Genomic DNA, 144,179 nt, shown 5'->3' on the forward strand with positions numbered 1-144,179 from the left:
ATCCAACCTGCATTCTCATGGATACTACTCAGGTTTGTTATCCCTGAGCCACAGCAGGAACTCCCCAAAGCATTATTGTTAATAGAAGATACTATTTCATCAGACAGAAGATAATTTTTCTTGGTAAGTAGTAATCTATAATTCCTTCCTGGAACATCTAGTCTAGCTCCCAAGGTTCATGTGTGGTATTAATGGATCTGATAACTAATTTCATCAAAGAATATCTATTTTCTTCTAAGGTTTACTACTAATGTTTTCTTAACTTCTGAAAAACAAGGTATTTCTGCTTGTATGAAAACTTTTTCTCATTTTTTTTCTTGATTTGAATAAATGGTAGTGAATTCTGAACCTTAGATAATCAATAAGATACTTATTTTAACTTTTTGCTTCATCAGATATCACATAATAGAAAATAGGTTTAACAGAACATCAATACAGATTTTCCATTTATCATAATACCCAACTATTGATTAAATTTAAGTTCCTATACTTATCTTAGCAAATTCTGCAATTTTTCTGAACTTTAGTTACTGGGAATAAGCTTTATGAAAATTTAAACTTCAGGTGTGAAATTCCAAATGAACTACATTTTGAGATGGGATGTCAGATATATCTACTTATCATTTACCTGATTTTTCAACCTTAAAGTCTAGCTAATAGATCATCTTTACTCCTGCTTTATTTCTGAGGGGTTTGGCAGTAGAGATTAAAATACCACATCACACCCCTTCTTCTTTTATGATTTTTATTTTTTCAATTTTACTTGATTTACAGTGTTCTGTCAGTTTTTACTGTACAGCAAAGTGACCCAGTCATACACATATATATTTTTTTCTCACATTGTTCTCCATCATGTTCCATCACAAGTAACCAGATATAGTTTCCTGTGCTATATACCAGGATTTCATTGCTTATCCACTCCAAATGTAATAATTTGCATCTATTAACCCAAAGCATCCAGTCCATGCCACTCCCCCTGCCCTTGGCAACCACAAGTCTGTTCTCCAAGTCCATGATTTTCTTTTCTGTGGAAAAGTTCATTTGTGCAGTATATTAGATTACATATATGTGATATTACATGGTATTTGTATTTCTCTTTCTGATTTACTTCACTTAGTATGAGAATCTTTAGTTCCATTCATGTTGCTGCACATGACATTTTGTTCTTTTCATGGCTGAGTAGTATTCCATTGTGTATATATACCACATATTCCTAAGCCAATCGTCTGTCGATGGACATTTAGGTTGTTTCCACGTTTGGCTATTGTGAGTAATGCTGCAATGAACATATGGGTGCATGTGTCTTTTTCAAGGAAAGTTTTGTCTGGATATATGCCCAAGAGTGGGATTGCTGGGTCATACGGTAGTTCTACGTTTAGATTTCTAAGGTATCTCCATACTGTTGTCCACAGTGGCTGTACCAGCTAACATTCCCTCCAACAGTACAGGAGGGTACCCTTTTCTCCACACCCTCTCCAGCATTTGTTATTTGTGGACTTATTAATCATGGCCATTCTGACAGGTGTAAGGCACTACTTCATAGTAGTTTTCATTTGCATTTCTCTAATAATCAGTGATGTTGAGCATTTTTTCATGTGCTCATTGGTCATATGTATCTCTTCCTTGGAAAAATGTCTGTTCAGGTCTTTTGCCCATTTTTCAATTGGGTTGTTGGTATTTTTGCTGTTGAGTTGTATAAGTTATTTGTATATCTTAGAGATTAAGCCCTGGTCAGTTGCATCATTTGAAAGTATTTTCTCCCATTCCATGGTTTCCATTGCTGTGCAAAAGCCTGTCAGTTTGATTAGGTCTCATTGGTCTATTTTTGCTGTTATTTCTGTTGCCTTGGGAAAGTGAGCTAATCATTTGTAAGGTTGATGTCAGACAATGTTTTGCCTATGTTCTCTTCTTGGAGCTTTATGTTGTCTTGTCTTATGTTTAAGTCTTTAAGCCATTTTGAGTTTATTTTTGTGCATGTGGTGAGGGTGTGTTCCAGTTGCACTGCTTTTCAAATATCTTTTCTGACCACAATGACATGAAACTAGAAATCAACCACAGGAAAATAAATGAGAAAAAACTTACTACATGGAGACTAAACAATGTGCTACTAAAAAAAACTAGTGGGTCAATGAGGAAATCAAAAAGGAAATTAAAAAAATACCTTGAGACAAATGATAACGAAGACACAACCACTCAAAATCTATGGGATGCTGCAAAAGCAGTGCTTACAGGGAGATTTATAGTAATATAGGCCTTCCTCAAAAGAGAAGAAAAATCTCAAATAGACAACTTAACCTACCATCTAAATGAATTAGAAAAAGAACAAACAAAACCTAAAGTCAGCAGAAGGAAGGAAATCATAAAGATCAGAGAGAAAATCAATAAAATAGAAATACAAAAAAAAATAGAAAAAAAAATCAATAAAACCAAGAGCTGGTTCTTTGAAAAGGTAAACAAAATTGACAAACCTCTGGCCAGACTCCCCAAAAAGATGTGAGAAAAAACCCAAATACACAAAATAAGAAATGAAAAGGGAGAAATCTCAATGGATACTGTAGAAATACAAAAAACAAAAAAACAAAAAACCCATGAGTATACTATGAACAATTATATGCCAACAAATTTGACAATGTATAAGAAATGGACAACATTCTAGACACTTACAGCCCAACAAAACTGAATCAAGAAGTTATTGATCAACTGAACAGATCAACATTAGAAATGAGATTAAATATGTAATAAAAAAATACTCCCTACAATCAGAAGTCCAGGACCAGATGTCTTCACAGGTGAATTCTACCAAACATACAAAGAACTTCTACCCATCCTTCTTAAACTTTTCCAAAAGGCTGAAGAAAAAGGAATACTCCCAAATCCATTCTATGAAGTCTCCAAAGCCCTACAACCAAAACCAGACAAAGATAGTACCAAAAAAAAAAAAAATTATAGGCCAATATCTTAGATGAACATAGATGCAAAACTTCTCAACAAAATTTTGGCCAACCAAATCCAACAACATATAAGAAGAGATTATACACCACCACCAAGTGGGATTCATCCCAGGTTCACAAGGATGGTTCAACATACACAAATCAGTCAATATCATACACCCTATATTCTTATTCGAAGTGTTTCCAAATAAAGCACAAGGTACACTTTTAAAGGCCTTGTGAAAGCATTAATTCTACTACTTGGCTAAGTCTTTGTTTGATATTTAATTTTTGTGTGAACTTTAGCTAAAACTTTATGCTTAAGTAAGTGCGTACGGTTTAACAAAGGCATTTTGTGGTTTATCCTTTGCAGATAGACTTTTACAAGAGGAGTCAAGATGATCACTCTGAAAGTTAATTATGTTTTATTGGAACATGAATCATCTTATGAGCTATATTTTATAATTTTCTCATCAATAAGAAATATTATCCCATAACCTGGTGATATAAGACAGAAGAGTCACCTTCCAGGATTTTTATAATATATTCTCCTACTATAACAAAGAATGGGAAATATGCATGATATATGAAATATGCATATATATATTCCAAGAAGTAGTCATTTTTTTGTATAAAAATCACTTTAAAATAATGAGAAAACTATTTAAATTCTTTGTTCATTTCCACACTTCAAGTAGAAGTATAATGAGTTTTTATTAATTCAGATGAAATCATAAGCATATTATCCATAGTTGAACACTCATATAAAAATTTATATTAGAGGAAAATTTTCCTAGATACATTCTAGATTATTTTAAGCATTCAGCCCATTAAAAAAATCCCCAGCTATTAAAATGTCAGACATCTCTATTTATCCCAATTTTAAATAAATATATACTAATGTTATGGCTTCAGAGTTATATATTTGCTTTACCTATTTAACTAGAACAAAAGGCAAAGCCCATTTGATTTATTACAATAATCAGTTATTTATAATAGAGTGTTCTGTAAATTCTTAAGCTTTTGGTTACTATTTTGACATTACACATCTAAATATAAAACTATAATTTTGCTCTTTTTTTACATAATTTTATTAGATCATAGCACCTAAATACATGCATTTACATGTCTTCACAAAAGTTAAAGCTGAGGCATAATTAATGTGATGATACTAAAGCAAGGACAGTAATCAAAGTTTAGATTTTACTCTATGATATTCTAATTATGTTTAATGTTAATTAATGTTATAAATAGTAAACATTTAAAAATTATACATGGTGTTTTGGTTTATCTAATTTTCTTTGCCTTTCTAGTATATCTTATAGTTATTAACTTAGAAAATAATTATAGATCTTTATAACACATTTATTTTCTTTAATAAATTCATATGATAAATATAAATAACAATCTTGTCATTATGAAACACTTCAGCACACTGTTAGTTGCACCAAGCATTTTTTTAAAAAATAGGAACATATTAAATGATTTACTTACCCAATACAATTAAGCTGATATAGGAAGTCAGATGATTATAAGATTTCTTTTACAGCAGTTCTTGAATTATTTGCTCCTTGCTAATGGTGAATCTCTCAAACAATTTTTTTCACGTATCATACAAGTGGCATTTATAAAAATACAAAGGTATCTTTATCTGGTATATAATATTTGTTTGGGATTTTGACAAGAACTTTAAATTGTCCCTGGAATCCAAATATGAGACTAAATGATTTTGGTCTTATGCTCTATGATCATGGCTAGTTTTTTCAAGCTGTCTGCTAAGTGGAAAGGTTGTACAGCTAAATGCTCATACTTTTCATTAGTTGTTTTAGGTTCCTCATTTTTTCAGCTTCCTTCTTCACTTTAATGTTTGCTTTCTGCTGCTTCTCGAGCAGAGGCCTCTACATTTATCACTGGTTTCCAATTCTGAAACTTCATGTTGATAACATCAATTTCAAATTCAGTTAGCAGATTTTCTTTTGCAATGGCCAACTCCGATCAGCGACATGTTGTTTATTTTAATCTACCTGTCAACATAGACTCCTCAGTGATGATTCACTTGTCCATTTCTAGTCTATATACTGTCATACCATATTCTGATTGGTTGGCTTCAAAATGACAGCATACTATGTTCTTCTTATTACTTGGTTGTATATTATATGCTTTCTGGATGATTCTGCCCTGTTCATACACTAGTTTGTGTCAACTAAAATATTTTGAATTGCCGTATTTTGATAGTCTGACTGCCACATTAGTTTGGGTGGTTTATAACAATTGGATCCTAATGCTCATTCCACTTTCTAAGCATGAGTTTGATCTTTGTTGAAAACACTTGTCTCTTTTTGCTTCTTGGTTGTGGCAATAAATAACTTCAGTGGAAGCTGGGAATGAATTCACTGGGGGCCAGAGTCAGTTCCACCTATCAGCTCTGCTGGAGGATATGTGGATTTACACAGAGATAAATTAAAGTGCTACTTTAATTTAAAGTTTTACTTTTCAGGGTCTCATTATTATTTAATGAATACCTCTGAGGCTTAAAACTAGTAGCATTTACCTGACATGTAAGTCATATAAAATATGCCACATTTCACCTTTGGAAACCCTACCCTTTTCATAATGACATCAAAATGTCTTTAAAAATGTTTAGTACCTATCATATTGAGTTACTTTTAGAGATGAGTTATTTACTTAAAATTTTTAAAAAATGACTATCAAATGAGTTCTAATTTATAACAAATAAAACCTTGTGGGTGCATGAGGATATGGAAAGAGCTGATATATTTCAAATTGTCCTTCAAGGTACATAGTGATGCTCTCCAGCATTCAGGTGTTTATATCATACAAACTAATAATATTTTTATTTTAGTCACACTAGTTTATTATAAAATGCATGTATGAAAATAACCCTTTCTCTTGGCATATAATCTTACTCAATTTTCTCCACAATCAATATTTTCAATTTATTGAAATAATATCTGGAGTTGTACCTAGACTTTTTAGTTAAAAAAAAGTCTTTGTACAACTAATTTATCTTCTTCCTTAAAAAAGACTCAAGTAAATGAATTATCAGACACTCAGTTTCTAAAAAGTTAGTCTTTACTCATATCTTTTGAGCTGATGAAATTCCTTCTTTAATTGGTGACAGGGTAAATTGTTACAGTGAAACTGAGAAGATTAGTTGGTTTTTATTTCTAGTAGTAGTATCTAATTGTTCTTTATTACATGACTAAAAGGTTTATTTTGACCTCATTCGTTTCTCTATAATAATTTTTAGAAAGAACAGAGACAAATCCCTACTTTTCTATACTTTATTTTTCAATTCATAAGATAGTCTAAAACCAGAAAATGAATAAATAGTTGGTCTTTCAATCTCTTTAAAAATTTAAAAAATAATATTAGGTATCTTCACTAACATTTCACTTAGGCCATAAATAATAGTCAAGAAATTCTTTTCATTTAAAAGATAACCATAAGTATAAATGAACATCTATATATCTATAAAACTTAACCATAGGTATATAGAAGCTTTACGAATATAAATTTATGGTTAGTTATGTTTATATTTTAAATGAAAAGAATTTCTTGGTTGTAATATGTTATACATGTATATATATGCATTTTTTTAAATGAGATCATCACCAAATATATTTTATAGCATGAACTGTTCTATACATACTATGTACTTTATTTTATATGAAGAGCCACATTAAGTCTAATAAGGAATTTTTTTAAGTTTTATTACTCCATTTGTCTGATGTGAAAAATTACTTTACTATATTTGTGATTTCTTTGTTAATTTAACATGCCTTTTTATGGTGTATAAATGTGTGTAAAACTGGGATAAAATGAATAATTTTAATAATGCTTTTGTATGTAATTAAATTAGCTCTTTAAAGATTTGAAAGGCATAATTAATATAGCAATGTTTCCCAAGATAGTTAAAATCTAAGTATTTACCTATCAACATGTGTATAAGAATCAAAAATTAATTGTGCCAATTACTCAAAACAAATATTGCAAATTATGCTCATCCTATAAAAGGCAAAAGCCAAAGGTTCAAGTGCAATTGAATGATTATTAAATCATTTGTTTCTCAAATCCCATAACTACTGTAACATTCAGATTATTGCATTACATATTATTCTACTAAATACTTCTGGTCTTCACGCAACTTTAAATGAGTATTTTATTTTTCTGATAACCTGAAAATACTATTTGAAATGATATTATATGTTAGATACAATATATATTACTAAAAATTATATTTTATGGCTAGTTTCAAATAAGCTTGCACATAAATAATTAAAAATTCTGATAACTGTTCTGAAGGGAAAGACTAAAATACTTTACATAAAGATTATTACCATAAAGATCTTTACTTACATAAAGATTAAACCCAATGGTAAATATTATGATAGAAACTCTGAAATAGCTCAAGGTCTACTTGTGGTGATCTCCTTCATTGAATGGTTGAATTTCTCACTTAATACTAATCTTTGGCTGTCAGGACTTAAACAATACAGATTACTTGGGCCTCTTCCCATATTCCTGATAGAAGTAATAGCTGGAGTGATCATACTGAAGAGGATTAAACACCATTGCAAAGATGCACACAATGTCAGACCAGCCAGAAGAAAACCAGTTTTTCATGCTTAAGTCAGGAAAACAGAACTGAGGATATGGATGTCAATGACAGATTAGTATAATACTCTGCTGAGGCTTCCAGCAGAGTACTAGAGACTGTGGCTTAGATTATTATTTTTCTACAGATCTTGAAGCTGGAAGTCTAAGATCAAGGTGTTGACAGGTTTAATTTCTCCAGAGGCATCTCCTTTTCTTGTAGGTGGTCATTTCTCAAGTATCTCTCTTCTTCTTTTTTTTTTTTTTTTTTTGACGTGTGGAAGTCCCAGGCCAGGAACTGAACCAGCACCACAGCACAGCAGCAACTCCGATCCTCTGCAGTGACAATGCTGGATCCGTGACTGGCTGCACTAAAAGGGGATTTGTCTCTTCCTCTTCTTGTAGGGACACTAGTTGTATTGGATTAGTGCCTCACTCATGATATCATTTAATCTTATTTTTATCTATCCAGACTCCATTCCTAAATGCAGTCACATGTGGGGTTAGCAAAGAGGGATGATCATATCTATGGACAGCTAAACAAAGGAAAGAGTTCTGAACTGTCTTTGCTTTTTGTTTGACAAATAAACAGTCTCAAGATGTTGTTTTAAGTATTTCAAAATCAAACAGACAAACAGAACATATTTTTCAAAACTTGATTTTAGTGACTTGTAAGAATGCAGATCTCTTTGGCTTCACTTAAATTCATTTATCAGATTAATTTTGAAAGTAAAGAATTCAATCACAGGTTTACTAAAAAGGAAGTATATGGATGGGAAAGATTTCACCTGCTTTTTCCTGAGAGAACTGGAACTCCCAGCTGAGTAGCAAGCTGGGCATTTATAAATATGGTTAAATAACAGACTCAGGCTGAAACAGATAGAAAATACTAAAACTACAATATTCATATGATTTGTTTATTTGTTCAGAAATATTCACCAAGCAGGTCTGTAGCCAAATTGTAGAGGTGAGTGCAGTGCTCCCAAAGCAGAGCCCCACACTGTGGAGGTAGCTCACGGGGCAGATGTCATCCTTTTGGAGTCATTGAGAGGAAGCAGCAATTGCTTCACAATTTCTGTTCAACAAGGGACAGAATTAATCACCACTTACCACATCCATCCATGCTCAAGTTGAATATGCCTAATGGGTGAAAAGGACCCTGGCATTTGAGTACGGGTGCTTTAGTATAAATGGCCTATATGTTGGCTAAGATCACAGATGTGTTCCAGTTCAAGCCCATGCTCAGAGGAGTCACCTGTACACCAAACACCTTTAAGAACATTTTCTATATTTCAAAACTGTTAGGATCACATTTATTTTTGTATTGTACAAGAGTGTCTTTTATATTAAGGGTTGCTTATAAGAAGAACAAAAAGGCATTTGTGAGGAAGTGGCCTAAATTGGAATACAAGTCATTATTTGCAGTTTTCTGGAAATACATATCATGAAAATGTACTTGAAGACACCACTCCAACTGGATCCAGAGATCAACTGCTTATAAGAGGGCCTCCAATGAAGAACAGGTGTGTGTGGTGCACTGGGCAATTGAAACTGAGTAGGTCCCTCCTCACGAATTAAGGGAAAGAATGAGGCCATCAAACTATAAAGTAGTACGTTAAAAAAAAAAAAAAAAAAGGAGAAAGAAAGAAAAGAAAAGAAAAGAAAAATTCCAGAGCTCTACATCAAGAATAACATAAAAGGGAAGTTCTCCTTGTGGCTCAGCAGTTATGAACCCAACTAGTATCCATGAGGACTCAGGTTCAATTCCTGGACCCACCCAGTGGTTTAAGGATCCCACGTTGCCGTGAGCTGTGGTGTAGATCTCAAGCGACTCAGATCTGGCTTTGGTGTGGTTGTGCCATAGGCAGGCAGCTGCAGCTCTGATTTGGCCCCTCTGGGAACTTCCATATGCTGCAGGTGCAGCCCTAAAAACACAAAAAAGAAAAAGAATAACATAAATGAGAATGTTATGCAGTTCTACAGGTGTGTCATTTTCCCACAATTCTTTGTTATTTATGTTGCCCCTATCTGTTTACAATGTGATTATAGGAAAAGCATCTCTGCTGAGAGAAAGGAAATACAAGGAATCTCAGGTCTAAGTTAGCCTTGTCCACCTGCATAGTTTAACTAACTGGTACTTTAAGGCAAACCATAGCTCTAAGGTACATGTTTACAATGCGTGTGGAATCACATAATAATGGGAGAGTCAAGTTGAAAACTTTTAGGTTACATACATTATCATCTGAATGGGGAAATCAAATATGGGAGCCTTGAAGCAAGCAAAATAATAATCTATACTGAATTTTAGAAATGTAATAATGCAAGCAAACTGTTAATGGATTGGAAAGGCTATTCACAGGAATGATAATATTACCTTCAAATTAGCATCAGAAATGTTTTTTGATGTTAGTTTATATGCTAGATATGAAAGCCCTAAGTACCATGGTGCCTGCCAAGAACTTCAAAATAGGAGAGGAGAAAATAATAGAATGATTTAAATATTGCAGAGAAATAATTTATAAACAAGGTTATGAGAGGTTATTAAACTCACAAGAAGTAATAATTAAGTGCATCCTCAAATTATTAATTTAAATGAACTGAAGTATACCTGTTTTGCATTTTTAAAACTGAATGAGCAACTTAAAAAAAATAAAACTGAATTGGCTTCTCTGCTTGTTCAAAATAGGAAGGCAATACAATAATAGAATGAATCATGCTAATGAGTTCCTTCCAGGCAATGATTCCATCTTATTTGCCTTCATTTCTCTAGAACTGAAGGGTTCATGGCTATGACATAAAAGATGATAAGTAAATGTTTAAATAATGAAATTGAACCAAGTCCTAATGAACATAATCACTGGAGTCAATTTTAGTTCAATCCTTGGACACATCATGTACATGCTGAGTTGCTTAGAAAAAGTTAATCTATCTGACTCTTACTTTTTTTTCTTTAAAATAAGAATAATTGCCCCACTTTGTCAGGTCAGGTCATCGTCAAGATTAAATGAGGTTATATAAATATTAAACAAATGTGGTACACAGGGACTTGTAGTCAGTACTCAGATATGGACAACTGCTGTTAGTAATCCCCTCTGGTTTTAGGACATTCCTATTCCTCAAGACTGCTCTCTAAGCTAAATGCCCACCTACCCCAGGAAGCCTATGTTACTTATTCCTAAAATGGATTGCATCTCCTCTTCAGTCACTTTCAGTGCATTTACTTTGTTTATGTTAATTCTTATCATTGCATAATCTGTGATATCTAAAAAATGATCTGCTTTTTCATAAGTCTGCTCCATTATGTGAGTGTCTTAAGAACAAAAAAACCTATCATATGTCTTCATATTTCCAGTGACTGATACAGTTCTATTGGACAGTAGGTACAATCATTGGATTAATTTATTAAGACAGGAAATAGTATTTCCTTATATTTCTCTCTTAGTTTTTATGGATAAATCCTTGTTTGAGAGAAAAATATGATTTGGAGTCATTGTGTTATAATATTATTACAAGAAAATAAAATGTAATGATACAAAATATTCTTCTCAATGCACTCTGAAGATGGAGTCCTGGATATTTCCTAGAAAATCATAACAACTTGGAAAAAACCAGTGAAGCACTGATAAAATAACAATCCTGCTACAGGAAGACTTTTGTTGTCACTATACATGAAATTTTCATTGTGTCTACCTAGAGTTAGATTAACTCAGTGCCTATTAACCATGAAAGGAAAGATTAACCTATGTCCTGACCGTGTAAGAGTTTAATCTGTGTATCATGTGGGATTAACACATGTGGGTTGGCAAATTTTCAGAGGTGAAAGAAAATAAATTATAATTTACTTTGTGAATTATAACCTTCAAAAGGTATATGAAGCTCCTTATAAAAGTAAATTCAGGGAGGAGCTGGAAAAGCTGTGAATAAGAGACCCATAACAGAATATTAAAAATAAAGTTAAGATCATTGAGGAGGTAATTTATTCCTCACCTTTGGAAATTTTTATCTTGGGAGTCTATTTCTACGCAGTTCCATAAAAATATTTAAGATTTACTTTCAGAGAAGTTTAGATCCAATATGATATTTCTTTATACTTATTACGAAGAAAATTAGAATGCTATTTACTTTGCTTCAGACTATATTATAAAGCTATAGTAATAAAAAATAGCAAGGTTCTGGCACAAAAACACATGTATAGATCAATGGAACAGAATAGAAAGCCCAGAAATAAACCCATGCATTTTGGTCAATGAATCTATGACAAAGAAGGCAAGAATACACAATGGAGAAAAGACAGTCTCCTCAATAAGCAGTGCTGAGAAAACCATACAGCTATATGTAAAAGAGTGAAATTAAAACATTCTCTAACACCATATTTTAAAAAAAACCCCTCAAAATGAATTCAAAACCTAAATGTAAGATCAGATTCTATAAAACTCCTAAAAAAAAAAAAAATAGGCAGAATTCTCTTTCACATAAATCACAGCAGCATTTTTTTGGATCTGTCTCCTAGAGTAATGGAAATAACAACAGAAATAAACAAATGGGACCTAATTAAACTTAAAAGCATTGGCACAGAAAAGGAAACCATAAACAAAATGAAAAGACAACCTATGAACTGGGAGAAAATACTTGCAAATAATGCTACTTACAAGAGATTAACTTCCAAAATATACACATGGGTCATACGGCCTAATATCCAGACCAAACAAACATCCCAATAAAAAATTAAGCAGAAAACCTAAATAGACATTTCTCCAAATAAGACAAACAGATGGTCAAGAGGCACATAAAAAGGTGTTCAATTTGGTAAAGAAATTTTTTTCAAATTTGAGATGTAGCGAATGTGGCCGTTGAAGTACCTATTCCACTGGCCCAAAAAACTTTGGCTCTGTTTTCATCCTACTTAATATAATCTCCTGTTACACACACTCTATACTGCAAAAGTTGTGTAAAAGCACATTTTTCAAATTGTTACAACCTAATTATCACACAGTGAGGCAAGTGGAAAATATTCACTTAATTCACTAAATGAATCATTCAGAAGCATGATGAGATATTCCATAAAAATTTTTAAATACAGAGATGTACACAGTAGGAAAAGTAAGATGTGATTACTAGTTTGTACACAAACCAGTTAATGGCCTGTAGGCTAACTGGACTGTAACTGTTGAGCTCATCTTCCCTATGGGAAAGGAAATAAATTCACACTTTATACTTTCCTCCAAAGTTAACTGCAGCTGTACAAGGTTGTTAAAACAGCACAATCCCAATCAATCGTGAAGTTATTCCAACAAAGTTAAATTCCACAAAAGAGACCAGTGGATGTAAGAAAGGCTTATTAGGACATGATCTAGCATGATATTAAAAAATTTGACAATCATCATTTGTTTCATCTCCAAGTATTAGATAATTTTTGTGCAAATCAGCTAAAGAAGATGAAATAGCTTAGGACACTGCTCTAAATTATTAATTAAACTCAAGGATGGGGAAGAAAAATGCATGGATCAAAAAGAAAAACTATTCCAAAGATTTGGAAGAAACTAAATTCTATATTGATGCTGGTGAGTGGAAATACAAAGACAGGTGGGAAAAAGTACACAAAAATCACTCATTATTGGAGTTTCCATTGTGGTACAGTGGAAACGAATCTGACTGGTATCCATGAGGCTCAGGTTCAATCCTGGCCTGGGTTGGGGATCCTGTGTTGCTGTGGCTGTGGCGTAGGCCAGCAGCTGTATCGCCTATTTGACCCCTAGCCTGAGAACCTCTATATGCCACAGGTATGGCCCTGAAAGAAAAAAAAAAAATCACTTTTTACTTTGAGCTCTGTAACAGCTATGATGTCATTTCTAAAGAAGGAGAATCTCTATTTTCAGGTAGCATGAGAAAGGCAGAAGTTTCAACTTTCGACAAGAATCACAGGGATTCTAGTAATAGCATAGTGTAAATATAACTTTTATATGCATTGGGGAACCAAAATTTTGTATGACTCACTTTATTGCAATATTCCTTTTATTACAATGGTCTGGAATTGAACCTGCAACATATAAGGTATGCCTGTATTAAGGAAATACTGATATTCTTAAATTATTTTATGATATTTTGAAATGAGAAGGTCACTTAGTTTGCTCTTTGGTGTTTGAACCTGGAGGTAATGGATTGTAAATAAAAAATTACTCTTTTTTAAAAAAAAATATAATACAATACAATAAAAAACAATATATCTTATTGGAGGCTGATATCCATTTTTTCATTGAATAACGTATTTTCATTTTGAACTTCTCCAGGGTAAACAAAATGTGTATTATTTGAAATTTTTCCTAGAGACTGGCTATACATACTGTTGCAAATCCATTGGAAAAAATACCAAGGACATTTTTTACTTTGTTGTCACTTTGAAAGGTGAGTCATCAAGGCAGTTACAAAAACTGAAGCTTCAGAAAACATGAAACAATCTGAAATAGATCCATTACTTTCATATTTACATAATGACTTTTTAAAGTCATTAAACATTTCAAGGGAATTTAATGTGTTTAAAATACTGGGTATATTTAAATTCTAATGATATAAAACTAATTCAATTAAATGACCATAATAGTTAATAATTAATATTAAAACTACACATTATGTAGGCTGTTACATTTTAAAATACTAGCATATTGAATTTATAATACTGTAGATTACTTTGAGGAAACTGGAAAATTTCTGCTGTATTACCAAATTAAAAATGCATGATTTCTGCAAGCAAAATCAATTTACCATGCCTTTTCTTTATTAATCTTATTCATTTTTTAGTAACATCAGATGAGGAAATATATATTATGCCTTTACTGTGAGTTCCTTTGAGAACTGAGAGTTTACAAGTTACCCACAATAGTGTCCCACTGGACCATCATCCCAATAAAAAGGTATTTCATATAAGCAAAACTTCCGTAAAATGGAATTTTAATAATTTTAACCCCTGAATCCCAATATTATTGTCAGCCATTTTCATGAAAATCTTTCTAAAATGATAAACATTTCTATGCTTTTTTCAAAGTACTCTGAATATGCAATTGACTTTTATTAATGATTAGGTTATTTTAATGAACACTGATTATAATGCTTTGCTAGAATGTGTATCTGTGTTTTATAGTAAAAAAAAAAAAAGAGTATCCTTAGCATATCTTGGTATTTTCAAAATTCTTGTATCTGCTTTGTTTTTCCATCTATGAGTTAGCATTATTCTAGCTTCCGTGATAGTAACCTCTGCTTATTTCTAATTAGCCATTTTTCAATATTCTGCCTCTACAATGTTCTATACTCGGAAATCATATAAAACTCATGATTGATACTGTACATACAACTAGTTAGAATCTCTCCATAAAGTATTGAAGGCAATATCTATGAACATAAAGAGTAAATATTTTTAGTGAATAGTCAGGCATCCTATCAGCTTTCTCTTAAGTTAAAAATAACTTTCTATTTTGGGTTTTTTTTACCTCTTTTGTGAGGTTACTACTATCAAATCTCAAGATAAATGAGGTGTCCATATGCACATTAGTCACTCTGCAAGGCAACTAAGTAGGAGCAGAAACTACATAGGAAGGAATCTTTGCACACAAGTTAAAAATCTCTTAAGTTAGTACCAGTATTGTAAAAAAGAAGTATGATGCAGTTTTAGGGAATAAATATGTCATTTAAGGTCCTAGGGCCCTAAAATGCCAATGTTCTAGGAAAATAAAATAATAAGTCAGATGCACTGAGCCAACAAATACAGAAAATGCAAGTAGATGATAAAGAAAACCTGCTTAAACTCATAGTTGGATGCCATGTGACTCAGTTTTGGTCAATAAGATGAAAGCAGAAGTCTAATGAGGATTCTGGGAAATGTTTTGCTTTTCTGATAAAAGAAATAGACCTGAATGTCTTTGTCCCCTTTCTCCTTCATCCTACCTTGAGCATTGATTTAATGTCTGAAGCAAGACAATCATTTTGCTATCAGGAAGGAAAAAAATTAGTTGAAGGGAATCAGGAAGATAACTGACATCATCAAGGCACTGAACCAAGTTCAAAATCTGTGTGCTCCCAATTTACCTCAGACAATATTCCTAACTGATGAAAGCATTGGATAGAATTTGTTATGAACAGATATAAAATGGACAAACCAAGGAAATAAATGTTAAAGTAGTTTGGTAAATTACTTTTGTTTTGATTCCTTGTTGAAGTAAATAGCATTAAGCATCTGCAGCATGCCATAAATTCAGTACTCAGTGAGAAGACCGTTCTAGTGAAAGCACATTCAGTAATCTGACAAAATATACTTAAATACCAACTACGTCACTTTCTACCTGTGTGGCCTGGGGTAATTTAGGTAGCCTCGGGGGCCTTTGTTTTCCCTGTGGTTACTAGCTGTACCTACCTCATAATGTCTGGAACAGATTAAATGTCCTATTTCATATATTAAAAAGCACATCAGAATGCCTGACATAAAGTCAGTGCTCACTCTTTTTAATTTGTGTATATTGATAGTTAGATATACCCATTATTTTATAGACTATATAAGATTGCATAATTTAACAATGAAGAGAATGCTTTAAATTGAACCATACCACCTTTTAAATTCAAAATTTACTTGAATTATTAAGCATTTATTAAGTCTTATGAAATATCTGGAACTCTACCAATTGCTGGAAACAGAAAATAATTAGAACATAATTCTTATAGGAGATCTAGAATATCAGGGAAGATAAAGATGAAAACAAAGCATAGCAAATGTTACAAATATAGTTATAGACAGATATGGAAGGAGTAAGGACAGAAGCATACTTAACTTTCCCATATATACGAAGACAGGGCCATCAGATATTTGTAATGAGTATTCAAGGAAACTTAAGATAGACGAACAAGAGAGAAAAATCACATTTCAGGTCGAGGATGAGCATATACAGAGGCAAGGAGAAGCACAACACTGTGGCATGTTTTGGAAAATAGAACCGTTTCTGCATGACTGTGACAGAGGCTTATGTGGAGAAGTGGCAAGAATGAAACAGAGAGCATTCCTGGAGTTAAACTGGGAAAGTCCTTTTATAGCTATCAAAGTTTGGATTTTAAATCAGTGGAAAGAGTGGTTTCCAAATTATGTTCCATAGAATCCAATTATTCCACAGGAGCCTCTCAGGGCCTCTGGCTTATGTAAGAAAAAGTATGAACAGGTGCAGTTTTAGGATTCGTTCCTCAATTTAACCAATTTCAGCATTTTTGGTTAATAATGTACACACATAACTAGGTATTTGTGCATGATTGCTTTTGAAAAAGGGAGAATGATGCTAGAGAAAATAAAGACATAATCATTAAGTGACATGGTTATATTTTCATACTTTCTATGAAAAAGTTTATTCTGGCAAGAATGTGAAGGATGTTCATGTGAAGGACATTAATAATCAATGTAAGAAATTAAATCATATTGACTCACTCTAAAATTCTGAAATTGAGAATAGAGAGGAGCTGGCAGTTGTGATAAATTTAGGAGCTAGAATCAACATTTTGGGAAACTTTGATCTTTAAGATCTTTTCTTTCATGCCTCCTAAAATTAACTGCAGAAATTGTGATCTGTTCTCAGACATTATTATTCTAACTTCTATTTTTATTTGAAGTTTAAATAGATACAAATAATAAAATATATGGCATTTTTTAAAAATTTACATTTTGAAAGAAACTTTTCATTACTATAAACTGTATCCTATAAAATCTAAATTGATTCAAATAATTACTTACTTAAAATAAAAATATTTTCTTTAATAGTTGTAAATTTTATTTCACTACTTTTACTCCTTAAATCTACTCTAATAAAAATATTAAAAGTTTCATTAAAGTTCACATTAAAATTTTTAAATTGTTGTCATTTTTGGTGGCCATAAAATTCTGTATTTCACAGGAGGAAATAACATTTTGTCAAAAATAAATGAAGGATACAAAGTTGCAGTTATATAAGATGAATAAGTCTAGAGATTTAAATTACAGCATGAAGACTACTGTTAATTATATTGTATGAATACTGGAAATTTTGGTAAAAGTGTAGATTTCAGTTGCTATAATTACACAGATACTTTAATTAATTTGACTAATAATAATTTCACTAGTATACATATGTCATCATATTGTGCACTTTAGATACAATTTAATTTAGAAATAAAGAAAATGAAAACTAAATTAAAATATTTTTCTGTAAGTAAATATTTATATTTAAATATTAATGCTAGTACAAAATTAACATTTATACCTAAGAAATCAATTTTGTTTATAAACATGTTTTAAACTATATATCATTTTGTTACTAAGAAAAAAATAGTACTTTGTGTTTCTGATAGTATAGTAAACTTTGCACTTTTGAAGATTAACAAATTTTAACTAATACTGCATCATTATTTAATTCCTAGACCATTTGATTATGGAGTAGATCATTTTTTCAGTAAAATGAGAGAATACTCAATATACTTTCATTACCTAAGACTAATCAACCTTTGAAAATTATCAGATGTAATAAAGTAAGAGCTGATGATCTTTCTTTTTTTTTTCTTCTTTCTTTTTTTTTTTTTTGCTGTTGTTGTTATTGTTGCTATTTCTTGGGCCGCTCCCGCGGCATATGGAGGTTCCCAGGCTAGGGGTTGAATCGGAGCTGTAGCCACCGGCCTACGCCAGAGCCACAGCAACGCGGGATCCGAGCCGTGTCTGCAACCTACACCACAGCTCAGGGCAACGCCGGATCGTTAACCCACTGAGCAAGGGCAGGGATCGAACCCGCAACCTCATGGTTCCTAGTCGGATTCGTTAACCACTGCGCCACGACGGGAACTCCTGATGATCTTTCTAAATAAAACATATATGATATTCTCTTCTAAATAAATATTAAAAATAATTAGATTTTTTTTTGAGTACCATTTTTTTCACATTTTCTCCTAAGGAGAAAAGTTCCTTCTACAGAACTTTTAGGGAGAAGAATGAACTAATTCTTCACTTGCCATAACCCTTCAATTACAAATCATCACTGGGGATAAGATGAAAGACGTAGCTCTGCTGAACACCCACAGTGAGTGGGCCAACAGAGAAAAAGGGAACTTTCAAAGGCCCCTGCTAGCTGAAAATCTCCAGTGGGTTGTCTCCTGGGAAATTCATTGCTTCAGGGTGGAAAGAAGAATAAGAAACCTGATTATTTGATAGCTTATCTTTCTACTGGGAGCAGGAAGCTGTCTAAACCTTAATAAAAACCACAAATGAAGAGGTATGTTATTTATATGAGAATAAAATTGTCATTAGCTTTAACACATGATATTACTTATATATGGAATCTAAAGTATGACAAAATCATGTATCTATGATACAGAAAAAGACTCACATAGAGAATAGACTTGTGGTTGCCAAGGAGTGGGATAGGGTGGGAGAGGGACAGACTGAGAGTTTGGGATTAATAAATGCAAACTATTATATATAATGGATAGACAATAAGTTCCTACTATATACCACAGGGCACTATATTCAATATCCTGTAATAAACCATAATGGAAAGTAATGTGAAAAATAATGCATATGCAAGTATACATATGCATGTATAACTGAATTGCTTTGCTGTACAGTTAAAAAAAAATATGTCATAGAAATGGAATATAAGTGAAGAATGTCATTTGGGATTCTCAATAGCTGGATACAGTCCTTAAAGATTGTTGTCCTTTTTCAGATATTTAGTCTAAGCAAGGAGGAATTCCTATTCATGAGATTGATTTAATAAATATGAACATAGCCTGTGGTAAAAGATAGGTGCATGTAACACAAAATGTAAAGCTAGTGATGCAGGAAAGCATGTTTTAATGAATATTGACAATTGTGAACACATATTCAAAACACAACAGGATTTGGTAGAATTTTATACATGGAGTTGAGCTATAGGTCCAAATATCACAGATTAATAGTTAAGAGTATTGCTATAGAATGAGGATTTTGTGCTAACACTGTACATACTTGTTCACAAATGTTCAATACTTGCATTCAGTTCGGAAATCATTCCAATCTGAAAGGACATATTATTTTAAAGGAATTTTTTGCAAAATTACATATATTTTCATGTATTTTATTTTTTTAAATTTGTTGTATTTATAGATGTTATGTCTAGGTGTCTCTCAAAAAGTTTAATGTATTTGAAAAAAGAAAATTCTAATCATATTTTCTCTTCCTATTTAGTACCATTTTACAGTTTTGCATGTGCACAAGTGCATTTGCGTGTCTTTGTATGTGTGTATTTAAATATAAATGAGGCACACATGCTACGTGTGTGTATGTGTGTGTTTTACTTCTTTTTTCAGTTTTTTCATTTCATCCTTTATTTATTTAAATTCATTTTATTTATTCATTGCTTTTTATTAAAGCATAGTTGATTTACAATGTTTCTTCAATATCTGTTGTACAGCAAAGTGATCCAATAACACACAGTGTGTGATTTTACTTCTATGGTGACCAAAGGTGCAATGCAATGTGATATCTGCATTATGGCGACTGTTATCATTCTGAATAGTTTCACTTAAACTGTATTGGAAACAACTGTAATATTCTACTTAAAAAATATTTCCAAAAAATTCCACTGCAGCATGAACACAGGGTTCAACTGATTGTTGGGGATGTTTCTACTTTTATATTGAAGTGATTCTTCTATTTATCCTATCCTTCTGATTTTTATTGGAAAAAATTCTTGAGGTATAAAAAAAAGATCATTTAAAATTAATCTTATCAGGTTAAGGGATATATAAATGCAGTCTATGATGTAATCTAAAAGGTAAGGAACACTTTGTTTAGTGTGATCTTTCCAAGAATCCAAAGTGAGTGCTAACTTTAGAATCAAATTGCTGAGGTTACATTTTAGCACTTTTCAAATCTTTTGTATATCCTTAGCAAGACACAAACTTTCTTAGCCTTGTTTCTTTATTTGTGAGCAGGAGATAATAGCCATTTTTACTAATGTTAGTGTATAGGTTAATCATTACATGACTACTTTGAAAAATATAGGAGATTCAGGAGATTCCATCAGGATAGTGGATCATGATTGAAAAATGGCATCATGTTTAAGAAATAAAAAACCATAAGGATATAATAATAAATAATATTAAGATTAACATACATTGAATCTATAGGCTGTTAAAAAAGAGCAAACTGAGCTATTCATAGTACAAATTTATGATTGGATAAGCCATACTTTACTCATTACACATTTATTATTCACAATAAAACAAATGCTTATTTTAGAACAATATCACACTTGAAGCCCTAAGGAACTTTCACCTCTTAGGGAAACAGATGTTAATTAACTCCCCAAATTAAATACATAATTATGCGGGGGAAACTAAATCAAAATACGAAAATAATCCTTTTGTAAACAGGTATCTCAAGATTCTTGAATAGAGCTCACTTGGTCATAAGACTACTAACTGCATTTATCATCTATAGTTTTCTTATTTGTTTTCATGGCCAAGAGATAATCTTATATATTCCTTCGAAATGAGAATTTCAACAGTTACATAGCCATGGATTTTGAAGGGTAAGTAGTTATAAACATTGACAAGGGATTTATGATAATTAAGTAAATTTCTTAGACCATTCACTAGCTTACAAAGTATGCTAAAGGAGAAATCATAAGTCAATATCATAAGATTAGTATAAAAAATATAAAATAAGATCTCAAACAAATTCTCTCTGTTAGAGGAGGAAAACAAACAGTACAGGAAGAAATGAATCAATCACTTAAAAGAACTAATGAGGAGAGGAGGCAAGATGGCGGAAGAGTAGGGGGACACGCTCGCCCTCTCCCACAAACACAACAAAAAAAAGCACATCTACAGGATAAATGACTCGCACAGAACAGCAACCAATCGCTGGCAGAAGAACCTAAACTCCAATAACGGCAAGAATTTCGTGACATTACTAGGTGAAACAAGAGAAAAGAGGAGAGTGAGAAAAGGTGAATCCGAGCTGGACGGGCACTCCTGAAAGGGAACTGCAGAGGAGAAAGGGATCCAACACTCGCCAGAAAGATCAACTGAACCAGAGGAATCTCCAGATGCAAAGAAGAGAGTAGCAGTAAGTTGGAGTTCTGAAAAGCAGAGCGAGAACCGAACATATCATCTGAACTACGGGCACAGTCACCAAAAATTGAGATGCCTGGGTGGGGGCTGGGCACTGAGACCTTGGCTCTGGAGGTTAGTCCCTGGGAAAGCGCTGGGAGGGCGGGGTGGAGCGGAGACTTCTTGGAAGGTCTAGAAACCAGTCTGCCAAGTTTGACAGGGCAGAGACTGCCTGGAAGACTAGAAAGCAGAGCGTCATAGGGGGAGGGAGCAATACGCTAAGGGCAGGGAAGAGGAAAGCCACATCAGAGGGAACCTGGGAGAAGAGCTGGGTCTGTGCCAGTGTTGGGGAGGGGAGAGAAGAAGGGTTGGGTCCCCATAGAATACTCCGCATGCCACAGCGAGCTTATTGGCCTGCTAGCTATAAGAAAGTTGTGCTTCCCAGTGCATCCCACCACCTGCCCCCCACCACCCCTTACACACATGCTGGAGCTGGGGCTGCCTGCCATCCGGGAGGGCTGCCTCAACAATTGCCAGAAGCCTATCACCGCAGGGGCTGTCCCTGCCCTGGCCTGCTTGCCCTTTGGAGGAGCTACACCCCTGCAGAGCAGCATCAAACACCGCCAGCCGCCGGGAAAAGGCCTGCCCAGAAAAGCTAGAACAAGCTTGGCCGGCCATGAAAAGATCTGCCTAATTCTTGGAAAGTCCTTCCGAGTTGGGCTGCCCTGGGGAAGAGCCTCTTGGTTTCGCAGCGGCCCAGCTAGCTGCTCCATCCATTGGGGGGTGCCGCACTCCCGTGGAACAGCTGCCGAGGACCGTCAGCCCCCTGGAGGAGACCCTGCAGCCCAGAAAAAGCTAGAACAAGCTTGGCCGGCCATGAAAAGATCTGCCTAATTCTCGGATAGTCCTTCTGAGTCGGGCTGCCCTGGGGAAGAGCCTCTAGGGTTTGCAGCAGCCAAGCTAGCTGCTCCAGCCCTTGAGGGGTGCTGCACTCCCACAGCCCTTGAGGGGTGCTGCACTCCCACAGAACAGCTGCCCAGTACTGCCAGCCCCCTGCAAGAGCCCCTGCAGCCCAGAAAAACTAGAACAAGCTTGGCCAGGCCGTGAAAAGATCTGCCTACATTCTCAGACAGTCCTTCTGAGTCGGGCTGTCCTGGGGAAGAGCCTCTTGGGTTCTCAGTGACCCAGATAGCTTCTTCAGGCCATGGGGGGCGATGGACTCCTGAGGAATAGCTGCCCAGCACCACCAGCCCCCTGCAAGAGCTTCACAACCCAAAAACACCAGAGCAAGCCCTGTCCAGCCAAGTGAAATCTGCTCCCATCGTGGTGTGGACCTCCCAGTCCCGTCTGCCCTCAGGAAGCTCTCCTTTGCTTCAAAGAGACCCTGTTAGCCCCACCAACACTCCAGAAAAGCCACACTGCCTCAAAAAAGACTGACCAACAATGCCAGCCCTCAGGAAACATTCCATGGCAGTGACAAGGCAAACACTGCCCGCCCAAACACAGAGAGTACAACTCCACCAGGAGAAAGAAAACAACAAGCAAGATGAAGAAGCTGAGAAACCACCCACAGTTAAACCAACAGGAGAACTCACCTAAAACAGTCAACAATGAAACAGATCTCTGCAGTCAGACAGACCTGGAGTTCAAAAGAGAAACAGTGAAAATACTGAAGGAATTAAGAGAAGATATGAACAGTAATGCAGACACCCTCAGAAAGGAACTAGGAAATATAAGGAGAAGCCAAGACAAACTATAAAATTCATTTGCAGAGATACAAACAGAACTACGAGCAGTAAAACCAGAATGAATAATGCATAAGAACAAATCAGTGATATGGAAGATAGAATAATGGAAATCACCCAATCAGGTCAGCAGGCAGAAAACCAAATCAAAAAAACACGAAAGCAATATAAGAGACCTATGGGATAATATAAAGTGGGCCAATCTACGCATAATAGGAATTGCAGAAGGAGAAGAAAAAGATAAGGGAATGGAAAATATATTTGAAGAAATTATTGCTGGAAACTTCCCAAATCTAAAGGATACTGGATTCAAGATACAAGAAGCACAGAGGGCCCCAAACAAGTTGAACCCAAATAGACCCATACCAAGACACATAATAATAAACACAGCAAAAGTTAGTGATAAAGAGAGGATCTTAAAGGCAGCCAAGGGAAGAGCAGAATGTTACTTACAAGGGAACCTCCATAAGATTATCAGCTGATTTTTCTACAGAAACACTACAGGCCAGGAGGGAATGGCAAGAGATATTTAAAGTGCTAAGAGGAAAAAATATGCACCCTAGAATACTCTATCCAGCAAGAATATCATTTAAAATAGAAGGGGAAATAAAAATTTTTTTCCAACAAACAAAAGCTAAAAGAATACAGCAATACAAAACCCAGCTAAAAGAAATACTGAAAGGGCTTCTCTAAACCAAAAGAAAGGAAGGAAAGAAAGGGAGGAAAAAGGAAAAAAAAAAAGAAGAAGAGGAAGAACGAGGATTGAGGAAACCACAATCAGAGAGCAGTCACTCAAATAATCAGCATACAGATTTAATCATGAACATGTTTCAAACAAAATAAAATTAAAAAGAAAAAAAAAGAGTCATCAAAATCATAAAATGTGGGCAAGGGATGTTAGGAATTAAATGGACCTTTTTTGTTTGTTTGTTTGTTTCTCTTCTTAATTTTAATATAGTAATGAAGTGTTTGAACCAACAGGACCATCAGGCTAAAACACACAATTAGAGGAAGGGGTTAGCATACTTAAAAAACAGGGCAACCACAAGCCAAAACCAAATATTACATTCGCAAAAAATGAAAAAACAAACAAACAAACAAAAAAACGCTCAAACAGATAATAACCAGAGACCATCCAATCAAAAAAAGAAAGGAAGAATGGAGAACCATAGAATCAACTGGAATATGAGGTTCAAAATGGCAATAAATAATCATCTATCAATTATCACTTTAAATGTCAATGGACTGAATGTTACAATCAAAAGACACAGAGTGGCTGAGTGGATAAAAAGGCAAAAACCTTCAATATGCTGCGTACAAGAAACTCACCTTAGGACAAAGGATACATATAGATTGAACGTGAAGGGGTGGGAAAAAATATTTCATGCCAATAGACATGACAGGAAAGCAGGAGTTGCAATACTCATATCAGACAAAATAGACTTTAAAACAAAAGACATAAAGAAAGACAAAGAAGGACACTACTTAATGATTAAGGGATCCATCCAAGGAGAGGATGTTACTATCATCAACATATATGCCCCAAATATAGGAGCACCTAGATACATGCAACAAATATTAACAGTCATAAAGGGAGATATTGATGGGAATACAATCATAGTAGGAGACCTTAATACCCCCCTCACATCAATGGACAGATCCTCTAGACAGAAAACCAATAAAGCAACAGAGATCCTAAAGGAAACAATAGAAAAGTTAGACTTCATTGATATCTTCAGGACACTACATCCAAAAAAATCAGAATACACATTCTTCTCAAATGCTCATGGAACATTCTCAAGAATCGACCACATATTGGGACACAAAGCTAACCTCAACAAATTTAGAAGCATAGAAATTATCTCGAGTATCTTCTCTGCCCACAATGCCATGATATTAGAAATCAACCACGGGAAAATAAATGAGAGAAAAACCTACTACATGGAGACTAAACAACATGCTACTAAAAAACCAATGGGTCAATGAGGAAATCAAGAAGGAAATTAAAAAATACCTTGAAACAAATGATAATTAAGACACAACCTCTCAAAACCTATGGGATGCTGTGAAAGCAGTGCACAGAAGGAAATTTGCAGCAATACAGGCCTTTCTCAAAAAAGAAGAAAGATCTCAAATTGACAACTTAACCCTCCACCTAAATGAATTAGAAAAAGAACAAAAAAGTCCTAAAGTCAGCAGAAGAAAGGAAATTATAAAGATCAAAGAAAAAATCAATAAAAGAGATTCAAAAAACAATAGAGAAAATTAATAAAACCAAGAGCTGGTTCTTTGAAAAAGGTAAACAAAATTGACAAACCCCTGGCCAGACTCACTAAGAAGAGGAGAGAAAGACCCCAAATAACCAAAATTATAAATGAAAAAGGAGAAATCACAACAGATACAGCAGAAATACAAAAAACCATAAGAGAATACTATGAACAACTATATGCCAACAAGTTTGACAATCTGGAAGAAATGGAAAATTTTCTAGAATCTTACAGCCTGCCAAAACTGAATCAAGTAGAAACAGACCAACTGAACAGACCGATCACTAGAAATGAAATTGAAGATGTCATAAAATCACTCCCTACAAATAAAAGTCCAGGACCAGATGGCTTCACAGGCGAATTCTATCAAACATATAAAGAGGAATTGGTGCCCATCCTCCTTAAACTCTTTCAAAAGGTTGAAGAAGAAGGAATACTCCCAAAGACATTTTATGATGCCACCATCACCCTACTTCCAAAACCAAAGATAACACCAAAAGAGAAAACTATCGACCAATATCTTTGATGAATATAGATGCAAAAATTCTCAACAAAAACTTAGTCAACCGAATCCAACAACATATCAAAAAAATTATACAACATGATCAGGTAGGGTTCATCCCAGGTTCACAAGGATGGTTCAACATACACAAAGCAATCAATGTCATACATCACATTAACAAAAGAAAAGTCAAAAATCATATGATCATCTCAATAGATGCAGAAAAAGCATTTGACAAAGTTCAACATCCATTCATGATCAAGACCCTCGCCAAAGTGGGTATAGAGGGAACATTCCTGAACATAATCAAAGCCATTTATGATAAACCCACAGCAAACATAATATTCAATAGGGAAAAACAGAAAGCCTTCTCACTCAAATCTGGAAGAAGACAAGGAGGCCCACTCACACCACTGCTCTTCAACATAGATTTGGATGTCCTAGCCACAGCAATTAGGCAAACAAAAGAAATGGAAGGCATCCATATAGGAAGAGAAGAGATCAAACTGTCACTGTATGCAGATGACATGATTCTATACATAGAAAACCCTAAGGACTCAACCCCAAAACTACTTGAACTGATTAATAAATTCAGCAAAGTGGCAGGATATAAGATTAACATTCAGAAGTCAGTCGCATTTCTGTATACCAGCAATGAAATATTAGAAAAGGAATACAAAAATACAACACCTTTTAAAATTGTACCTCACAAAAGCAAATACCTCGGAATACACATGACCAAGGAGGTAAAGGACTTATATGCTGAGAACTATAATACATTAATCAAGGAAATTAAAGAAGATGTAAAGAAATGGAAAGATATTCCATGTTCCTGGATTGGGAAAATCAATATTGTAAAAATGGCCATCCTACCCAAAGCAATCTACAGATTCAATGCAATCCCTATCAACTTAGCCATGACATTTTTCACAGAACTAGAACAAACAATCCAAACATTTATATGGAACCATAATAATCGCCAAAGCAATCCTGAGAAACCAAACCCAGAATCGCCAAAGCAATCCTGAGAAACAAAAACCAAGCAGGAGGCATAACTCTCCCAGACTTCAAGAAATACTACAAAGCCACAGTCATCAAAACAGTGTGGTGTGGTATTGGTACCAAAACAGACAGACAGACCAATGGAACAGAATAGAGAATTCAGAAATAACCCTGACACCTATGGTCAATTAATCTTTGACAAGGGAGGCAAGAACATAAAATGGGAAAAAGAAAGTCTATTCAGCAAGCATTGCTGGGAAACCTGGACAGCAACATGCAAAGCAATGAAACTAGAACACACCCTCACACCATGCACAAAAATAAACTCCAAATGGCTGAAAGACTTCAATATACAACAGGACACCATCAAACTCCTAGAAGAAAACATAGGCAAAACACTCTCTGACATCAACCTCATGAATATTTTCTCAGGTCAGTCTCCCAAAGCAATAGAAACGAGAGCAAAAATAAACCCATGGGACCTCATCAAACTGAAAAGCTTTTGCACAGCAAAGGAAACCCAAAAGAAAACAAAAAGACAACTTACAAAATGGGAGAAAATAGTTTCAAATGATGCAACCGACAAGGGCTTAATCTCTAGAGTATATAAACAACTTATACAACCCAACAGCAAAAAAGCCAATCAATCAATGGAAAAATGGGCAAAAGACCTGAATAGACATTTCTCCAAAGAAGATATACAGATGGCCAGCAAACACATGAGAAAATGCTCAACATCGCTGATTATAAGAGAAATGCAAATCAAAACTACCATGAGATACCACCTCACACCAGTCAGAATGGCCATCATTCATAAATCCACAAATAACAGGTGTTGGAGGGAGTGTGGAGAAAAGGGAACCCTCCTGCACCACTGGTGGGAATGTCAACTGGTACAGCCACTATGGAGAACAGTTTGGAGATACCTTAGAAATCTATACATAGAACTTCCATATGACCCCGCAATCCCACTCTTGGGCATCTATCTGGACAAAACTGTACTTAAAGAGACACGTGCACCTGCATGTTCATTGCAGCACTATTCACAATAGCCAGGACATGGAAACAACCCAAATGTCCATCGACAGAGGATTGGACTCAGAAGATGTGGTATATATACACAATGGAATACTACTCAGCCATAAAAAAGAATGCCATTTGCAGCAACATGGATGGAACTAGAGAATCTCATCCTGAGTGAAATGAGCCAGAAAGACAAAGACAAATACCATATGATATCACTTATAACTGGAATCTAATATCCAGCACAAATGAACACCTCCTGAGAAAAGAAAATCATGGACTTGGAAAATAGTCTTGTGGCTGCCTGATGGGAGAGGGAGGGAGTGGTAGTGATCAGGAGCTTGGGCTTATCAGACACAACTTAGAATAGATTTACAAGGAGATCCTGCTGAGTAGCATTGAGAACTATGTTAGATACTCATATTGCAACAGAACAAAGGGTGGGGGAAAAATATATGCATGTAAAGATAACTTGATCCCCTTGCTGTACAGCGGGAAAAAAAAAAACTAATGAAACTCAAACATAAAAACTTTAGATAAGTAACAACTTTAATTCCATATGTAAAGAAGTAAATAGAACTATAGTTGCAAATAAAACTGTGTAGGAAATATCTTTATCTATTTTTTTCTTAGTAATAATTTGTATAAAAATGCAGATCTCTTCCAATATTATCGAAAATTTGAACTAGTGTATTCCCAAGACCAATGATTTGGGTTTTTCAGGCTACTTTTCCTTTAAATTCATCTAATAGCGCACATTTGAATCTAAACATTGGACAGCTACATTCTGACACTAATTATTGGACTTTCATTTCAAAATCATAATAAAAGACTGTTAGATTGCTTTTCTAAACTATGTTTCTCTTAACACTTTATTTTTATTTTTTTATTTCCCCAATACATTATTTTTTTTTCTACTGTTCCGCATGGTGACCCAGTTACATATACATGTATACATTCTTTTTTCTCATATTATCATGCTCCATCCATTCAAAGAGGCTTTACAATCTCTCTTAACATTTTAGTGGGGGGTAATGGAAACACTGGGAAGGTTTGCACCTGGTAGACTACTCTGTGTTGCCATAGGCTATCTACGTTTGATAGAGACATTTGACTAGATGCCACGTAATCTTCTAAGTACGCAGAGTGTAAAATATATTCCTAGAGACTGTTAAGAATCTAGGTATAAGACAGTTAAACTCCTCTAAGATTCCTTCATCTTAAAGAGAAACTACTGAAACTCCAGAGTTCCTACAGTTCCTATATTTTGAGATGTCAAGTATTTTCCTTACATATTTTTTTATATTAGTGAATGAATCATCCCATTCACATCTATGGCAGGCTGAGTCAGCAATTGGATAAGCATTTCACTGCTTCTGCATGATTGAAAAGTTTACTATTGAGAAAGAGCAAGCACTGAAATATCTTTTTATTCAACGTGATTTAATTTATTCTCCAATCATATACATATACCCACTGGATGGAAGTTTAATTCTATTGAAAAATTCCCTTTTTCAAGACATCTATTCTAGTATCCTCTAACCATCTAGATAAGCGACTTTCAAATGAGGGAGATTTTGCCTCTCAGATGATATTTGGTGACATTTGGAGAAATTTTTGCTTTCTCAAATGAATGAGGGAGGAATGCTAACAGCATCTAGTGGGCAGAGGTAAGAATGGTGCTAAGCATCCTGCAGTGACCCGAAAAACCACCACAACAAAGGACTATCTGGCCCTAAATGTCAAGAGTGCCAAGGTTGAGAAATTGTGATCTAGAATACAGGACACATGGCAGTAAGAGTAGAAGCTGTTGTTGGAAAAGGGAATAAGTAAAGTATGTGAAATGTTTTGTGTGACAGGGTCTGATTGCCTAATGAACAGTCATTCTCATTTCTTCTCTGCTAACTGAACTCAGTGTTCAGGAGATAGCAAATTATCTATCCCAGTAAATAAATTATAATTGGTCTAAAGTAAACACGGTAACTCATTCCTCTGTTCTAGTTATTGGTTTAGAAGGGGAGGCAAGTGTTTTCTGACTAAGGATGTTTGCTATAGAATTCTCAGAATGCTGGGATCTTCACTCTCTCAAAGGATAGAAATCTACAAAGGGAAAAATCCTTTCTTTGTTCTCTTTTCCCCCATTCTGGCCTTGGGTTCTGTTATGAGAGACCATGACACATAAAGTTAGATTAGCTATCTTATAACCGTGAGGAGGCAAACCTGAGATGAACATTTAACACTCAGAAGATTTTAAGATCCAGTATCCTTAATGTTTCACCTGTGGAACAATGTCAGAGACCACCATTTACAGAATATGACTAAGTAAAAACATGTGAGTTAGTCATATTCAGCCACAGCTGGATGGCTGATATCAAATAACACCTCTGTTGATATAGAAATTATGTGTGTGTGGGTGTGTGGGTGTGTGTGTGTGTGTGTGCGCGCGCGCACGCGTAGGTAGTACTAAGACTGCTTTTTGAATATATTGGATAAAAACCAAAGCATCCTGGACTTGAGAACTCAAGATCTCAGATAGAAAGTAAGTCCAATGATGTGGTCCTTCTATTCACTGCTGCTTTCTTCTCTGCAGGACATTTACTGATAAATGCATACAGAGCTGCAAAATACTTGAGTCAGGGTTTACATAAAATGAAATTGCAGAGAAAAGAACAATATACTCTGTGCATGATTCTACCTCAATGAATTTACTAATTTCTATTCTTCATGTTGACTATGATAAAAGACTGAAAAACTAAAAAGAAAGTAGGTGTTAAGGTGTAAAATGCAAACTTGAGTTTTTTTTATTATCTGTCATTGCTCAGAAATCAACAACTGGAGCTAAGGGGTCTGCCGAGAAAAAATGAACCTGGTAAAAACTCCTGGTTTTCCAAAAAGCTTAATCCCAGGAGTAAGGGTAATGTGGAGACATACCAGCCAGCTCATCTATCCATATTCCCTGCCTGCCAGAAGAAAAATAATCCTGTCTGAAAGAATATAATATCATCCAGAGACTCTATATTTTTAATCATAACATCCCATATTTGATATGTATTTACCACACCTGTCACAACAACAAAAAAATCCAGGAGAAGAAACAAATAGGAGCTAGCAGATAAACCCATAATTATTATATACAACCACATATTTTTACATATTGTAAAGCATAAACAATATGGTAGAAAATGGTTTTAATATAACAAAGACTAATGTGTATATAAAAGTAAAGAATAAAGCAATTTACTAGAGAACTGTAATCTTTAAGAAATACATCAAAAGAGAATACTAGAACTGAAAAATACAGTAACTGAATGTAATAGATACATTAGAGGCAGTTCAGTTGGACATAGCAGAAAAGTGAATTCATGTTTCTACAAGATAAACCAATGTGAAATACTTCAAATTGAAGTGGCTACAGTTAAAACTATGGTACATACAAGGAGAAAACATAAAATACAACATGGGTCATGGTAACAGTAAAAATACACATCCGGTTTGAATATCAGTATCAAAGTTAAACGGAATGAGGCATAAGTAATATTTAAATATATATTGCCTAAGAGTTTCCCAAAACTTCAGATGACAACAAGCCACAAATTCAAAAGTTGCTTTAAACACCAAAGAAGATAATATCTATATTTTAAAAATCCCAACGTATATTATGACCAAGCTGCCACTGACTACCAAAAGGAAGAAGGCTTCTGAAGTATGAGTAATATTCTATATTTTGTTGTGGCTAGTATTTATATGGATATATTCATTTTGTAAAAGTGCAACAAGCAGCAGACCCAAGATCTGTGTATATTATTTGTTTACACATTATTCAATTCAATGATTATCAATAATATATTTATATTTTCTGTCATTTATATTCCAAACTTATCAGCTTATATATATTAAATAACATTACTAGTAGCTCAGCTACAATGTGCAGGTAAAAGCATAACAGTTATATAAGCATGGAGGTAACATGTTTATGTCTTTATTTTGGAAAGGTAATTAAATCCTTGGTGTGCAATTATGTTGGCAGAAAGATTGGTTTGAAACAGACCTCATTTTTTGCTTAATTTTTTCCTTGTGAAATTGGCAGTAAGTTCCTCTGAGTTGGTATAATACTGTGATTTTCTCTAGTAATAGCCTTCACCTATAGACTACTAGGAACCCCTGTAGTTGAACAAATTGGGTTTACTACTGATAGCAGCAAGGGAGAGTATACACTATAGGGAACAAAAACAGACAATCAGGAAGGAGATGTGTAACTGGAGAGGTGGACAGAGAAGCAATGGACCAGAGAAAGGGGAGATACTCTCAAGGTAGATCTGTTCATCTAGTGATACTCCTTTGGGAAATCAGAGCTCCCAACCTTGTTCCAGCTTAGCAAGCAACCTATAGCCAATCATATTTGTAAAACCAAACGGCTTTGGACAAACTGATCCAAGATAGCCTATGTTGATTAAAGAGCAGAAGGACCTTCCTTAAGTGTTTGAACCTTTTAAATCTGAGCTCTTCACAAGAAACAATAGAAAGCACAATGACAAGAGATGACAATTTTCACCGCAACCAAAGTGGGATTCAAAGTTTAATTAAATACAGTTTAAAGAAGTAGGGTTGCATTTACTTTGAAAAATAAATTGCTGTTTACTTTAGCATGGCAGCAAAATAAAATCAATAACCTATATAATTTTCTTACTTCTTAGCACAGAAATAACAATAAATATGCAAAAATTAAATGTTCTGTCCCTAATCTATTCAAAGGAAGCACTCTTAAGTATGTTGCCACTGTTTTTTAGGATTGGTATGACACTATTATTCAGCTATTTATGATACAGATTTGCCCCCTATATCCTTTGAATTTCATTTATAGAAAAGGAACATTGATAAGTTGTACGAAATATGCATTAAAATACTAGATTAACTGCTAGGCATCTTAACTAAGGGGGTAGCTGCAACTGATTTTAAACCCAGGTCACTAATTGTGGCCTTGGTGACAAAGTGAGGCACAGAAAATGCCAATACCAGATTGAGAAAAACAAATTGATGTATCCAAAGCCCTAGTCTTTAAAGCTACAAATTGATGTATCCAAAGCCCTAGTCTTTAAAGCTACTTGAAGGATCCTGCTGGTCACAGGGAAAGGCTTTTAGCACTTTTGTCACAGGGAATGGATCTGTCTGGGAAAGCTTGTGAATAAGAAGCTGCACAGATTACAGATGTTTGATGCTCTACATCTATATAAAATATACATAAACCGGAAGCAGAGTTAATGTAAATGCTGGATAAATTGTTTATATTTTCAGTATGTTTTATCTTAGGCTAGTAAAACTTAAACATGATGAAGCAACACTGATTCTGAGAGAGAACAACAATGGAGATGGATATAGCAACATTAACTAGGTTAAATGGCATCCCTTAACAAGATCCATTCATCTGGAACCTCAGAATATGACTCTATTTGGAATGAGGTCTTTGCAGATGTTATTAGGCAGGAATCTCAATATGAGTTCATCCTGGATTAGGACAGATCCTAAATACAATAATGTGTTCTTATAAGGGACACAAAAAAAGAGACACAGAGAAGGCCATGTGAAGCCAGACAGAGATTAGAGTTATGCTACAAGCAGCCAAGGAGAGCCACAGCCCCAGAACTAGAAGGGCACAGGAGTCTCCCCAGAGCCTCCAGAAGGAGAGCACCCCAAGCAATCAAATGTTTGACACCTTGATTTCAGAATTCCAGTCCCCAAAACTGCGAGAATAGTTTTGATTTGTTACAGCAGCCCTAGGAGACTATAACATGATATAAAAGTATCAAATATCCCATAGTGTTGCAGTTAATTAAAGGAAGACAAATTATATCACATGACTTTAATCCCAGAATATAGTGTACTCAAAAGAACAAATAGAACAGAAATGACTGAAACTTGAAAATATCTGTTTTAGGAGCTCCCTTGTGGTGCAGCAGGTTAAGGATCTCAGGACCCTCATATCCTAATGTCTTCCTGGTGCATTTCTCTCTTGCTATCTTCTCAGCAGACTCTTGATTATTTTTCATTACCCTCAAATAATATTTGGAAGGCTGGAGAAGATGAGAAACCATTAATCTTCAGTAGCAGTTACAGACACATACAGGGAGTTTCCAATCACTTCTGTGTATCATTTTTTGAACTACCTGTTTGAGTGGACAACTGACATTATTTGGGATCTTCTGCAATTATCTCATTTTATGATGTCTTACATTCTAACTGTGGATTTTCTCACTTATCCTCTTTCAAACATTCCAGAATGTTACAAATACATAAAATGCTCTACTTCTGGGGTTTTGTTCCCTTTATGTGGAAGCACCACCACTCTGATTAAATGCTACAGTTTATCTTTTCATAAGCACCTGCACAGCTGAAACTGGATAAAGAAAAAAACACAATCATGTTAACCAATCTGGTACAAATTAATGATCCTAAAGCTCACATATATCAACAATTCTGCCAGGGTATTGAGTATGCTTTCTGCGTCTGTATGCTCTCTCAAATTCCTAAATAACAATTTTACTTTCTTCTTAAAAACAGGTTATTACCTTGATTTCCTCTTCACTGAGAAACTTAAGACAGGAAAACTTGGACACCTACCACATTGTGTACTGTCCTAGCAGCAACTGCCTTCCCATTTCACCTCAACCAAAGTTGAGACATTCTTTGTATTACAAAGACCCAATCCTGACCCTCACGTTTCTCTGACCTATTCAAGTGCATCACTCCAGAAATTCTTCCCCCCTCCTTATATATTGTAATTACTTTTGCTTCTACCAATGCTTTGTGGATATTGCATCCATCTTGAAAAGTTTTCTCCTCTACAACCACATTTTGATGTTTGTTTATTTATTTATTTTTACTTTTTTTTTAGGGCCATACATGTAGCATATGCAAATTCCTAGGATGGGGTTACAGATGCCGGCCTACACCTCAGCCACTGCAACGTGGGATCTAAGCTGCATATGTGACCTACTCCACAGCTCAGGGCAATGCTGGATTCTTAACCCACTAAGCAGGGCCAGGGATTGAAACCACATCCTCATGGATACTAGTCCATTTCACTACCATTAAGCCACAACTGGAACTCCTCCAACCACATTTTAAGATACAGACAGATGGCTCTGCTCCTCTTCCAAGAACAGAAATTATAAAAGCAAAAAAAAAAAAAAAAAAAGCCTTGAAAATTGACACCTACCATCTCAATTTGCACTTATAAATTTTCCCTTAAAGGTACTTAAACCGGACTTCCATCTCCAACATCTAATGACAGTTGTTCTTACCATAGTAACCATGACATATACATTGATAAATCCAATGGCCATTTCTCAGTCCTGACCTTATTTGACCATTAGAAATTTTAAAACAGTTAACCTCTTCCACTTTCTCTCTTTCTATATTTTTCTTCTTCTTTTTTTCTTTTTCGTCTTATGGCTGCAGCACATGGAAATTCCCAAGCTAGGGGTCAAATCAGAGCTGCAGCTTCCAGCCCACGCAACAGTGGTAACAAGGCTGGATCCCAGCCACATCTTTGACTTGCATCATCAGCTTGCAGCAACGCTGGATCTTTAACCCTCTGAGGAAGGTCAGGGATCGAACCTGCATTCTCACGGACACTATGTCAGGTTCTTAACCCACTGAGCCACAATGGGACCTCCTCGCCTTATATTTTTCACTTGACTTCCAGGACAATCAACTTTCGGGTTCTCCTCTCTATGATGCTTTCTTGGTCTTTTTTGTTGGTTCATTTGCTTCTCCTCTATTTGCTAAAGTTTGAAAATTCAGAAAACAACCCTTGTGACTTTTTCTTAATATCTACACTTGCTCTATTGGTGATCTTATTCTGTCTCATATCTTTCAATGCCATCTCTATGCTATTGACTCCCCAATATTTTCTCTAGCCAAGATCTTTCACCTAATCTCTATATTTATATATTCAAATACAAATTTACTTTAAACTTCAGTTGACAACTCAATGCCAACATGTCCAAAACTGAATGTCCCATCTCCCCATACAAACCACCTCCACACATATCTTTTCCTAATTCAATTTATGGAAATTTAACCTCCCCGTCAACAGGCAAAAATCCTTTGAGTTATTCTTGACTATTCCCCTTATCCTAAAATTAATCTTAGAGTCTTTTCTCTCTAAACATGTCCAGAAACCATCTACTTTTATTATTTTTAATAAAGCCACTATAATGTTTACCTGAATTACGGTTAGAGCCACCTGGTATTTTTTTCTCTTTCTTTCCTAGACTCCTTCCCTGTAGTCTAGCTCAAATGAAGTATGTAGTTTGATACTTTTAAAACACAAGGCATGTTAAGTTTGCTCAGCATTTTTTGGTGGCTCCATACTTCACTTCAAGCAAAATCCAAAATTCCCACAATTTTCTAAATTACCTACGTGTTTATGAACTCATCCACCATAAGCTTCAGACTTTATTTATCTACCATCCCTCCCCTGCCAGCTTCCTTTCTTTTGTCTAAATGTGCAGGTGCACCCAGGTCTTAGAGAATTTAAACAATAGTACTTTCTGCTTTCAGTGATCTTTTCATAATATCTCTGTGGTAAACTTTCTCACTTTCTCCAAGGTTTGTTCAAATCCCTCAGTATTCTCAATGTAGAACATCTTGGTGGCTCTAATTAACGCTACAACATTCCCTCTACCTGCTTTTCTTGCTCTCACTCTCTCTCTCTCTTTTTTTTTTTTTTGTAGCTCTTATCACCTTTAATATACAGTATAGTTTAACTAGTGACCATATCTTACTGTTTTTATGTTTGACCTACTAGAATGCAGGCTCCAAAAACACAGAATTTTTTTTTTTTTTGCCTGTACACTGATATATAGAAAACACATAAAATAGTACCAGATTCACTGGATAAACTAACTTCTGACTAAACACTTTTGAGTAAATAAAAAAAAAAAATGAGTGAACAAATGAATTTTTTCTAATGCCCACAGGAGGCTCAAAATGCAAGCTCATAAATACTAAATGGAATACTTTCTGTATATTAGCCTCTTAAATGGCAACTGTAAATAAGTGAACAAGATGTTGTCTCCAAGGTGATAATTATATAATAACAACCATTTCTGTAAAATTAAAAATTCTATTTCAAGGTAAATTGCTAACAGGAGGCAACAGAACTACAAAAGCTCAATTAGGAATGCAACCAAAGGTATTTCATGTTAAGAGTAGGACATGGATTTAGACCCTAGTGTAAAGAATATCTGGCATGGCTGATGCACTTGCCAAGACCTAAAAAAAAACATTTATCAAACATTTTAGAGTATCTATAGTGAGATGGAAACTATGCTGGACTCTGGAGATATAAATATAAATACTATTGAATTACTATTTTCAACATTTTGGCAACATTTCAGCTGGTATCCTACATATTTATAAATTGTGACATTGAGAGCATTTGATTGACTTCTCTTGCACCTGTATATCCTACATAGTCAGGAATAACTAAGACTTTCAGGAAAGCTAAAATGTCAAGAGTATTTGGGTTTTATAAGCATATAGCAAACACATCCAAGATGTTTTTCTTCAAAATAAAATTCCTACGTGTTAATATCTATGTAGTTTGGATAACTGTTAAAAACATATTTAGAAAATGTATTGTTGTATTTCAGTGAAGTATCTGAACCTTCTATATCAGTGTTCAAAGAATTGAATTTGATATGCTTAAGAGGCCCACTAAGGGAGTGTACTCAAGGAAAGCATACCATTTCACATATGACCTCACCATCCACATAAGACATGGCAAAGCCATACAGATTGGTCACAGTTAATTCTCTAAGGCGGATACATTAGGGATATTATAACTGTAGCCATGGCTTTCTAAAAGTTGGGAGAGAAAAGAAAACAGGGATTGTGCCAATACTCTATACAATTCAAAATACCATCAGCTAAATATTTTATTTACGAGTCATATTTCATTCTTTTCTTCTTCCAAACAAACTTTATAGAAACATTACAGTTAAAAGCAGGGATGCAATCCCTAGCACATAGTAGGTACATAATAAATATTGCTAATTGATGACTAAGATAGTACATACAATAAAACTATTAAGTATACAATAGTCACAAAAAATCATAAATTAATAAACTAGAAAGTATACCATTTTACTTATTTGCCCATCTAAAATTTCTGATAACCTGAGTAAAAAGAAATAACTTATCTTTATCAAATAAAAGGAAGCATCCCCGGGCCTGAAGAGAGTTTCTTATTTAATATTAATTTTATTGCTGCTACTTCCATTCTTGGATCAGATTTAGAGCTCTTTCAGATTGATATTATGCAAATTCTTAGAGAGTTCAGTGGGTAAACAAGCCCTGTAAGACTACCAGGCTAGCTGGATGGAAAGAGGCCTTTATAAAAAAGGCAGGTGCTATTCAGCTGCCCCTGACAGACACCTGATGGAGATTATCAATTGAATATCACCATATTTTTGTATTTTTTAAAAAAATGAAAGCAAGATTTTTATATTTTTGTTAGTTTTTAAGTATAATTTCTTTATACATATTTACATGTTGGTATTTTTTTTTAAATGAGGTTAGGCCACACATGACCAGAAGGCTCTTAGGTTAAAAGTTTTGCTTTATAAGTGATTTATTAAATTGAGTATATTTCCTGGCATATAGAAGCATTAGCAAAGGCCTACTGAATTAATAGCTGTCTAAATGACAGGCCTGAGGGAATAAGAAGGAGAAATAAAAGGAAAAGAAGGAGCATCTTTATTTTTTTCATCACCACATTCACATTATCATTCTACATGATGTAGCTCTGAGAAGGTTTAACAGTTTATTACTTCAGTATTATTTAATTTCATGGTGAAAGCGACTCATAAGATAACAGACTCATTTTTCTTTTTGGTGCTGTAGACAGAAAAACTAAGATTGGTCCTACAATGAATATCATTTGGGAAACACACAGGACTACCACACCTAAGGTTTATGCTTTTACAACTAGGTATATATCCTTTTAGAATTCAGAATGTAAGTACATCTAAAATTATCACAAATAAAACAATATGAGTGATAAATTAATCTATTAGATAGGTCATGCTAGTAAATAAACTATAATTTGAATAACGTTGTATCAGACATACGAAAAGTACCTTTGCATAAAATCTGCATAAAAGATGTTAAGAATGACATCACTGAAGACAGTTTAGAGTCAATTGCTTGCCTACCACTATAGAGACAGTTCATAATCTTATACATTTATATAGCAATAAAAAGCTCAGGATAGTGCTGCTTTCTAAGAAAAGGTCTCAAGAGAGGATTTCCTGTGCACTGTGAGTTGTTTAGCAACATACCTGGCCTCTACTCACTGGATTCCAGGAGTATTACTTCTCCTTCTTCTCTAGGTCATGATAATCAGACATCTTCATACATTACCAAACATCTCCAGTTGGAGAAAGTCAAAGCCCTCTTGCTTTGAGATCTCTATCTAAAGGTCATTCCAGCTCCTTCTCTCTAGTTCTGCTGCTTATCATGAACTAATACAAGTTCATTTACTCAAATAACATTATTTCTCATGTTGGCTTACTTACGATTAGTTTATTTATACTGACAAAGTCTTACACAATGTGGTTTAGTTAATTCTCTGACATTTTCTTTGCTTTTATCTGGCTCCAAATACCAATTGTGCTGAGTTTGACGAACCCTTCTTAGGAGAACTAAAGTTCAGTCGTGAGGTATGTGTTCAGCACATCCTTATTGCTTAAAACTATATTGTCTTGGATAAAACAAAATTTGGATAAAGTACTGTAATTACCAAAGTGAAAGCCAGAGAAGGTAAAAAGAAAATTAAAGAAAAGCACATTCGCACACAGAAAAGTAGTACCCCAATAACAAAAAATCTTTGAAGGAATATCAAGAATAAACAGTAACTGCATGAGGACTAATTGTTTCATATTCTTCCTGCCCCAAATCATACTTATGCAATAACCAGCAGAACTAGGCCAAAGAATAACAGTTGTTTTAAGAAATGAAACTAGAATTCAAAAGTAGAAAGAATTTATACTCAGGTAAAAATTAATTTCAAGGTCTGTCTCCTATGGCAGGCAATGAGGACTGTCACAAGTTAAAAGAGACATATGCTGAGATAAATATAGAAATGTGCTATTCACAAGAAGCATTATTGTGGTCTTGCTTTTTCCATCATTGCATAAAACTAGCAGGCTTCCTTGGACTTTTGTTTGGCATTGCAGAAACTGGAATTTATCTGCATGCTGTATCAATCCTTCAGAATCACTAGCAGGTCATAAAGTCATTTTAGATTACATTAGATACTAGGAATTTATGCCATTTTGGTATTTATTAATGGTTATTTTCTATCAGTCTGCCTGCACTATTGCCTATTTGTTTGTTTTCTCAATTGCATGATGAGTTCCTGTCTTGGAATCATGTTTACTGTTTCTTCCAGAGGAAACAGATATTCTAAAGTACATTAAAAATAATATAGAAATATATTAAATCGGTAAGTGCTCTTAAAATATATAATAAGCTGTTATATATATGATTATAAGAGTCACCATGGACTAAGAATAGCTGTTATACTCATAAATGATAACTGTAACAGTCTGTCATTGTCTGTCTTTTTGAAAATAGTTATTTGAATATTACAAACCTTACATATATATGCTACATTTCTGATTTTATCTAAAAATGTTTCTTCTGAGGAAAAAAAATGGGTCATGTGGCTCATGGAAGAAAAATAACATAAAGGAAATGTCAGGTCTCACAGTGGTAATTTGGGCTTTCTCTGCTGTCTAGCTGCCAATGACTTTGAGCAACGCCTGGCTTCTGGGGCCCTAAATTTATCCATTTCTTAGCATAGCACCACTAGGTGAAGCTCATAAGATGTTGTGAGGAGACTCTAATAAAAATGTACTTTTCAAAAATGCTGAATAAATGCTAAATAGAGTAAAATATGCCTTGCTTCCACTGCATTTATGAGAGCTTTATGCTTGGGTTCTCCTCTAATGATTAGCACCTCACCAAGTTTCAGCAACCTTTTCAAATACCATAGAGGCAATTTTTTTGTTTGTGTGAATGCAAGGGACATTTAGATAGGTCTGTTTTCTACACAGAAAAGATAATTGATCATTCAATATATATCTATATTTTATGATACAGATATATCATCTATATCATATAGATTATAGATATACATACACACACATATATTTCATCATTCAATATATAGTTTGCTATACATAAATTAACAGTTGAAATCCATCCATAATTGCTATTAAAGGTACAGGATAAAACATTGTGCTTTGCAATAGAGTAAAATTTTATATTTCAATTTGGGTGCAAAGGTAAGCATGGTGGATTCAAAATTTATTTTCTAATTCATCAGACTTTTTAGGAAGATTTTAGAGCAAACAAAATATAATGGAAACATAAAAAAGTAACTCCATTTTAATGGCCTTGAGTGAAAATTGGTGTAAATGTGGATACTATGAGCTAGTTTAGATTAATTATGTGTTTTCTTATTTTAATTTGGTTTAATATGTGAAGTTCCAAATAAATGGATAGGCCTAGTGTATACATGTAGCATTTAATTTACAGACTCTATGTATCCTTGAAGAACTGGGTCTAACTCAGGTTGTATGTATAAATACTTAAACTTTCCTCTCATTATTTTTCATTTCAAAAGCTCAAAGGAAAACATTGTGATACCAAAAACACAAAACATTTGAATCGTAGAATTTTAACATTGTAGTGATATTTATTTCTTATTTCTAGCACAGCCATGGTCTCCTAAGATGTTTAGAACAGAAGTGGTAGTAGTAGTAATCTAGTCCAGTGATTCTCAAAATGAACTGCTCATTTCAATTTGGAAATTCAAAACAGTAATACAGTTTACTAGGCATGACTTAATTCAGTAGATCTTATTTTGGGCCTCAAAAAAATTAGTTTGGGCTTTTAAAATATAAGTTCCTTAGTGATTCTGTTGTTTAACCAGTGATAGAAACCAGTAATCCAATCAATGTATCATTTAATAGAGAAGGAAAGTGAGTCTCAGAAATGGTGTAATATAGTGGGAACTTACAGTTAACTAGCGGAAACAAATTTAGAGGCTTAGTATCCAGGAAAAAGGCTGTATTATAATGTTCTTCCCTGAAAAACCAAATATACTTCTAGGCTGAAAATTCTATAGATTTCAATTCTACAAATATTTAGCATTCAGCATTTTTTCAATTCCATACACGTGTGCATGTTTATGCGTGTGTGTGTGTGTGTGTGTGTGTGTGTGTGTGTGTGTGTCTGTATGGCATGTTTGTGTATACATCAGATTTCACTTTTTCCCTGTATCATGTTCCTTTTCCCTAAATTAATTGCCAGGAGATTGCTGTGCTCAAATAATAGATTGCACTCAAGCTTAGTCTTCGCTGGTATAGAGTTGATAATCTTACCTAAAAATATTTAAAATAATTTTGAATATAAAAGATATCTCTTTATCACTTCCTAAGTAGTCTTATAGGACCTGAGCACCAGTGTGGCTGGACAGGAGGCATGATCCATGTGGTGTGAATAAGGGCAGAATGATGAGATCCAAAAATACCCAGGCTTCTGGGAACTACACATCTTAAGGAAAGGGATGCTGAAGGACAACATATGATCAGAAATGACTTAAGGTAGTAACCATAAACTATGTATTGAAATTTTGTTGACAGTACATCAATCATATAATTAATGACAAATTCTTACCTAGATCAGGAGAATGAGTGCTCATTGTGTTGGTTGTCATGTTCAACCCTCTCTTCCAATATACTCTTCAAAGATCAGAAATTCTGTACAATTAAATGGAGTAGATATGGATGTTATCATCATGCTCAAAGATTCTCCTAGAACACTCTAAATATTGAACAGTCTTCTAATTGTAAATGAATCTTTCTCAGCATGTATGATATAGTACATAATATATTGCTTATTGCAAGGTCAGAGTTATTGATGTAGCAATTGAAATATACCTATATCTATAGATATATAGATATACATACACACATATATATTTCATCAACAATATATAACATTAGCATCAACACAAATGTCTATATTTGTATGGACAAATACTGGTAATATCAAAATCAACAGAAATTTATATATAGAGAGCCTAAGCCTCTTTTCTGACCTCTGTATCTGTATATTTAATTGCTGATTTTACATATTTATTCAAATGTGCAGAGGGCACTTAAAGCTATTGAGCAGATTACATTTTTGATATATGAATCTATGTTTCTTTTTCCATTTACCAGGTATTGGCCTAGTTCCATTCCCCCATTTCAAGCGAAGGTGCACACTGCCCACAGTGAAAGATCAGAAATGCAGACAGAGGGAAGAAAAAAAAAAGTGGGATTCTTTTTGGATTTTGCGTTCAGGGTATCAATTTAAAATGTGTGAGAAGAATATGTAAAATATTGGAACTTTCTCAGGAAATACTACAGCTCCCCCATAATAATAATAATAATAATAATAATAATAATAATAATAATTTCCCTGGGTTGAGATAAACTGAAAGAGGGTTGGATCCCAGAGAGGCATCAGCTCCACAATTGCACACAGGCCAGACAGGTAGCAGGACAACAGAGAGGTCATGGAGGTATGCAGAGTCTGAGGGCAGAAGCCACCTGAAGCCTAGCAGAGATTCCTAAAGAGGATACTCTCTCAAATCTTTCAAATTATTACTCCTACTCATATTCAGAACTTAGTTACACTATCTCTTCTTTATAAATGCCTGCTATTACCTGCTCTCAAGCACTTTACTACCTAACATTTATAACATTTTAAATTGGAATTTTATTGGAATCATTTCATGATAATGTCCATCTCTTCCTATACTGTGAAAACTCTGAGAGCAGGGATCCTGTTTATTGTTTTTTTGGTTCCTCAAGTATAGTAGGTGCCCAGTCAATAACTGTTTAAGGAACAAATACATGACTGAAAGCATTATTATTATTATCATAACTCATTTTGTATGGTGTCTCACAGATATGTTGTGACTGGACCAAAAGGTCTCAACAGCATACTCGAGTATAAACCCAGAAAAATATCTTATTTCTGTACTCATCAATCAAGGTAACATATTTACAGATACCTGAGGGTCTTATTCTTGCTTCATTCTGAGATACATTGATCCCACAAAGCCAATATCTTATGTCCACTGAGATAAAATAAATAAAACCAAAGACAATAAAAGCAGGCCCCAAACTAAATCATGGGTGAGTTATATTTTATATGATCTTAAAAACTTGTCTAGGGTTACTAGATTAACCTTCTCTTGAAAGCCCAAGCTGCAATCACTAAAAATCATTTCCAAATGACCTGCTTACCAAAACATAAATTCCTGCTTTTTAAATCTTTTATCCCATATCTCATAAAAACTTCCTCAATTCTTAAAAAAAACACTTCTAATAATGTTATAAAATAATTTTAAACACACAGTGCCATTTCCTTTGCCATAACAGCTCTCTGAATAATTATATCATGTATTATCCTAACCACTGCCATTTTGAAGATGAGGACAACAAAGTTTAATGAGGTCAAACCATGTGTACTAGGGTGTATAAAATGTATATGGTGAAGCTGAAATTTAAACCAGTCTTATGGTGCCAAAAATAACTTTTTATTTCATCATAATTCTCTCCTATAAAAATATTATACACTGAATGTTAGTAATTTTCAGAGCAAGGTGTTGCCAATAAACAAACCATTTCACAACTGCTATCAAGTTATAAGTTATCTGCTATTTTATTTGTCACTGGGCTCCTATCAAATTCTGTAAATGTATGTCATTACAACATCAGGAGTTTTACAGCTATAATTTTACATAAATTATATCATCCAGTTCAAGCTATTTATTTTATGCATGAGGAAGGTGAGGCCTGAAGAGAACGGGTCCTCACTAGCCCAGTGCCACATACTTATTTGGCAGCTCAGCAGATACTAGTATTGAAACAATGGATCAAAATCTCTGGGTAAAGTCTTGGCATGAGTATTTCTTATTAAGTCCCTTAAATTGATCCTAATGTGTAGTATGAATGGAGAGTCAACAGTTTAAAAAGTTCCTAGTTGCCAAATGTTGTCTTGAGTATTTAAACTGTAATTTTCTCCATGAACTCAGATGAATTCCCTATTTATTTCTTATTACATTCATAAACATGCTTTTCTATTGTTCCTTCATTGAGTTGAGTATTTGTGTGTGTATGCCTGTGTGTGTGTTTAATAACTACTTCTACATAAAGCAGATATTAGTTTACCTTTCTTCCATGCTGTGTGTATGGCGAAGAGAAGCAAAACTCTGCTTTAGGTATGTATTTGAACGACTGAGTGTATATATCTGTGAACCTACTGAAAATGAAATTAAAAACTACTTGAATTTAAAAATCTCATTTTCGTCTGATACATTATATATTTTTATGAAATTCTATTTATATCTATACCATCAGATATGTGTACTTCATTATAAATTTATAGATAAAGTAAGAGAATCCCATTTTACTCTGATATGTTTAGCCTACTTTCATTCTTTACTGTGGTCTTTAAGGTAAGAAACTAGGGTGTAATCATTTCTTCAAAATTTGAATTTAACAGTAATAACTCCGATAACATGTTTTAAACATCTTTTTATGTTTAAAAAGTGATATATAGCTTTTTCCTTACTTTAGGATTTCTGAAGGGCAAACGATTAACCAACTAAGTCTTTATACAAACTGCCCCATGATGCATACATTAACTAGTTGAATAATGATAATAACCAAGAAAAGGAATACACTAGGGCAAGTCATTGTGTGAATATACACATGAGCCCAGAGGTAATATGCTTTTAGTAAATGTGTTTCACATAATGAATGTATTGCCATTAAATAAAATAAACACTTGTTTTGATGCAGCATGTGATTGATACCTTAATAGACTCGAAAAGACACATGTACTCCAATGTTCATTGCAGCACTATTTACAATAGCCAAGACATGGAAACAACCTAAATATCCATCGACAGAGGAGTAGATCAAGAAGATGTGGTACATATACACAATGGAATGTTACTCCACCATTAAAAGGAAAGAAATAACAGCATTTGCAGCAATATGGATGGACCTAGAAATTATCATGCTAAGTGAAGTCAGACAGACAGTGAGACACCAACATCAAATGCTATCACTTACATGTGGAAGTGTACAGTGAACTTCTTTGCAGAGCAGATACTGACTCACAGACTTTGAAACACTTATGGTTTCCAAATTAGACAATGGGAGGTGGGGGGATGCATTGGGGGTGGGAGGATGCGTTGGGGGTTTGGGATGGAAATGCTATAAAATTGGGTTGTGATGGTCATTGTAAAACTATAAATGTAATAAAATTCATTGAGTAATAAAAAAGGTTGTATAATCAGGTACTTTTATTTTCTTCAAGTTTTATTAATGGTCTTATGATGACCAAATGTGTGAGTTTATGGTTGAAACTCCAGACATACATTCACGTTGAAAAAAATGAAGAATTCAAGCAGTAGAATATAACTGCTTTAGAAGGAACAAAAATTAGAAACTGTGTATTATTCTCCTTAAATAGGAAAGATAATTTGCTCTCCTAGAGTAAACATTCTAAGATGTTATCCATTTCACTAATTTATAAATGAAAATGAACTGAAAAGAGTAAAATGTGTTAAGTTCATGGTTATGGTTACACATGATTTTATGAAAAAGATTTTATATTTTTGGTTTGCCTTCCAGATTTTAAGTTTCTCTAAAACATTTTCTGGAAAAAAATTTTAAATATTTACAACATGATTATAAACATTTATAATGTTTATAACATATTCAGAATAAATTTAAACTATAATCTGAGTTTCTTTTATCAGGAGTTAGTAAAAATCACCAAACATCAAGTCAGTGGGTTAGAAATATTGATAAAAAATCAAAACTGTCTTAATTTACCACAGGATTCTGTTTTCCAATCTTTCCTTGACAGGAGTGTCATCTTGACAAGCCAGTTAGCATAAATGACTTAAAACTCCCTGAACCCTTGTATTTAATATAGTCAGGACCCTGCATTTCAAATTGTCATACACCATTATCATGTTTCAGGATGTCAGTCTCTTATCTGAAGGATATCACATCCCCAAAGTGTAAAGTTTTTGGATATTTGTCTTTCAATGTCAGCATCAAAATATGTGCCCTTTGATCACTAATCTAATCCTTTATGGAGCTGTAAACAGACAATAACAAAGCAAGAATTTTGCTTTGATTGATAGATTGTTATTTTGTGATCTCAGAATTCAGGGAGTGACTTCAGTCATTGCTCATGTCTAATATCAATTAGCATCAAATCCAAACCTTTATTCTGCAGAATTTAAATGGAAATGTTTTAAACTATCTATGGCCCTCAGTAACTTTCAAATTTAATGTTCAGAGTAGTTATTCTCCAAAGGCATACTAAATTAAATCATGTACATCTCTTGTGTATGATAAGCAGTGGAATCTCACATGCTCCATGTATATAAAGCATAGTCATATAACAGTTTAGAAAAAATTGGGTATTTAAGACCTATATGTATCCATGAACTGGTGTGAATTTTAAAAAAATGGACACCCCATAGTGCTAACCTATCCCTAAATATTGCACAAGAATACAAATGGCTAGAAAGCTCCAATATAACAAGTCAAAACAGCTAAGCATTTATGTACATATATGGCAATTAATCACAGAATTGTTTATAAGGGCAAACTAATAGAAATAACTATATGTTAAGGAGTAGGGAATAATGTAACAAATCATGGAATATCTATGTAGTGGAATATTATGTCATGCCAATATTTTATTTTACATGAAAGATTAGTGTTTTTTACATATTTTACCGTACTGTTGAAGAGTTTGAGGTTTATGCCTCATCAGCCTAAAGAATTCAGATAATGGGAAGTCTCCCTTAAGCAGCAATCATTCAAATGCTGAATCTAAATATTAATGAAAAAGAGAAGAATATATGAACTCTAATGCACCTATATAAGAAATGTAACTTCTTCAATCTCAAAACGTTTTAAAGTATTTAAAAGGGAGGTATATAAATCACTCAGTGATCTGCAAGAGTTAACTAATTAAGAGGCTAAATATACTCATTTCTCATGCTGTAAATATTTGAGGCATCTAATACAGGCAGACACTGCAAGATACTGAATATACAAAAGTTAGGTTTATGCTCTTATGAAACATCATTTGGGGAAAGCTTTAGGGATAAGAACATGCATTAGAAGAGAATACATAGAATATCTGAAGGCTTAACAGGAGACAACAATTCCCAGTTTTCATACAGCTAACAAGTAGTCTCTGAAGAGACTCTAAAATTTTTCATATGTCAGGAATTTGAATGAACAACCCCCTAAATCATATTTCTACAGAAGGACCAAAACATTATGGACTAAGAACCTGAATCTGAAATCACCCCAGTGGAACAAATTATATTTTCAGCTGAGTAAAGCAATGCATGAAAGAAAAAGTAATTCCATCATGTGAAACCCAAGGAAGCAATTTGACATTAACATTCTTTTTATAATTTTTTGAAAAACTGATAATCATTCTGGTATATACTTATAGTGACTAAGCTGAGAGTTTTAAGAACGTGTTTGGGTTGTACAAACAAGTATGTTAATGTATATGTGGGTTCTAGTGATAGAAAAAGACATCTTGAAAAAACAACTGCAGAGAATAAGGAAAGGTTTTATTTATTTATTTACTTTTATTTTTTTGTCTTTTCTAGGGCCGAACCCGCAGCATATGGAGATTCCCAGCCTAGGGGTCCGATTGGAGCTGTAGCCGCCAGCCTACAGCACAGCCACAGCAACACGAGATCCGAGCAGCATCTGTGGGCTACACCACAGCTCACGGCAATGCCGATCCCCAACCTGCTGAGCAAGGCCAGGGATCGAACACATGACCTCATGGATCCTAGTCAGATTCGTTAACCACAGCGCCATGATGGGAACTCAAGGAAAGGTTTTAAATTATTTCAAATAATATATATTTTGATAGCCTCTAAAACAACACTAAATATATTTTACTGAAATATATTGTATTATATAATATTTGTCTTCATCAACTCTAATAACATTTGGCTAAATCTCTCACTTAAAAAAGGCAGTAAGGGTATGTGATAAGTTAAACTTTTCTAATAAATCTTATTGCAATGCAAATTTACATTCCGCTGCTGTCTATATAAGGGGTAATTTGGACAGATGCTTAACCGACTTTCCTTATTAAAATTCTCCATAAATGAACTGTCAAATTCAAATTGCTCTAAGCACAAAAGCCAACAGTGTCAAATTAAAGTAACTAACGGTAAAAAGATTACTGCATCTTTATGAAAGTAAAAATTAAAAATAATTAAATGAAGGGTAGCCTTGTATGTGACAAGTAAGATGAAATAATAACTTGAATTTGACCTCCCAAGTACTTCTTCTAAGAATGTCTTTTTTACATGAAGAAAAATATAGAAAAAGTAAATAATGTGACTTTGGCTTCGTGTGTTTAATTTCCGAGATAAGTCAGTATTTTATCCTACATGTGAGAGAGGACATATGTCTTCCCCCTGTGTTTGCATATTGAGAAGGACTTTTCATTCTGTTCAAGAAGGAAAAGCAGCAGCCAGGAGGGAGGCGTGATTTAGCTGATTAACTGCAACTGGGAGAGAGAAAATGACTCTGCCCTTGGTAGCTCTCTCTTTGGGAACTGCCTGCCTGCAAAGAGGGTTACTTGGGATCTTCTGGTGGCAATCAACTGTGCAACATGGTAGGTCTTCCTGTAACATGGTAGGTCTCTCATCTGGAATATACATTGAGATGCCCATTTAACCAGATGCCCATGCCACCTTCTCCAGTTTACATTTATCAGGAAAAAACTAACTTTGATTTTTCATCTGGGTTCAAAATGATTCCAAACTTGAGCATTAAAAAAAGGGTGCTACTTGTCATTCCTATAATCTACATGATGCCAACAGATAATAGTAATTCTAACAATTAAATCTCTTAAAATTCAAACAACATATAAAGCATACCTGATTCTTCATGGGATTCTTCATTTTCTCCCTTATTCTGTTTACATGACTATATTACACCCATTACATTATTTCATGTATTTTGCCTGTTTTGTTTGTTTGTTTGTTACTTTCTTTGTTTGATTGGTTGGGGTTTGTTAAGTTCATTTATATGGGAGGGTAAATCTGGTCTATGTTAATCCATCTTGGCCAGAAGTAGAAGCACTCGTTTTTTCATTTAAAATGGGTTTATTGTTAATAAAATATATTTGAATCTTCTTTTCTCATCCACTATGATGATTTCTGCCTTTATTAAATCACTGACATTTAAAGTGATTTCTGGTATAGCTGAACTTGCTATATTTGTTACTGTTTTCATTTGATGTTCTTTTTTTCATTTCTGTTGTTTTCCACTCTTTTTCTGCCTTTTGTAGTTTAATAGTTTATTTGATTCAATTTTCCCTCCTTTCTTAGTATATTCCTATATATCTTATTTTTACCTTTTTATGTGTGCTAATCAAAGTCCACTTTCAAATTGCACTACAACCCTTGTGAGGAATTAATAATAACAATATAATCCCAATTCTTCCCTCCCATCTCTTTCTTATTTCTATTATTTTTCACTCACAATAAGCACACACAAGGATATTTTCTTGACATACATAGCTTATATAATCAAATACATTGTTGGTATCATTATGTTGAACCAACCGTTATTACATCGATTAAGGATGAGAAAAATTAAAATTTATTTCACCTTCATCTATTTGTTCTTTGATGTAGATTTAAGTTTGAGTCATCATTTTCCTTCTCTCTAAAGAACTTTTAACATGTCTTGCAAGCCAGACCTACTTACAATAAGTTTCTTCAATTTCTGTTTGCCTGAGAAAGTCTTTATTTCTCCTTTATTTAAAAAAATAATTTCTCAGTGTACTAAATTCTAGGTTGCTGTATTTTTTTCTCTCAACATTTTAAATATTTTATTCCTCTCTTTTCTTGCTGGCATGGGCTGAGGAGAAGTCAAGATGCAAAGTGTTTTTCCTCCAGCTTTTTTCAAAACTTATTATTTATCTTTGATTTCCATAGTTTTAAAATGATATGCCTAGATGTCTCTTTTTTTTTCATTAATTCCACTACTGTTCTCTGAGTTCCCTGGATCTATAGTTTGGTGCCTAAAATTAATTTGGTAAAATTCACATCCATTATTATTTGAAATATTTCTTCTTGTCTTTTCTCTTTTTTGTCCCTTTGTTCCTATTACGTGGGTTTATAACTCTTATAGTTGTCACTCAGTTAGTCTTGGATATCCTGTTCTGTTTCTTTTTTCAGTTTTTGCTCCCTTGGCTCTTGGGTTCCAAGAATTTTATTAATATATCCTGAAGCTCAGATTCTTTTCCCAGCCACATCCAATCTACTAATAGGATTATGAAAGGCATTCTTCATTTCTGTTACATAGGAAGGGAACAATGGGAAAATGAAATAACCCTCTTGCTGCATAATCCCAATCTTTGTGTACAAGTTTTGCCCAATCATTTGTATTCATTTCTGAAGGTTGCCATAGTGAAATACCACAGACTGTAAGGTTTAAATAACAGAAATCTGTTTTCTCACAGTTTTGGGAGCTCGAAGTCAAAGGTCAAGGTGCTAGAACAGTTAGTTTTTCCTGAGGACTCCATCACTTACAGATCATCACCCTTTTGCAGCCTCTTTTCATGGCTATACCTCTGAATACACATTCCTGATATTTTTCTCTATGTCCTAATCCATTCAGATTGAATTAGCATTCACAATTATGGACTCATTTTAATTTAATTACCTCCATAAAGGTCCTGTCTCCAAATATAGTCACATTCTGCTGTGCTGAATGTTAGGGCTTCAACATGTGGATTTTGGAGGGTCAAAATCAATCCAAATTATTACCTAAACCTTTTTTTTTATTGCTTTCAATGGAAACTAATGCCTCCAACTCCTTGAAATCTAGTGTTCTAGCTTAAATACACTTTAACATCTCCCTATAGATATGCCTCCCCATTGTGCTTGTCAATTACTACTTAATCTTCCATCTTTTCATATTCTCCAGATTTATTAAAATCTATTGTCCACTACTATTTCCTCTCAGTTTATATTAGCCCTAGTGTTTTTCTGCTACCTATTTATCATTCACCTAGGAATTTGGAAGTGAAATGTGTTAAAGATATTTTCAATTGTATATTTTTACCAAAATCAAATAAACTTTTTTTTTCTGAACTGGTTGCTATTAAAATCACTAAAATAAACACAAATATTTTAACTTTTTCCTTTAAGTTGGTCTCTCCGCACACATTTTAAAGGGTGTTTTCAAAGACTAAATTAGACTCTGTCTTCGTGAGCAGTCATCCTGGACCTGGGTAAGTCTCTTGGCTTCCTAATAGCATAAGTAGTTTGGGCTGAGAGCTGCCCAAAGAACTGAATATGATGAACACAAATTCTGTCATTACCAATGGGCCATGTATATATGATGATTAAAGAAATACATTTTAGTCTTTTATGGAAGAAGGCTGATTTCAGTAATGACAGTAGTAAGTGAGGCATTTGGAAATTTTTCATTTAAAAAAAATAGAGTTTAGGAGTTCTACTTGCACCTTGATAGTATAAAGAGCTCCATGGATCTGCTCCCAGGTAAAACTGGTGAGAATGATAAAAGTGATGGAATAGTAAGATTTAAATTTCCTGGAAGTGGACTGGAGGGCATAGATAAAATTAAAACACTTGTCTAAGGAAATATACTAAAAGTCAGTAAGGACTGTAAAAGTCTATTCTATATTAACCAATACCTATGCCATCTCTTCTCCCAGCTCAGTGAGGCTAAAACTCTGCTCCAGTCAGGTACAGCCAATAAGACAGGACTCCCTCACCCCCTTCATTTCTCAGTCAGAGGAGTATCTGCTAAGGAGGAAAGGGCATCAGCATTTTACATCCTGTTTTCAGCTACCTGTTAGTGAGAGGCTATGTTCTAGGGAATAAAACCAAAAATTGGGACTTTAATTCTGTCCATTCCCCATTTGTGTGACAGAAACTCTATCTCAGGTAGGATGCGATTGATAATATTGGGATTCCGATTACCCTTTACTCTGGCTAGCATATGGGAATCCCATGACAAAACAGGCAAACTAAGGAGACCTAGTAAGACTGTTTCCCCCATACACTGAGCATTCAGCACCTAACACAGGGATGTCACTTAGAGAAAAGGATGTCATTTTCTCCACCCCCAGCACCAGCGCTATGCTCAGAGATTTTTCCTTGGAAGAGAAGCAGCCACAGAACAGAAAGCTATAATGCCTCTCCTAAAGAAATGACTTCATTTGCCACAGACTGGGCAGAACTTCACAACTAACTGTACTCTCAGAAAGAGTGAAAGTGTTACTAAGAAGTAATTAGGGGATATTTATGGATTCATTGTAAAGACAGGCTAAGTTGTATGCCTGTCAGTTTTTCAGAGAGCAATTGTGAAAGACATATCTTATTGTTCTGTGTGAAAAGATAAAATATTTGTTCATAAGTATCAGCTTATATACCATGGGCTTTCTGGGGAATTATAAACAGACGTTAAAAGAAAAGGCTACAGAATAGTAATGTGTTCAGAACATATTAGTAGTTTTGTGCAGTTTGTATCATTATTCATGTTGGAGCTATTTGTTTAGAGTTTCTTAAACCAAGGCAGAAATGATTTGTGTACCACTGTAACTGATACAATTAGATAAGCATATCAGTAGTGATCTGTGAGGAAACTGATATTAGCATTTAGAAAACCAAAGATTGCTTTATGAAGAGAAAACAGTTTGCAAAATTGTTTTGGCTGGTAACTTTGAAGCCATCCCATGTCCTTAAAAAGATTGAAGCTCTGTGGGAAGTGTTTGGAAAGAAACGGAATGATAGTATCTGTTGGCATTTATTTTCTGCTTTTACCAGAGTACTAAATAAGAGAAATGAGCTCAAGAACAGGGAATATTTGACAGTTTTCAGGCAGAAATTTAAGAGGCTAAATAAAGTCTCAAAATGTGTGGCCTTGCCTTGCTAATTTGAAAACCCAGCTGCTGCTGGCCTCAAAATCTATTAAATGAGACAAAGGTTGTTTGAGTGAAAAATGTCCATTAAGTTTCCCATTAAACAAGGTCACTCGGCCATGTGATAAACAGCACACAAAGGGTCTTTTCTTCTCATCCAAACCTTTAATTTCAAATAGCCACGTGTGAAAGAGAATGAATAAATCTGAAGAAATTGAGAAATAGAACCAACTTAAGACCTATGTCTAGGAAAAAAAATTACTGAAACACAGACATTTCTAGAAGCAAAGAGACCAGATGATTTTTTTTTATTATTTTTTTTTAGTAAGTTGTGTTACCAAGAAAACAAGAATTTAATGTAATAGTGGCTTTGGCTATAAAGTATTAAACCATTCCTTTGCCCCTAAACTTTCAATAGTAGAATAAAAACAGTGGAAGCTGTGCAGACCCTAATGAGAACATGTTTCCAAATTACCACTTTAGAAGATGTCATAAAGAACAAGGAGTGAGGGAGGGCTTAATTAAGGTTGGTACACAAGCACACACATGCACACAGACACAAACTCAGAGTGCAAGATACTGAAGAGACTTGACAACAGTATTCCTTCTAAAGAGCAGAATCTGAATCAAGTTAAGGAACTTATCCTACCCACAGGGAAGGAAGCTTTTACAATACTATTTAGCAGGACTTCAAGATTATTATACACCAGTGATTGCTGTGTGTGATTTCCTAGCGCCACTCTTCTTAAAGGGGGATATGCAGTGTGGACATTTTCTCCTTGCTCACCATTATGAACTGGATAAACAGGACAAATACCTTTTTCTTTTTTAGTTCATAGTTTTACAATTCATGAACAATGGCCTAATAGATTACTGAACAGTTACTGGATATTTGGCACTTTGAGGTGATTATAATAACTGGAATTGTAGAATGACCATGAAGATCTAACATATATATTCCATTTCTCCTCCTTTTGAATACATACTTCTTCATAATTTTGGAAGATGGTATTGAAAAGTAGCTTGCGCTAGCTAATGAAATGTTGGCAGAGGTTATATGAGTTCCATGTTCTGCTCCCCCTGCCATGGTGATCACGGAGGCATATGCTTTGATGAGGCTTCTAACTGACTCCAAAAGTGATCACTATAATCAGAGCCCCTCCACTGAACTGTACTTGGCATGTGTTGTGGACTGAGAAATAAATTTAAGAGGTGTTACATCACTGAGACATTGCCTTTGTCAGTTAATGAGCATAATCTAAATTATTCTGATAGAATAGCCTGAGAATTAATTGACTGTCATTTGTATGAGATATGAAGAGGTGAGAAAGACAAACTGGCAAACCAGAGAAGAAACTGAGTAACTGGTTATTCTAGTACTTTCTCTCCTCTTCTTGGGCACATAGTTGGACTAAAATTCCCAGCTCCCTTGCAATAAGATGTGGTCATATAATTTAATTTAGCCATTGAAATATGAGTACAAACGTTGTGCTTCAATTACAGTAGGGCTTAAGACTATCTCTCATGTTTGATCATTTACCATTTTATTTTCTCCAGCCAGCAGTATACAAAACAATACAGGGAATTCTAAAGTTATGTATTAGATAGAGGAGCCAAAGATGCATTGATACTGAGTATTTATACCTTAGAGAAAAGCCTCCTACAAATTAAGAGGACATTTTTAATTTATTTTTATTTTGTTTTATTTTTGTTTTTTTAGGGCTGCACCCACAGCATGTGGAGGTTCCCAGGTCAGGGATCCAATCAGAGCTGCAGTTTCTGGCCCGCGCCACAGCCACAGCAACTCAGGATCCGAGCCACGTCTGTGACCTATACCACAGCTCATGGTAATGCTGGATCCTTAACTCAATGAGCAAGGTCAGGGATAAAACCTACGTCCTCATGGATGGTAGTCAGATTTGGTTCCACTGAGCTATGACTGGAACTCCAAGAGGACATGTTTTAGATCTTGCTGGAGTTTACTGGGGTTTTGTGGAGTTATTTTCTTCTGCATCACCTGGTATTATATTATTATATTACATACTCCCTAACCCCTTTCTACATCCCATAAACATAACAGAAAGAAGAAAGTCCTAATTGTTATGATGGATTTTATGTGACATTCAGAGGGGTTTAAATTTATAAAATATTGATCTATTTGGGATAGTTATTATTTTTGAGGAGACATAATCCCTGCCTTTAACCAACAATGGAAAAATTAAAGGGGATGTCTAACATATTCTTGCTTTCCCTTCCTATTAATTAAGGTTCTATATAATTATTTATATAATTCAGGAGGTGTAATATTCAAGAAAGAGTATATATACTATATATATTTTATATATTGTATTATATACAGTTTATATAAACTATATGTAGCATTACATACAGATTTTTATGTAATATATATCATTTTCTTGCTTAACTCATCTACTCATACATACTAACATAAAGGGATGTTATTAAGAGCTTAAAGTCTGTTGAGATCACTGCTCATTACATAGTTCATGGCAAGAATGCTAAATGTCCATCAAAAGTAGTCTAATTTTAGGCATTCTGACATAATTCCTTGCAACTCTCTTAAGTAAAAATGGTTCTTTTGCATAGTCCTGTGGCCACCTACCTACATTCTCTCATGTGATTAATTGTGTACTATGCTGCGGTTTTTACAAGAAAACCTGCAGCCTCCATCTCACTGAATATCTCCTGTACTGCCCACTTTTAGAACTCTTACGAAATATGAGTTCCAAATAGCATATCTTTCATAAACTATGAGCTTGAAGGTATGGCACCTTCCCTTCCCTATCTGAATATACCATCATATCATTCATCTGAAAGCCCTTTCCCACTTCTATAAAACAGAATGGCTGTAAGGACGGTGATTGAGCAAACAGTCACTCAAGGACTTAGATGTCAATATCTCCTTCTATCCAATTTCCCCTAACATTTAAAAGATTCTCCTGCATCCTCCTTAGCTTTCTTGAAATTGCAACCACTTAATGATCTACCCCTCTTCCTTCAGTGAAAGAAGGAAATAAGTACACAAACACTGAACACTCCCAGAGGACAGCCTATCTTTGCATCAGATACTATTTCTATAGAAATAATGGGGAGCAGGAGACTGAAGCTCCTGATGATAAGGTGATAAGGTTCTGCTGCAGGATGGTGACACTGAGGAACTGATGAGTCACTGAATGTAGTGCACAAAGTGGCTTCTATTCTCAGTTGTCACTTTTAGTCTCTGGGGTTAAATGGGAAATATCTAGCTTGGCATCAGAACCAATCACGTACACTATTATTATTATCACAGTTGTGTACAGGACTGACTCTAGGACAAATTCTTTGCTTTTGGAATCTTGGGGAGTTTTTCAGAAGTAATTAATTTCATTGCTAAAATCAGACCTCTGTGTTTGCCACATCTTCTAACTATTGATTCTTATATTTTTTTAATTTCCTATCTCATGACTTAAATGTGTGTATTTGAGTGAGTGTGTTTAATTTTTTGCATCTCTTTTTGCTGTTCTTGAATTCAGTCTTCTCTGAATCTCCTTCTAGACAAGGCTTTCATTAATCTCAGACTGACAATGAACTAATGCCTAAATTTTATACTTGGCTTTGTGTCAATTTAAATGTCTATTTTTCTTCCCATGTAAACCACTCCTATCAAGAAAACAAAATTAGAAAAATGAACTTCCAAAATGAGCACCCTTGAGAGAATACATTCTTCTTGAATTTGTTCTGATGCTGCTTGCTGTCCCCACAATAAATTGCATTTGTAAGCCTTTCAGGCCCCTACTGTGTCATAGGGTACATGAGAAAAAAAGAATAATCATATTTTCACTTTGCATTGCTATGGGAAGATCCACAAGTAAGGGCATGAACATATACAAAGATATTATAGTGCAGTATAGTCACTTGTTAATATGGGTTGAATTTAGGAAAACATGCTTCATTTCCAACCTTGAGATAAGGAAAATAAAACACAATTTAATATATACTATTCTTATAGTAATAACAATGAGTTATTAGTCATCGGTATATAATAAATATAAAGAAAAATAAATTTAAAGAAGACAGACCTGGAGAGCACTACAGTGAAATTATTAAAAATGAACAATTATCATTATAGATTAAATCACTTCAACACAATCAGTTATTCATTTTCAAGACATACTTATGAACTGAATGTTTGTATCCCCTCAAAATTCAGATGTTGAAGTCTTAACCTATAGTGTATGACTGTATTTGCAAATGGGGCTTCTTAGGAAGTAATTAAGATTAAATGCGTGGAGGAGTTCATGCTGTGGCTCAGTGGTTAAGAACCTGACTAGTATCCATGAGGATGCAGGTTTGATCCCTGACCTCAATCAGTGGGTTAAGAATCCAATGTTGCTACAAGCTGCAACATAGTTCACAGATGAGGCTTGGAAGTGGTGTTGCTTTGGCTGTGGCGTAGGCTGGCAGCTGCAGCTCTGATTTGAACGCTAGACTGGGAACTTCCATATGCCATGGGTATGGCCCTCAAAAAAGACCAAAAATGGAGTTTCCGTCATGGCTCAGTGGTTAACGAATCCAACTAAGAACTATGAGGTTATGGTGATCCCTGGCCTTGCTCAGTGGGTTAAGGATCTGGCGTTGCAGTGAGCTGTGGTGTAGGTTGCAGACGAGGCTCGGATCCTGCGTTGCTGTGGCTCTGGTGTAGGCCAGTGGCTACGGCTCTGATTCGACCCCTAGCCTGGGAACCTCCACATGCCATGGGAGCAGCCCAAGAAATGGCAAAAAGACAAAAAAAAAAAAAAAAAAAAAAAAGTTAAATGAGTAGAAGGGATAGGGCCCTGCTTTGGTAGGATTATTGTCTTTATAAGAAGAGAGATCAGAGCATTCTCCCTCTCTCTCCGTCTGTCTCTCTTTCTGTGTGTATATGCATTCACCAGGAAAGACCATGTGAGAACAGAGGGAAAAGATGGTAGTCTGCAAGGCAGGAAGAAAGATCTTACCAGACATTGAATCATTTGGAACCTTGATCTTAGATATCAAGGCTCTAGCACTGGGAGAAAATATCTATCCTTTAAGCCATCCAGTCCATGGTATTTTATCATGGCAGCCTGAACAGACTAATACAACACGCTATCATAAATATATTCTCTTTGGCACCATATTTTGTTAGAATTTAAATCTTAGAGAAGAAAGGAATTAAGCATTCTCAAAACTCATCTTTGTATATTACCATTACATATTTTAAAAGATGACAAATTTTATAATACATAAAATATGTGTCAATCATTTTTCTGATATAAAATGATCAGTTGTGTATTTAGAAAATGTGATGGAAAATGTCAAGTCTAAGAGTCACTTAGGCTTAAAATATGTAGCAGGTAAATTTACTATGTTATATCTTATCAATGTAGGCTATTTTTTTAATTTCATAAAACTGATTGTATCTGGCTCTGTATTCCAACTTGTAGACTTTATAAGGAAGTTCATAATAGTCATTTTTGTAGCTTCTTTCCTGACGCTAATAGCATGGGGACACAGAAATGGGGCAAGAAGTGATGCTTCTGTTATTAACATTGATCATTAAAGCTAGGTATCTGTCATCTATTAAATACAGCTATTTGGGTCCTGTTCTGGCCCATTTCAGGAAATGAGAACATAGCAGAAAATAGCAACACAGATCACAGCAGTCCTTACACTGCTCTATATCCCCAATATCTGATAAGATCTCTGGCATATATTAGGAGGTCTATAAATAATTGTGCAATAAATAAGTGAATAGTTTTAACTATTCTCCTCTCCACTCCAAAATTTCTTTTTTTTTATTATTCAAATGAATTTATCACATCTGTAGTTGTATAATGATCATAACAATCAAATTACATAGGATTTCCATCCCACAGCCCAGGCACATCCCCCCACCAACCCAAACTGTCTCCTCCAGAGACCATAAGTTTTTCAATGTCTGTGAATCAGCATCTGTTTTGCAAAGAAGTTCAATCTGTTCTTTTTTCAGATTCCACATGTCAGTGAAAGCATTTGATGTTGGTGTCTCACTGTATGGCTGACTTCACTTAGCATGATAGTTTCTAGGTCCATCCATGTTGCAAAAAATGCTGGTATTTCATTCTTTTTAATGGCTGAGTAATATTCCATTGTGTATATGTACCACCTCTTCTCGATCCACTCCTCTGTCAATGGACATTTAGTTGTTTCCATGTCTTGGCTATTGTAAATAGTGCTGCAATGAACATCAGAGTACATGTGTCTTTGCGAGTCATGGTTTTCTCTGGGTAGATGCCCAGGAGTGGAATTGCTGGATCAAATGGTAGTTCTCTGTTTAGTTTTCTGAGGCATCTCCAGACTGCTTTCCACAGTGGTTGCACCAATTTACAATCCCACCAACAGTGTACTAGTGTTCCTTTTTCTCCACACCCTCTCCAGAACTTACTGTTTGTAGATTTTTTGATGATAGCCATCCTGGCTAGTGTAAGGTGGTACCTCAGAATCGTTTTGATTTGCATCTCTCTAATAATGAGTGATGCTGAACATCTTTTCATGTTTCTCGGTCATCTGTATGTCTTCTTTGGAGAACTGTCTGTTTAGATCTTCTGCCCATTTTTTTGATGGGGTTGTTTGTTTTTTTGGTATGGAGCTGCAGAAGTTGTTTATAAATTTTGGAGATTAATACCCTGTCAGTTGACTCACTTGCAAAGATTTTCTCCCATTCTGTGGGTTGTCTTTTTGTGTTGTTTAGGGTTTCCTTTGCTGTGCAGAAACTTTGAAGTCTGAGTAGGTCCCATTTGTTTATTTTTGTTTTTGTTGTCAATACTCTGAGAGGTGGATCTGAGAAAATGTTGCTGTTGTTTATGTCAGAGAGTGTTTGGCCTATGTTTTCCTCTAAGAGTTTTATAGTGTCTGGTCTTATATCTAGGTCTTTAATCCATTTGGAGTTTATTTTTGTTTATGGGGTTAGGGAGTGTTCTAATTTCATTCTTTTCCATGTGGCTGTCCAGTTTTCCCAGCACCACTTATTGAATAAGCTGTCCTTTCCCCACTGTATATTCTTGCTGCCTTTGTCATAGATTAGTTGGCTGTAGGTGCGTGGGTTTAATTCTGGGCTTTCTATCCTATTCCACTGATCTGTATTTCTGTCTTTGTCCCAGTACCATGCAGTTTTGATGATTGTTGCTTTGCAGTATAGTCTGAAGTCCAGGAGCCTAATTCCTCCAGCTCCATTTTTCTTTTTCAGGATGTCTTGGGCTATTCTGGTTCTTTTGTGCTCCCAAACATTTAAATATTTTGTTCGAGTTCTGTGAAAAATGTCCTTGGTAATTTGATAAATATTGCATTGAATCTGTAGATTGTCTTAGGTAGTATGGTCATTTTGATAATATTAACTCTTCCAATCCACAAGCATGGTATATCTTTCCATCTATTTGTGTCATCTTTGATTTCTTTCATCAGTGGCTTATAGTTTTCAGAGTACAGGTCTTCTGTCTCTTTAGGTAGGTTTACTCCTAGGTATTTTATTCTTTTGGATATGATGGTAAATAGGATTGCTGCCCTAATTTCCTTTTTCATTGTTAGTGTATAGAAATGCCATCGATTTGTGTATTGATTTTGTATACTGCAACTTTGCCAAATTCGTGGATAAGCTCTAACAGTTTTCAGGTAGAGTCTTTAGGATTCTCTAGGTATAGTATCATGTCCCCTACAAATAGGGATAGTTTTACTTCTTCCTTTCCAATTTGGATTCCTTTTATTTCTTTAAATTCTCTGATTGTTGTGGCTAGGACTTCCAAAACTATGTTGAAGAGTAGTGGTGAGAACAGACATCCTTGTCTTGTTCCTGATCTTAGCGGGAATTCTTTCAGCTTTTCACCATCGAGAATGATGTTCGCTGTGAGTTTGTCATATACAGCCTTTATCATGTTGAGGTAGGTTCCCGTTATGCCCACTTTCTGAAGGGTTTTTATCAGAAATGGGTGTTGGATTTTGTCAAAGGCTTTTTCCACATCTATTGAGAGGATCGTATGGTTTTTATTCTTCAGTTGGTTAATGTGGTGTATCACACTGATGGATTTGTGGATATTGAAGAACCCTTGCATCTCTGGGATAAATCCCACTTAATCATGATGTATAATCCTTTTAATGTATTATTGGATGTGGTTTGCTAGTATTTTGTTGAGGATTTTTGCATCGATGTTCATCACTGAAATTGGCCTGTAGTTTTCTTTTTTGTGGTATCTTTGTCTGGTTTTGGTATCAGGGTGATGGTGGCCTCATAGAATGAGTTTGGGAGTATCCCTTCTTCTGCAATTTTTTGAAATAGTTTCAGAAGTGAGCTCTTCTCTAAATGTTTGATAGAATTCACCTGTGAAGCCATCTGGTCCTGGAATTTTGTTTGTTGTAAGGTTTTTAATCACAGTATCAATTTCAGTTCTTGTGATTGGTCCATTCATCTTTTCTATTTCATCTTGGTTTAGTATTGGGAGATTGTACTTTTCTTTTTTTTTTTTTTTTTTTTTTTTTGTCTTTTTGCTATTTCTTGGGCCACTCCTGCAGCATATGGAGGTTCCCAGGCTAGGGGTGGAGGTTCCCAGGCTAGGGGTCGAATCAGAGCTGTAGCCACCAGCCTACGCCAGAGCCACAGCAATGCGGGATCCGAGCCGTGTCTGCAACCTACACCACAGCTCAAGGCAACACCGGATCGTTAACCTACTGAGCAAGGGCAGGGACCGAACCCGCAACCTCATGGTTCCTAGTCGGATTCGTTAACCACTGCGCCACGATGGGAACTCCTGGAGATTGTGCTTTTCTAAGAATTTGTCCATTTCTTCTAGGTTTTCCAATTTATTGGCATATAGTTGCATAGAGTAGTCTCTTATGATCCTTTGTATTTCTGTGATGTCCGTTGTTACTTCTCCTTTTTCATTTCTAATTTTATTGATTTGAGTCTGCCCTCTATTTTGCTTGATAAATCTGGCTAGGGGTTTATCAATTTTGTTGATCTTTTCAAAGAACCAGCTTTCCGTTTCATTGATCTTTTCTATGGTTTTCTTGGTTTCTATTTCATTGATTCCTGCTCTGATCTTTATGATTTCTTTCCTTCTACTAACTTTTGGTCTTGTCTCTTCTTCTCTCTCGAGCTGCTTTAGATGTAAAGTTAGCTTGTTTATTTGAGCTTTTTCTTGTTTCCTGAAGTGGGCTTGTATTGCTATAAACTTTCCTCTTAGAACAGCTTTTGCTGCATCCCATTGGTTTTGGAGTGTCATATCTTCATTGTCATTTGCTGCCAGGTATTTTTTAATTTCCTCTTTTATTTCTTCAGTGATCCATTGGTTGTTTAGTAGCATGTTGTTTTGTCTCCACGTGTTTGTATTTTTTTTGCAGTTTTTTCTTGTTGTTGATTTCCAGCCGTATAGGGTTGTGGTTGGAAAAGATGCTTGATAACGATTTCAATTTTCTTAAAATTACTGAGGTTGGATTTGTAGCCCAGGATATGATCAATCTTAGAGAATGTTCCATGTGCACTTGGGAAGTGTGTTCTGTTGCTTTTGGATGAAATGTCCTATAAATATCTATTAAGTCCATCTGGTTTAATGAATCATTAGGGGCCTGGGTTTCCTTATTGATTTTCTGTCTGGTTGATCTGTCCATTGCTGTAAGTTGGGCGTTAAAGTCCCCCACTATTATTGTGTTATTGTTGATTTCTCCTTTTAAGATTGTTAGCAGTTGCCTTATATATTGTGGTGAACCTGTGTTGGGTGTGTAGATATTTAAAACTCTTATATCATCTTTTTGGATTGATCCTTTGATCATTATGTAATGTCCTTCTTTGCCCTTAAAATATTCATTTTAAAGTCTATTTTGTCTGACATGAGTATTGCTACTCCAGCTTTCTTTTGATCCCTGTTTGAATGAAATATTTTCTTCCACCCTTTCACTTTCAGTTTGTATGTGTCCCTAGAAGTGAAGTGGGTCTCTTGAAGATAGCATATATATGGGTCTTGTTTTCATATCCATTCAGCAAGTCTATGTCTTTTGGTGGGGGCTTTTAGTCCATTAACATTTAAGGTAATTATTGATATGTATGTTGTTATTGTCATTTTATTAATTGCTTTGGATTTGTTTTTGCTCCTCTTTTTTCTTTCCTTCTTCTCTTGTTCTTTTCTGCCTATAGAAGTTCCTTTAGTATTTGTTGTAAGGCTGGTTTAGTGTTGCTGAATTCTCTCAGCTTTTACTTATTTGTGAAGGTTTTGATTTCTCCTTCAAATCTGAATGAGAGCCTTGCTGGGTAGAGTAATCTTGGTTGGAGGTTTTTTTCCATTCATGGCGTTAAGTGTATCATGCCACTCCCTTCTGGCCTGCAGAGTTTCTGTTAAAAAAACTGCCAATAACCTTATTGTGGTCCCCTTGTATGTTACTTGTTTCTTTTCCCTAGCTGCTTTCAAGATTTTCTCTTTGTCTTTAATTTTGGTCAGTTTCATTAACATGTGTCTTGGAGGGTTCCTCCGTGGCTTTATTTTATATAATACTCATTGTGCTTCCTGGATTTGAGTGAGTGGTTCCTTTCTCATGTTAGGGAAGTTTTTGGCTATTATCTCTTGAAATATTTTTTCTGTCTCCTTCTCTCTCTCTTCTCCTTCTGGCACCTCTATAATATGGATGTTGGTGCCTTTAACATTGTCCCAGAGTTCTCTGAGACTCTCTTCATTTGTTTTCAATCTTTTTTCTCTTTTCTGTTCTGCATCCATAATTTCCACTAATCTGTCCTCCACCTCGCTTATTCATTCTTCTGCCTCCTGTATTCTGCTGTTAGCTGCTTCTAGTGAATTTTTTACTTCAGTTATTGTATTTTGCATCTCTCCTAAAGTTTTATATCTTGTGTCTCTTTGCTCAGTGTTTTCTGTAAGTTATCCATCTTTGCCTCCAGTTTATTTCCAATGTCTTACATCATCTTAAGCATCAACAGTCTAAAGTCTTTTTCCTGGAGGCTAAGAATCTCCTCCTCACTTAATTGTTTTTCTGGGGTTTTTCCTTTCTCCCTCATCTGAGTTATAGTTCTCTCTCTTTTCATTTTTATAGGTTTTTAGTGTGGTGACCTTTTTATAGATGATAGAGCTATAACCTCTCTTACTTCTGGTGTCTGCCCCCTTGTGGCTGAAGTCAGTATGGGGGCTTGCTGTAGGCTTCCTGATGGGAGGGGCTGATGCCTGCCCACTGGTAGGTGGAGTCAATTCTAATCCCTCTGGTGGGTGGGGCCTAGTCTCTGGATGGGATTAGAGGCAGCTGTGTGCCTGAGGGGTCTTTAGCTTGTTTACTGAGGGGCAGGGCTGTGATACCACTGGGGTTGTTTTTTGCCCTGGGGCTTCTCAGCACTGACTGATGGGTGGGGCCAGATTTTCCCAAAATGGCTACCTCCAGAGAAAGGCAGGTTGCTGAATATTCCCAAGAGCTTTGCTTTCAAAGTGTTTCCCTCACAACAAGCCACATTCACCCCTGTTTTCCCAGAATGTCCTCCAAGAACTGCAGTCAGGTTTGACCCAGATTCCCATGGAGACTTTGCTTTGCCCTGGAACCCAGTGCACATGAAAGTCTGTGTGCACCTTTTAAGAATGGGGTCTCCGTTTACCCCAGTCCTGTGGAGCTCCTGCGCACAAGCCCCACTGCCCTTCAATGCCAGATGTTCCAGGGCTCTTTCTCCCAGTGCCAGACCCCACACGTGAGAGTTTGATGTGTGGCTCAGAACTCTCACTCCTGGAGGTGAGTCTCTGTGAACCAGTTAGTTTCCAGTCTGTGGAGCTTCCCACCCAGGAGGTATGGGGTTGTTTATATTGTGAAATCACCCCTCCTACCTCTTGATATGGCCTCCTCTTTTTCTTCTGGAGTAGGATATCTTTTTTAAGGTTTCTGGTCCATTTGGTTGAAAAGTGCTCAGCCTTTAGTTGTGAATTTTGTTGTTTTTAGGAGAGAAGTTGATCTCCAGTCCTTCTATTCTGCCATCTTAATCCCGTCCTCTGAAATTTCTCTCTTATTTACCACTTCCTATGTCATTTAAATTTTTCACATCGCAATGCAGTTTCAAAGCTACCTCGAAATACTGTTTTTATTGCTACCCAATCCAATTAAACATTAATTCCACAGTGTATATAGGCCAATTATATATTCCTGTTAAATCCCAATTCATATCTTATGTCAAAACTCATTTACAGTAATATAATCTCCTTAACAACTTTATTTATCCAAATATTCCATTTACTAAATTTTATTAACCCCAGTTTGAGTTATTTATCAAAAATAGAAAAAAAGGAGTTCCTGTCATGGTGCAGTAGTTAACGAATCCAAATAGCAACCATGAGGTTGTGGGTTCGATCCCTGACCTTGCTTAGTGGGTTAAGGATCTGGTGTTGCTGTGAGCTGAGGTACAGGTTACAGACGTGGCTGGGATCCCGCGTTGCTGTGGCTCTGGCGCAGGCCAGTGGCTATAGCTCCGATTTGGCCCCTAGGCTGGGAACCTCCATATGCCACGGCAGTGGCCCCAGAAAATGCAAAAAGACAAAAAGACAAAAAAAAATCCATATCTTCTTTTTGAAATGCTCAATAGCTTTCCATTCTTTATAGAAAACAATGTTCATATTTCTTGATAAGACATGCATGACCATCTACCAAATAGACAAATCCATGTCTCTGAAGCTATTCCAGAGCTGCAACCCATACCCTGTCTCCAACTATAACAAAATTGTTCTCTGGATAAGTATTTTTGTGTTGTTCTGTTTTCATTAAAGCTTTACTCTTTATTGCACTTGTTTCCTTTCTATGCTCCCTCTTTCTTTTTTAACTTTCAAAGTCTAAGTGAATTTTCCTAATTTCTAGGAAACATTATTTTAGTTCTAATCAAAAATACTATCTCCTTAGTAGTATACATTTCATATAACCTTACTGAGCAGTTCTTTCATTTAAACTTGGTATTACAATTATTTACTGATATATCTACTCTTCATCATCATAATCCTATTCTATCCAGTGATTCTGAAGACAGGAACACATGTTATTCATTTTTGCTTATTTTTTTTTTCAATCTCTTCACAGTATCTCATGAACCTTCAGTAAATGCTTTTGAATTGAATGCTTTTATGTTTTCCTTCAAAAATAAATATGAAATTTTACTAAATTAAAACCATAGAATGAAAATAAAATCAGTACATTAAAAACCATATCTTATTCTAAATTTACTTTTTTTGCTATTTTTATAATACAGAAGGCATTAAGAATAATGGAAATTTATTATTGATAAAATTTATTACTTAGTTGTGGTAGCATTTAAAATTACAGGACTTCTAATGAATTCTTTCATTTGATCTCCACAAAATGAACAGATTCTGTTATCTTCACCTTATAGAAGAAGAAATAAATACCTCAGAATTACTCAAGGTCACAGAATTAATAAAACCTGCAATGGAAACTCAATTTTGTGACCTAATAGCCTGCTCAGTTTCTCTATAATACAAGAACATCATGGGAATATAAAATAAATGTCAATGGGAAGAGTGTTTTTCAACCAATATTATTGTGCTTCACTTAATAAATTACAGATTCTTTTTTTTTTTTTTTTTTTTTTGTTATTTTCCCACTGTACAGCAAGGGGGTCAGGTCATCCTTAGATGTATACATTGCAAAAATTACAGATTCTAAGTTAAAAGAATTAACATTTAAAATTTTGGAAAATTTAATGTGTATACCTTAAGTAATATATTTTGTCTTTTTAGGGTTGCATCCACAGCATATGGAAATTCGCACGCTAGCGGCTGAATCAGAGCTGTAGCCACCGACCTACACCACAGCCACAGCAATGCTGGATCCTTAACCCACTGAGCAAGCCAAGGGATCAGACCTGTGTCCTTATGGATACTAGTCAGATTCATTTCTGCTGAGCCACAGCAGGAATTCCTCTACCTTAAGTATATTAATATTAAACCCATGTGATTGGGGATTATTTCTTTGTGTGATCAACTTACTTACTTTAAAAGGTTTGACAAGTTCCCTTCTACCAAATATTGCTTGTGTCCTTCTATAATAAAAATGAATGTAAAGTTTATAAGTTGTTTTGACCTGCAAAATTAATGAAACCAGATTATATGAAGTAAATATATGTTATAATATTAAATTTGTTGTTGTTTATTCCGGGAATGGTAGCACCTACTTACCCATTGGAATTTCATCAAAAAGAAAATAGGTGGCTGATTATTCTCATTAAATGTTATCAAGTGTTGATATTTATGCCATGCTTTATGAAATGTGACAGGTAGTCAATATGTAAGGGATAATTCTATCTTGTTTGAGGACTAGAAAGAGCTTCATTTTTATCTATTTGTTTTGACAAGGTGATACACAACATGTGATGTCAATTTTTATGTATATGGAGAAATGCAAACAGAAAATATCCTCAAAACTCATTAATACTTACAATCTTATACTTAAATAAGAAGACATGTTTCTGTTCATAAGTCTCTAAATGAGTTTCTCTTGCACAATGACTGCCATCAACATTAGGATAATAAAGCACTAATGTTTGGTAGGAAAATTATCCATAATCATTTTCAGCATTTATAATCCTTCTGTAAAAGGTGCTAATTAAAGTATACAGTGTTCCTTGACAATCATAGAGTCGATATCTTTTTTTTTTTTTTTTTTTTTTTGGTCTTTTTTCCGTTTCTTGGGCTGCTCTCATGGCATATGGAGGTTCCCAGGCTAGGGGTCTAATTGGAGGTGTAGCTGCCAGCCTATGCCAGAGCCACAGCAACGCAGGATCCAAGCCGCGTCTGCAACCTACACCACAGCTCACGGCAACGCCGGATCCTCAACCCACTGAGCAAGGGCAGGGATCGAACCCGCAACCTCATGGTTCCTAGTCGGATTCGTTAACCACTGCGCCATGACGGGAACTCCAGTCAATATCTTTTAATTCAGTTCATAAACACACAAAATGTAATGAGTTACTTTTTTTCAAAGCAAAATACTGAAGTTGTGATAGTTATCCCCAAAACAGAGGCCTAATAATTCAAAAATGAATTAAGCTTTATAGAAAAAATATTGATGTAAGAATGAAACCAAATTGTAAAATCAAATGCAATTTTTTCATTTAAGCTAAGTTTTGCTGGGCATGAATATGAGAAAAACTGGTAACTAAATCTCAGAGCAGTCAGTACAAGCATAACAATTCCTATTTTACTTACAATAGTACCCTAAAGAAAGAAATATGGATAATGATTTAAATCTGAGATGTGAACAGTCATTATAAATAGACAGAAATATGTGTGTGTGTGTGTGTGTGTGTGTATACATGTTCTTTATTTTATTTTGACATAGATATACATGTTAAAATTGTGACCTAATTTCTTATATAAAATAGAGGTTTCCAAAATTTCCTCCTGGAAATAAATGATATTGTAACCAACTATGACATTTTTAAATAAAATTTCATTTATATTAGAATAAAAAGAAAACATATTTGATGGCATATCATTAAAGACATACATAAGAACATTAATCAAATCTATGTTTTATACATCTTAGTACTGACAACAGCACCAACATAAACTGTGTAATCTAAACATGTATAATACTAGAGTTAAATTTTAAATTAGTTTGCTGAATAAAGGAATGCTTTTAAGGGAATGGAAGATTGAGTCATTCTGACTAGCCCTCTGATTAATGTTATTTAGAAGAGCTTAATAAGTTATTTTAAAAAAATTGTTTGAAGGTATTGGGAAGATATGAAATCAGTGTAGGTTTGAGGACCAAGACTAGAAAGAAAAGTCCAAAACTCAGCCACCTTCTACTACTTAATTCCGAAATTATTAGAAAAGAATCTGCGATGCTAACCTACTGTTTTGACAATCTCTGTTTCAGGTGGTTTTCTTGGAAAAGTGAAAGATGAGATAAATTACCATGTAAAATATGGATCAATGCATTTGTAAAGGAAGGCAAGTAAGCAGAATTGAGCAGAGGGAAAAGTTAGCTGTAATATAGTCCCACCTAAGGTCTTAGTCAACTTCATGAAAGTACTCAGCTGGGATGGCCCAACATACTTGTCCTGAGTTTAGGAGGACACTAGGATTTTATATGCAGTTAATCAATTACTAATGCAAAACATCAGTTCAGCCAAACCTGATCTATAGATTTAATGCAATTCCAATCAAAATTGCAGCAAGTTATTTTCTTTAGTTTATTAATTTACTACGATCAAGAAACTGATTGTAAAGTTTATATGGAGAGGCAAAATTACTAGAACAGCCAACAGAACAGTGAAGAAGAACAAATTTGGAAGACTGAAGTTATTGGGCATCAAAACTTACAGTAAAGTTATAGTAATCAAGACTGTGTGGTATTGGTGAAAGAGTCAATGAAACAGAATAGAGGCCAGAAATAGACTCATATAATCAACTATTTTGGCAAAGGAACAAAGACAATATAATGGAACAAAAATAGCCTTATCAACAAAATGGTGCTGGGACAGTTGGCTTTTTACATGAAATAGAAGTGATACTAGACAGGGAACTCTTCATAAAAGTTAATTCAAAATGTACTTTGGAGCTAACAAACACATAACGAGAGTGAGGAGGGCATGTATAACACCTTCCTTTGACTGTATTTAAAGCCAATTTAAATCATCTTTTGAATCTTGCACACAGGTACTGTGATTTCTCCCAAGATATTCATTTTAAAAGATTCCCTTACAATAAAACATTTTGTTACTGAGAAAAAAAAATGTACGTTGGACCAAAGTTTAAAAAGCAGAGCTATAAACCTCTTAGAAGATAATATAGGAGATAACCTAGATGAATATGGTAATGTCTTTTTAAATACTACAGCAAAGACACAATCCATAAAAGAAATAATAGGGCTTCATTAAAATTAAAAAATCTGCTCTTTAGACAATGACAAGCCACACATTGAGAGAAAACATTAAAAAAAGGAAAAACAGCCGATAAAGGCTTGTTATCCAAAATATACAAAAGACTCTTAAAACTCAGCAGTAAGAAAACAAGCAAACCAATTAATAAATGGATCAAAGATCTTAATATACATGTTACCAAAGAATATACACAGATGGCAAATAAGCATATGAAAAAATATCCCATACCATAGATCATCAGCAGAATTCTAATTAAAATGCAATTAGATACCACAACACACCTATTAGAATGGTCAAAATCAGGAACAATGACAACACAAACCACTGGCAAGGATGGCAACAGAAACTTTCATTCATTGCTAGTAGAAATGTAAGCAATACAACCACTTCAGAAGACAGTTTTTTAGTTTCTCAGAAAACTAAACACTCTAACCACAAAATTCAGCAACTGTACTCCTTGGTATTGACCCCAAAAATTTGAAATCTTAAGTACACGCAAAAATCTGCACAAGGATATTTATAGCAGATTTATTCACAATTGCTGGATGGCATTTTGTTACTGACCTGTAGCTTCTTTTATGGTTTGAGAATACACTTTGTATAATGTTTGTTTTTTTAACTGTTATTTTGCTTTATGGCTCAGAATATGATCTATATTGGATAAGGTTACATGTACATTTGAGAAGATGTAGCCTGTTCTTGTGTTTCATTAAAAAAAAGTACATACTTTAATTAAAAAATATTTTATGACCAAAAAAAGATAGCCTTCTGAGTCTTCACCATGTCTCAGTAGTAACATCAAAGATCACTGATTATAGATCACCATAAGTAATATAATAACATATATCATTATATTAATATAATAATGTAAAAGTTTGAAATATTGTGAGAATTACCAAAATTGACTAAGAAACAGAGTGGCTTGCAAACAGTGTTGGAAAAATGGCATCTATAGACTTGCTTGCTGCATGGTTGCAACATTCCTTGAATTTAAAAAAAAATGCACTATCTGTGAAGCACAATAAAGCAAAAGTGCAATAAAAGGAGGAGTGCCTGTAATGAAAATGTTTCTTTCATTAAAATTTCTTTTTCAGTATACTTATTAACTATTCTAAATGTTGTCTTAAATAATTATAGGAATTCTCACTGAAAATTTAGTTCCAGTAATAATTGTCATCTTTTAATGTCCACATAATTGCATTTTATTTGCAATTACAGATTATTTTAAGAAATTAAGATACTCAGCTAACTCTCAAAAGCTCTCTGTATCTGGAGAGATCTTTGAATTTCAATCTCTAAATACTTGGCCAGATCTTGAATGATTAAAAACCTTTCATGGATTTGCATTTTTCCAAATTCATTGAAGACTCCAAATCATAACACATTACACAGACATTCTTATATTACTACAAATACTTTTGACTACTCAGTGAATGTTTAAAATGTGTAAGCTGAAATAAAACTAGCATTTATGCTTTCAAATTTTCTAGCTTTTCAATCAGATCTATAGACTATAGTTATCAAAATTCTTAAGCAAAATGAAGACTGTTTTTAACACTGAAATTGGAATGGCATATATTTTACTTCCTTCAGCAACTGTTATGTCAGTCACATTTACTAGCAAGAGCAAAGTCATCTCTGTTAGAATAAGCATTTGAACTGTCAGACTCTGACTGATTATACTGGACATAAGTAATTTCCATGTCAAAAAGCTATTCTACTAAGTACCATCAACACCTATTACACATATATTGAAATGTGGTTCAGCCTTTCTAATGCATAGATCAATATTCAATGCCAGTTACATATGAGATTAAATGATAGCTCTTTAAATCTTGCTGGTTGGAAGAGTATAATTTCTTAATGTATCTCCCTTTATCCAATGAAGAAAGTTTAGATAATAGATTTAAGATAAGGCTTTATCTTCTCTAATTATACCTCAAGATACTCAGCAAGTTATTCTTTGTCATACTCAATATATGCAGAAAGTGAAAGGCATTTTTTATTATATAAAGAGGCCTGTTTTAAATATTTTGGAGCATTTTAAATAGAGCATAATTTTTAAATTTTAGTATATTCCTCTAGTATTTCAAAAAAGCATAATAAAATTATTTTTGATTATTTAGGTAATAGTTTTAGATACCAAATGCTTTTATACAAACATAAAAAACATATTTGTTAATCATATGGGTTTATATATGGTAAAGGGTCATTTTCCTATAGCCTAGACCAGCCTTTTCTTTTTTAAATAAAGGATATAAGGTTATTAATTTTTCTTTCTCATAACTTCAACATGAAAAAAATACTATTTCTAAAAGTAAATGAGATTTCTTTGGCTAAATTTCAAACTTACTGGTATCCATATTATACTTAATTTGGCTAGAATCCCAAACAAAAGAAAACAGACCAACTATATTTTGTTTGTGGTTTATATTCTGAAAGTTAATTGTCTAGGTAAAACTTTAATGTTATCATTAGCATGACTGCATTTTAACTATTTTCCACGTGCCATCTGCAAATTAGCTTCAGTAAGCACTTTGTAGTGCTTTTACTTACATTATTGTGTGTCTCATAAATGCAGATTTGGGGATCAAAATATAATTAAATCTAATAATAATTAAATATGAAAACTAAAAAATATTGCTGATAAATATTGTATACATATTCAGACACAATAAAATTGCAGATAGTTATTTCATAGATGGAGTCTAGAATTCTTATGGTTTCTCATGACACATTAGAAAATTTATTTCTTGTTAATAAATTTATAAGGAGCTATTGATATTTTGAAGGAAAATTTGTACTGGATAGAGTTAAATAAAGAAGGAAGGCTATACTCAAGACTACTGCAATAGAGAGTGAGACTATTGTAATAGGGAAGAGAGACTGAACTCAACTCCATTGAACTAAAAACGGTGTGATTTTTAAACCCTGGGGTGAACTAGCGAAAAAGAAAAACTAAAGAAAAAGATTAGGGAGAAGGTTGTTTAGCATGATCTGGCTATCACATTTTGCTAAGCAGCACTTACTGAAGTTAGACTCCTGCCCTAATACAGAGACTGGAAGATAGGAATCCTATCTTTCTTCATGGCTACATTTCAATGGCATAGTTTCCAGGTCCTTGAGAAAGACATTCCTGGGTTATAAAACTGGCAACAGACAGTGAAATTTATCTTCATTTCAAAGAAGTTGAGAAAGTTTCTTAAAGTAAAAGCTCTAAGAAATAGGTGATCAGAGATCCAGAGTCAGGAAGAAAACTTTCTAAAGTTTAGTTAAGCTGAGGAGGGCAATATCACATGAATTCTTTTGTTTTATTTATTTATTTATTCATTCATTCATTTTAGGGCCACACCTGCAGCAAAGGGAAGTTCCCAGGCTAGGGTCCAATTGGAGCTGTAGCCACTGGCCTATACCACAGCCACAGCAACATCAGATCCAAACAGCATCTGCAACCTATACCACAGAACACAACAATGGAAAGGAATGCCACAGTCATATTGGGGGGGAAATAAGGTTATTCCTCTCTTGGAAAATTCAGTTCTTATTTATACGAAAGTAGATAGAGAAGAGACTAACGTTATGGGCAGTAATGCCAAGTTTAAATATACATCTGGAATAAGTACTTTTAAAATATTGAAATAGGACTAGAAAATCAAGCTAGAGACAAGGATTAGATCATGCAAGCTGTTATAGCTCTGTGAAACAAATTTCATTTAAAAATCAGATAAACATTAAATAGCCATTTTCAGGCAATATTATCAATGCAAGAATAGGTTAAACTATAAGAATGAAAAGGGATGGGGTAAGAAGGTAAAATCATTTTGAAAAATATTCCAAGATTATTCTAATATATCTCCTGTTCCATACCACTGAAAACTATTCATTAAGTGACTTATGGTAGAGATATGTTATGCTTAGTTTTGTATATTGGTATTTATTCTGGCAGTAATGTAAATATATGTTGGAATAATGCAATATGGTAGATAAACAATGAGGGCTGGATTGAATGCAATGCCAATGATTCACTCCTGTAAAACTCTTTGCTTTCTGAGTATGGTTGGAACCTCAGACTATGATGATATGTCACTCCCATAATGATGTTACATCATATGGACAAAGGAAGACATACACTTTTTAAAAGAAGAGTAGTCTGGATGGTGGCAGAAAGGGAAGTCAAAAATATTTTCAGGAGTTTCCGTCGTGGCTCAGTGGTTAACAAATCGGACTAGGAACCATGAGGTTGCGGTTGGATCCCTGCCCTTGCTCAGTGGGTTTAAGGATACAATGTTGCTGTGAGCTGAGGTGTAGATTGCAGACGTGGCTCAGATCCCATGTTGCTGTGGCTCTGGCGTAGGCTGATGGCTACAGCTCCGATTCGAACCCTAGCTTGGGAATATCCAAATGCCGTGGGAGCAGCCCAAGAAATCACACACAAAAAAAAGTAAAATCAACTTGCAGAATTTCACAAAAAAAAAAAATTTTCAGCATAATAAGTATTTAATGCTGGTTTAAAGATCAAGTGGTTATATGACAAAAATGTGTGTAGCTTTTAGAAGCCTAGAGAAATTGAGACCCTGATTGAAAGTAAGCTAGGAAATAGGGACCTCAGTAACACTACCTCAGGAAACTGTATTCTTCTAACAACACATGAACTTGGAAGTAAATTCTCCCTCAGGTCTACCAGATAAAATTCGAACCTAGATAATGCTTTGATTACGGCTTTATGAGAACCTAAGCAGGGAACCTAGCAGAGCCAGCCAAGCTACAGAACTGTACGTCCCTATAGAGCTGTGAGATAATAAATGGGTATTTTTAGGGCATTAAATTCGTGGTGATTTATTACGTACTAATAGAAAATGAAAAATAGTCCCTATAGGACATCTAGCTAAGAGACACAGGCATTAGGGATTTAACACTGTGTCTAGACTAAGCTGCTGATGGATATAATATTAAGGCATTAAATTGTAGGTCATATAGATTGGGTCACATTAAAGCATTGATATTTAATTGTTTTTGAATTATAAAGTAGAAATTTCATACAATTCAATCTAATATGAGAAAGTTAAAATACCAAGTGTGCACTAAATTGTTCAACCTTTTTCTAGCAAATAAAGCTCGATGTACAATGGCATTGGCCAATATTCTGAACACTTTTTTTATGTGACAAGTGCTATCTCAATGGAAATTCGGAATCAAGTAGATACCCTCAATAAATGGAGAGCATTGTGCTACCTCTGATTATGAATCAATTTACTTGTTCAAATCTGTAACTTTCTAAAGAGAGTGTAGTCAATACAGAAGACATGAGAGGATGTAAGCTTGGTAATATGAGAGGGTGAAGGAAGAATGCAGTGTTTTGAATAAGAATTAGGCAGATGTAATGATTTTCAAAATGATTCCCAAGCATGGCTCTAGTTAGTATAAAATTAGAAATAGTTATAGAAGGAGCTTAACCCAAAGAGCATGTGCACATACTAGATAAATTGAAATTGTCAAAAATTCATTGAGTCACAAAATTGAGAGGGAAAGTTCTGAGTTATCAAATCAGAATCGACCCATGACCCTCCATCAGGAAAACAATATTGTCATGTACAAGTTGAAACAAATAAATGGAAGGATTGGCCTTTCTAAAGGTCAAAAAATAAACAAGCTGCTCTAGTCTAATTGATATTGGTGTGTTCACTGCAAATGACGGGGAATGGGAAACAGAATCAATGACAAGAAGCCTGGAAGAAACTTCCAAATCAGATGTCAGAAGAGACGGCAGGACTTAAACAATGAGCACTGAAAGAAATGTAAAGGAGGAATAAAAATAGGGAAACTATGGTTCTTTGCTTAGTACCTATGTGTCTTCAGATTTCATACAAGCAGAAGGTGGGTGAAAGAAGTAGAATTTTTATCTATAAAAATGAGGACAAGATTTTACTTCTTTTTATGCTAATTCACTGTGCATCAGCTACCTCTGAGTAAGTATCAAACCTCTCTGAGGACCAGTAAAGAACATAAGCAAAAGGGGGAATTAAAAGGTCAGTAACTCTTTAGAAACAGTTCATCCAAGGCAGGATTCCAGTCACGCCTAAGTTGTGTATAATTTGGTAGCTATATAAAATTTCAGTGCTCTAATTTCTCCTATTATACACAATTCTCAGTTGTGTGATATAGTTAAATGAAGTATAAACTAATGGATTTTGAAAACAAGCAAGTACTAAGTATTACATCATTTTTACATTTTTAGAATGACAGAAGATAAGAAAGTTTCTATTGAATACTAGGGAAGAGTCCGCAATTGTACTTCACTGATCAGGAATATTGACACATACAGAATATATTGCTTTCTAGCCAGGAGTTCAGTGTAAACAATTTAAGGACTCACATAAGTTCAGACCTCATATTCTTCTATTTCATACTTCTTATGTTAACCAGGAAACTCGGTAGATAGAGATGGTAAATAAATCTAAAGAACGTGAAAAAAATGAGATGAAGAAAGCCCCAGTTTTAAAAGAGAACTGCACATATGCATACACATACACATATGCATAAGAATATAGTCCATTGTTTAGATATGTCTTCAACTGAAATTGTCTTCATTCTATTAATTGAAGAATTAATTGATAGTTTTCACTGATAATATCCTAAGCAATTTAAGTCAACCCAGGCATAGTCAGTTACTGAACTGTCAGTATAAAAAAATGTATAATGCATACAGCAATTTTCTGTCTATTTAGAGATGCCAAATGAAGAGTATATCTAAGGAGAAAAGTAATGCCATTTTTATCAAGCTATTCTTAGCTCTAAGTCCTAGAGATTTTATGAGAAAAATATTGTTCTATAAAATAATATACTGAAACATAATTTAACTCGTCATATGAGAGTCAAAATAATGGGTAATTTTTTCACTGATCATTAAAACTGCAAACCCTGAGAGAGATTTTCAATAACACTTTAGCAAATTCTGAAATCAATGTTCCAATTTCTTTCTAATCATTTTCAGAAGTAGATAATAATACAAACCAAGACAAACAATGCTCTAGTTTTGAAATCTAGGCCTGCAAATGAAATTTCTAGAAATACCTGGGAAATTTGCTAATTACAAAACAAATGCATCAAATTTTAGAGGTTTACTATTTTTGACAGAATTATCTATTGGTGACCTAAAGCAACTCTGAAAACATTAAAAATATGTACATGTGTAAGAAAAAGCATTACTGGTTCTGAAATTTTATTTGCTATTATTAAAGCATAATAGAAAACAGGTAAATACCTAGTTTTCAAATTTCGGAGTGAACCAAAATTAATAATAATAACAGCAACTATCATAGATAACATATTGAATATGTAATAGTGGACAGGAATTAGCTATAAAATCTGTACAATAACCTTACTAGACTACTATTACCTTCAATTTTACAGATAAAGAAGTTATGATTCTCCTACTTGGGATAAGGACTCAGTCATCTGTATTTCCTATAAGACTCCCAGATGGCACTGATGCAAGTCAAGTTTTCCAAAGTTTCATAAACTATATTTTGTACCAAAATTAAAATATACTGTCACTCACGCTTTTCTTCAAGACCTCTACGTGATTCTGTCTACATACAAGAAACATCCCTGATTATGCTGTATTATTTCCAGTTTATTCAATCAACTCATGATCTAAAAACTTGCCACTTATTGGGCATTTCAAGATTATGAGTATATAAGTCAAGCTTTCAAGAAAAATCTGAATTATTTTTTGAGAGCAAAATGTTCTCATCAGGAAATTCTAGTGACCTTGCCTCCAGAAGACTGATTTTCTTCTAGTGATTTGAGTAGAGCTTAATACATAGTACATATTTTGATCTGAGATATGATACATAATTCACCTTTTCTTAAAAATTAGCATGTGAAATGAGTAACTTTCACTCTGTAACTAAATCAAGTCAATATATCAACAAAAACACATAAAAAGTCCACCTACACAAAATATTAGTCAATTAAAATTTAATCAACAACAGTAGGTACGTGTCATATATTAAAACAGACAACTAAAATTCTGTGGCACCAGATTCGGATAATTCAAAAGTTGTCAGTCTTATCCTAAAGCCTAAGTTTTAGCAGGTCTACTGCCTTAAATCCTCAGTCCTTCAGAACATGCACTATTTAAACACCTTAAATATGCAGTATTTTCTTCTGCTTTAGGCCTTACATTCTTACTTAGATAGTCCTACTGAGATCTTGATTTAGTAATTAAAACAAGAAAAGTACGAAAACAGTATTTTCAGTTTTAGTTTCCAAGTCTAGCCTCCTTCTCTCTTATTCCACTTCCTCCACCATCTCTATCTCTGTCACAAAAATCACAATATAAACTTGAAGGATGTTCAATAGCTACATAGGAACTTAAAAACAATGTGAAATAGAAGCAAGTAAGTATAAAATAAAAATAAATTATTTATAAATTTCAAGTCAATGTGGGTATCTACCTTTGTTTTGTTTTCCATTATATGGTCATTTAAAACATATAAACATATGATATATGGTCATATATAACATATAAACATATGACATACAGCCACATATAACATATAACATAAACATGACATATGGTCATATATAAACATATAAACATAAAACATATATATACATATATATATATATAATCTATATATGAAATTTTGGTGAAAAATAGAAATATATTTGCCCACCATGAGTTGAATTTTCTCAAGCAACCATGGTAATTAAAACCATACTTTGAGCGAACTCTTCACTCTTGGAGTACTGAATGGTGTTTATTTTCTGTCTGTTAACAGTGGCTACTAACATTCAAATAATTTGGGGGCATCTCAACATTTTTCCTCAGACATCATGACATGCCAAATAAAAGCGCTGTGTGGTACATGTTCAAGAGAGGGCTTCATAATTGAAATTTTAAGATAAACATACATTCTCAAAAGATTTTTATATTTTATCCTTTATTACTATTTTAAAACATTATGGGAGTGAACCATAATATCATAGAAAGTTAAAACCTAAAGGAGCCTTTACATCTGTGGAAATCCTCATCTTAGAGCTTAAAAGATCAGAGGTCATTAAAAAGCTAGTAAGCTGCAGTAGGAACATAACACTCTAACACTAAGATCTGATACAATCCTGTCGGATTTACCCTACTCCCTGTGCCTTTTTTTCCCCTCCCTTACTCTAATGTTTTGAATGGCAATACAATATATCCAATCTATTGTTTAGGCAACTGCAATTGTCTCCAAAGGGTTTGATTCTTGATTTGTATAAAATGGATCAGAGGGAATACCCTAAACTTCAACCTTCAGAGGTAATATGTGAGTAATCTAAGTTGGATTGTGTACCCGTCCGTGATTTTAGACTGTAGCTACCAGAAAATATCTATTGGGTATGAGAAAATGAGTTTATTTATCCACTTTTCACTTTGTGTAATACAATGCTCTAAAGAGTTACATTCTTCCACCCATTTACTTATTACACAAATCTATAAAATCAGTGCTGTATTTAATTCCTTTAAAGGAAATTGTGGACTTCTTGTCGTGGCATAGTGGAAACGAATCCAACTAAGAACCATGAGGTTGTGGGTTCAATCCCTGGCCTTCCTCAGTGGGTTAAGGATCCAGCATTCTCATGAGCTGTGGTGTAGGTTGCAGATGTTTCTCAGATCTGATGTTGCTGTGGCCATGGTATATCCAGCAGCTAAAGCTCCAATTAGACCCCTAGCGTGGGAAACTCCATGTGCCGTGGGTGCGGCCCTCAAAAAGACAAAAAAAAAAAAAAAAAAGAAAACTGTGATACAAACTGAAAATATTAAATGTCCTCTCTCCTTTTAGGAAGAAAATACCACGTATAATCTTGTGATATTAATCAGAACGCTTTACTTTTTAAAATGTTAATATAGCTGTATTACATAATCACTATTCTACGTTGAAGAACATCACCAATAATTTATATATACTTTTTTCTGTCTAATTTTGACTTATTTCCCAGACCATGAGTAATTTAATGTGAACAAAATAACAAAATTAACCTACTCGTGACCTGAAAAATACCAGAGGCAGCAGAAAGGGAGAAAAGCCTTAAACTTTTCATCTTAAAAGCCTTGATTTCTTGTGAAAGATCCATTCATTTGCTGAGTGATCCTGAGCTACTTTCCTAACCCTCAGTTATGATGTTGATATAATGAAAGTGTTGGAATAGATAACGACCTGGATTCTTTCCAGCTCTATTATTTTCTCTTACAGAAAAATTAACATTATGCCAAATAAATACAACTGAAATTGCTACACTTTTCATTACATTGGGTTTCTGTTGGCATTTTTCAGAAAGAATTATGTAGCTTACACAATGCCAAATTGCCACCTTTTAAATGATTCTTTGGAAAATAATATATGCAGAAATTCTACATTAATTAATTCTTTTTTAAGTGTTGCTATTTTCCAATTTTTCTGTCCCTTTTATAATTAGCCATCAAAATAGAACATTAGAAAAAGTTGTGTTGGGGGGAGAGAGAGAGAGTGATTACTGTGAGCCAGTAAAAAAAAAAAATTGTCATTGACAAATAATATACCATGTTCCCCTGGTGCTATTAGAGATACTCGGGTAGACAAGTAACAATTTAAAATATATAGATGTACATCAGTGTGGTTGTGATGTAGGCCAGCAGCTGTAGCTCCGATTCAGCCCCTAGCCTGGGAACTTCTATATGCTGCAGGTGTGGCCCTAAAAAGCAAAAATATATATATATATATATATAATAAAATAAAATAAAATGTATAGATGTAAACTTCTCATATATTCGCTTCTAGTTTTGATTTATAGAGGATAACTTATTATAGAATTAAATGTTGAATTTGGGTTTCTTCCTTTCTTTTCTTCCCACCTCTCTCTCTCTCTCTCACACACACACACACACACACACACACACATATACACAGATAGGTGCATGCTCACAATACCACAAGGTCAATGTGAAGTATGTTTCAGTAGCTATTTCAGCACTTGGTAACAAATGCAAAATGTGAGCAAGTCAATATAAAATAATATTTTCATTTCTATACTACTGAAATTATTAAATTATTAGAAGCATGAAAGAAAGTATACGTCCATATAATGAGTCTACAGCCATATAATATAAAATACTCCTGTTTTAAGAACCTATTATTACAAATTGGAATTACTTAATGTGTATAGCTGGGCATTACTATGAAGCATATGTAATTTAAAAATTTATTTCTTAAAGGGAGGAAAACAGGAAAAAATGTATTCTTGAGTAAGGCAACATCACATATAAAATGGAAATAAGTGTCTTTTCTGCAATTCTTAAAGAAAAATCAAAGTTCTAAAATTACTATTTTAGCTAGTAAGCTTTATTAAGCTTTTAACAGTCCCTGAATTTGGAACATTTGATGAAAAAGAGATCCCCTGATTTTATGAACTGGATGAATCTAATGGAGGTTGGTTGCCTTTGCTTCTGCTTTTTGCTGAGACGAAAGAAAGCAAATGAACAAAGGAAGTTTAAATTGGAAAATTTCCTGGAGAGCTACTTTAGCTAGTCTTTCTTTAGATTTAGTTCTCAATTCACATTGGGTAAAACACTTAATTTTAAAAGTGCACTATACGGAGTTCCCTTCGTGGCGCAGCAGAAACGAAACGAATTCGACTAGGAACCATGAGGCTGCGTGTTCGATCCCTGGCCTCACTCAGTGGGTTAAGGATACAGCATTGCCATGAGCTGTAGTGTAGGTCGCAGACGTGGCTCAGATACTGCATTGCTGTGGCTGTGGTATAGGCTGGCAGCCAGAGCTCCGATTAGACCCCTAGCCTGGGAACTGCCATATGCTGCAAGTGCGGCCCTAAAAAGACAAAAAAATAAATAAATAAATAAAAATAAATAAAACTGCACTATACGAAGATATATGAAGTGTCTGAAAAGAATGAAATATTATTTCACTGGACTAGAGTGAAATAAAATGTAATAAACTAAATAGCACCACTTGTTTCACTGTATTTTATGTATTATAAAATATAACTTGAGGAGTCCCGTCATGGCTCAGTGGTTAACAAACCTGACTAGGAACCCTGAGGTTGAGGGTTCGATCCCTGGTCTTGCTCCCTGGTTAAGGATCCGGTGCTGCCGTGAGCTGTGGTGTAGGTTGCAGACACAGCTTGGATCCCGCATTGCTGTGGCTCTGGCATAGGCCGGCAGCTACAGCTCCAATTCGACCCCTAGCCCAGGAACCTCCATATGCCACGGGCGCGGCCCTAGAAATGGCAAAAAAACCAAAAGAAAAAAAAATATATATATATATATAACTTGTTTTGATTTTATTCTTCTCATTTGATTCTTATAACTTTTTAATACTACATCTTTTTTCTATTTATCACACATTTTATGCAAAACTATTTAAAATATAATTTCAATTTCAAAAATTAAGAGAATATGCATATTCAGAAATAAGCATTTCTGACAGAGGAATAGGATTATAGACTAGTTGACAGAAATTGATCTTTTTGTTCACTATGAAGATGCAGACTTTGAAAATAATTTCCATTATATTGCAAAGAGAGGATGTGAATATAATGGTAGTGTGTGAATAAAAGAGGAAGGAAAATATACCTATTACAGAGAAGCTAATACAAGTATAAATTCTTGGTGGTAGCAAAATTTTTTAGATGTATTAGAATACGTATGTTGATAATTTTCAGAAGCATTGTGCCTATATCTCTTACCTTGAGACCAGTGTGCTCTGGATAGAGAAAATGCTGGGGTGTCTCTCTAATGCAGAAAAAAAATGGTGTTCATCCTACATATTCTTTTGCTTAAATTGGGAGAATATATATATAGGTTATCACTATAAGCAATATATGTTATATATTATCACTATGAGTAGTCTGAACACAAATTTTGCATATTAGCAATTAAAAATATGATTCTATTTTTTCATAATCTATATGAACATATATTTCACTGCCCTGACTATACCTTTTTTTTTTTTTTTTTTTTTGTCTTTTTGCCATTTCTTGGGCCGCTCCCGCGGCATATGGAGGTTCCCTGGCTAGGGGTCTAAACGGAGCTGTAGCTGCCAGCCTACGCCAAAGCCACAGCAACATGGGATCCAAGCCATGTCTGCAACCTACACCACAGCTCATGGCAATGCCGGATCGTTAACCCACTGAGCAAGGGCAGGGATCGAACCCTCAACCTCATGGTTCTTAGTCGGATTTGTTAACCACTGCGCCACGACGGGAACTCCTATACCTTTCTTTAAAGAGAAATGCATTATATACCTTGAACTCTAATGTCATAACCATTTAAAAAACATAATCACTAATGAAAGCATTTTAAAAATTGCTGCTAAAATTCCTATTTTGTTAGTTTTGACTTAAGTGGCCAATAATATTACATAACCATAGTTTCCAGGGAAAAAAAGTGATGACTCACTGAAGTGCTGGTGTATATTATACATAATTTTACATGAACAAGTACTCTTTGAGCCTTTTTTTTTTTCGTTTTGGCAGTTGAAAAGCTGAGTCTTTTGTTATTTAAGTCTCTATATCAAATGGCCATTTTACACTGTAACTATACCAGTAATTAAAATAAAGAAATTAGGATTTTCTATTTCCATGCTATGTAATTATTTATGATCCCATTAGATAGGAAGCAACATAAGCTGTATTATTTGGCAGTCAACTAAAAGATCATTTGCTAAAACTCATTTTATATGGAAATCAAGGTTATTTCCTAAAATTCCAAATGGTCAACTTTTTAGTCATTGGAAAGCCCTCTTAAGAACAGAAACATGTTACTTTAAACATTAAGATTTAACTAATCATGAACCCCTAAAAATTTTATAGTGGAAAACATACCCTATCTTACAAGATCAGAGGCAATATGGAATAATTTGTGTGCTTGTGAATTGGTATCACTGAGATGTCAGTGAAGCTCTTAGGTTGCTCACCTTGTCTACCATTGCCATGATCTAGAAATAACAACATGTGTTTCACAGGAGTATATTAAGATTAAGGGAAAAAAAATGTATGTGGAAGTACCCAGTCCATTATCTGCTATATTGTAGCCATTCAATATTTTACAGTTAAATGCACCTATGAGAGACAAGTTTGGTTGTGAAGGGAAAGGTTTCAATTCGTTTGAAGCATGCATAGAATTGAAGGAATAATTCTGGGCAAAAATAATGAAGATTCAGAGAATAGCACTGAAAGGAGAAAAAATTAACAAATATGTTAACGAGATATTCCCTTAAAGTCAGGCTGAGAAGGGCAAAGGCTTCTGCCCACTATTGAATATGATGCTATTATGACCCATGCAGAGATGAGATGTGATATTAAATATCACATCTCTGTGATACATAGAGATATTTACATACACACACTCAGATGTCATGATACTCCACTGTTGGAAATGCAGTACAGTAAAGACCCTCTGGACAGTTCTAATTTTTAAGTCACCTATATTGAGGTATAATTTACATAAACTAAAATTAACTATATTCAATTTTACAGTTAGATGAGTCCTGAGAAATGTAAACTTCATATAAATACCACCCAAATCATGAAACTGAACATTTCTATCACCCAAAAGACTCCTTGGTATTCCTTTTCAATCAAGCCTCTACCCATCTCCCAACCTGGGAGATTTCTAACACTAGAGTCTTCACTCTTCTATAATATTCATAGAAATGGAATCCTACAACATGCAGGTTTTGGTGCTCTGCATTTGTCATTTAGAATAATGCTTTTTGTCCATCTTTGTTGTTCCATGTATCAGTGGTTTGTTCCTATTACCTGCTAAGTAGAATATCATTGATATGACTGGCCTATCTGGGTTATTCTCAGTTTTTTTTTTTTTCTGTTAAAATAAAGTTATTATGAACTTTTAAGTACAATTCTTTGTGTGGTCATTGTTCTCATTTCTTTTGGATGAATACTTAGAAATGTGATTACTAGGTCAAATATTAATTTTATGACAAATTAATTTGCCAAAACTATTTCCAAAGTATCTGCAGTAATTTTACATCCACTAGCACAAAAGGGAGTTCTATTAGCTCCATATCCTCTCCAATACTTTTTGACCATCTCTTTAACACTAGGCAATCCAAGGGGTGTGCAGGGTTATCTATTTCTGATTCCTTAATGTCTGATGATATTAAACATTTTTTGCAATTGTTAATTTCTCATTCTACCTTTTCTTGAAAGAAATAGCCTTCAAAAATATATGCCCAATTTTGAGGGCTATTTTTCTTTAAATATTTAGTTGTAGGGAATTCTTTATATATTTTGGACACGTCTTCCTCAGAATCATGCTTTGCATGCAAAAGGTTCTGCTAGTTTTTGACTTATTTCATTTTCTTCAGAGTGTCCTTTGAAAAGCAAGTTTTAAATGTTTCAGAAGTTCAATTTATTATTTTTCTTTAATTTTGTTTAATATTAGAAAAGTGTACTAAAAGAAAGGTCACACAGATTTTTCTGTTTTCTAGTCTTCCAGTTTACCTCAATTTAGGATTATGAGTCATTTTTATTTATTGCTGTGTATGTGGGAGGTAAAGGTATCTGGGTATGTATAGGTTTTTTTTTTTTCTCTCTTCATATGCATAAAAACTATATTTTCCCTATTGAATCAGCTTTCAATTTACCATAAGCATGTGGATCTCTTTATTTTGTTCCATTGATCTATATATCTATCTTTATAACAAACATAACACTGTCTACATTATTACAGTTTTATGGTAAATGTACTTCATTCATCTTGTTCTTATTCTTTGGAATTACTTTGCTTATTCTAAGTTCCTTTCATTACAATATACATTCTAGAATAAATCAATTTTTATGAAATGTTTTGCTAGGAACATAATTGGAATTGTCTTGCTTTTATAGATCTATATATAATTTATCTTAACAATATAGTACCCCCCGGTCAATAAACATGCCCATCTCTCCACTTATTATGATCATTAATTTTTTCAGCAGTATCTTGTGGTGTTTAGGATACAAGTCAAACATATTTTTTAAAATTTATTTTTAAATACCTCACATTTTGGTGATACTTACATGGCTTTTTCAATTCCAATGGCCAATTTTTTGTTGGTAGTGTAATGTGTGTTTTTGTGTGTATGTGCACATTAAAATTGCCCTAGCATACCCAACTATTACTTCTGGAAAACTTTTGTGGAATCCTTAAGATTTCACATTTAACTTTTTTTCCCTTGCCTTATTATACTGTCAAGGGCAAACAGTATGATCTTGCAAGATTCTGAATAGGAGTGGTGAGCAAGCATATCCATGTCTTATCCCAGATTTAAGGGAGAAAACACTCAAGAGTTTACCAATAAGTAAGATGTGAGCTTTGTGTTAATAAGTACACTATTTACTAGGCTGAGAAAACTGCCTTATATTCTTAATCTTCTGAGAATTTTTGAAATATATGAGTCTTTTATCAGATGTTGTTTTCTGCATCTAAAGAAATGATTGTGTTTTTTCAATTTTAAAATATGTTAATGTGGCTGATTATGATTTTTTAAGCCAACGTTTCATTCCTGGGATAAAACACACATGACTGTCATATTAATTCTTCATAAAATTTTATTTAAGAATTTATGTCTGTGTTCCAGAGAGATATATGTCTTCTAGTTTTTTGGAAAGTGTTTGTCTGGTTTTAGTATCAGGGAAATGCTGACTTTTTTCCTATGTTCTATTATTTGGAGGACTATGTAGAGATTTAATATTATTCCTTCTTCAATATTTTTTGAGAGGCATTGTACTAATATCTAGGATTTTTTAAGATAAATTTAATTAATTATATTAAATATAGAACTATTCAGATTATAGATCTCTGGAATGAGCTTTGGTAGTTTGTGACTTTAAAGGATTTGTGTATCTCATCTAAGATGTTAAATTAATTGTTTAAAGTTGTTTATATTATTTCCTTTTCAGTATTAAAAGTATATAAAACTATAATGATGTCTCATTTTTCATGCCAAGTAAGAATAGTATTTCTGTGCTCTCTTTTGTCTGATCTATATGGATACAATTTTATCACTTTTAATGCTATTTTCAAAGGATTTTAGTTTCCTTGCTTATTGTTTTCTATCTTATATTTCACTGACTTATATTTTTACCTGTATTATTTATTTATTTTTGTCTATTTTGGATATATCATTTCTCTTATTTAGAATATTCTTTCCAATCATATTTTATGTGGAGTAAAATCAAATCTAGAAAGTCTGTGTCTACAGTAAGGCTCCACTATAAAACACATCATCTTTGAAAGAAAATGGTTTCTCTAAAAGAATTTTAACCCTCAAGTGGCTGTATGACCCAATACGATTCAGTACAATCCCTATCAAATGACCAATGGTACTTCTCACAGAACTAGAACACAACTTTTTAAAATTTGTATGGAAATACAAAAGATCCCAATTAACCAAAGCAACCTTGAAAAAGAAAATTGGAACTGGAGGGATCAGGATCCCTGACTGTAGACTATAATACACAGCTATAATAATCAAATCAGTATGGTGCTGGCACAAAAACAGAAATATAGATCAATGAAACAAGATAGAAAGCCCAGAGATATACCCAGGCACTTGTGGTCAACTAAACTATGATAAAGCAGGAAAGAATACACAATGGAGAAAAGAAAGTCTCTTAAACAAGCAGCGCTGGGAGAATTGGACAGCTAAATGCAAGAGAATGGTATCAGAACATTCTCTAACAACAAACACAAAAATAAATTCAAAATGAATTAAAGACCCAAATATAAGGCCAGATACCATAAAACTCCTAGAGGAAAACGTACGCAGAACATACTTTGACATAAATTGCAGCAATATCTTTTGAGATCCACCTCCTAGAGTAGTGAAAATAAAAACAAAAATATACAAATGGGACTTAATTAAACTCAAACACTTTTGCAAAGCAAAGAAAATCATAAAAAAGAAAAGATAATCCACAGAATGGGAGAAATCATTGCAAAGTGACCAACAAGGTCACAAACCTTGTGCAAAGGTCTTATGCAGCTTTATATCAAAAAACAACCCAATCAAAATAATTCAGAATATCTAAACAGAAATTTTCCTAAAGAATACAGCCAGAGAGACATAAAGTACATGAAAAGATGCTCAACATCACTAATTATTAGAGAATTTAAAATCAAAATCACAATGAGGTATCACCTCACATCAGTCAGAATGGCCATCATCAAAAAGTCTACAGACAGGAGTTCCCTTCATGGCTTAGCAGTTAGCGAACCTGACTAGCGTCCCTGAGGACACAGGTTCAATCCCTGACCTTGCTCAGTGGGTTAAGGATCCAGCATTACTGTGAGCTGTGGTGTAGGTCACATACGCGGCTCAGATCCCACGTTGCTGTGGCTATTGCGGAGCGTGGCAGCTACAGCTCCTATTATTCCCCTAGCCTGGGAACCTCCATATGACATGGGTGTGGCCCTAAAAGATAAAAAAAGAAAAAAAGTCTACAGACAATAAATGTTATGAAGGATGTGGAAAAAAGAGAACCATCCTACACTGCTGATAGGAATGTAAATTTTGGAACCCCTATGGAGAACAGTATGGAGCTTCCTTAAAAATACTAAAAACAGGAGTTCTCGTCGTGGCTCAGTGATTAGCGAATCCAACTAGGAACCATGAGGTTGCGGGTTCAATCCCTGGCCTTGCTCAGTGGGTTAAAGATCTGGCATTGCCGTGAGCTGTGGTGTAGGTCGCAGACGCGGCTCGGATCCTGCGTTGCTGTGGCTCTGGCGTAGGCCGGCGGCTACAGCTCCGATTCGACCCCTAGCTTGGGAACCTCCATATGCCACAGGAGCGGCCCAAGAAACAGCAAAAAGACAAAAAAAAAAAAAAAAAAAAAAAATACTAAAAACAGTATTACCAAAGGATCCAGCAATCCCACTCCCAGGAATATATCCAGAAAAAAAAAAAAAAAAAAAAACATAATTTGAAAAGATTCATGCACCCCAGTGTTCACTGCAGCACTATGTACAATAGCCAAGATATGGAAGCAAAGTAACTGTCCATCAACAAAGGATTGGACAAAGAAGTTGTGGTACATATATACAATGGAATACAACTCAGCCATTACAAAGAATGGAATAATGCTATTTGCAGCAACATGAATGAACACAGATATTATACTAAGTGAAGTCAGAGAAGGAAAGACAAATATCATATTGCTTATACGTGGAATCTAACAAAAATATACAAATTGACCTATATATAAAAGAGACGCAGACCCAGAGACATAGAAAACAAAGGTATAGTTACCAAAGGGGAAAGGGGAGGGCATAAGTTAGGAGTTTGCGATTAACACATACACACTACTATATATAAAATAGGTAACTGGAGTTCTCACTGTGCTGCAGTGGGTTAAAGATCTGATGTTGTCTCTACAGTGGCTCAGGTCACTGCTGAGGTGCAGATTCAATCCCCAGCCTAGCAGAGTGGGTTAAGGATCTGACATTGCCTCAGCTGTGGCTTGGATTTGATCCCTGGCCTGGGAACTTCCATATGCTGCATGTGTGGCCAAAAAATAAATAAAATAAAATAGATAACATGGACCAACTCTATAGCACAGAGAAATCTACTCAAAATCTACAACCTATGTGTGTATGTGTGTGTATGGTTTATTGCATATGTATATGTATGTACATGTTTATGTATGTATATGTTTAACTGATTCACTTTGTTTATATCACTCCATACCTTTCTAATTCAGTGTTAGGATGGAAAACTCCCACTTTCATACTAACATGTCTGGCATGGTTGTACAGGCATCGTAAATTTTTTTAATTAAAAGTTTTTTAAAAGAATGAAGATCTGGTCAAATTAAAGTCATATACAAGTTGCACTGATAATCATGATCATCGCCACCATGACAATCACAAACACCACCATCAGCAGCATCATTACCCAACATTTATTAGCACTGTTTTACACATTTTACATGTCTCCTCTTTTAATTTACCAACAAACCTATTTCCTTCAGATCATATAATATCTTGTGTAATGACTTTAAAATAAAAGCATGATATTTTTCTATTAAAATATGGTGTCCTCTACTTGAAGGCAACATCTAGCTTCTAATTCATATCTCCCAACTATGAGTAGAGTTCCATACTCTACATGCTACTTAACAGTTGCATGGTAAATGAGTAAATAAATGAATGATTATTAAAATATAGTATGAAATGAATCTTTGAATTTAAAGCCAAAGAAAAATTCAATTTCAGAGATATATGAAAATTTAAAGCCAAAGAAAAATTCAATTTCAGAGATATATGAAAATTCAGTTTCAGAGATATATGAAAAATTCAATTTCAGAGATATATAAAAACTGAATTATCATGAAAACAAAGGTACTGCTCCTAGAACAGTGTCAGGAAATAAGCAAAGAGTATAAAAATTAGAAGAGAAAATATAAAGACCTAAAACTAAATATCACTTCTTTACACATGTTTTTATGTCAGATACTCATATTCTCATTCAAATAATATTTATATTAATGTCCATCTTCTTTTCATTACACTAAGATGAAGTTTTATGATTGTTTTTATAAATCTGATTTTATGAAATCAGATAAATCAGACAAAAATTTGAAAATTCTGAATCCTGAGTTATTTACAGTTTGATTAAAATCTATGAAATGTGTCTATGACATTAGGATTGAACTGAAACATAGAAATTTAAATAGTCTTTATGACAGCATAAAGAACCATGGGGAAATTGAAAAATAAAACTTTAATTCTGTGCTAAGGAAATTTTTAAAAACTATGAAAACTACTTTTACAGTATAAAACAATTCATCTTTATCTACAAATGAAATGTGTATTTTCATAAAAGTACATTTCAAGGTTAAATATGAAAATCCACTGTAATACTAGAAAGATTTACCACTGGCATTATGTATTCCTAGATAACTACCATAAGTGCAAAAATTGGTTGGAAAATATTCAATTATAGACAATTGATTGTATATTACATGTAAAGAATGGGTAAAAAATAACGTAATCTTCTTCATTAAAATATAAGTTGCTGAGCATGCTTAATATTAAGATATATAAATAATATACTTACTGAGAAGAGATGATGTGACATCAATGTGAAACAGCTAAAGTTTATAATTATTAAAAACTTAATTTTTGCATCAGAAGGAATTATCTAGACATTCTATATACATTAGATATGAAGTAAAATTCCATGCAATATTTAAAAAAGAAAATATTCCAACTAATTGTGGGACTAATATTATAGTAAAAAGTCTTTCGTCTAGATAAAAAAAGGAATCAATCTGCAAAGTTACAGCTTGAAGTTCTGTAACTAAATTAGCATCTAAAATGGAGCATTCCTACCCTACCGATATACTCCAGAATTTAGAAAAGAATGAATGCAGGGAACAGTCATTTACCTATTAAAAATAATATTGAATGTATACATGAAAAAAGTACTGTATGCTTCATGCAGGATATTTTGGAATATTCAGAATGTAAATGCCATATAACCAAAGAGCTTTTAAACATATTCATAAGCACTGTATTCTATTTTTATAGGTTATTTCTTTACCAGCAAATATGATTAAGGGACCACACAGATAAAATATTTAAATACAAACTTATGCATATGTGCATAGATTTGAACATGAATATACATTTATATGTGTGTATCTGTTATGTTTAGAATGGTAATATCAAAACTTTCCAAGCTAAGTGTAACTATCATATATAATGGGTCCCTTAAACATAATCAGGCACTCTCAATTAAAGTGCCCAAAGATATAATATCTCCCAGCTCACCAACATCTATAGTTTTGGGACTATTTGATTGATACCTTTCATCTGCCCTTTATTTAAAGAAATTTCATCAAAATCTTGCTTCATTTTCCAATCAGATAAAGTATATGGCATAATGAAATCAAAGAAAATAAAAGCCCAGTGTTTAATAGTATTTTCAGTTCTAATTAAAGCCAGTGATGTCTGACATGTTGTCTTTATTTTTTATCAACTCTAAGAGCTAAGGAATAGCAAATAAAAAAGATAATTGGACATCCACTACATTTATTCTAAATAAAGAGCTCATGTATTATCTGATTTTTCCTAGATTCCAATTAATAGAAGTACCTTAGGTAGGTACTTCAGTGAAAACATTACAAGGCTCTAGTAACAGATGTCTGTGCAAAAGTAACTGAAAATAAGCAAGTAAATGAATATTTATTCATTGTTTATTTTGCATTTGAATATTGGTTCAATAACTAGTTCCTTATTAAATAACTGAAAAGTAAAAGAGATGGGAGAGAAACTTTAAAATCAGATTGCTTCACTACAGAGCTTTGTCCATTTTCTCTGAAGATTATTATGTTGTTCACCCAAGCCTATAGGAAGAAATTACCCGAGTGTGAAGTAACTAATGTTAACTTGATAATGATATGTAAACACTCTATTGGTTTTGGTTTTTGCTGGTATTTCAATCAAATGTGATAACGGAAAATTAGTTTTCTTTTAGTTTTATAATATATGAAAATTATGGAGATTAACTCATATTCAAAGCAATCATTGAAACACAAAGTGATTTTTTTCTTTTACGGCCACACCTGTGGCAATATGGAAGTTCGGGGGCTAGGGGTGAAAGTGGAGCTGTAGCTGTGGTCTACAGCAACACTGGATCCGAGCCACACCTGTGACCTATGCTGCAGATGCTGGCAATGCCAGATCCTTAACCCACTGAGCGAAGCCAGGGATTGAACCTGCACCCTCACAGAGACAGTATCAGGTCCTTAACAAACTAAGCCACAATGAGAACACCATGAAATTGTATTTTATTTACTTATTTTTCTTTTTCCTTTTTAGGTGTGCACCTGCAGCCTCTGGAAGCTCCCAGGTTGGGTCAAATCGGAACTGTAGCTGCTGGCCTACACCACAGCCACAGCAATGACAGAGCCAAACCACATGTGAGACCTACACCACAGCTCATGGCAATCCTGGATCCTTAACCCAGGGATCAATCCCACATCCTCTTGGATACTAGTCAGGTACTTAACCTGCTGTGCCACAATGGGAACTCTGAAAAGTGCTATTTTAGAATAACCCCTCACCTCTTCATTTTCTCATCTTTATTCACCACTCTTCCAACTCTAAGCTGGTCAAAGTACCTGGTTTGTTTTGTATATATCAGTCTATAAATCATCTCAAAAATTAAAAATGGAATTATAGGATTTATTTAAATTATGAAAGATTTACATTCTAATGGCAAAAATGTGAATAGACACACACAGACACACACACCTACATACCTTGTTTGGGGTTGTGACAACTATATCACTTTTAAAATGTATCTTTAATACTGTTAAGTTTAATTATTAAAAAAATCTTTATGCATAGTTTCTCATTAAAACAACATAAAACCCTGTAAGACATAAGAGGTGACGTGGCTTGCCCAAGACTAAAGTAAATGGCAGAAATGGAACAAGTGTCCAAGCCTTCATTCTTATTTCAGATGTTTTCATTCATTCTCTCATTCTTTCTTTCTTTGAAAAATATCATTTATGTCAGTGGAAGAAATCTTGTTATTCCTCGGATATTCTCCTTGGATATACCACGTCTGCCTAAATTTTCAAATACATATTTATATTTCTAAATCCTTATCATAATATTGTTGGATGGTAATATCTTTATTAGTGTTCTAGTGTTAAGTCTCTAATAACATACTCAAATATTAATTGGAAAATGACTATCCTTAGCATGCCATTCTACAGATTGAAAAGTTCAATGTTAATCAAGAAAATATTACAATACTAGCACCAAGATTATTATTAAAGCAGAATTCATTGTTATAAATAATACTGAATGTTAAGACTCTATTATATAAAATGTTATTTGGGTTCCTGGAGTGTACCCTTATGAAAAGACCCATTTGGAGAAAACCATGTAGTACTGTACATTTGAAAGATAATTTTAACCTATTAGATTTATATGAGGTCCTCAGAAATATGAATGAACACATGACGACTTTAAAATAACTTCTGAGAAAGGCAGAGTCCTCTTAATGTGAAGGGCTCTGAGAACTATGCTCTATCGGTAATTTGCTCCAACCAAGGAAAGGGACAGAGTATCACTAACAGTGGTATGGTTGCTCTATTCTTTATCCAACATTATTCATGATTTACCAAACATTTTTTAAAAATGGTTTTGAAGAGGCTACATACACAGTCAGCCTAGGGGGAGGTGGCCTTGCTCCAGAACTTTAAGGTCTGCATACCCTACCATGACTTGTCAGGAACCTCACGTGGCTTGAACTATAGCCTGGACCTGCTGCAGAGCCTTGTCAAAAATAACAATCTTGTGATTCAAATGGCAAAAAGATCAGAGGACTAGTCCCAGAGTAACTGTACATGATCTTTCCAAAACTCAAAAGAAGCTGATCAAATATTGTGCATCTTTTAATTGTTGGAGTTTCAGGATGAAATACATTGTCCTTGTTTTTTAGATGAATTATGTCAGCAGGCTCACATCCTAAATATTTCACTGATCATTAAAACATAGCTGGAGAGTTTATCTTCCAACTACTGAGAAAGGCAGAGTCCTTTCTCAGTTTATGTAGCTGTCTTACCGGTATATCTGGAATATTTGCTGTGTATTTAATCATAGTTTTCATTGAAGTATACTTGACTACCAATGTTGTGTTAATTTCTCCTATAGCAAAGTTATTATATATATGTATATATGTACATATATATATACACACTTTATCCTTTTAATATTCTCTTCAATTATGGTTTATCACAGGATATTGAATGTAGTTTACTGTGTTACACAGTAAGACTTTGTTTTCATTGGAATATTTGCTGATTGTCAAGTCTTATTAATATGATGTCACCAAAGTAGTGCACCAGTATATGTTGTCAAACGTCAACATGAGAAAAATGTATTTGGACTATATAATGACAGAGAATAGGAGAGTTAACTCTGACCCATGGCAAAACTAAAAATAACTACAATTTAATGTTCTGTCCTGACAGGACTGAAAAGAAGGAATTCACCATATCAATAGCTGAATATCAATTGCCAGTAGTTGTGACAGTATATTCTAGAAAAGATAGCCTATCAAGTGAGGCAGGGCAATTTGGAATCACAGCTTCTTTTTAAATTTAAGATAATTACCTTCTGCCATAATTTATCTGGGTTTTACATAAGTAATTCTGATAAAATAAAAGCAAATATAAAGTAAAAAGACACCATCAGTGCTGTATTCTTTAAACCTGTATATTATGAGTGGTGCTAATTTCTGTCATTGCATCTGTGATACAATGCTGCTTCAGTTTTATTAATTTGACAAAGAAGGAAGGCTTTAAGGACTTCCATTTGCCATTTCCCCATTGATCGTTCTTACTGCATAGGTCAGAGGATCCAATGTTAGTGTTTTGCTAACCTTATCTATTCCAATTATACACTCAAAAATAGGTGAAATAGACATGGATTGGATCTGAAAACTCATGGACTTCCTGTGACATAGCCTCAGACCAGCACCAAGTCCTTATCGTAATCACAGTGTTTCTGTATAATCCCACTGTAAGAGGGCAATTATGACAGCATTCTGAGTCTCTTCATACTAGTTTTCCCCCTAGACTCTATAACAAACAGCCCTTGAAAGATGTCTTTCTTCAGGATACAGTTAGGCAATAAATGGTCATCAGTATCTCTGGCGAATATTCCTGCTTACATTTGCTATAACATTACATGCCCTTTCTTCAAGAGGACACAATTTCTTTCTTAGAAATTCTTAATGACTATTAATTTTCTCTTTATTGTAAACCTCTTCAATCTACACTACACTATCATTTAAAGCATATACTTTATGATAGCTAGCCACAGTGAGGGGCCAGGGACCAATTGCCTTGTCATCATCTGGATGGCTTGTTAGATCACTTAAACTTCCTAAATAAGAAATCTGCATTTTTAATATTCTTAGGCATTCCCTAAGTATAATAAAGTTTGTGACAGACCAGTTTCTCCAAAATATATTGGCCATTTGTATTAACTAATATTTTAAGTTCCATCATTTTATCTCTAAATCAAGATATGAAGCTAATTGAGGATAATAAATTTTTTTTTTCTTTTTTGGCCACTTGCAGCATATGGAGTTCCCAGGCACAGATCACATCTGAGCCATAGTTGCAACCTACACCACAGCTGTGGCAATGCCATACTCTTTAACCCACTCTGCTGGGCCAGGGATCGAATCTGTATCCCAGTGCTCCAGAGACACCACCAATCCTGTGGTGCCACAGCAGAGACTCCCAGAAAAAAATCTGGGGCCCTGAAAAAAGTATAAAGATAACCAGCTACCGAATTAAGAACAGAGACTATAATTTTCAGCTACATGCTATTAATGTCTAGAAACCATCACACTGGAGTTTTAGTTCATAAATTATGGATCCATGTATTTGTCGTCTCTCTTGTATAAAGTGTTCTTTTAAAACGTTTCACAGAAATCAGCACTTTCTGATGCCTACAGTCTTAGAGGTTCTGTACTGCATTAGGTTTACTCACAAGGTGTTCTATTAATACAATACATCATTAATTATGAATAGAAAAATATAATGGTTATGTTATAGCTAAGATTACTTGAAGTAAAAGATCCTTTGCTAAGAAATGACTGAAGCACATGTTGAAACACACACACACAAAAACCAACTATTATCTATATAATAGTCTTTATCTACTTAATAATATGGTATATTAGATGGAGAGTTTCACATCCATCGAGTTTGATTAAATCAGATGGTTTGTTTTGAGTTTTTAAATTATAAGAGAATTTTTGTTTAACAACATTCAAACATATTTTCCAAATCAACCACTGATCATTTTTTGAGACTCCATATATTATAAACTAAAGATTTGTCATTCACTGTTATCCTTAAAATGGTTATTGTGGAGAAAAAACTATTATGTTTCAAAAATGATAGAATAATACAGATACTCCATATTAAACATTGTTAAGCTATATCACATCTATGCACACAAACAGAAATACAAACATATCTATATCTAGGTACATAAATATAAGGATACATATGATAAATAGATTCATACAATTACCTATAAACAAAGACATAAAAACATATATATATATATATAATCGATGTCATTAACACCTCTATTACAAAAAAGTTTTAATTTGGAATCATTCAACTTACAGTCAATTCTCTTCATTTGACTCAGACACTGAAGGTCATAGGGGTGAATTATTATTTTTTTGCTTTTTTAATTAAAGTATAGTTGATTTATAATGTTGTTCAATTTATGTTGTACAGGCGGTGAATTCTTTCTTAAGAAAACATTTCACCAGTAGCAAAGTCTAAATCAGACATCATGATTCCTAACACAGTAATCTCTTCTGAGGTTCACTTTTTACTAAGTAACTTTCTATTAAGGCTCTTCACATTGCCTAATTAACATATATTTTAAAACTCTGAAAAAGAAAAGTTGGTGTGACCAATAAAACATGTACTCATTTAATGTCAAATAATCCAATACTTTGTGTAGTGTTCTTCACTTTTAACAGCCCAGTGGGATTCATTCTGTCACTTTATTCTTCAAAGTAATAAGTGTCCTAATTGGATGTGAAATGTTACACTGCATTAGTATGAAGGTATAATCAATAAATGGCCAGTTCATTCAGTATTTTGAAGACTTTGCAGAATGGAAGGTCATGCCTGATGAGAATGCAATAGCAAGAGTGTCACCAAGTGATTACAGCGATTCCACAGTAATTAGAGTATTACTTTTACTTCAATGTAGTGCTTAATTTGGTTACTACCCAAAGTGAAATTTAATGCCAGACACTTCTTGTTTTAAATATTTTATCCACAACTCAATTTGAATTGAAATGTTAGATCAGTTCTAACTATAAATGTCCTTGAAGTGTAGTTCATCTTTAGGAGTCTACTAGATCAGTGTAGACACCTTTCAATAAGTAATTATGTAAAATATAGCTAAAGAAACATATCATCAAATTTCTACGTTTTTTTCAAAAAATACTTATTGTATATCTGAGCACAGTGCTGAATACAGGGTAGTGGAAGCAAATGAATACTATGACCAACAAGTTTAAATAATAATATAATAATAATAATAACATAAAAAAATACAATTTAAATTTTTCCCTGGGCATTATAATCTCAATTTTATAAATGTTCAAACTGAGACAAAAAAGTTAAACTATCTGCTTAAGGTCATTCAACTATATGAATGTTTATAAACTCAAGTTTATGTGCAAGAAAACTATTCAGCATTTATGTTAAATCTGAGAACAATTGGTTCCTGCTCTCAAAGTCTCCCATTACCTAGTGAAAAAGGCAATGTCAGTAATCTATCAGCATTTTAAACTCAAGAATTTGTATTAGAGAAATAAAGATACTTGTTCAGACTCACACAAGCAATATCTGAAGAAAACAAAATGAGACTATAGGCCTCCTGACCCTTTCCATCATATCTTACAGGAAGTTCTAAGAAACAAAGGTAAAAGATATATTTTAACCTGCATTTATAAGTATCAATATTTAAATTGGCGATATATTTCTGAAACACTGAATATATTGATACTAATTGCTTATTTAAAATGAGAACACCATACTAATAATTATTTGATAATTATTTATTGCTAGCACAGATGAATCACCGATAAGGAAAGAAACACTACCCATTTTTAATTAAATCTAAAACCTTGCAGAGAACACAGAAATGAATGTAATAATTACTAAAAATAGTAATTCCTCATTACCTACTACTTAATTTTTAAAAATCACAGTAAGTTACATCTTTAATTTATACCCCTTCTTCCGAAACACAACAGAATACACTGAGGCATAATGTCATTACTTTAAGTGTTATAAATTATTGGAAATCTTGTCATAAGCATGAGTCCAGTTTTTATAATATTTTTTGGATGCAAGACTTTTGGAAATATACTTCAAAAGCTCTGAAATCAAAGTTTTACTGGAAAGTAGAAGTGGCTTATGAAAGAACAAGAAGAGGATGAAGGATTTATAGCTCAGCTTCCCCACAAAACCTCACAAAAGAAAATCAAGGAGGTTTTTCTGTCAAAGGGAATGGATGGGGTTCAATCATGATAAAGCTTTCAAAAGTATCTCTAGGCACATCCAGATCAAAATGACACATGGCTGAGCATCCACCAGTGTAGTTTCCACATTTGCTATGCATGGATATAGAGCAAAATGAAAATTCTCAGCAGCTTGGAAAAAGAAAAATGTTATGGGAATGGCAAGTCTATTCAAATGTATTTGAAAACAAATTGAGAGAATGAAGGGGGAATCTCTTATAAATGATCAGCTAAAGCATCTAAAGCTGAGAAACCTAAGCTGAACTTGAACTGAGAGCACGTGCCACAATTGCTTCATGAGAGAACATCAAAGAAAAAGGAAGTTGTTTTATTCTTATATCTACCACCCACCTCTACTGACCCAGAAACTTGGGGCATAGGATGCTCAGAGAAGACAGCAAATATTTACTTCCTCACAGAACTGACTTGAAAGTTAAGATGGCCCTTCCCATCAACCTCTGAAATTCCATATTCTCCAAATTCACACTGTATTTTTAAAGTAGGATAGGTAGCTGTAAATATCAAAAGTCACAAGCTGAAATTAGGAGCTGACCTTGTACATGTAGAGATGTCTACTCATTAAGTAGAAGATAATTATGGCTGTATGTGCCACAACAGCTTTAAGAACTTGAAAGCCAGGCAAAGAGAATAAAAGGAAAATGCCATCAGAAAAGAAAAATAATAAAGGGCTAAAATCAAGGAATTGTGCTATAAATTTGGGATTTCTTGAATTCATTTCTAGCAAGTGAGTTGAAAAACAAATTTAAAAGCTCTGTAAGGAGGCGGAAAGTTGAACCATAAGTACTCTCTATTTTTGGATAATCTTTGCAGTTTTTTTAATAAAAACTAAGAATATATGGCTTCAATGCATAACATCTAAATCCACCATGAGAAAGTTGGCAAATATTAAAAAGTAAGAAAATATCACATATTCAATAGAAGAAATAAGAAAATGTTATAGGAATGGCAGGTCTATTCAAACGTACACTAAAAAGAATAAAGAGCAGAATTAATCCAATCGACAGACACACAGAAACCAAAAATGCAAAAAACCACTAGAACAACTCAACAGTTGTTGAACAAGTTTGAAGAAAAGCTCTTTAAATGGAAAAGAAAGGACAGAGCAATTAACATTATTAGAGACAGAATATTATCATTATCAATCATTGGGAATAAGAATCCAACATGTGAATAATTAAAGTAACATCATATAACTCAGAAACTAAACTACTTGTATATATGAAAGATTCATAGAGTCAGGCAGGAACAGCAACAACAGCAACTCTGCAGGTAAACTTTAAATAGCTACACAGGTGAGTTTATTGATTACCAAATGCAGCAACCAACTACACAAAATGCCCAACCAAAATTCAATTTTAAACTGAAATCACTACCCTTAAACCACATATCTGTTGCAAACAGTAGCTAAAGACATCCTAAAGATGCAATGCATGCAGCACAGTAATTATAGTTAACACTGTGTTATAAACTTCAAAGTTTCTGGAGTTTCCAACTTGGCACAGGGGAAATGAATCCAACTAGGAATCACAAGTTTTGGGTTCAGTCCCTGGCCTCCATCAGTGGGTTAAGGATCCCCCATAGCTGTGAGCTGTGGTGTAGGTTGCAGACGTGGCTTGGATCCTGTGTTGCTGTGGCCTAGGCCAGCAGCTGTAGCCCTGATTAGACCCCTAGCCTAGTCTGAAACCTCCGCAGGCCGCAGAGACGGCCCTAAAAAGCCAAAAAAAAAAAAAAAAATTCAAAGTTTCCGAGACTAGATTTTAATTGTTCTCACCACAAAAAAATTATAATTATGTGACTTGATAGAGTTACCTAACACTTTGGTGATATTTGCATTGCAATATATAAATGTATTAAATCAAAATACTGCACACACATTAAACTTACATAAAGTTATATGGTGACTATATGCTAATAAGAAAATGATAACCAAAAATTACTTGATATGCAAAGAAACAGATAACTGTGCCTTATTTTCAGGGAGAAAGCTAATAAATAAAAATTTCATCTCAAGAAGACACAGATTTTGAATTCAGCAGTAAAAGGCTTCAAGGAAGCTAATATAAATATGTTTCAATGACAGAACGATGCAAAAATAAATAAATAAAAGGTAAAAAGGTAAACTTACCGAAAAAGAATTTTTTAAAAACTATTTTCTTTTTTTTCTTTTTTTTTTTTTTTTTTTTATCTTTTGTCCATTTAGGGCCGCACCCGCAGCATATGGAGGTTTCCAGGGTAGGGATCTATTTATTCGGAGCTGTTCCTGCGGGTTTACACCAGAGCCACAGCAACCCCAGATCCGAGCCACGACTGTGACCTACACCACAGCTCAGGGCGACGTCAGATTCTTAACCCACTGAGCGAAGCCAGGGATCAAACCCTCACTTCGAGATTCCTAGTCAGATTTGTTTCCTCTGCACCATGAAGGGAAGTCTTCCTTAAAAAACTATTTTCAAAATGCATTACTGTACATGTAGAAAATACTAAAAAAATTACATAAGTACTAGATTAAGCAGATTTAGCAAATGTGTAGAATAGGAAATCAATTTGCAATAATTAATTTTTGCATATAGTAGAGTAGTCCAAAATATATTATTTTTAATAGCTTTTAACCATTCATAATATCATTAAAATAAAATAGGAATATCTTAGCAAAGATGTATTCTTTTTATACATATGACATTAAATATATGACATTTTATATATATGACATTATAAAAGCCAACATAAATTTTAAAATGAAAGAAAAATTTACGGACTTGCAGTACATTTTTGTTATACTATAAAGCCACTGTGGTCAGGACAGTATAGTATTGTCATAACCATAGATATTAGATATCTATCTATATCATTAGAATAAAAGGAGTGCCTCCATTGGGTCTACATGGTGACCCACAAATATAGGGATTCAATTTATTTTTATGAAAATGCCAAGGTAATTCACTGGGTAAAGTAAGGTCTTTCCAAAAGAAGATACTTAGTAACTGTATACTCATTGGGGAAAAAAAAATGACCTTCACTCCTACATCATCATCGCATATATACAAACTAATTTCAAATGGATTATAGAGACTTTTATATTAAAACGTTAGAAATCAGAAGATTCTCTGAAAGAATTTAGGAAAATATGTAGGACCTTTGGTTAGCAAACATTTCTTGATAGCAAATGAAATACACAAAACTTGAAAAAGTGATGAATTAGACTTTGCCAACACTAAGAACTTTTAGCCTTCTGAAGAAACAATTAGGAAAATGAGGAGAGGGACAGAAAAGGGACAGAGATTTCCTTGCCTCTGAGAAGTCCGGTTCTTCACTCCACAGCCTGGCCGGCGCCTGTGTGGCGCAGTTTCCGGGATTGTCCGCGGAAGGATACGCATGCGCCCAAAGAGCCAGGTGGCGGAGTGGTGGGCGCACGCCTTAGTTTCTAGTCCTTTCACGGAAGGGCTTTGGAATCACGTCCAAGACTAACTTTCCTGAAAAGGCAGCCCCTTCACGCCCAAACTTCCCACATTTGGTCCCCTGCTTGGAAAGCAGGGTTTGTCCGTGGCCAGCTCTCCTTGACTTCCAAGCGGCATGGCTGGCCTCTCCTGGATAGCTGGAATCAGTGGGCCCTGCGGCCCCTATTCCTGTTCAGCAGCTTGGCCGGGCTCAGCTGCTCCAGGCACGACTTATCCTGGAAAGGCTCCAGTTCTTCATAGCTTTCAGAATGAAGCGAGCTCAATTGCACCAGCATCAGCAACAGCATCATGAAGAGCTGCCTGAACAGAGTGGGCAGAGTCAGGTATGTAGAAGAGGTAGTTGTTTCCTCTCTGGCGGTCAGGGTATGGGGCCTTTGGGCACTTTGAATCACTGCTGTCCTAGCACGGAAGAGGCAATGGCCTCAGCTGTCCCTCTACAAATCTGCAGCCACCCCCCAACCCTTTCACAGCCCCTGCCTGGAAAGTGGTACAAGGACGACTGTACCATCCAGTTGAGGCAGGGACGGGGAGGACCTACCACCTACCCACCCTTGTTCTGTGGCAGCCCCTCCAAGTAATGTGACAAGACATACCCTAAGGGAAAAATGGCACAGGCCCCTGGGTGGTTAGGGTAGGGTATAGGACCATCCAGACCCCAGAAAGACCAGGGGTAGTGTGCCATTTCTCTCAGCTGCTTGGCACCCACCTACATCCCAACCCAATGTCAGCTTACACCTGGAGGTCACTTTTGTCAGCTCTTCTTACCAAGGCTGGATCCTACCCCACTTTCAGTGGTGGGGTGGGGTGGGGTGGCAGGAATAGCACCCAGACACCCCCTTCCTCAGTGTGGCAGGCTTCATGTTCATCAGGTTCTTCCAGGTGGTCCCCATGCATCCTGGGAACCATCAATCCACTATAGGTGCTGCTCCACTAAATTTTTCTTTGACCATAGCCTATTGGCTTGCTACTCAAAATCTACAACCAATACTTCTCATGGCTTATCCTGAGCGTAGGCAGCACCCTCAAGACATGGTGTGTGTTTCCCATTGGAAGACGGTGCAGGAAAGCATGGTCTGGTTAGGAACCTAAGGGTCTACAGGCTCTTGCTGGTTTGACCCAAGAGCTGTTCTTGAAAGCTACCTTCAGGTAGATACAGCTGTCCCCAATTAATCCACTTACTTTTAAAGTGATTATTGATAAAGAAGTACTTCTACCATTTTACTATTTGTTTTCTGTATATCTTACACTTTTTGTTCCTTATTTTCTCCATCACTGCTTTCATGTTGACTGTTGGTAGTATTCTGATTTCCTTCTCATTTTTTTGTGTGTATATATATTTTTGGATGTTTTCCTAGGGGTTGTGTTGATAGTATATTTTAACAAGCCAAAGTGTTGACCTCACACTGCACATAGTGTGTTGAGGCCTGAGCTAGATGTGTTTCAGTGGTTTCTCTTCAATGTTTTATAGCTCCTGAAGTAAGCAGTAGTGATTGAGACCACAGTGATAAGGGCCAGGGCCTGCCCTCAGTGATTTCCCTATATTTATCTGTTTTATAGATGAGAAAACTGGGGCTTTGAGGCATTGAGAGATTGAATGACTTACTGGGTTCACAAAGGGGTGGGTGAGTTTGGTAGTAGATGGGTGGGGCTAAGGTAAAGGCTGCAATGAACATTGGGGTGCATGTATCTTTTCCAATTATGGTTTTCTCCAGGTATATGCCCAGGAGTGGGGTTGCTGGATCATGTGGTAGTTCTATTTTTAGTTTTCTGAGGTACCTCCATACTGGTACTGTTTTCTGAAGTGGTTGTAGCAATTTACATTTCCACCAAAAGTGTAAAAGTGTTCCCTTTTCTCCATACCCTCTATAACATTTAATGTTTGTAGTCTTTTTTGATGATGGCCTTTCTGACTAATGTGAGATGATACCTCATTTTAGTTTTGATTTGCATTTCCCTAGTAATTATTGATGTCGACCATCTTTCCATGTGTGATTTTGGCCATCAGTATGTCTTCTTTGGAGAAATGTCTGTTTAGATCTTCTGCCCATTTTTGATTGGGTTGTTTGTTTGTTATATATTGAGCTGGATGAGGTGTTTGTATATTTCGGAGATTAATTCCTACTCAGTCACTTTATTTGCAAATACTTTCTCCCACTCTGTTGGTTTTTTCATTTTACTTATGGTTTCCTTTGCTATTCTAAAGCTTTTATGTTTAATTAGGGTATTGGTTTAGTTTTGTTTTTAATTTCTTTACTCTAGGCATGGATCCAAAAAGATATTTCTGCAGTTTGTGTCAGAGAGTGTTCTACCTATAATTTCCTCTAAGGGTTTTATAGCATCCAGTTTGTATTTAGGTCCTTAATCTATTTTGAGTTTATATTTGTGTATGATGTTATAGAATGTTCTAATTTCATATATGTATACATGTTCTAATTTCTTTTACATATAGCTGTACCATTTTCCCAGGAATATTTACTGAGGAGATTGTCTATCCTCAATTGTGTATCTGTGCCTCCTTTGTCATGGATCAGTTGAGCATTATTGCCTGGGTTTATCTCTGGGCTTTCTATCCTATTCCACTTATCTAATTTCTGATTTTGAGCCAGTGCTATACTGTTTTGATGACTGTAATAGCATTGTAGTATAATGTGAGTTTAGGTAGCCTGATTCCTCCAGCTTCATTTTTCTTTCTCAGGATTGCTTTGGCTATTTGGAGTCTTTTGTGTTTCCATAAAAATTTTAAATATTTTTGTTCTAGTTCTGTGAAAAATTCCATTGGTAATATGATAAGGATTGCATTGAATGTGTAGATTGCCTTGGGTAGTATAGTCATTTTGACAGAGTCTTCCAATCCAAGTGCATGTTACATCTTTCCATCTGTATCATCTCTGATTTCTTTCATCAGTGTCTTATAATTTTTCAGAGTACAGGTCTTTTGCCTTAGGTTTATTCCTAGATATTTTATTCTTTTCGTTGCTATGGTAATTCAGTTTCTCTTTCTCATCTTTCATTGTTCATGTATAGAAATGCAAGAGATTTTTTGTTTATTTGTTTTTTGTTTTGTTTTGCCTTTCCTAGGGCCACTCCCATGGCATATGGAGGTTCCAAGGCTAGGGGTCCAATTGGAGCTGTAGCCACCAGCCTGCACCAGAGCCACAGCAACGTGGTATTCGAGCCTTGTCTGCGACCTACACCACAGCTCACAGCAACGCCAGATCCTTAACCCACTGAGCAAGGCCAGAGATCAAACCCGCAACCCCATGGTACCTAGTTGGATTCGTTAACCACTGAGCCATGAAGGGAACTCCTAGAAATGCAAGAGATTTCTATTACTTTTGTATCTTACAACTTTACTGAATTCATTGTTGAGCTTTAAATAGTTTTCAAATAGCATACTTAGTATGCTGTGTGTGTAGTATCGTGTCATCTGCAAACTGCTTTAGTTTTATCTCTTTTCCAATTTAGATTATTTTATTTCTTTTTCTTCTCTGATTGCCATGGCTAGAAATTGCAAAACCATGTTGAATAAAAATGGTGAGAGTGGACATCCTTGTCCTTTTCCTGATCTAAGAGGAGATGCCTTCAACTTTTTACCATTAAGAATGGTGTTAGCTGTGGGTTTGTCATTTATGGACTTTATTATTTTATGATAGGTTTTCACTATGCACACTTCCTGGAGAGTTTTTATAATAAAAGGGTGTTGGATTTTGTCAAAAACTTTTGCTGCATCTATTGATATAATCATATGTTTTTTAATCTTCAGTTTGTTAATGTGGTGTATCAAATGGAGTGATTTGTGCATATTGAAAATCCCTTGCATCCCTTGGGTAAATGCCACTTGATCAATGGTGTATGATTCTTTTAATATATTGTTGGATTTGATTTGCTAGTATTTTGCTGAGGAGTTTTGCATCTATATTCATCAGTGATATTGGCCTATAGTTTTCTTTTTTGTTGTGGTATCTTTGTCTAGTTTTGGTATTAGGGTGATGGTGGGCTCATAGAATGTGTTTGGGAGTGTTCTTTCTTCTGTATTTCTTGGGAGTAGTTTAAGAAGGATAAGTGTTAATGCGTTACTAAATGTTTGATAGGATTCACCTGTGAAGCCATCCAGTTATGAACTTTTGTTTTTTGGAAGTTTTAAAGTAACATTTTCAATTTCAGTGCTTGTGATTGGTCCATTCATCTTTTCTGCTTCTTCCTGGTTTATTCCTCAAAGATTGCAACTCTCTAAGCATTTGTCCAATTCTTCTAAGTTGTCCATTTTATGGCATATAGTTCTTGTAGTAGTCTCTTATGATCCTTTGTATTTCTGTGATGTACATTGTAATTTCTCCTTTTTCATTCCTAATTTTATTGATTTGAGCCCTCTCCCTTTTATTCTTGATGAGTCCAGTTAAGGGTTTATTGATTTTGTTAACCTTTACAAAGAATTATGTTCTAGTTTCATTGATATTTTCTATTGTTTTCTTCAAATGTATTTCACTTATATCTGCGCTGATCTTTATGATTTCTTTCCTTCTACAGACTTTGAGTTTTGTTTGTTCTTTCTCTGCCTGCTTTGGATGTAATGTTACATTGTTTATTTGAGATTTTCCTATTTCCTCAGATAAGCTTGTATTGTTATACAATTCCCTCTTAGAGCTGCTTATTCTCCATTTTGTTGGTTCTTTTATCATTGTGTTTTCATTTTCATTTGTCTCTAGGTATTATTTTTTTATTTCCTATTTTATTTCTTCAATGATCCATTGGTTGTTTAGTAGCATATTGTTTAGTCTCTACTTGTTTGTGTTTTTGCAGTTTTTTTTTTCTTTTTGATTTATAGTCTTATAGCATTGTGGTTGAAAAAGATGCTTGATATGATTTCAGTTTTCTTAAATTTACTAAGGCTTGACTTGTTGCCCAGAATGTGATCTATCCTGGAGAATGTTCCATGAGCACGTTAGAAGAATGTATATTCTGCTGCTTTTGATAAGAATGTTCTATAAATATCAATTAATTCTACCTGGTGCAATATGCCATTTAAGGCCTTATTGCTTTTCTGTTTGAATGATATCTCCATTACGTTAATGAGGTGTTAAAATCCCCCATTATTATTGTGTTATTGTCTATGGCTGATAGTGTTTTCCTTATGTATTGAGGTACAGCTATGCTGGATGCATATATATTTACAATTCCTATATCTTTTTGGATTATCCTAGGATCATTATGTAGTGTCCTTCTTTGTCTTTTATAGTAGACTTTTTAAACTCTGTTTTTCTGGTATGAGTTTTGCTATTCCACCTTTCTTTCAATTTCCATTTGCATGGAATAACTTTTTCTATCCCCTCACTTTCAGTCTGTTTGTGTCCCTAGAACTGAAGTAAGTTTCTTGTAGATAGGATGTATGTGTCTTGTTTTTGTGTCCTTTCAGCCAGTTTATGTTTTTCGATTGGAGCATTTAAACCATTTACATTTAAGTTAGTTATTGCTAAGTATGTTCTCATCAGTATTTTGTTAATTGTTTTGGATTGGTTTTGTTGGTCTTTTTTCTTCATTGTTGTCTTCTCTTGTGGTTTGATGACTATGTGTTTGTGTATCTGTTGTAGATTTTTGGTTTTTGGTTACCATGAGGGTTGATACATCAAGATTGTTATAATTTGCTGGTCTCTTAATTTCAAATGTGTTTCCAATATCCTGCATTTGTAGTCCCCTCTTCTCAAGATTGCTGGTTTGGTATCATATTTGTGTGTGGATGATTTCCTACCTTTACTATTTATTTGCCTTTACTGGTGAGTCTTCTCATTTTTACTTTTCTTGTTCCAGGTTGTGGCTTTTTCTTTTCTGTTTGGAGAATTTCCTCTAGCATTTGTTGTAAAGCTAGTTTGGTGGTGCTGAATTTGCTAAGCTTTTGCTTGTCTATGAAACTTTTGATTTCTCTGTCAAATCTGAATGAGAACCTTGCTGGGTACAGAATATTTTTCTTTGTAATTTTTTCCCTTTCATCACTTCAGATATATTGGGCACTCTCTTCTGTGTGCCTGGAAGGACTTTAGGCAGCCTGTCTCCTGATAGATGGCACTATGTTCTCACCTTGTTTTCTGTTTGCCCTGGAGCTTCTCAGCACTGGTGGCTGAGGCCATATTTTTCCAAAATGGAGACCTTCAGGGGAGCTCACACTGTTGATTATTTCCTGGGACTTCTGCCTCCAGTGTACTTCCCCCACAGTGAGCCACAGGTGCCTCCTGCTTTCCCTGTAGACCCTTCAAGATCCACAGGTAGGACTGGCCCAGATTCTTATGGGGTCCCTCTTTGCCCTGGGACCCAGTGCACATGAAACCTTGTGTGTACCCTCCAGGAGTGTATTTTGTGTTTCTCCCTGACCTGTGGAGTTTCTGAGCTCAACCCCCACTTACCTTCAACACTACATGCTCTGGTGGCTCTTCTTCCCAGTACCAGACCCCCAGGGTGATGAATCTGATGTGGGGTTTAGGACTTTTACTCCTGTGGGAGAACCTCTGTGATATAACTTTTTCCAGCTTATGTGTCACACAGCCTGGAAGGTATGGGATTGTTTATATCATAAAAGTGCCCCTTTACTGTCTCATTGTGGCTTCTTCTTTGTCTTTGGCTGTAGAATCTGTACATTTTCTTTATGCATTCATCTGTCAGTTGCTTCCATGTCTTGGCTATTGTAAATAGTGCTGCTATGACCATTGGGGTGTATGTATCTTTTCCAATTAGAATCTTCTTTTCTGATAATATGACCAGGAGTTTAATTGCAGGATCATATGGAAACCCTATTTTTTTCATTTTTTAAGGAACCCCTATGCTCTTCTCTTTAGTGGCTGTACCAATTTACATTCCCATCAACAATGTAGGAGGGTTTCTGTTTCTCCACACCCTCTCCAGCATTTATTATTTGTAGGATTGTGATTATAGCTGTTCTGACTGGTGATACCTCATTGTGGCTTTGATTTTCATTTCTCTGGGATTTTACTCCTAGGTATTTACCCAAGGAAATGAAAACTACATCCACATATATTAAGACTTATATGTTAATGTTACTAGCAGCTCTTTCATTCTCATTCCCTCGCGTGCTCTCTCTCTCTCTCTGGTCACACGCTGCTAGCTCTGCCTCAGCCCAGCCACCAGAACTTTTAGGAGCTCCTCAATCCATATCTCATTCATGGATCATTTCTTTGATCCATGAAGTATTTTGAAGTGTACAGCTGCTAGATTTCATGAAACATATATATTTAAGGGTGTACTTTCTTTACTAATTTCTCATTTTTAATTTGAAAGATTACTGTCTGTTTTATTCTATCTTTTGTTCTTTATGACTTCCATTTTGTAACTGACATGTGTGCATTTGAGTATTTTCTATTCTAATTATTGAATGTAGAAATCTATGTATATTCATCTGATCATATATTTCTCAAATTACCTGTATCCTTAAGTTTTAAGCTTCATTGAATATTTTCTGAAACAAATCTATTAGATTTTCTGTGGATTGTATAATTCTTTTTGCAGTACTTCAGATTCTGCTTTGCATATGTAGAGAATATTTTGTGAAGTGAATGCAGGTATAAGATTTTGCTTACATTTATATTATTTAGGTTACCCATATGTAAAGGCTGTATTTATTTCTTTTTTTTTTTTTTTTTTTTTTTTTGTCTTTTTGCTATTTCTTTGGGCCGCACTCACGGCATATGGAGGTTCCCAGGCTAGGGGTTGAATCGGAGCTGTAGCCATTGGCCTACGCCAGAGCCACAGCAACACAGGATCGTTAACCCACTGAGCAAGGGCAGGGACCAAACCCGCACCCTCATGGTTCCTAGTTGGATTCATTAACTACTGCGCCATGACAGTAACTCTGGCTGTGTTTATTTCTAATAATTATTTTGTTATAGAGTCTATTTTGTCTTTCATCTCTTGCTTTTCTTTATTTATTTTCACATTTCTTTACTAGACTCTTTCCTATATTTTTCTGTTAAACATTTTGTGTAAGTTATTGCTCATAAATAATACAGTTTTTTCCCATCTGATTTGAAAGCTATAGATTATATCCATTGATTTTTTTTATGTGTACACATTTTGTGTTTCAATTTTAATTTTTTGTTAATTTTATATTTCTATCTATTTTTCTTTTTCCTTTTCCTTGCCTTTAATTGATTGATTACTCTTTATCTTCATAATTCCTTTCTGCTTAACATCTGTATACTTCTACTTTTACTCTGTTTTATATATATCAGTAATATTATATACTTACGTATATAACAGAGTAATATAATATTATATATATATATATATATGTAATCTTTGGTATAAGAGTCTCTGAGTCATTACTGTCATTTGTCAACAGATCTGTTCCCTGAGTCCCTTAGGATTCATTGACAAGTTACAGTAACCACTCAGAATTATTTTATACCAAATACACAGCCTTGAGTGACTAAAGTGAATCAAATGTTCTCCAGGGTCAAGTTCCTAAATAAGTAAGGTAGTCTTTTAAAATGATTTAGATCTATTTTAAGCAGTTAGTTAATGCTACATTGGGAAACTTCTTTTCCCTTTCTCTTTTCAGGACACACAGATTTTAGAACACAACACTATTGATGTCCTAACAGTGAACAAACTGTTAGGGGCTTTTCAGTTTCAAGAAGTGGATTTAAATCCTGTCTTAATTCAACATGTATTTACTGTGCATATTGAAGTATGTGCTTATAACAATGTCAGGTTCAGTGACTAGAAATATGTGTAAGAAAAATCTCTGCTTTTAAGGAGCTGAGAAGATCTTGGAGATTCAAGCTAGTAATGAAACAGTTATAAGGCAGTACAATAGGGAGTATGTGAATTCATCCAACTTGAGTGGTTAAGTTAGAGTTTTAATAGCTTCAAAGGGTTTGGCCACCTATATAACATCTGGAGAAGTCCACTTTCAAGGGGTAAATTCAGCATATGTGCTTCAGGATAAAAAAATCATAATTTACTATCTTCAAATTACTATTGTTCTTTTTCTTCTTCTTCTTCTTTTTTTTTTTTTTCTTTTTTTTGTCTTTTTGTCTTTTTAGGGCCGCACCCGCGGCATATGGAGGTTCCCAGGCTAGTGGTCTAATCGGAACTGTTGCCGCCAGCCTATGCCAGAGCCACAGCAATGCCAGATCTGTGACCTACACCACAGCTCACAGCAATGCCAGATCCTCGACCTGCTAAGCAAGGCCAGGGATCGAACCCACAACCTCGTGGTTCCTAGTCGGATTTGTTTCTGCTGCGCCACAACTGGAACTCCCAAATTACCATTTTTCATAAAAAGAAGTCACTATTAAGGGAGAAAGGTGGTCACAGAAGCATAAAATCTATAGTAGCTACCCTGGATTGTTACCAGAATGAAGTCTGAGTGTCAGGAAACCTCTTCCATCAGGTATATAATTATTGAAATTAAAGAAAGTAATGTTCCGCAGTATTTTTAAGTGTAAAATAAACAAACATTTTAAAAGAATTACACCAAGCAAGACAAGTTCAGGCATTAGCTGGCAGCTACATTTAGTGCTTGTCCTCTGATCCAGTGGCTCCTTGCTCACCTCTCTAACTTAGGTATTAAAATGATCTCACTAAACATGCCTTTCCCATTAGATTATCAACCTAATGAGGGACAAAGCTATTCTTTTTCTCCCTGTGATCTGCAACAGCTATCAGTACATAGGAATATAGCAAAATGTAGAGCTAGGGCAGTCACAAAATATTTTGAACTGAGTCACATTTCTGAACTTAGAGGAAAATAAACAAAACATACAAAATAAACACACCCAGTTCATATCTGAGACAAAATTATATAAACAAAAATATGCAATTCATATAGTATGACCAAATTTTTCAAGTTAAGCAGATTATTATCCAATCTTTACTTTCCAACATACATAAAAATTTGCCCAGTGATTACATGGACATATCAGATAGATAGATAGTCTTTTTGGGGCAGCACCAGCTGTGTTTGGAAGTTCCCACCCAGGCTAGGGATAGAATCAGAGCTGTTGCAGCTGGCCTGTTGCACAGCCATAGCAATGCCAGATCGGAGCTGTGTCTGGGACCTACACCACAGCTCACGGCAATGCTGGATACTTAGCTCACTGAGTGAGGCCAGAGATTGAACCTGTATCGTCATGGCCACTAGTCAGATTCCTTTCCACTGAGCCATGACAGGAACTCCAACATCGAGATATATTTTAAGTTATCTCAAAGATTGTGAATGGAGAATGAATATTCATTGACTTTTATGTTCTTTAAAATTAAAGAAATTTCAGTTAGTTCCACAGTAAATTCTTAAAATCTTAAATACTACAGCTTCTAATATTATTTTTGGAATATTTTTAAGACCGTTTATTACAACATAAGTAATGTGCTTTTTTTTTTTTTTTTTTTTTTTTTTTTGTCTTTTTTGCCATTTCTTGGGCCGTTCCCGCGGCATATGGAGGTTCCCAGGCTAGGGGTCCAGTCGGAGCTGTAGCTGCCAGCCTACGCCAGAACCACAGCAACGCAGGATCTGAGCCCCGTCTGCAACCTACACCACAGCTCACGGCAACGCCGGATCGTTAACCCACTGAGCAAGGCCAGGGACGGAAACCGCACCCTCATGGTTCCTAGTCGGATTCGTTTACCACTGTGCCATGACGGAACTCCAAGTAATGTGCTTTTCTATTTTAATTATACTATTCCAAATCCTAAGCTGTAATGGAGTTATTTTATTTTGATTTTTAACATCTTAATTATAGACATAGTAATATTTGGAATGAGAATATTTACATTCAAGTCTTAAAACTGGCAGTTACTTCCAAAATAATGGCAAGTAGGTTTATCATTTTAAAACAAAGTTTCCCATTTTACAAAATTTGGGCAAAGGTATATGATATGTGAAAGTGCCTTACAATTATAAATTATTGTTTAAAATAAAGGGCACTAATGTATTATCTATGCTCTTCAAATTATTCAGAAATTGTTGTTATGATGAAAGGATCAGGTATATTTTCTTCAGAATGTATTCTGTGCAAATATAGTGCCTGCTAATTGTAAGAGTAGAATGACAGTCATGTACAGTTGTTGAAATCAAATATCTGATAAAACCAAAAGTCACCACCAGCCGCAAAACCAAATAAATACGAAGAATGGTAGCATTGAGAACTATGTCTAGCCACTTATGACAGAGTATGATAATGAGAGAAAATAGAATGTAAGCATGTATGTGTAACTGGGTCACTATGCTGTACAGTAGGGAAAAAATTGTATTGGGGAAATAACAATAAAAATGTGATAAATAAATAAAAGGCAAAAAAAAGAAAAATATTAGGGAATCCATTAATATAACACACTGTGTTAATAGATTCTAAGGGGAAAATCATATAATCTTCTTCACAGATGCTAAAAAAGCTTTCCAGCTAAATTCAGAACTTTTTCCTGATGAAAAAAACTAAAGAAAATAGAAATCAAGAGATATTTCCTGTTACAGACTGAATGTATCCCCCCAGAAAGTCTCAACCCCTAACGTGACTGTACTGAGAGACAGGGCCTTCATGGGGGTAATTAAGGTTAAATGAGGTCGTATGTGGGGTACTAATCTGATAAGACTAGTTCACTCTTGCTCTCTCTCCCTCCCTTTGGAACTTCTAGCCTTCAGAAACTGTGAGAAAATAAATTTCTTGTGTTGAAGCGGAAAAAAAAAAGAGAGAGAGAAGAGAATGGTAGGTTAAATTTAATATAGAAAATGGGGGAATCAGGAGTTCCCATCGTGACTCAGTGGTTAACAAATCTGACTAGGAACCATGAGGTTGTGGGTTCAATCCCTGGCCTTGTTCAGTGGGTTAAGGATCTGGCTTTGCTGTGAGCTGTGGTGTAGGTCGCAGACGTGGCTTGGATCCCGCGTTGCTGAGGCTGTGGTGTAGGCCAGCAGCTACAGCTCCAATTCGACCCCTAGCCTGGGAACCTCCATATGCCGTAGGAGTGGCCCAAGAAATAGCAAAAAGACAAAAAAAAAAAAAGGAAGCATGGGAGAACACCAAAAATAAAATAACAAAATTATAGAATAATAGTATAAAACTTGCATGCATAGCCGGAATTACTTCAAGGCGTTGTTTGTTATTTAATTTTGTTTTGTTTTATTTTATTTATGTAAACTCCACTGCGTAACTTTAGCACCTCTTCTGGATTCAGCTGTTACCAAGAGTGGCCTCTTTTATTCATATATATATATATATCCCCAGAGAGAAAATAAGTAATCACCCTTTAGCTCTAGAAAGAATAACGATTCTGAATTCTCTTATGAATAGTAGAAAAAAATGGAAAACATACTGAGTTAACCAAAAAAAATCATAGCTGCAAAAAGCCCCAGCAACCAAGTGATATTTATCACCAGGAAATATTCTTGATATATAAAAAAAAAACAAAACAAAAAACGAACAAGGTGTTTAAAATTTGAAGAAAGGCATTTACTACCCAGAATTAAATCAGTTTTATAACTTGTAAACTGCTTTAATCTGTCATAGGAAGGAAGAATGATGATTATGTATTATAGGTAGTTAAGGTGTGGTTTTTAAAAACAATTATTTGAGTTAGGATGAACCTGAGAACATAAAGGATTCTCATGACCCATCCCATCCATTATGTTTGGAATAATAGTCCTAGACGGTTGTATGGAATAATAAATAGGCTCTTAAGTTAACAAATTTAAAAGTTTATTTTTCATCATCAAGATCACTAACTAGCATTTAGTGAAAGCTTGACTCTAACGGGTATTGACCCTTTAAAGAATAAAATTTAAATACAAAATGTTTTCCCTCAAAACAGGTATTGTAGGAGTTCCTGTTGTGGCTCAGCAGTAACAGTAATGAATCCGACTAGTATCCATGAGGACACGGGTTTGATCCCTGGCCTCGCTCAGTGGGTTAAGGACCTGGCATTGCCATGAGCTGTGGTGTAGGCTGGCAGGTGCAGCTCACATTTGACCCCTAGCCTGAAAACTTTCATGTGCCACAGGTGCAGCCCTAAAAATACAAAACAAACAAAAAAAGGCATTGTAGCGAATCATGTCAAATGGAGTGGTCTTGTATCACATAGGTTTTAATTTTCAGTGATTATATATCTGATGGATATATACCTGAGACAGAGTGGAATAGAGAATTGCATATGTTCCACATAAATATATCCAAGAATGATAGAAACTAGGGTTGTATAAAATGGTTCAGTAATCTACAAAATATAAAGGTAAAAATAAATCATTGGAGAACCAAACCCCATATCTGGGCAATCATATTATTCACTGGATCATTTGTTCTTGGACACTACAAACATGATCACCACCACTCTGTGACAAGGTACCTTCTTAATGAATACCAGTGGAAGGGAACATATGTTCAGTCCCCCTTTGCCACAACTGACTCTGATGTTACCCTGCACCATGAAGAAAGTGCCACTGTAAAGAAACTTAATTTCTATTTTATTTGTTCTATGATCTATACTGATTTCTTGCATCAAACTAGTTTTTGTTGCTTAGGCCTTGACCTCATGTCCTGCCCAGTTAACCATATCATTCTGGAGGCTAAAATAAACATTGCCAACATCTATTGAGTACTGGGTGCCAAGGACTGTGCTAAGATTTTTAATTTATATTAGCTGATTTAACAGTAAAAATGAATATATCAACTAAATATCATCATTATTTCTATTTTAAGATGAGGGAAGAAGATACATAAAATTTAGGATTCTTGCTGAAGGAAGTAAGGAGTAGAAGCTAAAATTCAGAATTCAGTTCCCAGCAGTTGAATTATTGATCTAGCAATGCTAAGGCTTTCATGAGCTTTCAGTTAGGCCTACAGTAACATGAAATGACAATGCCCCTAAATTTTATCTCTAATGTACCTAATCCCCAGGCCAGTTATGCCATTTCTAAGTTGAACATTTTAGTAAAAATATCACATCTCATTATCAAACTGAGGCTGTCTCATAGAAATAGAGATACATTCAAATATCCTCAAGAACACCTTCTCAAACAACATGTCTGCAACTGCATCCTTTGGTTTTATTTTATTTGTTGTTTTTGCTATAACAAACAGGTCTCTCTCTCTCTCTCTTTTTTTTTTTTTTTTTTTTTTTTTTTTGTCTTTTTGCCATTTCGTGGGCCACTCCTGTGGCATATGGAGGTTCCCAGGCTAGGGAGTCCAATCGGAGCTGTAGCTGCCAGCCTACGCCAGAACCACAGCAACTCAGGATCCGAGCCACGTCCGCGACGTACACCACAGCTCAAGGCAATGCCGGATCGTTAACCCACTGAGCAAGGGCAGGGATCGAACCCGCAACCTCATGGTTCCTAGTCGGATTCATTAACCACTGCGCCACGACGGGAACTCCAGGTCTCTTTTTTTGATAAAAATATGAATGTTTCCCACTTTTTCACAGTTTGACAGATAGACTTAACTAAATTTGTAAATAAAGGAAAAGATCCCTCTTTCTAATATTTTGTCAAGTCCAGTGGGAGAGCAGAGAATGGGCAGGCTTACCTCTCTCCACAAAACATGGTCTCCCTTGTTTGTTTGTTTGCCACTAAGAAAGGAGAAAGGCCAGGAATGACTGCCAGTGCAGTCTATTCTAGAAAAGTGGTCTTAGACCTGACAGAGAAGACATTGCTCACAAAGAGGTGTCATCATCAAGGTCAAGACTCAGCCATCATATTCAGAGATGAAGCAGCCTGGATGAAATGAAGAAATGTGTATAGAGGAGGTTTAGACACCCCTCATGCTAAGTCATAACAATATTTTGGAAGAAATAAGGCAGCAGCCTAAGGAGGGACTCGGTGATTCAAATCCAGGTTATTAAAATAGTCAAACCATTGAGTAGAACAGTGTTAAATTTTGTTTTATTTTGTTTTGTTTAATTTTTGCTTTTGGAACAAAATATGCAAAAGCGTTAACTGTCTTCAGCATTTTTGTAGTCATCTGTCTTTGTTTTGGTATTTCTTGTGCTACTTTTACAGGTGTATTCTTCATTAAATTTCCACTGCTTTCATTACTTATTTATATAACTTAATCATGTTTTCAGGAGAGCCATACAAATTGATACATTGTCTCTCAATCTATCTATCCATCCATCCATCTATGAATTGACTTAATTGGTAAAAGACACATTATGTTTCAGACACCAGGATGTGGGTAAGCAGAGGTAGTGAATGCAAAAGTTATCATCCTTATGCTTAGAGTACAATCAATGGAGTCTGTTATTAAATAACCAATAAATAATAACAATTACAATGAAAAAACTTTTATGGGAAAAATCCTCTGAATATGTATATTTACTTGATTTCCAAGGAAAATTTGTCAAGACAAAGATTTGAAATTTTATAGGAAAGCATAAGTTTCAAAGGAGAAGTATTTCAGAGGAAACATAAATACCCTAGAGTACTAACAGGTTTGGTGTGATCAATAAACTGAAAGACCAATGTGAAACAAGATTCCATTATTCTCACTATCCAGATAAAGACTTTCTGCACCTTAACTTGCTAGAAATAAGCATCCAGTCAGCAGGAGAGTGATAGATAGCTCCCTTATCTATGATGTTTCTGCGAAGATTCCATATCTCTACTAAGAGTTATGTTTGAGAATGAGAGAGAGCACTCAACCCTTGTAGACCTTTTTACTGTTCATTGAGGAGTAGCCAGTTTAAACAGTTGTCATTTTTGCCTAAGTCTCCATGACTTGACTTCTCTGCTAATTTCTCTGACTTCCCTACACATACCCTTATACTAGAAACAAAGAGAGGTGGGGAAAGAATAAAATTGGAGCCTAACACTGAAAACCCAAAATAGGTTAAAATGCAGGTCTATCACATCAAATTTCTACTAATTCAATTCCTAGTACTGTATCTTGCCTCTGATGTTTTTATTCTCATCTGTGCACATTAAAAACACCTTCTGTTTAGGATCTTACAATGCTGCATTCGCACCAAACTTTCCTGATTGATTTGTTAATCCAGTGTTTACCATACCTGCAAACTCATATTATTCCCTTCATCTGATTTTAAGTATCATGTAATAACTTATTATTTTTTATTTTTCTCTTCATTCATCTCTCTTTTCCTCGCCATCACTTTTTTCTGTCCTTCACACCTTTTTAATCATAAATACTACATTAAAAAATATATCAAGACCTTGTGGTCTTGAATTTGCCTTTTCAAGCTCTGAAGCAGCTGTTCTTCCTACTTAAATATTTCCTTTCCCTTAGCCTCCAAAGGCTAATTTCCCTTTGATGAGAATCACCAGCATATGCAGGCCTGGGTCACCCTATAAATAATGATCACAATTTATTTTGGGTATGGCCATATCAATGTGGGAATTTCATCATTCCTGTTTCATGTTTGTTTTACTTGTCAACATAGGGCCATGAAAATCTGTACTCTTCAAACTCTATCTTTCAGAGATTCAAATTCTTAGAAAATCTATAGCTGATTAACAGATATAAGCTATTGGTAGCCTTGAATTTCAAAATTTTCTATATATATATAAATTACTATATTAATGCCATAATCCACATCCAGTATTGGATAGGAAGTCTGTCATCTATTTGCACTGTAATATAATTTATTTCTCTCTCATGCCCTCTCTCCCTTCTCTCTTATTCTCTCTCTCTCTCTCTCATTGACTTCCAGAGATTCTTTACGTTGCCTCTACTGCTCGGATCCATCTCTCTTGCTTCAGTGCAAAGCTACTTGGTGTCTACATCTACCAGGTTGCTTCTGTTATTTCAAATTACATTCCTTCTTGTCTCCCTTTAAATTGTGAAGGTTTTCATAGTTTTTGAATCATTCATTTCATAGTTTATAACATGTATTTCAATCTCATTGTTTGGTTTATAAGATAAATACTAGCTCATTTTCTCAGATTTAGGTTCTCTGAACTACTGGTGTGTGTGTATGTATGTGTATATATGTGTGTATTTGTTAGGTTTGTTTGCATTGACTAATCAGTTCTCTTTTGAAGGGGAAAATAAACATCTATAGTAGATGCTCACTTGCATAAACATTGAAAGAAGTGGAATGAATTTGTAATAAGGAGATAAGATAATGAAGAGATAAAGTAATAGAATAACAAAATAAAGGGACAATATAATAAGTAATAATTTCCTATTTCATCGGAAACAAATTTTATCACACATTTTTGTAGAACAACAAAAGTTTATTATCTTTAGTTCTGGACTTCAGAAGTCCAAAATCAGTCTTCCTAGGCTATTGTCAGAATGTCAGCAGAGCTGGTTCTTCCTTGAGACTATAGGGCATTTCTTTTTCTTTACTTTTTCTGACTTTTAGAGGTTACCAATTTCATTGTCTAGTGGCCACATCACTGTCACCTCTGCTTCCATCGCATTTATTTCTTCACTTGGACCTTCTTATAAGGACCCAGTGGTTTTATTGGGCCCATCTAAATAAATCAGAATAATCCCCTCATCTTGAAATCCTTAATTAAATCACATACGCATATCATAGTATGTAATGAAAAATATTTATAGGTTCCAGGAATTAGGAAATAGGCAGGCACACTTATGGAGCTGTTATTCCACAATAACATATGGGAACATATTCTTAAAAATTAACATCACTTTGCAAATGTTAAGTTTTATTGTTTTCATGTCAAATGACCAAAGAATCACAAGTAAGATATAGATACTAGAATAATTTATACAGTTATTTTTAACTTGATATTATAGTCACTTCTATTTGAACTTCACAGAAATTCTAATAATGTGCATAGCAAATACAGTGATTCCCATTCTGCAGAAGAGGAAATAGGTATAGTGCATTCAAGTCACTTACTTAGCGTGTATAATTATATAATTAGAGACAGGCTTAGGATTAAAATCTGAATTCTTAAAACCTAGTCAAGTGTATAACGTTATTGTCCAGTTTTTAATCAAAAGATCAACCACTATAAGGATGGAAAGAATCTCTAAAAATTCTAATCCCTATAATGTCGTATGTATTATTGGAACCACAGAAGTAAACAGTGACTGACACATAGTAGGTGCTAATGTAAAGTATGGTAAGAATAATAATGGACTGATAATTTATATTATTAACAAGTTTATTTGTAACTTTCCTTATATATTTTATTTTGTACTGATATACAGTGTAACTAAAATGTTAATTTAAAAGAGAAATATTAATACCTATTCATGGATATTTTATTTTGCTTTCCTGGTTGGACACTTCCCTATACACTTACTTTCTGCTGGCAGCAAAACATGAAAAATCAAAGTTAGAATAAAACTGAAAGAAAAAAGTAAATACTCTCCACCTGATAACTCCATGTTTAGTGAAGATTATGTAGCATTAGCTGCATACTTACCAGGTATTTATGATGGACTTCATTCAAAGATTCTCTATATTCACCTAGTGTAATTGGTTTGTGTTGAGAATAAAATCAATGCAAATCTTAGGACTTTCATCACGGAACAAAATGTTCAGTGTACCAATTTCTCCGCTCTGCTTGTGATTTTCACTGCAGGTAACAGAGCTATTTAAGGGTGTGTTATCTATTTTGCCTATGAAATTCTCTTTCGATCTATAGCATATTGTATGACTTTGTTTCCCACGATCCTAGTGTTTTGAATACCTTCTGAACTTCCACTCAGCATAGCATAGTGCACTTTCTTATTTCTCTGATTTGGGTACTGGCAATGGGACTTGGTTTGGCCAGTGGATTAGGAGTGGTTGTGTTCTCAGAAGCTGTAAATGTGTTTATGTGTTGACCTGGACGCTGCACTCCTACTACTGTAGAAGAGAGCATGTCTTGTGTAGCCATCTAACCAAAGAAAATAAAAAAGATACATGACAGACACAGGCTCCACCCATAGGCTGGATCTAAGCTGAATGTAACCAATGCTTGAAGCAGAGCTGCCCATTCAAGCCCAGCTCACATTATCCAAGCTTCTTCCAAGTCTCACACCTGTAAACATGAGAATAGATGTTTGCTATAATCAACCACTGAATTTTGAGTAATTTTTAAATAGCAAATTTGTTTTAAAAACTGACTGATAAAACAACGTTTCCAAATTAAAATAAAAGTTCACCCAGCTTGGCTAGTTGATTCCTCACCCCATCCCTCTCCCTCTTATCATAGCCTGTGACCCTTGCTTCTCTTAAAGCAAAGCTACATATCATTTGCTTTTAAGTTTTTTTCCTTAAAATGTTTAGGGAAAGAACTGACATTTAGCGATAATATGAATGTTAATTGTATTGAAAGATTTATGATTTGTATTCCTCATTTTTTTTAGTGAAAGGCTGAACACTACCTAAATAATTTTCAAGCTGTGACTGCATGGTATGTAATATCTTGCTGAATATTGGTTACAAAGTGAAGAGTGCACTTTTGATTTAAATGTCTTTCTTTTCCTTATCTTTTGAACTTTCCAGTTTTATCTTTTCCTCCTCATAAGTGAGCTAACGTAGACAAATGACAAATGAGAACTACTGATTCAAAGTGAATGTTATACTTCACCTACTTTTAGTCCTCGTTCAGACTTTACAGTGTTTAGAATAGACATAATTAAAATATCTCAATAATTTTAAGTCATAAATTATCTTATTACATTGATTATTGCTTTTTTTTTTTTTTTTTTTGTCTTTTGTCTTTTTAGGGCCACACCCACAGCATAGGGAGGTTCCCAGGCTAGGGGTGGAATCGGGGCTGTAGCTGCCAGCCTGTGCCACAGCCAGGACAATGTAGGATCTGAGCCACATCTGTGACCTACACCACAGCTCATGGCAATGCCGGATCTTTAACCTGCTGAGCAAGGCCAGGGATCTAACTCACAACCTCATGGTTACTAGTCAGGTTCCTTAACCACTGAGCCATTATGGGAACTCCCTGATTATTGCTTTTTAATCACTATCGAACTTTCACAAATTTTCCTATATATTTACTATTATAAGTCCACTGATATGTATGTGATGACTGTTCTTCTGCAGAGTTTTCCATTTGCTGAGATAGGATATGTCCATGTGTTGATCGTGATTCTTTAATGAGAACTAGCAAAGTCATATGCAAACCATTTATTTCCCAGGCAGCATTTGTATTTTTGTCATGAAAATATTAACCACCTTCCCAGGTTATAGCTATTGCTTTACTCCTAAAGGGCCTATATCTAATGTCCATCAAATGCTAGTTTTGAGGCCATTAATCCTTAACTATCTAATTCATAGATACTAATTCTCTCAAATACTGTTGTTGAAGTGCATTAATATTAACTTAGTCATTCAGCAGGTTCTAATTGCTTCTGGAAGATTCCAGCTAAAGGAAAGATCTTATTGTGCATGTTTAGAATACACATAATCTATGAGAAATAGATGGATAATCATATACTTAAAAACCTCCCCACCAATCAAGCATGAGAAGCCAAAAGTATATGTACTACACAGATGGGAAGTTAATTTCTTTCCCATTGAGCTTGCAATGTGCTCCATGATGTTGCAACAGCTGTGATGAGAATGGTGGATGTCCCCAATCTATGGTTCATTAAACTTCAGGAATTCTAAAAGAGTGCATTGTGTAGGAAATAAAAAATGTATTTTAAAGAATGGAGTTTGGTGTCCTGAAGGAGCATTTCATTTTTAACAACTGAAGTTTCAGCATAAATGCTGATACTTTTATATTTCATTCTTTTGACAACTTTGCCGTCAACTTAGATTGTATTTCATCACTAAATACATACTGTCGACCTAGTCCTAGACACACTATGAAAATCAATGGAATGTCGATGCAATAAATGGATGAATTGTACAGTAAATATTGTGTTTCGATTGTTTACCACTCTAGTTTATTTTTCAAAGACATTGATAATACCATATTATATTCGTATAGCACTTTTTATATTCAAAATCATTCTCCTGTCAAATGGGAATAAAAATGCTTATCCTATCTTCTTTACAGAGCTGATGATGTGATTACCTGACATAAAAGAAATAAAAACACTTTCTGAAGTAAAGAGTGCTATAAGAGATATGGGTTTATCATTGTTATCATGCCTGAGGAGAATTTTAGTATATAAAATGTACAGAAGCTTTGAAGCAAGATCTGGATTTCCTTCTGCTTCCATTACTTACAAAATGAATAAAACTTGGTAATTTCCTTAATTTTACAGTGAGCCTCAGTTTTTTGGCATGTAAAATGTTTGAATAATTATAACTTACCATGTAAGCTATGTGTGTCTGTGTGTATACACACTTGAAAATTACAGTATATTATATATAGAAAATCCATAGTTCAGTGTTAATATATCACAGTCATTTAATAAATTTGGATATCATAAAAGCCATTGTGTATAGACTGATACAAGATACATTCTGACAGAGATTTTAAGGGCCTACATTATATCCCAGAAAGAGGGGGGAAATATAATTATAAAGGCTAAAAGAAATCAATGTTTCACTTGTCCTTCATTTAGTATGCCTAAGTGATATATACACTTAATATTTCTACTTGGACAAAGCCATTTGATATAATATTTCTGGTGGATCTGTAACTGTTAGATCATAGATCACAATGTCTTTAGAAACAATTCTTGTTAAATTTCTAGTGGTAACTCAAGACTCCTCCATATCACCTTATCCCAGTCTTTTAAGAACTGGTTAAGTTATTTCATCACAGGGAGTAGGAGAGTTATTCAGGTTTTAGACTTGTAAAATATTTGAGCCACCGTGGAAGTAGGTAATATTGGTATACTGAGCTAACATTTGGAATATACATAGTTGTGATCACTTTTGAGTCTTCCATCATATAACTACAGTGGTGAAAATTAATGGCTATTTTCTACGATTTCCTATTTTTGAGACTTCTTTTGCTATTGCATTTTTCTTCCTATGGGAAGTAGAAATATAGAGTAGAAGTAATAACAGTGTTTATTTTCCCAGAGAAGGTGCTCATCAATTTATTATTCTACCCAAATTGGAATCAGTTTCTTTTCCTGCTTTCTCACTTCTGCAGGTCTTTAGGGGATATAAACCCAGGTCTTCTTTTAGAAAGAAAGCACTACCATCTTTACTTTCACATATTTATCTTTCTCTCTCTCTCCATGTGTCTCTTTCTCTCATATCCTTTTTTTTAAACCATGCGTATGCCCTACTATGGGTGCTGTTTTCTGTGGCATCCTTCTTTACCTCATGTCATAGGTTCACAGTTCTGTGGTTGATGAACTAAGCCAAATTCTGCTCTTGCATGGAGGAAATGCTTGGATCAATCATTGTATCTTCTCGCTATTCTCCATTTTCTATTCAGCATTCAAATTTTAGACTTTATTATTTTCTTTACTCTCTGATGTAACTTATCCTTTTATTTACTTACCTGTTTAATGTCTATCTTCCTCCACTAGAATATAACTCCATGTAGGCAGGGGTGTTTATGGGTTTCTCCTCTGTTGCTTAGAGGAGAGCTTGTAAATATGAATGGCAGGTGCACAATAAATAATTGATATACAGAGAAGTCAGTAAATAAATACAAAACTTGTATTTGAATTAAAGGAGAAGACTTGTTTCCACACTTTGGCTTGCCCGGTATAGGAGGAAGGTGCCACGTTCAGGTTCCAGCTACGTACCCTGGAGCTCTACCATAGGGGTAAGCCAAATCCTAGTTAATAACAAATGATTACCTTGCTGCCTTTGTGATTGTCTTCCAAAGAATCCTCGCAGTTTATGCTAAGAACTAGACAAAAGATCAAGATAATACCACATTCATATTACTACTTAATAGTGTATCAATCCATAATTTTCAAAAATAGCATAGTTTTCCTAATGATAAAATAAATTATAATCATTTTACAAAACAAAAAATGTATAGGAAAAGTATACATAATCTTAAAACAAGGAAAAACACAATAAAATTATAGTGCTTTTTATTTCAGATGTTTTCCTAGGTATATTTATGTCACATTAGTTTCATAGCCTTTGTTATTGTGACTGCTTATGACGTAATGTTAGGAGCATTGTCCACAAATGTATGCTGTATATAACATGAATTCTAAAGTTCTCATGAGGCACATATTATAAACCATATCACATTTAGCCAATTTCCTAATGTTGGGACATTGTTGGGCTTTTTTCTTTCTGTTTTGTGTTTGATTAGAAGTTATCTAGTAAAAACCTTTTCATTTTACAGAGAAGAAAAATTAGGTCCATGGATGATTAAGTTAATTACTCAAGCATCATATTTTAAGACTTAGAATTTGAACTCAAGCTCTAAGTTCTTATTTCAGTACTCTTAACAAATGCACATGGCTATAAAAAAAAATAAATTGCATTACTATTTTAAGTATTAAGTTAAATCATTCTCTGGGTTTTTGATGTTAAAGAAACCAGATAGAATAACAGTAGAAACTTGTTATAACTGTTAGAAAAATTGTGAGTCAATTTTTTCACACCAAGATCTTTATTTTCAATGGAAATTTATAATGAAACTGTTTGTAAAATTATGTCTAAAATAAATTAATGATAAAAGACTACTCAAAGGCAAAGAAGGGGTGTCTCCTGCCTAGAAAAATGGCTCTGGTTGTCTGAGCATGACAAAAGAGGCCACATTGTGGGCATTGTGGGAGAAGAGAGAAAGGAGGGCTGTGGGCACTGTATTCATTTTCTTTTTGTTCTCTGGCTTATTTCCTCCAGCAATGGGTTCACTAAAGCATTACTATGTTACATTAACTGGATAAAGACAAAAGAATGGGAAAAAATCTAAACACATTCATTTAAAAATGGCCTCAGTTTTCAAGTTCAACATCACTAATGGTAAAAATGTATGGTGTGTAGTGATGCTTATGTATACATTTAATTATATATGAATGTGTTTATATATACTTGTATGTATATTTTACAATGCTGCACATGCATGCACACACACACACACACACACGCACGCACATACATGTTCCCCAAAACAACTTGCTAGGCTTAAAAATACTGATTTAGATTGAATAAAATTTTTCTTTTTAATTGCACTGCAGTATTTAATTCCCCTGTATATTACTTGGTAAGGTTTAAAGGGAAATGATAATTAAAAGGGAGATTCTATGTAATGTATTATAAATAATAATTAAAAAAACACTAAACACTGTTTTCTTGTACTTATTTTATTTAAAATGATTACAGTTTAACTGTTAGTTCTTTTAATTGATTTTAATAATGAAATCTCCATAGATATACTTATGACATCCGTATTATATCAAGTGAATATCTCTAGATGGATGGCGTAACAATATTTATCAATGGAACTAATGGAAATTACATCTTAATTTTTAAATGTTGCTGGTGTATTTCTAATTTTTAATTTTATTTAAACCTGAACAAGACTGAAATTAAATTGAAAGTGGTCTTCAAAGCCAAACAGGTGTTCTGGTCAATAACTCAACTTTATTGAAATTCAGTGAGAGTCTTGAAAACTAATTAAACATTTGAAAAAGAAACACTCCCCTATGAGAGCTTCACTTTCTGTGAAGCCTTTTTGGAACTGCCAGATTCAGAGCTGGGAAAAAGTAAACACCTGCTTTTAAGGGACTCATGAATGTTTAATCCCGATGAATAGATTACTCCAGTGGGATCCACACATACAGAGCAGATCAAGTAAACATGAAAACAAAATACACCCTACTCCAGAGGCATTTCCTTATGCTGTTTTCCTTCAATCATTGTATTTTTCTGCTTATTAATATTTCTATTTTCTATTGCTCATGGTTATATATGTATATTTGTGAAATCTTGCAAAGTTATGAACATATGTGTTAGACAAAAGAATATTTGATATGATTTTTAATTGCTTTCTTAATCTGTTAAAAGTTTATGAGTAACAATAATTGTATACAAAATTAATCTCAAAATTTTTAAATAGGTTGAGTTACCCCTAGGAAAATCATTTTTTCTAAGTATGAAATACAATACTTTCTTCAATAAGGAATTCTTAGAATATGTCTTAAATATGTATAAGTAACCTTCAAAAAGGATAAGAGTTATACACACAATGGATTATTTTATTTATATGTAAACCACAGAACCCATTTGATTTGAACAGAACTAAGATGAATCACATAAAAACTGTAAAAAGTTAGAGTAACTCGCAGGTTTTGAGGGTAAAGAAATTTTGTATGAAATATTAGATATATACATACACAGTAGATAAAATTTTACTTAAAGAGTGCAGCATAAATCAGCCAGATTATTATGGCTGTTTTTAATTTACAGCCATCCCTTTAGTCCATTAATTCTATAAGCTTCTATGTTAGGGAGTGCACATGAAAAATTAACAAAAATAGCTTTGAACAAATACTTAATTCTTCAGCAGTCTATTATGACACTAAGTGTTCGCTTGAAGACATTCTGCCATTTTTTAAAATACATCTTCTACTGTATTTGAGTATTTGAATGGATTTAAGTTCTTCATTGGCAAAGGGATAAGTTAGACATTAAACAACATTTTTCCACAACTTAAATGTGGTGTTCTGTTTGGGGGGTACAAAGGTGTTTAAGTTCAGAGAAAACTCAAAACCAACAAAAATTAAAAATGCAAAAAAGAATGCCTGATTCTTTTTTTTTTTGGCTTCTAGAGATATTTATTGGCATTGAGAAATATTCATGAGGTATGAAAAAAGTCACATTTAAAACAGTTGTGTAGTATATTATTCCATGAACATGCATAGAAAAAAGGTTTAGAAGGGTATGCAATTAATAGTTAATAGCTAATCTTTGATTCTCAGGGGTTAATAGTGATTTTATTCTGTATTTTACTGGTATTTTCTAACTTTTTTATAATAAACATGAATTGAGTTATATAAAATTTTTTAAATAAAGCAGTATAAATCAATTGGCCTTCATGTAAAAGTTCATAAATTGTATAATTTTAAACCTAAATACTCTTTATTTTTTTATTTATTTTATTTTTATTTTTTCCCTCATATTTCAAAGTATGTCAATCTCACCATCCACATGTATATTGTATCTGTTCCTTACTTTTCACATCCACCATAAACACCTTCAGAATATGTTACCATTTCTCACATCTGATGATAGCTCTAGATTCCTTACTTTTCTTTTTTTTTTTGTCTTTTTGCCATTTCTTGGGCTGCTCCCGCAGCATATGGAGGTTCCCAGGCTAGGGGTCGAATTGGAGCTGTAGCCACCAGCTTACGCCAGAGCCACAGCAATGCGGGATCCGACCCGCGTCTGCAACCTACACCACAGCTCAAGGCAACGCCGGATCTTTAACCCGCTGAGCAAGGGCAGGGATCGAACCCGCAACCTCATGGTTCCTAGTCGGATTCGTTAACCACTGCACCACGACGGGAACTCCTAGATTCCTTACTTTTCTACCTGTCTTCCTTTTTCTGCTCTCGCCTATACTCTATTATCCACAGAGAACTAGCATGAACTTGAAATATATATATATTTCAGATCACATCAAACCCTTGATAAAATGATTTGACATGATAGTCAGAAAAAAGGCCAAACTCTTTATAGTGGATTCCATGATCTTGTCCTGGAATATAATGGACTCAGCACTAAAAAAGAAGAAGCAATTGATAGACTTAGCAAATCGGTGAATTCAGAGGCATTATGTTGATTAACAGAAGTCAGATGCACAAGATTATATATTATATAATTCTTCTTGAAGAAGCCCAAAACTACAGTGACAAAAAAATTTTCAGTGTTTGCCAGAGGTTTGAGGTAGAAAGAGGGTATGATTTCAAAGAAGAAGCATAAGGGAGTTTTGGGAGGCAGTGGGTTCATTCTCTGTCCGGGTTTTAGTGGTGGTTACACAAATCTATACATACGTTAAAATTATATGCCTCAAATATTTGTTTTTTCTATTTGTTAATTAAAAATAAAATTAATTCAATAATATTCAGTTCCAGTTTTTCAGTTGACCAAATATAATTTTGTATTCTTGAATAAATAACTCAATTTCTCTAGCCAGAGCTTCTTCATAAATGAAATGAGAACAACGCTGTTATTTTTAAAGTGCTGCTTCCTCTAAAATATAAAATGTTGTCTCTCTATTGTATCTGTCTGTCTTCTTTGTTTAGGCTTATTAATGCAGTAAGTATAGAGAGATGTGCTATATTTCTCGAGAGATTTCGATTGATCTACTCATTTCTGTTAATGCAGTCTATGCAGTTACCTTGTTTTTGTCAGGGAATCAATTTCGTTGGAATCTCCATGGTTTTATATAGCAGAGTGGGTGCTCTACAGGCCATACATACAAATTAGAAGTTATCATAATTCTTAAATCTTTTTCTATAAAATATGACAGACTAAAATATTCTAATTGTATTTTTCAGTGTGAAAGTGATGTGCTTAAATAAGCAATTACGCAATAAGTCAATGAGCCCTCCTAAAATGTAATATACTATACTGAATCATATTTTCCTAATTCAAGTATAATAAAATGTCCTGACTCTTTAAAAAAATCATTGGCAGTGCAGACATAAAATCCCTTTTCAAAACAATGATCCTCAGGTGTCATACATCTGAATTTAGATAGATATCTGACATGTTTATTCAGTCTTCTTGCAATCAAAAGGAATCATGTGCCTCTTACTGATTTAATATGAGGGGTGTAGAATACCTCTGCAGTGATGGGTGATTATTATATTTTTTTCCTGAGTATGAAAGTCTCATAACTCACAGACAACACAAAGTGCCTACGGAGTTTGTGAGTTATTAAGGTCAGCCATGGGAATAAAGAAGATAATCACTTTTTACTGGTGAAATATTCAATTTATTTTATGAGAAAACTTTTTTATTGATTACCACTTCAAGAATGGCAGAAACTAATAAAGAATCAAGGGGCTTTTTCTGTCCATCTGTCCATCATTCCTGGACCTATCGGACTGTGCCCTTTTTGTTTTAGTAATGGTCACACACTGAAACAATAGAGAAGAATAAAGATTTCTTTCATTTAATTTTGTGAATTTTTAAAATATTTAGACCTAAAATAACCATTGTATGTCTTAGTCATTAATTTCTTTTCAGGGAGTAGAAAACAAAACACAAAATCTCTGACTAGTATGGACCTAGTCAGCATGAGATAGTGATGTACTTTCTTCAGCCTTCTAAAATAGGCTTTCTTTGAAAAACAAATGCAGAAAAATATAAAAATCAAGGACTGACTGACTACTGAGTAATTCTTGAGTTCAGTATTTAAAGTGCATTTCTTAAAATATGAAATTCATTTTGATAGGGTTGTGTTTGCCTAATTGTCAAACAAAATTCTAAAGCTGTGAATATGGTAAAAATATTGAGTAGGATGAAAGGATCTTAAATTTCCTGAATAGCAAATGATCTAGTATGTGTGAGAAAGTGTGTGTGTATGTTTGTCCTCCATGTACTGATAATGTTAAGACTTTTAAAAATTTATGCCAAGAAAGAATGATATAATGTATCTTTTGAATCTTATTGCCTATGATGATGACTTTTTTGTTTTCCCTATATTCACTCATTATTATTGATTTATTCAACTTTTATTCACTAATTTCTCAAAAAGGTCTTAATTTTATTGAGGAGAAACTTCCATAAGTTTTTATTCTCTGGAAATAGTTATGTTCCTTATCAATATTTCAACAACTCTAATTTTATTTCCTCAGATATTTGAGGACAAATGTTATTTCCTCAAATTTACCTTTTTCATAACAAAAAGCCTCAAGGTTAAGTTTTCCTTTTATAACTTAGTTTGAAGTTCCATCATTATTCTACTTTTATTTTTTCTTGTTCAGTTTAGTTTTTATTGCAATGATATTTTAAAATTGAAGTTTCTGTGTGGCATAGCCATACAATAGATATGAAATTCAAAAACAAAATATCAAATGAAATATGCAGATTGTCAAAAAAACTTGGTGAGACTTGTTCCAGGAGCCTTGAAGACTTCTCCCTTTACTTGAGGAATAATAAAAACTTAAGAGAGAGGAATAAGAGGAGGTTGTGAAAACATTCATTAATAATTATCCATAAAAAAGAATGAAATTTTGCCATTTTCAACAACATGGATGGACTTGGAAGGTATTATGCCTAGTGGAATAAGTCAGACAGAGAAAGTCAAACACTGTATGGTACCACTTATATGTGAAATCTAAAAATTAGAGAAAAAAAAATCTAGTGAATATAGCAAATAAAGGAACAAACTTACAGAGACAGAGAACAAACGAGTGGTTACCCCCATGAGAGGGAAATTTCCAGATAGGGTTAGGGAATTAAAAGTATCAACTAATAAGCTACAAGGATGGGTGGAACCGCACAGGGAATATAGCCACTATTTTATAATAACTATAAGTGGAGTATAACCTTTAAAAAATCACTATGTTGTATATCTGAAACTTACATAGTATTGTAAATCACTTATGCTCCTCCCCCCAAAAAACCAACTGTTGGCAGGAAGTACCTGGTTGTGGGGATCTCTATTTCAAAAAGCTCCTGAAAATACCATGAACCACAAGCTAGCTTTTAACAGCCCCCAAGGCATGTTTTGAGGGTCATAGTTAAAATAAGAATTTTCTGCCCCTTTTCATTCTTCCCTTTGTGTATTTCTGCTCCAGAGTGGATAAGCAACATACTCCATATTTTTCATATGTTCTCTATTTGTTACTTTATTTTGATAGGTTTCTTTAATTTCAAATTTTATTTACTTTTATGAAGGGATGACATACTTTCATATTTCTTGACTTTGTTTTAGTCATTATTGTATTTGCTATTATAAATGTTTCTCAACTTTCTGGATTAGAAAAATCTGAGGATTCAGTATTTTATCTTCCTCTGTCGTCTGTCTTCTCAAGTCTAATGTTAAGAAAAATAGACATAAATAGTGTATTGCCAAGACCAGCTCCGCAGGTTGGGGCTGAAGAATGGGTGCTGTGAAACTTAAGTAAAAAAGTTAACATAAGACAAGACACAGAGACATTTATCGTAAGTAAATGTGGGAACCGGGACTCAAGGTCTCAGGGACCAAGAGCCCCGCCTCAAGAAACCACACTGCTTTTATTGTGCTCTTTAGGATTATGTCAAGTGAGGAGGGGGCTATAGGTGGAGGATATAGGTGTTTTTAATTATTATTTTATAAGTTCTTTTATTATTTTAAAAGTCACAAAGCTGGTAGATGGTTAAGCTTTTACTCTGACCTTTAGGCATTTAACAGTCATTAGCATCTGAGGAAGCTTGGCTTTAACTATCTCTGCATAGCATTCCAGAGAATCCTCACTGTGCTTCAGCAAATGGCATGCCTATCTGCGGCAATTCAGCCTGCCTAGATTTGCACCTCGATTCTGTTTGCTAATGCATATTCTGCTAATGACCGCTCATAAACCACTTGGGGCCATGAGGTTCCTCTTTCTCTTATTCTTTAGAGGACATATCATGCTTGTGCAAACGGCATGCCTATCTGCACAGGTCCAGTGTGCCTAGACCAAAGCATTAAGTCCTCATTCAGCTGACCCTATGAATAACTTACACCTTTAGGTCCTTGTTCTTAAGTCATTTAACATCATTGTGACTGTTTTCCAAGCAGGAAGATGGGGTAAAGTAAAGCAGTAGGAGATGGAGTTTTCAGCAAAGAGGCTAAGAAAATATTGTAGAAACATGTCTTGTGACATCTCCCCCTTTTTGTTTTTGCAGGAGGACAAAAGTAGATCTTGCAACTTCTTTTTTCTTCTTGGATGGCTCGCTTCGTGCATCTGTAGACTAAATAGAAAATTATTAAGAATCCTAGAAACGCAATTAATGATCAGATTATTCCTCCACCAAAATCTTTAAACCATTTTAAAGGATTAATTATTTTTAAATCTTTCAGAATATTATCCAGTACCTCTTTCTGAGGTATATTTTGTAGAGAGGCCTTTTGAATACTCAGGACTCTAGTCTGCAGTTATATTTTTTTTCTTAACTGAGTGACCTCACAAATGCCTCTTAATTTGTTCCCATGATGTTTCACTAGAATTGTACTCTTAGGGAGTAACACAGTAAAAAGTAAAAATTAATTGATATTCCTTTTTTGACTTTTCATAAGTATAATTTCCATCCCAGATTTGAATATTTTCAAAGTTAAGAGGAATTTTCCACAAGTCAACTTGAGGCTTGCTATTACCAAATTGAGGATAGGGAGGCACAAGGCCTGAATCTTTCCAACTTATGAGGCTTTTGGCTTTAATTATTATTTTTTGTTGGCCTGATTGGCTGGAGACCATCCAAGAGAGTAATTCATTAACAGACACGGAGGTTGAGGGCCCATACAGACAGGAATCAGCTTCCCCTTAGGGGACCAATCCCATACAGTTCCAGAGGAACCATTAAGCAGTATGACGCCCTCCACTGCCCTGCATATATTCCAATGAATTTGATTTTTCATTCTCGTGATATCTGTCCTTTTTAAGGAACATAAAGGCCTGTCAGGCATCCCCATATTAACTGGTTTCACCTGACAGTAAGCACAACTCCAGCCTGTCACTAAATGTAAATCTTCACTAGTGGGCATATCTAAATTTCTTGAAAACCAGGAAATTCAGGAGTTAAACATAAGGTTTCTTTAACTTCAAATCTTATTTCTTTTTATGAAGGGATGACATACTTTCATATTTCTTGACTTTGTTTTAGTCATTATTTTATTTGCTATTATAAATGTTTCTAAACTTTCTGGCTTGGAAAAATCCGAGGATTCAGTATTTTATCTTCCTCTGTCATCTGTCTTCTCAAGTCTAATGTTAAGAAAAATAGACATAGAAATAGTATATATTTTTTTGTATGATTTAGGTCTCTGTTTTGGTAAATTTTATGGGAGTAAAAAGCATCAAAATTGCATATACAGGAGCCTTTTTAATAAAGTTCACTATCTTATGTTTCATTTATGCTCTTCTTCATGGGAGTCTCTTCCTTTTCTGGGTCTATCTTAGTAACTCTTTTTGAGCCTTAAAGCTTATTTATGTGTTCTTTTTTTTGAAAAAAAATAGTGCTAATTCCATGATTTGAGTGTTAATTTATTTTTAAATTCTATAAAATCTTTGTTGCTTTCCCCTTAATGTCTATCCTAGGCATTAGCAGACATGTTTTCATTTAATTTTCCTGTATTTCACTTTTAAGCAATTGATTATTCTTTTTAATCTGATGCAAATATGCAATAGTTTCTACCTAGAATTAAATATTATATATTATTGTATCTTTCACCTGTACCTGTTCTTATCTCATTTAGAATTTTTTCAAAAATATCTGTGTTGTTTTCATTTTTTTAATCTATTTCCCGTTTTAATTTTTAATGATAGCAGTGCTGTTATAGACCCCTATAAATATATGTGTGTACAGGGGCTTTCTTTTAAATATCTGATTTCACTGATTGGGGAAAAGAAATAAAAAAAAATATAAAATATGCCTATTTATTAACTGCAATTTTTAAAGAAAGCATATTTTAAATTATCAGAAATTTTGCAGTAATCTATTATCTAATGTAAATATCATTTTAAAATACATAAGAAAATATGCCAATAAAACATAACAGCTTATTTTCTAACCAAGAGTTCAGGGACATATGTTCCTCTAGGAAGAATCTCCTGTTTTTGACCAAAGAAGCAGGAATTGATCTGGGAGACAGGAGCTCAAGTGTTCTATTCCTTGAGGTGATATCTTAAAAATTGGATGACCTCACAGTTTATCTGGAGTCATCCATTAAGGTATTACAAGGGGTTTGTCTACAACATTCATCACAAGCCACACTTATTTCTAATTGAATGGCTGGTATTTGAATGGTTCTCAGAAATAAGAAAATAAACTTTATAGCTATAGCAGATGAGAAGTATTTATTCTTGGCTACTATGGCCCCAGTTAAAGGTTTCTCATTAAGTACTTCTGTATTTGGGCTTAAATTGATTATGCTCCAAAAGCTCGAAATTATATAACATTATAACGTCTTTACTTAAATAGGGGATTTGGTTATGGATTCAGAAGCAGATCTGATACTTAACCTTTTTAAAATGTATTAAGAATAGTGACTCTTGAACCTCTTAACTCTGGGATATATTAAAAATATACTCTACATCATAACACTACAAGATACACACACACACACACCTTGAAATGTATGTTTATGTGTACAACCTATGCTGCACTCTGTCATTTCTATTTTAGTCTGTTTCATTGGAAATGATAATAGTGACTCTCACCAACTAAATTTATTTTGAGACCCATGGTAAAACAATGCTCTAAAAGGCCAAGGCAACACTATTTTGAGTTTGATCAATAGCAACTAATCAGAATCTGTGACTAGTTGACTAATATCAACTAATAAAAGTCTGGGAAGCCAAAGATTTTATATTCAGATACGGGTTACATTACTAGATTGGGAAAAGACCTCTCCTAACAGAGATGGAAAATGGAGGTACTCATAAAACTCGTTTATTGCCAAATCCTAAAATAATATAGAATTAAAACTTAGAGAACATATTAGATATTCCCTTCAGGGCTATAACAGAAAAATATCTCAAAGTGAATTCTTTAGATGTGGTGTAGACCAAAGTTACGTTTAGCAGTGATTAATAACACTGAAATCTAGTCTCGTAAAGTGAACCAGGCATTTTCATTTTATCAAACTACACCCTCTAATGTATCAATTCTTGAAAAACACATGCAAAATTAGTGTTTATTGATTATATATTCTAGGAATTTATTATGTTATAGATTAAACTATATCTTCTGGAGTTCCCTTCATGGCACAGCAGAAACGAATCCGACTAGGAAACATAAGGTTGTATGTCTGACGCCTGGCCTTGTTCAGTGGGTTAAGGATCTGGCGTTGCTGTGGCCAAGGCGTAGGCCAGCAGCAACAGCTCTCCTTAGACCCCTATCCTGGGAACCTCCATATGCCATGGTGCATCCTTAAGAAAAGACAAAATACCAAAAAACAAAAAAACTAAAACAAAAAAACAAACCTATGTCTTGTGCCAATTCATATGTCAATCTAACCCCATTACTTCAGATTATGACTGCATTTGAAGAGAAGTCCTTTAAAATGGTAATTGAGGTTAAATGAGGCCCTTAGGGTGGGCCCTCATCCAGTTTGACCACTTTCCTTATAAGAAGAGGACACTTAGGCACAGAGGAAGTTACTCTATCTGCACATGGACAGAGAAAAGATCTTGTGAGGATAGCCAGAAGGCAACCATCTACACACCAAGGAGAAAGTCCTCAGAAAAAACTGAGCCTATTGACACCTTAATCTTGGACTTAATAGCCTTTAGAACTGTGAGAAAATAAATTTCTGTGGTTTAAGGCATCTGGTCTGTGGTATTCTAGTAAACCAACAGAATATGTTTCTTGGGAAGAAAAGCAAAATGAGCTATGTTAATTGTTTTCTCCTTATTGTTTCAGACTAGTGAAAATCAAACATTAGATCTATAAAACCAAAATCCCAGTCATTTTATTTCACTTGATATCAGTTATCTTAAGTGTCACTGTGGTGCCTAGAAGATAATTAGAAATAATAAGTTATGAATATGTAGTCTTGCTAGACAAACTTAAAATGGTAACAAATTTCACAAATTATAGATGTGGAGGTAAACAAAACGACATTCTAGGATTTCTCATGGCCTCAGTTCAGTGGTAACAACAAAAAATTGTCTTGTTCTTAAATCTCAGAGGTCTTAAGAAAGCAGCTGGAATGTCATATGGGCATAGCCTTAGGTAAGTTATTTAACTGTACCATGACTCATTTTTCTCATGTTCAGAACATTGGAGTAACAGAAATACCTACCTCATAACATTACCCTGTACATAAAACATTAGTGCACATAAAGCACTCAGTGTTTGCCACAAAGTAAATGATAAAAAATGTTAAAAGTTGAATATTAAAAAATCAGAAATGTTGTTACTAATTCTGAAAATAATTTCTTTACAAATGCACATAGCAGAATATTTTTCAGTGAACTAAAATGTTCCCTGAAATCTAATGAATAAAATTAATAATATCAATATCAATAAAATAAAATAAAATGAAATAAAGGCATCAAGAGAAAAGGAACCCAGAAACAAACAAAAATAAGAATTAGCCAAAACCTATACATGAAGAAGTGTGGGAGAGTAGGAAACATTTCTTCTGATAAAAAAAATCTATAAAAAAATTACAAATGCAGAATGGTAATAATTGATCATACTATAGGCCATCTTAGCCTTGCAAATTTTCTGATAAAATATATGATTTCAAATATTCAAAATTAATTAACAAAATAACAAGCAATAGTCACAGATTACAAGATAAGGTTCTCTCTGCCAATGATATTGAATATTCAAGCTCAGTTTCACAAACAGTTCACAGGTACTGTTTGATATGCAGGACTTGATGTAGCAGAGGAAAGGGATATCCAATAGAAATGTCAACCTTTGTTTTTGATGAAACAACATTTATTTATTTTCTAACTTAATTTTTATTCTTTGACTTTTAAAATTGTGCTTGGCTATAAAAAAGTAATATTTCCAGAACTATTCCTATTGACATTTCATGGGTTCTTATAATAGCATTTCATAAGTAATTTAGCTTCGTGATCCACCTTCCCTTCTCTTGAATCTTAATAGTGGTTATTTCCAAAACTCAACTCTTCTCTCCTTACAGAACTACCCATTCTCACAATCTGAACTCTCCTCTTTACACTGTTGCCTACAGAGTTTAAATCTCTGCCTTTTACTCCAACTGATTTATAAGCTGCATCACCCAGCTTTCTACTTGGTATATAGTTAACCACTTAAAACTCAGTATGTCACCAATGAAGTATTTCTTTCCCCAAAAAATGCTTCTCTCTTATTTCTGTTTCTTTTAGTTACATCCTCATTCTTCTAATCACCTCAGTTTGAAGCCAGAAGGTAATCTTTTAGTTACTGTTTTCTTTCAGGTCCTATTTATTTCTAGCTTCTGAAATCTACATCTCAGGTTTTTTTTTTCCTTCTTCACTCTTATGATTCTGCTCTGGGATTTTTTTTTCTCCTTTCAGTCAGACTATGGAAAGGACCTAATAATTGATATCTTAGGTTCTAGGCTCTGATCTTTTCCATACATCCTCCTTGTTATTACCAGAGTAATTTACTAGGCTATTTAGTTATGTCGCTTACTTAAAAATTTAAAAAGCTTTTCTTTTTCCTTTTTAAAATTTATTTTTAATAAAATTATATATATATGGTATAAAACATGATTTGATATACAAATACACAGTGAAATGATTATTACAATCAAGCTAATTGACATCTCCTCACATAATCAACATTGTTTATGTGTGTGGTGAGCACCTGAAATCTATAATCTTAACAAATTCCCAATATTAGAGACAGTATTAACTAAAGTTATGCTGTACATTAGAGCTCTAGATTTATTCAATCTATACAACTGTGTACCCTTTGACCAACATCTCCCCATTTTCTGTACCCTCTGGTCCCTTGTAATCACCTTTTTATTACCTGTTTCTATGTATTCAACTCTTTTAGATGTCACATATAAGTGAGATAATATATTATTTTTCTTTCTGTGTATGGTTTTTCATTTAGCATGATGTTTTCCAATTTTGTATGTACTTTAAGTAATGGAATCAGTACGTCAAAGAGATGCCAGCACTTCTGTGTTCATGTAGCATTATTCATATTAGCCAAGATGTAGGAATAGCATAAGTACCCTTCCATGGATGAATGGATGAAGAAATAAAGATAAATGTATACACAGACACACTCACACGCACATACATATGTATGTGTATATATATATATATATATAATATATATATGTATTACTTCACTTTTAAATAAGAAGATCCTGCCATTTCTGACAACATGGATGTTTCCTCTTTCTGAATTCTCAAACCTCACATCATCTTAATTACCCCTCCTCTTTTCTCCTATATGCTTCTACTTGCTCTCACTCATTCTTGATTCAATGTCTACAGTATTATAGTTTGCCTTGGCTTGGAATGATTTCCTGTTCTATTCTGTCCAAATCCTAATTCTCTAAGATCTACCTTCTAATATTTCTCCTTGAGAATGTAACATTTGTTGAGTTTTGTCCCTTCCCACCTTCACAACACTTGGTGATTGCATCAAGTGATTAGGCTCTAACCTAAACCCTATTGAGTTGTTTGTTGCCAAATGTTGGTACACTGAGCACCGAATATTAAGTTGGGAGGAAATCATGGCAAGACCAGCCCAGATCTTTTATTTTACTTTTAAGCCCGGGCTTTGCTACATTTAATGTCTGAAAGCTTTTTGAAGGTAGGATGAATGTGACATCATTTCTCTGTATTCTGACCCCCTGCACCCTTGCGTTTAGTCAAGTGCTGAGAATCCATTAGGTACTAATTAATTCTAACTTCCAAGCCAATCAAGTGACTTCTTAAATTCTGTCTTAAAAGCTAAATTTTAAGCATTTTGGTGGTAAAACTGGTCATGTTCTATAATTTTATAATTCTATAACTTATGTTCTGTAATTCTATACTTCCTTTCTTGGAGATCAGTTTGAATTAAGGCTATATGAGGTACTAATATTTCTTGAAATCATGTAATTGTTCTCTTATATGTATATATGTATAAATATAGATGAGTATATTTGCGTTATAGACATAAGTATTCTCCTGTATTACTGATGTGGACATTAGTCATTTGCATGGTTGATAAGTGGTGCAACCATGTTTAAGATAGGTCAGATATTAGAGACCTCCAAATAATATCCATATTATACATCATCTTATGTACTTAAAAACAGTGCGTAGGCAAATAGATATACTTCGTTTAGATTGATTATATAACGTATTTAAATTCTTTGTGATAACTAAAATTATTTTATTGGACGTACTTTAAGAGGAAAGCTCTTCTAGTGTAAACTCCAATAAGTAAAGCATATATTTAGCAAATATTAATTAAACAGTATTTATAAGCCAGGTATTAAGCATGTACTAAGAAATAAAATGATTTTCAGAGTTCCTGTCATGGCTCAGCAGTAACAAACCTGACTATCCATGAGGACGCAGGTTTGATCCCTGGGCTCACTAGGTTAAAGAATCCAGCATTGTTGTGAGCCATGGTGTAGGTCACAGATGCAGCTTGGATTCCGAGGGGCTGAGGCCATGACATAGGCCGGCAGCTGCAGCTCTGATTTGACCCCTAGCCTGGGAATTTCCATATGCCATGGTTACAGCCCTAAAAAGACAAAGAAAAAAAAAGAAAGAAAGTGATTCTCAGGTGGCAGTTTTATAGGCCTGTGGCATCCCCCCTCCTATGACACAAAGCACACAGAGTATGTTTGGTAGTGGGTAGTGTGGTGACAGCTCATTGAGGACAGGTTCATTGACTTAAGTGGATTCTAAAACAAAAGCACTTCAAGTTTGTATGACAATATGGACAGAGTCTTGACTATATTGCCAGAATGCTGGGAGAGTTCTCTACTGAAAAATAGGAAAGAATAAAGAGGAGAAGAGAGAAAAGAAAAAAAAAAAAATCCCTTTATCTGCAACTCTGACGTCCGAAATCGTAGTGAGAGACCCACTATTTTTATGACTTAGCTTTTAGTGTACAAAGTCCCAGTATAATTTGCAAGTTAATTTGTGTATTTTTGTATAATTTAAATAATATTAGTCATCACATTTGCTGGCTCGTCTACTTGTGAAGTTTCCTTGAAGCCAATCCTGTGTCCTCTGATTTATATAGTCAAGCTTACTACATTGGAGTTAGTGAGATATTAGAATATGTTGCTGTTTCTTTCACTTTGCAATTTTGTTCTTTTACTGAAATCCGATGCCAAATACTAAGTATTTGCACACATATATGACATATATAGTAATAGATGTCATGTCACTAACATGATGTTTACTCTGTGCCATACAATATTTATACCAATAATACAATATTTATTGTACTACAATGTTTATACCTATAATTCTTTCCAATAGCATTAAACTCTCAGATGTAAGTGCTAATATTTTTATTATTTAGATGAGGTTAATTAACTTACCCAAGATGACATAATTAGGAAATTGCAGTGCTAATATTTGAATGCAGTCATTTTATGTTTTGTATTTTTGTTTCTAATCACAATGTTATACCCACACTCAGTAGTTTGACAAAAAGTGAAGATATACATTTCTTTGATTACTTGTATTATTTTCTACACCCATGACAGTTGAATTTGTTGCTAAATACATTCTGACAGTATGGGTCACTAATATTTTTTTTTTTGAGTGTTAGGAAAAACAAATGACTAGAGAATTCTTCAAAGATAGATTAGGATGAATAAAGAGCTAAAGAATTACCAATGAATATCACAATTAAGATGTTGTGTCAGTAAATTTCTGAAAAATAGATTTGATAACTGCTTCATGAGGATGTAAAGGGAGACCAAAGAAAATGTGAGCATTAGTAAGATATGTTTATCTTCTTAAACTTTTTTATTCTGTTTTTTTATCAAATTCATTGTTAAATCTCTTATCCATCAATCTGTTTATTTCCTCATAGAAAGACACCTCTCTTCTTTTGACTGTAGAAGTTATATTGTTAATTTGTTTATTTTGCCATCCTAAAAAAAAAAACAAAACAGAATCAAGTTAAATGTTAGAATGTACATATTTGGTGAGCAAATGTTTAAGCTGAAACTTGAAAGATCATAGAATTTCCTAAGTCAAGTGAGGTGAAAGGGTGGCAGGTATTTTAGGCTGTGGAAATAGAATGTGAAGAAAAAAATCATTACATTTGGAAAGTAGAGTTAGAAGTGAAAGTAGATGAGACTGAAGACGTAATAATCATGAATACAACAACCCTAAAAGTTTTTGTTAAGGGAGTAGTATGCAGTCCTAAATGAGCTGTTGAATGGATTTGAGAGGAAAGTGATCCAGGACACATAAAATAATGGTTATTCCACGTTCATCATGAAAAGTGATTTCAAATGAGGTAAATGTGAATGTAGCAAGATTAGTAAGGAGGGTCTCCTAGAAATCTGTGTTAGGTGATAATGATCTTGACAGTGCTTTGGGATTTAGAATAAAGAGCACAGTTTTTAAAAGTGTGATAGAGGAAAACAACAAGAACTTTATTGAATGTGTCAGTAAGGGAGATGAAAGTGTCATTGCCGCACTCTGACTTTGTAATCAGGTTTAGTGGCACCATTCTTTGAGACAAGGATTACTAAAGGGAAGGAAGGTTTAGAAATGTTGACTGTGAGATGCTTGTGGAGATGGTCAGCATATAATGTAGTGAGTGGGGAAGGAAATTGGTGAATGATAGGTCTGTGTTGGTATGTAGATTTATGAATATTTAATATGTAATAATGCTGGTAAATACAGTTACCCAAGAAGACGGTTCCAGTAAAGAGGACAAAATTAGACCCATTAGGAACCTGATTT

General features: G+C 34.4%; 1 long non-coding RNA gene across 2 annotated transcripts; it reads right to left on the reverse strand.

Moving 5' to 3' along the window:
- Positions 1 to 31,178: 31,178 nt before the first annotated feature.
- Positions 31,179 to 103,688, reverse strand: LOC146397575 (uncharacterized). Of its 2 annotated transcripts, XR_014824966.1 has the most exons (4): positions 103,643 to 103,688; positions 48,070 to 48,165; positions 42,923 to 43,005; positions 31,345 to 34,239 (listed from the first exon to the last, which is right to left on the reverse strand). It is a non-coding gene; the product is annotated as an uncharacterized LOC146397575 (long non-coding RNA). The 2 variants fall into 2 exon arrangements; XR_014824965.1 differs by lacking the exon at positions 48,070 to 48,165 and having other exon boundaries at positions 31,179 to 34,239.
- Between the last annotated feature and the right edge of the window lie 40,491 nt (positions 103,689 to 144,179).

This window comes from Sus scrofa, chromosome 13, assembly GCF_054392235.1.
Source record: "Sus scrofa isolate SSC_HxYL_T2T_F1_AM1 chromosome 13, Sscrofa_HxYL_maternal_Yorkshire_Landrace_v2.0, whole genome shotgun sequence".
Taxonomy (NCBI): domain Eukaryota; kingdom Metazoa; phylum Chordata; class Mammalia; order Artiodactyla; family Suidae; genus Sus; species Sus scrofa.